Source organism: Choloepus didactylus, chromosome 16 (genome assembly GCF_015220235.1).
Source record: "Choloepus didactylus isolate mChoDid1 chromosome 16, mChoDid1.pri, whole genome shotgun sequence".
NCBI classification, from domain to species: domain Eukaryota; kingdom Metazoa; phylum Chordata; class Mammalia; order Pilosa; family Megalonychidae; genus Choloepus; species Choloepus didactylus.
The window spans coordinates 70,612,136-70,742,337 of NC_051322.1; the positions used below are offsets into that span (position 1 = coordinate 70,612,136).

The 130,202-nt window shown below is 45.0% G+C and overlaps 2 protein-coding genes and 1 pseudogene across 2 annotated transcripts; 1 reads left to right on the forward strand and 2 right to left on the reverse strand.

The window, feature by feature from the left end:
- Positions 1-39,435: 39,435 nt before the first annotated feature.
- On the reverse strand, positions 39,436-106,407 carry IMPA2 (inositol monophosphatase 2). The gene is made up of 8 exons (XM_037806177.1): positions 106,089-106,407; positions 88,131-88,264; positions 77,649-77,753; positions 75,342-75,387; positions 73,254-73,362; positions 43,186-43,294; positions 41,732-41,883; positions 39,436-39,971 (listed from the first exon to the last, which is right to left on the reverse strand). Exons 1-8 carry the CDS (start codon positions 106,185-106,187, stop codon positions 39,856-39,858), a joined length of 870 nt encoding a protein of 289 aa, XP_037662105.1. The 5' UTR covers positions 106,188-106,407; the 3' UTR covers positions 39,436-39,855.
- LOC119511669 lies at positions 64,075-64,979 on the reverse strand (annotated as a pseudogene).
- On the forward strand, positions 106,215-119,109 carry LOC119511310 (ESX-1 secretion-associated protein EspK-like). The gene is made up of 4 exons (XM_037805776.1): positions 106,215-106,599; positions 106,693-106,835; positions 109,926-110,034; positions 119,012-119,109. The coding sequence occupies exons 1-4, from the start codon at positions 106,215-106,217 to the stop codon at positions 119,107-119,109; spliced, it is 735 nt and encodes a 244-aa protein (XP_037661704.1).
- Positions 119,110-130,202: the final 11,093 nt, after the last annotated feature.

Consider the following 130,202-nt stretch of genomic DNA (forward strand, 5'->3'; position numbering starts at 1 on the left):
CTTAAGGAAAATGCTCCAAGCAGTTCTTGAAAAGACAAAATGTTTCTTTGCACAGTCACCAAATAATGCATCTATGCCTCCAGCAGAGGTGAAACTAGTTAATTAACTCTTTTAAAGCAAGTCTATCAGGAAGGCTCTCAGTAACTTCCTTTCTTGTATTCCTCACAAAGTACTAGAAAACATTTAGTGCTCTTCTCACAGAGAGACTAAAATAGTGACAGGACTAGTAGAATCAACACTTTTGCTTATATAGTACCTTTCCCAAAGAACACAATGTTGTTAAACTATTGTTCAGTCTCACCCTAGCATGGATTAGAACCCTATTGATGGAGGAAGCCAGGTGGGGTGAAGCTGGCTGTCCATACCCTGGATCACAGATAGTGGTACACAGGCTTCACTCTGTAAATAGGAAGCACATTACCTCTCATTACAGTGAAAGTATTTTTTATTCTCTGTTTCTGTAAAAGAAAAGATGCGTTGAGTGGGTAGCCTATTTCTGCGGCATCTGCACCCCAGAGTTGTCCGATTTCCTTCCTCTGTTGAGTCCCTTTTCCACTGCTGGTCCAAGGGTGCCACCTCGGTGGAGGGCTGGCTCCAAATTGTGCTGCTTTCCACCTGATGGCAATGGGAATTTATTTCATTAGTAATATACGCTCATTTAGCCTTCTGGTGTGACAAGGCAGAAGGCATACTTTTTATTGCAAAGAGAAGACATAATTAGTCCTAAAAGGAAAAATGTGGGGAAAAAACCCTGAAAAAGTTTTCTCCCCATTAGGTGAAAGAATGTTCTATTTTCTAGACCTTCTTAGTTGTAACAACATAAAATGATGCCCCTGTTTGAAATTTGTTTGCTGGGTCATGTGAAAATTCTATGTTTAACTTTTTAAGGAAACACCATATTGGTTTCCAAAGTGGTCGCATCATTTTACATTCCCACCAGAATTACACAAAGATTCAAATTTCTCTATATCCTCCCCGATACATATCATTTTCGATTTTTGGAAATAACAGCCATCCTAGTAGGTGTGAAGTGGTTTTTCCTTGTGTTTTGATTTACATTAAAGAATGACATTCTTACACACCTGAATTTCTCCTTAAGGAGACTGGTAAACTGAATTTTATCTGTTTTATCCTTTGGCTTTTATTTTTCATTCTATTTTTTCATGTCTTTTATTATTTTTAGTTACCTTTTCTAGTATGCTTAATTTCTGTACCTCCTCCACTCCTCTGTCTCCTGTTTATCCATTTCACCTGGCAGAACTTCTTTAGTTGTTCTTGTAGGATAGGTCTCTTGTTAATGAACTCTTCCAGTTTCTGTTTATCAGTGAATATATTTATTTCTCTCTCATTTTTGAAGAAAAGCTTTGCTGGATTTAGAATTCTCATCAGGCAATTTTTCTCTTTTATATCCTAAATATACTGTACCACCGCTGTCTCGCCTCCATAGTGTCAAATGAGAAGCCAGCACTTGGTTTATTTTATATCCATAGTATTTTGAAACACTTTTCTCTTTCTGCTTTCAGAATTTTCTCCTTGTCTATTGCATTTCACAGTCTGATTACTATGTATCTTGGATTGGGTTTATTCCAATTTATTCTCTTTGGAATAAAATGAGCTTCTTGGATTCGGATATTATTGTTTTTATAAGAGCTGGGAAATTTTTAGCCATTATTTTTGCAAAGTCTTCCTGGCCCTTTTCCCTTTTCTTCTGGGACACCTAGGATGTGTATGTTTGTGTGCATCGTGTTGTCAACCATTTACTTGAGACCCTGCTCAAATTTTTCCATTTCCTTCATTTGTTCTTTTGTCTTTTTGAGTTTGATTGCTCTGTCTTCTAACGTGGTGCTCCTTTCTTCTGCCTATTCAAATCTGCTGTGGTGTGTCTCTAGTGTATGTTAAGTTTCATCTATCATGTTTTCATCTCCATAAGGTCTGTTATTTTTCTATGTATCCTTTCAAATTCTTCTTTGTGCTGTGGAGCCAAGTAGCACTTTATTCAAATCTGGCCCTCCCACTCCCCCGACAGTGACCATGGACAGATCCTGGAACATTTAAGAGCCTGGTCCCATCCTCTGGACCATGGGGAGAAGGCTCAAGATGATCTATATATCCATGTGCTGACACTCACTGCCGCGGCCACTGCACCAATGTCTCTTTCTTGCCTCTGCCACCAGCAATATGAAGTTGCCAATTAAAGTGGAGAAGCCATTTCAGCCAATGGTGCAGGAAGCAATCTGCTATTTCCTCATTTAGTCCCCTGGGGTGGGGGCCACTTCCCCTCCACACTGGCCATTCTTAGTTGCAGGTCATGCCCCGATTAGTGCCAGTCACCTTTGAGGCAATCTTCCACATGCACCTTCAGTGGCATGTGCACCTGTCCTGAATCTGATCAGCGGATCTCAGTGTTCCCCGTAGGTAGGTGAATCTCAGGCATTCCTTCTGAGACACAGCAGTTTGAGAAGCAAATTGAGGAAGGACCAAGCCTGGGTACTCTAGAGACTCTAACCAGGTGCTGAGTAGCTAGGATGGTAGAAAATTGAGAGTGTTGGCGTCTCAAGAGGAAATTACAAATAGTATGAAATATTTTGAAAATAAATATTCAGCAGTCATGTTATGTTGTAATCAGTGAAGGGCATGTTAGAAGGAAGATTATAGAAATGTCTGAGGGGGCTTGGATGATGAGGTGGCATTGTCCTGGCCTGGTAATTGGTGGTGGGGGGCAGCAATGTCACCACAGTGTTGGAACAGAAGGAACCTTGGTCAGGACACCCCTTGCCTTCTTGCTATCCTCTCTGCTTTCCCTGCACAATGCAGGCAAGTTTCAAGGAACACAATACACCATAGAAATTCACATACATGGAGCTTCCTGGCGAGGTGACTGGGAGGTGAGAGACAAGATGACCCCAGCCCTACTTACGGGTTAGCCACACTCCTGGGACCTCCGCTCTCCTCTCCACTCACCCCACTCATACCACATTCATCAAGAACACCAGAGGAAATGCTCCTTCTTCCTAGATGTCCCTGAAGCCTCCCCCAGCTCCTCCTGGGCTCTCCATCATCAGCCCACACAGGGTCCCTCCTGGTAGGAGGAGAGTCCCACATACCAATAGGAGCCTACTGCCAGCACATTATGAAGAGGGTGCCACAGCAGAGGGGCTACCCCTTCTGCCTTGATGTGGACCTGGTGTTCTGGAACCCCATGGAACTGGACTCCTTGGGAAAATGGGTGGCAGAATTTCTCTCGGGCTACTGTCCTGTATCCTGCCAGCAGTTCCACATGGGCACACACGTGTTTCCAGCACCTTTGCAGCATTCAGTTGGAAAGACAGATCTTCTCTTATGTGGGGTGATCTTGCAGGGCAGGTGGGCCACATGTCCCTTTAACCAGGGGCTGCCACATGGCCATCTGGGAAGACCCTGCTCTCCACCCATGGCTCACTGACAGGAGCAGAGCCACCTGAGCCTCCACTCCATCACTCACAAGCCTCCAAAGTTCATCCCTGACTACCCTTGGGGCTACAGAGAACCCCTGCCACCCTGCCTCAGGCTGATGGGCTTTTCCATACTGGTCAAAACTGCCCACTGCCTGAGGAGTCTAAGGCATAGCAGGGAATGTGAAGTGCCTGGACCCCTTTCCCTGCTGAGAGGACCACATTGTACAAGGGCCTCAATTCTCTGAACCAGCCCTGACCTGCCATCCTCTCAGTGTGTCAGTAGAATCCAACCAGACCCAGGATGGGTGAGGCCTTTGAAATCACTAAAGGGTGGAGCAGAAGGCAGGAGAACACAAGGATCCCAGAGTGGTGAGGCCCAGAAATGGTCATGCAGGAGGAGGGGAGACCAGAGGTTAAAGCTGGCGGGGCTCCATCAGGCCTCCCAGGGCAGAGGGGCCTTCGGGTAGAAGCTGGGAGCTTCTGGGCTGTCTCCACTGGTCCTCAAACTCCTGGAAATCCCACTTCAGTCCCCACGTATTTTGCAAATGGTCTTCACAGGGGAACTCTAATGAACAAATATAAAAAGTATCCAGATACCTTCTTCTGATTGGAAGACTGCAGATAACTGTGAGTTCCCAGGTGTGAGTGGCTAACTCTACTCAGAACCAAGGAATCACCTGTGGAAGGGACAAGCTCTGGACTTTTTTTGCCCTGGTCATAAAACTGATAAGGAGGATTAGCTGGGTCTGAATCTAGATCTGCCTGCATCCAGGCCCTGTCAGGGAACTGTGGGGAGGGATGTGCTTTGGAAGACTGGATGCAGTGAACAGATGACATGGTTGAAGTGGTTGGGACATCAGGAGTCCTAAGGGGCCTTCATGGAGGTCTTCTCTGTCGAGGAGTGACAGTTAGGGGACCCAAGTTGATGAGCTCACTTCCTTGGAGGGACAGTCATCGGAACTCGGAACCCTGGTAACCAGGCATCCAGATTCTACCAACTGCGCCCTACCCAGCTCACTTAACCCGAGTCGCTCAAGAGAGCAAAATGTTTTCATGTTGCTTTGGTAGGCCCAGAGGTCCAGACCTCGGGGCACGTGATAATGAGAACCGTTTCAATCGATGTAGACATTGGCTGAGCCCTCCTCCACGACGCCGCTGTCCATTGGCCAGGAGGTTGTCAGGGGTAAGTCACAGTGGCTCAAGTACAGACAGTGTCAGCACTCGCATCCTCCATGGGCAGTCTGATATCACTCTTCCTGTCACTGTGCAGGAGGGAAGAGGAGCAGGACACTCTGGGTAAGGGCTGGGAAACCTGGTGGTCCCTTCATGTTCACACCTCAGGTCATGGGTGACTGGTGGGAAGTCAAGTGGAGATTGTGGGGCAACTGTCATTCCATCCTGGCTCCAAAAGTTGTTGTTTCCATTCCAAGTGGGCTGCAGTTGTGAGCAGACACCCATCTGTGTCTGGTCTGGGTCACAGGGGTAGCAGTGGGTTCCCCCATTCCAGCAATGACCAGGCAGCCTCCTGACCCTTCCTGCACGATGCTGGGTGCTGTATTTGCAGAGCTCCATGCAGGGGATCAGCGAGGAGCTGCTAGAAGAAGTCAGCTAACCCATAGCTCTGTGCAAGGTACACAGCCCTCCTGACCTCAACCCAGGCAGTGGTTTGTGTAGGTGAGAGTTGGCACATTTGGCTTCTCCATCCCAGGGTCTGAGGCATCTGGGAGATGCTGGAAGGTGCAGATTCAACTGTAGCGCCCTCCCCAGGCATCTTCCAATGGCTTTGCATCTTATTACACAAAATGTCACTTCCAAAGACATCTGGGCTCCAGTCCTCATGACCATTCTGCACAGCCTTGTTCTTGGCCAGTTGGAAAGCCATTTTTCACACATTTGTGTTAGCATCTGAGAAGGGATGACAATATTGTTTTCACTTCCTGATCAGACATGAACTCCTTTGACTTTGCTGCTTTTTTTAGTGACACTTCTTGATCCTAGCTACACCTGGAGCAGTTGGCTGCACTGTCCTTCCATACTGTCTCCAAGCCTTACATATGTTTAGATTCTCAAGGGTGGTTTGACTCAAAAGGAAATAGACTGACTCAACCACATCATTTGGGGTGCAAATTGTGCACTCGTATAACATCCCCTTGAACCTCCAAGCCAGGACCTGTGGCCTGATCACCTGCATCATATTCCAGAAGGGAGGCTGCATGGAGCAGTGGTTCAGCCTCTCGCTGCTCTCCGGTCTGGAAGGGATTCTTTCCTGGGGCCATTTCAGCAGTGCTACAGGGAACATCCTTTGTGTCCTAATGGGCTGAAGGACATTGTGTCACCCGTTGAAGATCCCCCATCTCAAGGATAAGGGTGGTTTCTGAGGACTCATGGGATAAAGCCCTTTCCAGGTAGTGTTGCTGGGACGTTCTACTGCGACTCAGCTCCCAGAATGATGGGAAGGGTCTCATCACTTCATAATTCCCTCACCTCAGTTCTCCGTTGGCTGCCAGGCCCTTTTTCTGCTGGAAGCACTTGCACCCCCCTTATTGACCCACATCTCGGAGGGCCTCAGGGACACAGAGCTGCACCTCCCACCACCTGCCCCTCCTGGTTCCCAGTGCAGCCACTGACCATCCACTCCTGCTCTGTCCTGCCCTAGCGTGCAAACATGTGGGCACCGAAGAGGACGCAGAAGAGACTGGAGGATACCGGCAAGGAGTGTGCATTTGAGGAGCTCATGGGGCTCCTGGTGCCGGTGTCCAGAAGGGTGACCAAGCCTAAGTGAACATCCTGCTAGAGATTTACTGGCCCTTCCTCTCAATCGAAGAGTTCCTGGAGCAGGTGTCCAAAAGGTGAGCACCTGCCCCTCCTCCACCGCCTGATGGCTCTGCCACCCATGAGCTGCTTGTCTGGGGAGGGTCACTGCAGCATCAGGCCTCAGTTTCCTCCACTAGAAACTGGGGTGGTAGAAGGACCAACCTCCTGCGGTCACCAACAGGACTCAACGGGAAAGTGCTTCCCCATGCTATGCCCACAGAAAGGGCTGTCAGTGTCAAAAGGTTATAAATATGTAGAATTTCCTCTCCATGTGAAGAATCTGTGCCTCACAGTCACTTTTGGACTCCTGTATTCCCATTCAAAAGAGGTTTGAGATCCCATCTACGTGGATCCCCTCCTTGATGGGCTGGGAATGCTGGGGGCTGGCAGAGAAGCCCCAGACGCACCAGTTATCTGGGAATGTACAGCTCAGGCCTTACTCATTCCTCAAATATATATGAAGAGTCTACTGTGTGCAGGCAATTTTTACGGCACATAATGTACTTCACTGAACAAAGCTGCAGATGTCCCTGTGCTCCTGGGCTTTGCTTCTATTAGAGGGTCAGACAGCAGCATGAAATGTCATCAGAAGGAGGTTCATCCAGAAAATTACATGTGACACCCTCATATCCCATCTAGATATGGAGATAACGGCAGATTTGATGCTGGTGATGGAGGAGGCCAGGAATGCTTGAAAAAGTGAGTGAGCTCTGGGTAAGGAGAGGGGGGCTCCTTCCTCACCACCCAGAATGGGGAGTGGGGGGCTGGTGGTAGGAGCAACTGGGCAAAAGCCTGCGTCTCTGTCATGATTCCCACTGGAGAGCAGAGTCAGGGCTCCATCCCTGGCAGGAGATCTGGACTCACAGAGACCCACGGGAGGGTTCCTGGGGCTGTGGGTGGAGAGGTCGCCTGAGGCTCAGTGTCCACCCAAGCCCCAGCCCCAGTCTGTTTGTCCCTCCAGCCCCCACCAGCCACAGTCCCAGATCAGGAGGTGTGGTGAGAATGCAACTCACAAATCTGCCTCCATGCTGAGGCCTGTGAGCTCAGCTGGTCGGGGTGGTGGTCTTGGCTGTGCTGTCCCTTGCTTTTGGGGGACAGAGGCAGTGCATGAGAGTCCCTCACATGGCTGACAAAGAAAGACACATGATCTCAGTGCATGAGCCCAAGATTAAGGTAACACAAAGGCACGGGGAAGGCTGAGGAAGGAGGACCGGTTCTGTTAACTCATCAAGAAGAGATTTCTGAATTTCCCACTCTGTGCCAGGGTGTGCCATCAGCTGAGCAGACACAGCCCTGCCCTGTCCTCATGAAGTTTCCATTCCAGGGGGAGGCGGACCAGGGGAGACAGATGGAGAAGTCTGTCTGCTTCTCTGACCCAGGAGCCCCGGCCAGGGAGGATGGTCATCGGAGGGCAGTGCGGACAGAGTGCCCATTCCCCTCACCCTGCTGCCCACCCTCCACCCCCAGCTCCATCTCCTGCCTCCTGCTGGCCTGGCTGGAAGAGCACCGGGCTGATGTGTGCCGGCACCCAGACTTTTCCAGCCTCAAGCACCTGCTGGCCTTTGCGCAGGTCGCCCTGCCCGGGTCTCCCCTGGAGAGACGTGCACATGTCCTCCTTTCTCAGTTGCAGAACTTGGAGCCCCATGAGACCGAGACAGAGGGTGAGGAGCACTGGGGGTGAGGGTACGTGAGTGGGTGGGGAGGGGGCTGGGTCCAGGCCTCACAATGGAAACACTAGAGGTTGCCTTTGTTTGCAGAATAAAGGGGAGCTTCAGACCATTCTTATGGGGGACTGCAGTCTGGGAAGGCTTCTTGTGGGTAGCGTTCTTGGGTGGGGCTGCATGTACAAGCAGTGCAGTCATTTGTGCCTCTGGAAAGGCCCATAGAAAGCCAGGCCTGTTGTTGCATCTTCCTCCTTTTCCAGCTCCCATGTCAGACCCAGAGTTGCAAAGAGCTGCAGTGCCCATCCCGGAGCCAGTTCCATCGACGGCAGGAGACATCATGTCAGCTCCAGAGCAGGAGGCACCTCTGGTACCACCTCCAGGGCCACATGCAGAAGTAGAGCCACTGTGCGATCCAGAGCTCCAGCCACCTACCCCAGCAACCTTCGTTCCACCTGTGGAGATGGAGGCAACTCTGATGTCACCAGTTGTGCCACCTCCTAAGGTTGCATCATCACCGGCTCAGGAGCCCAACCTGGATACATCACCTGCTGGAGTAGCCCTCACAGAGCTGGCAGTAAGTCTGATGCCACCTCTGCTGCCAGAGGCCGAATCATTTATGGTCCCTGATCTGGAGCCATCAACATCACCAGCAGCCACATCATCTCTGGAGGTGGCTTCATTACCACATACAGATGTGGTGTCATTGCCAACTGTGGCATTGGAGGCTGTTAATTCACCACCAGAAGCATCAGAGCCACAGCAGGAAATGGCTCCCATGGCCAGGAGAAGCAGGTCCCTGGCAACCCCTGCTCCCTGAAGGCCCTTCCCGTGCCCTCCCCCACTTCAAGGTGCCCATGTTCCCCTCTCCACACACACATAAGGGGTCAAGGGATCCCAAATCTGAAACAGAGCTTCTAGAAGCCCCCTTGAACCTGCCGTTGAATGGAGGTATCCTGAAGTCTCGTGGGTTGCTTCTGACCTCACTGTCCCCCCACAGTTTGGGGAGTCGACCTCCCCATCATCCCTGGAGCCGTCCACTGGCACCGCAACCTCCAGCACCACCAACCCCTCCTTGGCCTGTGCCCTGCCCAGGGCCCCTCTGAACATCCACAGACGCTCGGGCTCGCTGCCAATTTATAACGAGCCGATGGACAGTCAGTAGTGCAAGGTCTTTATCAGACTGGAAGTGGATAACGGAAATGCATACAGCTGCCTCATGCTGGTGAGCTGGGTGGGCGGCCATCCCTAGGGACCCCTCACTCATTCAGGCAGTGAATGTGGAATAACTGACATTTTCCCTCCCTGCCCTCCTGGAGGCAACAGATCTACTGAGTTGGGAGAGAGACAGACATGCAAACAGATCCAGAAGAAGCAAAGGCAGGGGTTCAGTGGCAGTCAGGGCTGAGGACAGTGGCATGAGGTGTGAGGCTTCCGCTTGGATGTTGGGCAGCCTGCGAGGACCTCACTGAGGCAGCCCCTGAGAAGGGGGAGGGAGGGGATGGACTGGAAAGGCCCAAGCTCGAAGTGTGCATGACCCACCTTTGGAGCAGTCAGGAGGCCAGAGGTGAAAGCTCAGGGGTCAGGGGGCAGCAGTAAGGTTAGGAGGACTCAGGGGCTGGGACACATTGGGCCCTTGGTGGGGCAGACCCAGGGAAGCCAGTTAGGGGCTGCTGCTGCCACCCAGGCAGGGAGAGTCGGGCTGCCCCAGGGCGGAGGCCATGAGGGGACCAGATCCTGGATAGATCTACTGATTGAGCCACCCCAGCCCCCAGCACACAGGCCTGATGAGGTGCCATGTTACACTCCTGCTCTGCTCTGCCCTTCTCCTGTTGCCTGGACCTCGGATGGTTGTAATTAAGTTGTCACTTGTGTGACCCTTCATGTGAGCCCAGCCTGTGCCCAGGCACTCGGGGTGAGGCAGCAGGGGTGTGTCCCCTGGACCAGCACAGGCTTGGTGCCTGGTTGGCCTCTGGGTGTCTGGATCCCCCTCCTCTGAGACACCCAGGCCTGGACTAGATGTCTTTCTTGGAGTTCACTCACATTGTTATCCTGGAAGGGCCTGTTCAGGAGGGCAGGTCCCGGGTCAAAGAGATGCCCGAGCGGTGGTGGGAGGAGCTGGTGGGGACAGTCCACATCCACGTCCAGCACCCTGCGGTGTGGAGGCCTCGGTCCCTAGAGACTTTGAGGCTGCAGGAGCTATGCAGGCTGAGGACCCAGAGGGAAGGGGCTCTGTCCTGGGGGAGGAGCTGTAAGACAGACGTGCAGTTCTTGTAGGTGTTGGGGAATAAATGATTGGAAAACCCCACCCTCATTTCATGGAGATCTCCCAGGGATGCAGAAGAAAGCAGTGGGGCCCCTGCACATCCAGACCTGACTAGAGGCTCAGAACCCTGTTCTCCCTGGTGACACAGCTCCAGGGAGATCCCAGCCATGGCCCATGGGGGAGCTGGCACCAGAGCCTATGCCCTGATGGCCTGTACCCCTGACATGCCCCAGCTCACCTATCAAGATAGGGCACCGGCCTTTATCCAGAAAGCCTTGGAGTAGTATAACCTGAAGGATGAGAAGCCTGAGGACTACGATCTTGTGCAAATTGTTTCATCAAATTCAAGTAAGTCAGGGGTCTTGTTACAGAAGTCTTCTGTGAGGGGTCCGGCCTCAGCACCCCACTCAAAGCCCCTGGGACTGATGCCATCTGCCCAGAAAACCTGATAAATGTGTGGTGGTCCACATCGCAGTGCCCTCGATGCTTGCAGAGACTGGTCCCTGCCAGCTCCTTCTCCCGGTCATCTGTCCTCCCTGGGAGTGCCCAGGCGGTGGTGGTCCTGGTGGAAGGCTGGCATCAGTGAGGTCCGAGAGAAAGGCCTCTCTCCTTCACCCAGTGTGCATGGAGCCTAGCTCACGGTCTCCATTTTGAGGGCACCACGTACCCAGCATGGGATCAGTTGTGCAACCCACGCAAACACGAAGCTGTGGACACCAGTATCAAATAGTATGATCCATGCTCTATGATGAGAAAGCAGAACAAAATACCCTTGATCCCTTCAGAGACTCCTGGAATCCCAGTCAGTCCTCACAGCAGTGATGCAGAGCCAGGCAGCCTGGGGTCTGGGTCTATGGAGCCGTTCCTCACACCCTCGCTGCCTGTTTCTCATCCCCAGTGGGACAGGAAACCACTCTGTGTGAGAGCACATAGCTGATCAATGCATTTTCTTTTCTGTGAGCCGCTCACACCTTCTCAACCATTAGCCCAGAGAAAGAGTTCTGAAACACTGAGCGTTGTTTTCTAAATCCTCTCTCATCTTCCAGCACCATTTTGGTGAGATGGGCAGGTTGGGTGAGTCCCCATGTTTCAGAAAAGGGGGACTGAGGCCTAGAGAGGATGAGGACCTAGAGAAGGAGCCACACAGTCACACAAGAGCAGGGAGTCTGGCCCAGCCTTGGGTTCCAGCAGGATCCAGACCAGAGCAGACAGGTGGGAAAGAGGTTCAGAGAGGAAGTCAGAGCCGTGCTCAGGAGGCCTGGGCTTGGCCTCCCCTTCCTTGGTCCTTGCTCACCTTGTCCCGAGGAGTGTGGGATTCAGGAGAGATGTCTGCATTCTGGAAGGCTTCTTCCAGCTCCAAGATTCCCATCAGGGAAGGCGTCTAGGATTGGCAACCGAGGTTTCCAGGTGGGGCAATTTTGACCACTCTCACCTGGGGTTAACACTGCTGAAGTCAGAGTCCCCTTTTAACAAGATTTTTTGGTTTCAGTGTTTCTTGACTTTTGCCCTTGGGCGGGTGTCATTTAGAGGGGTCTCTGGTGGTCTTAGACCTGGATTGGGGTACTCATGTATTTCACAAAGGCCCGTCCTTGTGGGGTGCACAGTGTGGAGTGGTTTGTGGTCACCAAGACCACAGCTGACCCCCCCCCCCCATTTTCCTCCCCACCAGGGCAGAAGATTCCAGACACAGACCATGTCTTTTATGCCATGGAACCTTCAGGCCATCATGCTTTCTTCCTGACAAAGAAAACCTCCCCCATGAGGCCCAAGAGCAAGAAGAGAGGCCTGTTCTCCTTCCTGAAAAGGAGGAAGTGATGCAGCTTCTAACTGTCCCTGATGCCAGCCGGCCTCAAGGTCACCCTTCTGGGGCCTGGGTTGTTGGGTGACTCAGCCATGCCAGGTGGACACTACCCTCCCAGCCACCCAGCTGAGTCCTCTCCACCCCAACTCCCATTTGAGCCCTGAACCTCTCCTCCTGCCTGCCATCCCCCTGCCCCTTGACAGCCTGGCCCAGACCCCTGTGGACCACTCACTGCCTTAGGGGGCCCTGCACTCTCCTCTGGCCAGGGGTCACCACCCTTGAACTTCCCAGTGGTTCCAGCCCTGCCTCACCCCACCGCAGATCTTCCTCAGGCTGCACCAAAACATCTACCTTCAGGACCTCCCGTGAGTGAAGGCTTCTCCACCAGCTCTCCCCTGGCCTTCTTCCCTGGGGGACAGAGAGGCCTTTTCACTCCACAAGGATTCATCTATTGAGGGAGGAAGGACCCAGCTGGGTGCCTTGGACCTCAAGTGTCAACCCATGCAAGGGCCACATGCCAATGATTCCTGGGGTTTGTGAGACCCCTGGGCTCAGAGGTAGTGAGAGGGCATATGTTGGGAGATCAGGGGATTGTTGAAATTTTCTATAAGGGCAAAGAAAATGTGCCACTGGAGAGGGGTTGTATTTATTTTTTGTCTATAGCAAATGGTAGGCCTTAATATTTTATTAAATCCTGTTTTCTTCAATGGGAGTTGAGAGTTGTTTCTTTCATGTACTTGTTGAGATGAATGAGATCCTGGCTCTCACCTGGTCATCAAGTAAGAAGTCATGCAGGGTTGTCTGTTTACTGTCTGAGGGGGAACCAAGAAAAACCAGTGAACCTTCCATGGTTTCCTGAAGGAAACACACAAGCCCCATCTTCCCAGAGCAAATGCCAGAGCAGATGTGCCTTTCGTTGTCAGTCACCTGGCCAGGAGCTGAGTGTGACCATCTGAATTCACTGGCACTAGAGGTCAAAGGACCTTCCAGGGGGCACAGCCACCACTTCAGAAACATGGGGATCTTCCAAAATACCATTTTCAAGGACCTCAGTTCCCACCAGGGTCCTTCCTTGGATTGCAACTATATGAATCTTGTAAGAAAGCCAAAACTACAGACTGTAACAAGATCTGAGTTTGTCAGAGGTCTGGGGATCAGGCAGGATGAAAAGGTGGAGCCCAGGGCATTTTCAGGGGAGTGAAAGAGTTCTGGAGTCTTCTGTCCTCCTGAGCCTGATATCAGGCATCTGTCAGACCATAGACCTGTGTATGCAAAGTGTGAACCCTAAGTTGCACCTTGGATTTGGGTTACTGAATCTGTATCACCACTGGTTTGCTAATAAAAGATGTCAATGCCAGGAGAAACCGGGGATGGGGAAACAGTATATGGGAACTCTGAACTTTCTGTGTTGTTCTTTTCTTGCAAAGTTATAAGAGTTGTGTAAAGAAGTTTATTACTTAAAACACACCCAGAGAATTTCCTAGAAATTGATTTCCAGTCCTTCCATTTGATGGGAACTTGAGACTCATAGGGGCTAGGTGCTACTGCAGCTGGAAGGTGGATATTTTCTCTTGTGCAAACCTTGCTTCCACCCCTTCTTTCTGTCCTCTGCTTGTTTCCTGGGAACATTACAGGAAGTTTTCTGAGGGCCCTGGCCATGCCTCAAGGAAGGAGGGAATATTTACTCAATCAGATGGCCCTGCACTGTGGGGCAGATAACACTGGTGGGAACTCTGCCCCAGGTCCCTGAGGGAGGGTTTAGTTTTAGACAAAGCCCCTGCACACATGCACCAAAGGATCCTATTCACATTCCCAAGCACTGTGAATGAGTCTTGTGGTCTTGCATGGTTTGGCCCCATGTCTTCTTGGTTCTCCTCCTGTATGAAACACATGTAAGCTGTTGCACACTGCAGTGTGCTACTGGGAGTCTAGCTACTGCCCAGGGCCATGTCTCCTGTACATAAGCTTCCCTACATCACCGTTTGTAGGGTCCATGTCTTCCACAGACATTATTTTGCCTCTGGAGCAAGGGTGGTAAAACCCTGTGAGCTGAGACTGTGCTCCTGTAGCAGAAAAATAGCATATAAAGAGAAAGAATAAATGACAGAATGTGTGTATGAATGGATGAGTGAATGAATTTTAGATGTAAATGATTTTCATCTTTGCTTCCATAGAAATGGCTTTGATTATGCAGTACTCTACTTAAAGATTCCATGGTCTTAAACAAATAAGTGTTAGCTAAGAACACCTATAATTCTGAGATCTGTTTGTTCTCAAAAATTTCAAGCAGTATATTTATACAGTAATTTCTAAGTATGTGACTAGCATTTGACTACCTCTTACTGCATCTGATTGAACGTGAAGTTCTGTCAATGTGCAAGAACTTCCTGCACAGTAGCCTTGTACTCCTACCTGTCCATTGGTCTGCCCTTGTCATCTCTGCTGAGCTTTCTAGACTCTCTCTGGAGATGAGCCCTGAGCATCAGTGGAGGATGAGAAATCTGGCCCTCTGCTGCTGGACCTCCCAGGCAGCTCCACAAAAGGGGCAGGACCAGTGGTGCCAAGAGGGCAGGGCTCATCGGGGCTGGTGTCCTCCCCCTTTCTGCTGGCCCATTCTCTAGGATGGTCTTCCTGATGTGTGCAATCAGCCCTGAGCCCAGGATGCAACTGATGAAAACCACGGAGAGGCTCACCCCAGACCCAATGGCACCTTTTAGAAAACAGAATGTGGTAGACCTTCAAGAACATTTTCCTGCAAGTGGAAGCCCACCAAGGGCAATACCTTTTTCAGCAGGACCTGGAGGCACAGCAGGGAGCTCTGGAGTCTCCCGGATGCAGGGCCGGAGATAGCCATCATATCTCCAAGCCTTGTGAGCTTCTGGGGACCAGGTGCTGACTTCACCCCTTCACCCACTGCACAGCTTTGCATGACTATCAGCTCCACATTGTGAGAAGGTGCTTAGCACAGGGAAGGACCATTATTGGTGGTGACAGACCTTGTTGCATGGGAGCATCGGGATCTGGTGTTTCCTATGTGATGAGAAAGCTAGGGAAGTTGGAGGTGGTGTTGTGGTTGCCACACAGGCTGTGTCTCTCCCACTGTCTGCAGCTACTGTGACCTTCAGATAAGACACTGAGGCTCCCAAAGGAGGTGATGTTCCCAAGGTTACATGTTCAGATTATATAATATACTACAGTGAGATATCATCTTACACACATTAGAATGACTGGTATAAAAAAATGGGAAAAGACATATGTCGGAGAGGGTTTGGAGAAATAAGAACACTCATTTATTGTTGGTGGGAATGTAAAATGGTGCAACTACTGGGGAAGACAGATTGGTAGTTCCTCAGAAATCTAAGTATAGCACTTCCTTTTGACCCAACCATTTCACCACAAGGTATATACCTGAAAGAACTGAAAGCAGAAACTCAAGCAGACATTCACACACCAATGTTCATAGAGGTATTATTCACAATTGCCAAAAGAGTGGATGCAACCTGAGTGTTCATAAACTGATGAATGGTAAACAAAATGTTACACACATAGAAGGGAATGTTACTTGACCATGAAAAGTAATGATATTCTGATACAGAAAACAACATGAATGAACCTTGATGGCATCATGAGTGAAATAAGCCAGATACAAAAGGTAAAATATTGCATGACCTCACAGATTTGAAACATTTATAATAAGCAAACTCATAGTGTCAGTAGCCAGAATATTGGTCCCCAGGGCAGGGGGTGGATAGGGAATGGGAAGTTATGGCTTAAATGTACAGGTCTCCTATTTGGAATATTTTGGTTACAGATAGCGGTGATGGTAGCAGAACATTGAGAATGCTATTAATAGCACTGAACTATGTATCTGAATATGATTTACTAGGGTAAGTTTTTTTAAAAATCCATGGAATTACACTATACCAGGAAACCCTAAGTAAAGCCACGGACTCCATTTAAAAGTACAATTATAAAAATGCACTATCATCGGTTGTAACAAATATTCCACACCAATGGAGGTTTGGGAGCATGGATGCAGCCATTTCTCAAGGCGGGCCTGAGCAGCCTGCTGGGAGTCACGGAACACACAGATGAAGCCTCCAAATGTGCTGCAGCCTCTGGCGTTCCAGAACCTCCACTGTCAACACTGCTGAGAGCCTCAGGCCAACAGAGCTGATCTGTCTCTCCCTTCACAGCCAAGGTGGGAGCTGGGCTTATCTTGTGGAAGCTAACAGGGAGGGTAGGCAAGGCTGGTCTAGAGGCTCAGGGGTGGGCTGCTGGGGAAGTCACAGACACACTTAGTGGCTGTTTTGAAGCCATAGCCTACCCTGCCTCCTTTTCCATTGTTTCAGCAGGTTTCCATTCCACCACCTGGGGGAGATGTCAGGTCTAATGAAAAGGCCAGACTAGACCTTACACTGAGAAACCAGGAACATGCAAACCCAACTGATTATCAACTAGAGAATTCACAGCAGTGGGGGCCCCTCCCCTGGGATGTATAAATGCTCCCGCCCTCAGGCAGCACAGATTCCCCTCTCCTCTCTGATGCAGTATGGGGCATGTGGAGCTGAGTCCACGTCCCTGACCCCAGCAGTTGGCTTCCCCAGGACACTGTCCATGAAGCAATCTCTTCCCCTGCTCGTCTGGACCCTTTCTGCTGTGGAGGCAATCAAGCAGTCATTTGCTGGAAGTTTCTGTCTTCCTGAGCCTGTGTTCCCACGACGCTCCACACTTGTCATGAGGCGTCTTGAAGAGGTGTGGGACTTCCTGTCCTCCCTCCTTCAGACTCCAGCTGCAGAACGTAAGTCTATTTAGCTGCAGTCCATAGGGGCTCCTCAGAAGGAGGGTGTCCCTCAGTTCACAGTGCACTCACCTGGCCCCTTTTGTGTGTCTCCCTTTATGGTCTGTGGGACGAGGACCTGGAGAGAAGCCACCTTTGGGTTACTCTCCTTTTCACTTTATATATGAGCAATAAAATGACAGAATCTAAAGTGTCTTATCGTATTTGATCAAATCAGTCAAGGCTTGAATTTGCCTTATCTCATAGGTGTTGAGCTTAAAACACTGTACAGAACTTAAAAAAAATGATTAACTAAATTTTGATTTGATTTTTATCATCACCATGCATAGGCAATTCTAAACAATGTGAGTTGTTAGAAATTTCTGGGTGCATTCATAGAGGGCACAAAGACTAATCAACTTTGGGCAGTAAAGTTTTATTCAAGCAGCAGCAGAGTGGGGGTCAGATAGAAAAGTGCCGTCAGCATGGCCGGGGTCTGAAGTAAAGCTTCAGCCCACTTGAGACAAAGGCAGAGCTGTATTTATGCTTTGCTTTCAGGGGGTGTTTAGTTGGTCAAGATGGAGGCGGTTTAGCTGATGGTTTGAATGATGATTGGACCTGGGGGCCTGTTGGGGTGAGAATTGGGAAGGAATGGCATTGAGCCAATGGAGAAGTGAGTAGTGGGCTTTATGCCCTTTTAATGATTGGAAAGGGGGGTTCTGGGCAGGATGCAGTGGCCACAGTGTGTTATTCTGTCCACCAGGAAGTTTTGCACAAAAGGCTTGTCTAATGTGCCATTTGTGAAGCCTGCATATGGAGTGTAATTTTCCAACATTTCCAGCCTTTTTGTTTATTAAAAAAAAAAAAGAAGAATGGGGCAGATGTGCATTGGGAAGTAAGGAGAGGGTTTGGGGGTGTTGATCTTTTCTGGCTGCTTCTTGCTGTTAAGGGACGGCATGGGGTTTTTTCCTTCTTCCCAGTGTACGTACATCTGTTCACCTTAACTGGTTGGTTGGAGCCATTGGAACTGGAAATTTGGTAGTAGGACAATGATGTTAACATGTTCTTGAATGAGGTTCTGAATGGACCTGCAAATGAAGCTGTTGAGAAGGCCCCATAAATGACACAAATACAGTTAGTATTAAAGGGGTTAAAAGGGGTATAAGGATAGCACATAGTGGAAAACCAGCAAGTTTTATTAAGCAATGCACAGGTTTTTTTGTTTTGTTTTGTTTTAGCCTGCAAGAATATTTAAGGCTTATTCATTTTGTAGAATCATGCCTGCTAGACTGTTTATGGACTTCTGACTTGTGGATTTTTTGCTCTGGCAGACAGCTTATTACTTGGATTTTAGCACCTCAAGCTTTTAGAAGATTTCTTCCTAGAAGTGGGGTGGGACACTTTGGTATTATTAGAATTTGATGACTTTAAAAAAAATTACTAATTTCACAAGGGAGAGGTGAGGTAAAGTCTTGAGCCTAAGACTTTTTATTTACTCCCACTATTGGACAGCCTTTAGGGGAGAGACAGCCAGAGTGAGAGGTTAAGAGAGAATAGGTGGCTTTTATATTCACTAAAAAATTAATGGTTTTACCCATCACATCAAGAGACGCTTGGGGCTCAATGATTTTGATGATCTTGGTGAGATTTAGGGTGCTATTTGCTCCAGGCCCCTTCATTTCTGCTGAGGGTGGCCAAAAAGGCTTTTAGGTACTTTTGGGCCCAGTGTCTTGGCTTTTTCCATTCTTGGGTCTTCTTTCATCCTTGGGTGCACTCTTGTTTCTAGTGCTCTGGTTTTTCTGCACTAATGACAGGTTTCCGGTGGCTTCTGCCCCTGAATGATTTTGAGATGGCTGATTAACCCTTAATAGCTAGAACTATGAGCTTTATATTATTTGATCCCTTTTGCTCTCTTCCATTTTTTTTTTTTTTTGTAAAAAAAATCTAATTGGCATATAGTGTTAAAGCTAAGAGTGCCATTTTGTGGTTATTTTTTTGTTGTAATTTGTACTGGGGTTAAGCATTGTTATAATAAAGGATGCAGCCCACAGCCTGCTGTGGAAAATTTTATTTTCATGCTTTTTTTTTTATTAATTAGGGTGTATAAAGGTTTTAAAATTTGTACTAGAGTATAAATAATTTTGATTGAATTAATAAATTAAGAAAAGCTGTTAATTGAGAATTTATATTCTGCTGTGATTATATTTGGTACAGTTGCAAATAAAGGAGGAGTTACTATATTAAGTTCAACATAATTAATAGTTATTTGTGAAGTACCATGGGCCAGGCATTTTTAAGCAATGATATTGCTACCTTTTATCGTTTTTTGACTTCGACCCCAGAAATAAATCTTTCTTTTGTCCTTCATTTTTCTTCATTCTGATACAACCAGACATTTGCCTTTTGGCAAACTTTCTACAACTTTCCATATCCATTTAGGGTCTGTCTCTTATTTTTCCTTTATTCTGAAACAACCAGCCATTTAGGACAAAACTACCCCCCCCCCTTTTTTTTTTCTCAATAAAAACATTTCTCCTACCTTCTACATTTAAGTTATTAAAATGATTCTGGAAACTGGTTTTAAGCAAGCAAGTATTTCACAACATACATGTTTTAGAATAATGTTAAATACTTAATACAAATACAATTTAGTAAATGCATTATTGAAACAGAAATACATAATTTTTTAACAAGAATTTTTAGGATAGGAATGAGATATTTTGGGATTATTAAGAAGGAGTAAGAAAAATGTATACTATGGAGGGCATAAGACAGTGAAGGGGTTTGCAGGGGCTTAGAGATTATACCATTTATTTCCCTAATAGAGACTGAGAAGTGGGTCAGTGGCCTGGAGAATAAAGGAATGAAATGTTTTTACCTGCAACTGAGAGCATTACCCGTGGTTCTGTTAGTGTGATGGTGGTGACTGGAGCGTTTTCAGTATCTGGATTTTTTAGTTGTTCATGGCGAGCCCCAGGAGATTGGGAGTTTTTTTTTTTTTTTTTTTTTTTGGCTTGGAGGGGCCTGGGGATTTGGTGACCTCGCGGCTGCGGCTGCAGCTGAGCTCCTCTGACCCCCTGACTCCAGCTCCACCACTGGAGCTGCTCCAGAGGCCACAGGACTTGCTCAGGAAGCAGAGGAGTGAGTGCAATGAAGTTTGGGGGATGGAGCTAGATGAGGAGCTCAAGAAAAACTGAGGAGAAAGTTTTTTTGCAAGGATTGAAGAAAGAGCTGGGAGAATAAGGATTTAGGGACTTAAGTAGTGTGCTGCATATGGGAGCGAATATGGGGGGTGGGCCTCAAAGAAGTTGCTGGAGGAAGGGGAGACGTGGGAGAGCAAAGAAGGAGGATTTGGTGGGTGCTACAAGTCTGACAGAGGGAGGAGCAGTTACAGAGGTAGAAAAAAGCCTAAATGTAGGGAACTTTAAACCATTTGCCACTGCATTGAATTAAAAATTTTTTTTAAGATTTTGGAGAATTTGGTAATCATAGGTTCCATTTTCTGGCCACTGCCTTGGGAGGAACCGAGTGAGAATTTCCCATGGTGGGTGCCATTGGGTAGGGTTCTAGTGGCCCCAAGTGGGGAACAAGAATGAGAAAATCAAGCGTCCTAGAGTCTTTCACTTCTTGTTCAAGAATGGGAGTGGAGACCAAACTTGACCTCAGGTGTCCCGGAGGAAGAGGGTTCTGACATCAGGATCAGTTTCCCTTGGCTGGAGAAGGTCACTGACCTAGTGCTAGGATTTGTGGAGAAAATTGGAAGTGGTTAGGACCTTCCGGAGGGGCTGCAAAAACTCACCCATGGAGTGTGAATCGGTGTCCGTTGTTAGGTGATCAGTCAGCAATGGCAGTGTGGAAGTTCCCCACAGGTCAATGGGTCTCAACATAACCTCCAATCCTAGGTTTCAGCACCATTATGTGAGAAATTTGGGGATGCGGTCATAGAGGGAACGGAGACCAATCAACTTTCAGGAAGGCAAGTTTTATTCGTGCATCAGGGTGGGGATTGGAAAGAAATGTGCCATAGTATGGCAGGGGTCTGAAGTAAAGCTTCAGCCCACTCAAGACAAAGGGAGAGTGGTATTTATGCTTTGGTTTTGGGGGTGTTCAGTTGGTCAAGATGGACAGGGGTTTAGCTGATGGTTTGAGCGCTGATTGGACCTGGGGATCTGTCAGGGTGGGAATTGAGAGGGAATGGCGTTGAGTTAATGGAAAAGTGAGTAGTGTGTTTTAATGCCCTTTTAAAGATTGGAATGTATATAGCTGGAGAAAGGGGGTTTGGGGCAGGAGGCAGTGGCTGCAGCGTGTTATTCTCATCACCAGGGAGTTTTTCACAAAAGGCTTGTCTAATGTGCCATTTGTGAAGGCCTGCATTTGGAGTGCAATTTTACAACAGCCCTGTGACAGGAGGCAGACATGCGAGCCAAGGGTCCCCAAGGATTGCAGCAAGCCAGCACCAGAAGGCTGTGGGGTTTGGGGAGAAAGCATGGTCTTGCCGATGCTTTGATTTTGGGCTTCCAGCCTCTGAAACCGCAAGACAATAGATCCCTGTTGTTAAGCCACCTGGTGTGTTGTATTTGCCATAGTGGCCCTGGCAAACCAAGATAGTTACCAAGACCCCTCAACAATCTGATGAAAGCTATAGACCCTCTGTGGTGGATGAATCGGTCCTCCAGTGTGGACATGCTCTTGGTCTTGTCTGCATTCTGGTGAGTGTGGACAGCTTGTAAACAAGATCTCTTCAAGATGTCCCTTCAGAAGGTGTGACCCACTGACTCAGGTTGCGCTTTAATCAGATTTCTGGAATACTTTGTTTCCATGTGATGGAGAAGCCAAGGCACCTCAAAGATTGCAAAACAGCCAGAAGATACTGACCCCAGGAAGAAGCAAGACTTCCGGTCTCTGAAAGCCTGAGACAATGAATTCCTGTTGTTAAGCCAACCCATTGTATGGTCTTTGTTTCAGGAGCTGGGAAATCACAACATCCTCTCCCCAGAAAGACTACACAATCAAGCAATATTTTGCAAACAATTTCTGGGAGTTATCACTGCAGGCTCGGAGGCCCTGGGCAGATGGAAGGAATGGCTAAACCTGTACCCTTCTCCTACCACCCTGGAAACACCCTCTCTGGGCAGTTGTGAACCTCTGGCCATCTGCCCTCAGCTGTATTTGTTGGTGGTTTTACTGTTGCTGGGTTGGATGTTTATTTTCCTTCCAAATATAAGAACAAAGGTGACATTCTTTTCTACTGACTTCGGTTTGAAGAAAAATGACAGAGAAGCCCATGTTTGGGGGCTTATTCCAGGGTGAAGTCAGTCTCCAGCCTCCCTAACTGGGCAGAAGGGCCAAGTCAACTCTGCTTCATGCAATGAGTTATTCCACTGTTTACAACAACCCCTCTAAAGAAAGCAACACTGGGCCTTTCATAAAAAGTGTCCTGATCTTTAAAAAATGTTCTCATAAAATTTTAACTATGGAAGTAACAGGACCACGTTTATCATAAGCATTTTTATTAAAACATTACAGATAAGGCAGAAGTCTTCTTTGACCTTATGACCTTCCCTGCCCACCCCCCACCTCCCACCTCCTTAGCTTGCTTGAAGTCCTTTCAGGCCTTTTTCTGTACAATCACATACCTACCTAACGTAGAGTATTATTTTGTGTGGTTGGTTTACTTAAATGGTATCCTATGTAATGTTCTGCAACTTGCTTTTTCCCCTCGGCAATATCTAGCTCTTTCCATGTTTGTGCATACTGATCTACTCCAGTCCTTTTAATGTCTGCCTGATATTTCACAGCCTGTATATCTAACATTTCCCTTCTTGCAGAACATGCGAGCTGTTTCCAGTTGTCCATCATTATAAAGTGTGCTGCAGGAAGCCTCCTTGTAAATGCATCCTGGTGTGTGCAGGTGCTTTTCTGGAGTTAAACACCAAGAGGTGGAGTTGCTGGATCCTAGGGTGTGTCTACTTGAACATCTGAATAGCTACGACCTTGACTCTTGTTCCTAAGATGTACGCTCGCTGGTTAGTGCCTTTCCAGAACCCCCTGCCCTGAGCGTGAAATTGGCTGATGGGTCATCGTCATCAGAATAAAAATCTTTAATAGCTGCCCTTTGTGCTGTCCTTCAAAACTTACTTTTTTAGAGAACACAAAGAGATCGTTTTCAAAAACGGGGGAAAAAAAGTGGCTTCTGAGAAATGTCCTTGAATAAACGTCCAACGCCACTCAGACGTGAATTAAATGTGAATTAAAAGGATAACTGGATACCCTCTTAATTACCTTTAGTAAAGATTTTTAAAAAGACACCACTCAGTACTGGTGAGGGTGCAAAAAAAATGGGAATGTTTACTCTTATTGCTGGCAGATGTATAAGCCAATTCACCGCTTTGGAAAGTAATTTGGTAATAAGGATGGGAACATTAAAAAAAAAAAAAATCAGTCGTTACTTTGGGTCCATTCATCCAACTTCGCAGAACCTGTTCTGGTAAATATGGGCCCCCTTCCCTAGGTTTCATCGTCTCACCACTGGCTAGCTCACAGCTGGCGCCCGCGAGCGGTCATTCGGGGCGGTCAGTCCGGGGCGCGCTCCGGGGGCCTCCCATCCAGTGCCAGGTGGAAGCGGAAGCGCGCGCTTCTTCCCCAGGCCCCCGAGCTCGTCCTCTGCAGCCTCGGGGCCTTCCCTCCGCTCTTTTTCTGCTCGGAGCTGTTCCTTCCTGCGACCTGGCAGGGTGGGGTGGCCCGGGTTGCCAGCCTGCGATGGCGACTCCTCCCTGCTCTTCCGCGGTGCAGCTTCGCTGTCTAGAGGAGGCAGAGGCGCGCGGGGACCCGGGGTGGTCGGGCAGGGCGGCACGTCGGGGTCCCCGCCGGGAGGGTGCGCGTCCCTGCGAACACCCAAGGCCACGCTGTCTCCGCTTGTCTGGAAAGGGCATAGGTTTGACGTCTCAGGAGGAGTTATATTGGAGCAATACTTGCAGCACATGTTTCAAGCGTCTTCACTTTAGGAATTAGAAAGCACATTCATTAAATGATGTATCTAGATTCTGTGGCCATAATTCCAGAAGAATGGAAGCTTCCATGAAAAAACATTTTGTTAATGCAGCCTGAAACATCTTACTTTATTATAATATAACATCAGGATTGACCAAGAGACAGGCATTTCCTAGATTTCCACTTATATTAGGATTCTCCAGGAATAGAATATATATAATGTAAATACTATGAGATTTTTATGGAATTGTCTCACACAACTGTGGAATGCGTGAGTACAAATTCCATACAGCAGGCTGCAAGCTGGGAACTCCGATGATGGTTTTCGATGAATTCCACAGGAGAAGCTGGCTGGGCTGAAGCAGAGATGGAAATTCTCTCTTCTGACTGCTGAAATCACCACTTCTCCTTTTAAAGCCTTCAACTGATTGAATGAGACTTCTCTCATTGCTGAAGGCAACCTCCTCAGCTGATTGTAGAAGTAATCAGCCATAGATGCAATCAATTTACTGATGATGTAAGCCCATGAGATACCCTCACAGTTACCATCAAGCCCACACCAATCGAATGAGTTTGAATTTGCATGTCAATCCAGAGTCCTGGATTCCTTTATATGCAGAAGAAATTCAGACACAATTGAAGAAAGCCACAGGGAGAACTTGGAAATAAACAAAACTCATTCAGAAGTGAAAGGAGAGGGCATCATCAGGTGACTATTGGGAAAGCCAAGGAACCCCGAGGACTGCTGGCTTCCAGCACTGACTCTTATAGACCTGGGGGAGAAAGCATGGACTTACTGAGGCCTCAGGGTTGGACTTCTCCTGGCCGCAAAACCTGAGCCAATAAATCCCCATTGTTTAAGCCAATCCATTGGGTGGTATTTGTCACAGTAGCCTGGAAAATAAAGATAAGGGGAATAGATGGTTTGCTTAAAAGAGAGAATCTCATTAATGAAAGTTGTCTAGAGATAGAATTCATCACATTACATGCAATATTTTATTGCTTTTGAAATGTATGCTAGTCACTCTCATCTTCCAGAGCCCCTCCACTTTATTAAGTTTGTAATTTTATTAAGGTTGCAATTTCTGTCACTCATTTCATATATGGAATCCAATGGCTAGGTTGATAAAATATTGCTGAAAAAGAAAAAAAATTAAGTTTCTCCATGTATGTGCACTTTAAAATGATCATAGAACAGTTCTCTTTATGTAAGTTAGGAGAGAAGTAAATAAGGCCCTGCAAAAAGTTCCCAGGCACAAATGGATGACTAGAAAAATGGGGGAAGGAAACAAACGAACAAACAGACAAAGGCACCCAGTGTTCTTTTTCACTTTAATTATTATTCTTGTTATTTTTGTGTGTGTGGTAATGAAAGTGCCAGGGATTGATTTTGGTGATGAATGTACAACTATGTAATGGTACTGTGAACAATCGAATGTACGATTTGTTTTGTATGACTGCGTGGTATGTGAATATATCTCAATAAAATGAATATTAAAAAAAGTTCTCAGGCACTACTTATGTCTCAGATGAGTTCCTTAGAATGAGCTGGGAATTGTTTGCAATACCAAGATCATACTTTGCACCTATAACACACACACACACACACACACACACACACACAGGCACACTCTCTCACACACACAGGCCTCAATCAAAAAATACTTGCAAATCACATATCTGATAAAGAACTTGGATCCAGAATTTACAAATAACCCTCAAAACTCAATAATAAGATAAATAATCCAATAACAAATTGGCAAGAAATTTGAACATAAGACAATTGGATGGCAAATAGACACATGAAAAGATGATCTCAACATTATTCATATTAGAGAAACACAAATTAAAACTGTAATAAGATATCATCTATTGGAATGTGCAAAATTAAAAATGGAATGCTCATATATTGCTGGTGCAAATGCAAATTGGACAAGAGTTTGGCTGTTTCTTATAAAGTTAAAGCATATACTCATACAATCCAGCAATCCCACTTCTGTGTATTTACCCAAGTGAAATAAAAACTTACGTTCACACAAAACCAGTATATGACTGTTTATAGCAGCTTTATTTCACACTGGCTCCAAATTGGAAACAACCCAAACATGGCTCAACTAGGGCATGGATAAACAAACTGTGGTACATCCATACAGATGAAATACTACCAGGCAGTAAAAGGAACAAACTGCTGATACATGCAACAACATGGATGAACCTGAAATGCATGAAGCTAAGTGAAAGAAGCCAGAATCAAAGGACTATCTACTGTAAAATTCCATTTATTTGACATTCCAGAAAAGGCAAAAGTATGGGATCAGAAAACAGGTCAGTGGTAACCAGAAGGTGGGCTTGGAAGCAAGGGCTGACTATAGACGTGCATTCTGGGTGGTGATGGACTTGAGTTCCACCTTGATTGTGGTGGTGGCGGCTACACAACTGTATGCATTTGTCAAAATGTGCAGAAATGTATGTCAAAAAGAGTGAAACCATATGCAAGTCCTACTTTAATCTAAAAAAAAAAAAAAAAAAGACTTGTAAGAGTGCAAAATAGTATAAGCACTTTGGAGAACTCTTCAGCAGTTTTTTTGTTTTTGTTTTTTTTTTAAAGTAGAGTTTATTTACCCAGAGATTCCACTCCTAGGTATTTTCACCCAAGAGAAATGAAACATTTGTTCCCCAAAAGACTTGAACAAGAATGTTCATGGCACCTTCTTCATAAAAGCCCCAAACTGGAAATAGCCCTATCATTAACACAATGGGAAAACAAATTTGGGGATATTTATTCAATGGAATACTGTTCTGCAATAAGAAGCAAATTATTGATCTACAGAGCAACATGAATGAACCTTAAAAATATTATGGTAACCTAATGAAGCCAGGCATGAGCACACACCTTGCATGATTCCAATTACATGACATTCAAGAACAGATAAAACCATCTGTGGGGAGAGAAGTCAGAGCAGTGGCTGCCTCCGGAGGTTACAGACTAGAAAGGAACACAAGGGAACTTTCTACAGATAAGGTGCTAGTTACGTGAGCGCAGACATTTGCTCTAACTCACAAACCATCCCCCTAAGAAGTGTGCGTCTTGCTGTATGTAATTATAGCCTCTATTGTAAATAACATAGAGTGGTAGGAGTCAGAAGGGGATGGACTGGAAAGGGCCCGAGGGCATGTTCAGGGGCAATAGGAATGGTTCTCTTGTTCTGAGTAGTCAAAACCCATTTGAACCCATCAGAACTATGTAAGTTATTGTACGTAAATTATGCCTCAATAAAAAGGAATGTAAAAATATAACGTCAATACATAATGTTGTGTAAAAGAGAAAACAGCAAACCCAATAGGCATGATATTAAAAAAAACTTAGAAAGCCAGGGAAGCTCAGAATGCCTGCCTCCTCCTCACCTTTTCCTTCCTGTAGGCATTGACCTTGCTGCTAGCTGGAAACCAGCCAGGGGTCGGTGACTGTGACCCCCACCCCACCAGGACTTGAATCACGGGTGCCCCTGTCATGCCCGTGCTTTTCACAAAGGCTGAGGTATGTCTTTGGGGGCAACATAGGTAATTCCGAGCCGAAAGGCAGCGAAGCTCATCTTTTGTGCGTGCCCAGGGCAGGACCCCTGAGCTGAGGGCGGTGGAGGCTCTGATGCCCTGCGGCTTTCTGACTCTGCACACTCCGCTGTGCTCCCCTCGGGCTCCTGGGCACCCTCCACTCCCCTCGCCTGCAGGAGAGGAGGACGATCCGCGGCTCGCCGCCAGGGGGCGGTCGAGACAAAGCTCCCCTGGGCCCCGGGGGGCAGAGGGTTGGCACCAGATGCACCTGCCTGGGTGGTTGCCGCCCCTCCCTCGGGTCCATCAGCCATCTCCTCACACCCTGCGTTCTGCCGAGATTCCCAGCCGTACCTGTCAACAGGTGACTGGCGAAGCCCTGAGGTTTGTAAACACACGTGCTGCTCTGCAAGCGAGCCTCGTCTCCAAAGCTCTGGGGAAGACGGCGCTGCAGTCAGTAGCTTGGCTCTCCCGGGCCTGCAGCAGCGGTTATTCCCGCGTGCCCTGTGCTCCCGCCGCAGACACGCACAGCCTCAGGGGAGCTCAGCAAACGGCCCACAAGTCAGCGCCGAGCCCGCCCCAGGCTGCGGGGCTGCACGCTGGGCGCCATGTGGAAACGCCCGCGGTCCCCCCAATCTTCACCCGGGGACGCAGCACGCCCTATTCTCCACCCTATCCTTCAGAGCCCAGTTATTAACCCACCGAGCCAATGGGAAACTATAGTCGGACGCTTTCTGTCAGGATATCTGCAAGCTTTGTAGATCGTGGGTACTGTAGAAATTCCTTCCCTGCTTTTGCTTTTGTTTTCTTCGATCCCAAAACAAGCCATGTGCCTTGAATGTTGTATCCTCCTCATTTACTTCTAGTCATTAACTACGTGTGGACTATTCATTACTAGGATGTCTATTTCATATCCTCTTATATTTATATGGGACCTGCCACCAAATACACTCTTTTTAGCACAGTCTAACTGAATTTGCTGTGTGTTACTGTGCATTCCATCCATCTACAAATCAGGGTCTGCTGGGATATCCGTGATGGCCACCTGCCATCCACCGGACACACCACAATGTCTCCAGCATGGCTTTTAAGTCCCCGTGATCTTTTTTTGGTTTGTGTGCCTAGCAGAGTGTTAGCACTCACCCAGCGCTGGCTACCCTCACTATTACAATTTCCCCAGCCTCACTGCCTGCCCCTCTGCGCCACCCCCACCCTCCTCTCACACCTGGCTGCTCACCGATCCTGAGTTTATGATATGATTTCCAATGATTTGATGGCATGTTCTTTCTGTATTTCAATTTTTTTTTCTTTCTCTTTATTAGAGAATAAAGAATGCTTCCTCCATGGAGCACTCACTCACCCATTGAAACCTTAATCAGCCTTTGGGAACTAGCACAAATATCATCTCTCCTGGTGACCCCAGACAAAACATTTTCCGCTCTGCGAACCCCCCACTTTCCAGCACTTTGTTATTATGTTTCTTAGGGCACTGATGATTTGTAAACTTATCCACCTGTCCCTGTACAAAAATAACAACTAACATTTACTGAGCGCTGCATATGGCCAGCGCAGCGCTAAATGCTTTATGTATTCTATCTCATTTAATCGTCACCCTGTGGACATGTGCGATGATTAGTCTATTTCCCAGATGAGGAAACTGGCACAGGGAGTGACCCTTCTACGTGAGCCACACACAGCCACCGTGTGCTGCTGTGGGGATGTGCTGGGTAAACAGCTACTAGCATGAACTACCTCAAACGAAGATTTTCCCTAGTGTTCTGGGCAGATGTTGAAAAACAAAAGCCATGGTGGCTATCCTTGAAATACTTACCTGATTGGCAACACTCTATTGCATCATGATATTGTAGACGTCAGTGCCCAGAAGAATAAACCAATTCCCCCTTAAATTTAACCGAAACTGATTAATGATTTTGCCAAGGTCATTATTGCAGTCATGGGGAAAAAAAGCTTTCTTCTGAAAACCTAGATTAAACTCTGAAGAACTAGTTACATTACCTTTTCTCCCTCACGTTCACACTTCAGCCATGCTTCTGCTGACTCAGTCTTACACCGACAGCATGTCACCTTGCTTAGTGTAAGGGCATCTGCTCCATGGAATTTCTCGAATCCCAGGGCTGGCAGGTCATGCACGGGGAGCAGCTGTGACCAGGCTCAGCCACCTCCAGCACGGATGGGTTCACAGCTCACTGATGGTTCAGGATGAACTCTGAGCCTAGGTGGGTTTGGGGGGTGCCACCCTCGAGGGCAGGTGTGTGCCTGCTTACATCTGCCCCTCCCACAGTGCTCCTTGAGCCGGTCCTGGGAAGGCGGGTCAGAAGCTTTGACCTGCCAAGATCAGTGCCACCACAAGGCAGGGACACCCCTGGGCTTCAGAGTGACTGATGACATTGTGGGAACCTTCAGAGGCCACTGTCCACACACCCACGTCTCTGGCAGCAAGAAAGCATATGCTAGACTAATTTACGTACTCCAGGAAATGCATCTCCTAATCTTATTCCCATCCCTGCTGGCATAAACCCACTGCAAATTGGACCTCTCGGAGATGCTTTTTTTACATAAGGTGTGGCCCAGCTGGAGTAGGTGGCCTTAATCCCATTATGGAGGCTTTATGAAGTAAGGACCCAGATGTCACAGCAGCCAGAAGGCTACAGATTTCGGGGAGAAAGGAGAGGACGTCACCATGTGATGGAGGCAGAAATGCAGCCAAGGAATCCCAAGGACGGCCAGCAGCCAGCATCAACCACTACGGGCTTTAGGGAGAAAACATGACCAGATTTCATGATATCTTGGTTTTGGACTTCTTCTGGCCTCAAAACAATGAGACAACAAAGTCCTGTTGTTTAAACCAACCCATTGTGTGGTATTTGTGGCAGCAGCCGGGCCTGCAGTCCTACTCCCTGCTCCCCCTTGGGGTAAGTGGAATGGAGAGTGGGCAGGGCTGAGGGGGGCAGCTCTGGGCCTTGGTTTATGTAATGGGATAGGAGGGGCTTGGGGAAATCACACCTGCCTCCACCAGCTGGGACTCTTGCATGGTCACCACTTGAATAAAAGGAAGAGGGACTCAGAATCCCTATGGGTCTAAAAGGCTGAAACGATGGACCCAAGCTGACAAGATGAAATACTATAGGAACAAAATAAAAATGGGTCTAAAAACTATTGGACCAAACCCATCAGTCCTCTAGGTCTGAAACTGTAGCTCATCCAGGTCTAAACTACAGGGTCATGGCGACAGAGACATAGCTTAACACTGATGCACTCAGCACCTATTGGGAACACAAACCCTCCACCCCTGGGGTGCATGTGGTGTGTGACTCCTGCCCCGTGAGACTCACCTTTTCCCGGTGGAGGGGGCTGCATGGGCTCTGCCCTCTGTGCCCAGGGGAGGCTCTAAGAGAGGGAAGATTCAAGGGCAGAGGATTGGGGCCTCCTCTCCGATGTTCTCTGCTGAGACATGGAGAACTAAAGACTGTCCAACAGGGAGAACCTTGTGGGTCAGCAGCACTTGTAGGACACAGGAACGGAAGGCTCTTCCTCTTGACCTTTGTCAAGAAGGTTTTGTTGACTGTGGTCCTGGCATTGGTGTGCACAGCCCTTGGCTGAGCCACACCCCTTTCTGGACCCGTCCGCACCCAGGAAGTGGTTGAGCTCCACCCATTTTACCTGAGCAAGTTGCAGCTCACCAACCCTTTCCTCTGCTAATGTTGAAACTGCTGGGCACACCTCCAACCTGCCGTAAGGCCAGTGAGTGCCTGGGCTGGCGCCACCCACAGGCCTGGAGATATCGGGTCATTCAGCTCCTGTAGAGGGCTGGGCTGGGAAGTCCCTCAGGTGATCCCTTCCCAATTCCACTGTGCAGTTCTAGAAGCTTCCAAGAGACACAGTCAAAGCCCACCCAGGTGCTTTATGGATGGCTATGTCAGATCACTCTCCTCAGGTAAGGACCCTCCATTGGATGACTGATGAACAGAGAATCTAACTGCATTATCGAATCACATGGCACCCAGGTGCTCCTTTCCTACCACGTAAACATTTTACAATCAGCTCTCCAGTCGACGTGCACATGCCAGTGACAGAAGTGCTCTGCAAATATGTTCAGGATGAAGTTCTTTGATTAGTGCATGAGGCCCTCTGAGTTGACCCCGGTGTCTTTAACCACCACCCCCGTTCTCCTAAGCACCCATCCCTCCACCTTGCAGGGCATGCAGAACCCCACACATTTCCTCCACGGCACCCCTGAGTCACCCCCTCTGCCTCCACCTGGAAGGCCCTCTCTGGACTCTACCTAACACTACCTGCTCTCAAAAGTCAGGTTCCTCACTGCGGCCCCGGGAAGCCTGGCCTGGCCCTTCTGGGGGCTCGGGGGCTCCCAGGGTCCTGGACTAGCCTCAGCTCTTAGCCTTCCCCTGTTAACCCACGACACGCTGGGGGCTGTGCAAAGGGCTGGGGACCCTCAGTCCAGTGGGTTCCTTGAGGGCACAGCCTGTGCTTTGATGGATATTTGTGCTAAGATGAGATAGAGGAATAGTCATGAACACATCGCTGGATTCCGAGCGCCTGAGTAAAAGGACCTATTCGAGGAAGGTGTTTTGCCTTCTGCGTAGGAACAAGTAAATTCTGAGTCACACCTAAAAATCCTCCCATTCCCAGCAGCCAAAACATCTCCCTCCCATTTCATCCTCCTCCACACCCACTGGATTCCTCTGTCCAGTGAACGGCAAGCCCAGGTTTTTGGCCTCCTGCAGCCCAGTTTATCATGGGGGTGCTGGCCCCCAGTGCTCCACGGGCTCTGTGGATGTTTACAATCAGCACCCCTGGCTGTGAAACTCTGCCATTTTGGATCTCTTGCAATAGTGTTTCTCTTTCTTTTGTCCACTAGATCTGATCTTTCCTTTTCTGTCATCTTTCCCTCTTCCTCTCAGCTTTTGTTTTAGATCAGTTGTGGGGCTGTTGCTGGGATGTATGTGTGGGGTCTGGGGTGCTTTTGTGGGATAACGGGGTTTGTGTGGTCTGGGGTGCATGTGTGCAGTACAGGGTATGTGTAGGAGTTGTGAGGTGTGTATGTGGGGTATGCATGCATGTATGGGGTATAGGATGTGTGTGTGGGGTCTGGGGTGTGTGTGTGGAATCGGGTGCATGTGTAGTGTACAGGGTGTGTGTGGGGATACAGGGTGTGGGGGGTGGTAAAGGGTGCATGTGTGGGCTATGGGGTGTGGAGGGGTACAGGGTGTGTGTGTGGGGTACAGGTTGTATGTATGTGTTGGGTCCGGGCTGCATGTGTGGGGTACAGGGTGCATGTGTGGAGTCTGTGGTGTGTACATGTGGTACAGGGTGTGTGGGGGGGTGCGGGGTGTGTGAGTGGCTGCGTTTGCACATGGGCCGAGTGGTGCTTGGGGGAAAGGTCCAGTCTAGAAACAGGGAGCTGTGTGGCTCACTGAGATGTTTGGTGAACCTGCTCTGGGCACTTCGTACCTAAATACACAGACATGTAGGGTTGCCTTCCAACGTTCCAGCACAAGGGACCTTTCCAAGATGATTTAGTTTCACTCCACCCTGAATCCTTCTCCAAAAGAAGGTGCAGAACTGGAACTGGTAAGCCCAAGGTCACTGGGCAGTCAGGGGTCAGCAGCAGCTGGGCGGGCAGCTCTGGCATCTCACCTTTGTCCCCCTGCTGCCCTCTCTGCCTCCCCTGGTGAGTGGCTCTGATGCAAACGTGCACACACGTTGTTTCACTTCCTCCCCATGATCCTGGGAGAAGCAGTTTGACCCCCTTCACAGAGAGGCCCAGGAAAGTTCTGGAAGTGGTTCACGTTCCCCAGCTGGTGGGAAGCCCCCTGCCCACAGCCCCTGTCCCGCCCTCTCCTGGGCGCCAAAGCCATGACTGACCTCCTGATTCTTAAAACATCTGAGCTTTGAAGCCCTTGATTTAGTTCTCTGCTCATGCTTTTAAAAGTCTGCTCTATTTATGCCTCAGTTCCGTGGAAAAAAGCACAAAGGGGAAAGTGTGTTGTCTGCTTTGATGTGGTTATATCAAGGAAAGCTCCAGAAGGTATTTTTGGAGACTGTGCCTAAATTCTTGGGTGCAGAGTAATTATAGAACAGACTGTAAATAACTATTCTTTGGCAAAGCCAGGCTAAGCTGTGGTATAATCTATTTCTAGTTTCTCCAACAGCTGAGCCATCTCATTTGGTTGTGGAAGACAACATGATCTTTTTGCTCTTGGATAATATTTAATTGTAAAAAAGCTACCACCCGATATTGCATAGCACTTGATACTGTCACATAATATTGCCCCACGACATCCTCAAAACAGCTCCGGGAGGTAAGAAGGGCAGGTTCCAGCTGACACGTCACCGAAGACCAAGAGACAGAAGTTAGGTGATTTCTTGGGTGACCCGGCTGCTGGAAGGTGAGCAGAACCCATGCTTCCTGACATCGGGTCTCTTTGGATAGTGGCATTCAGTGATGGACAAGGACGAATGCTTTATCTTTTATTTGGGGTTAGATTATGAAGGTATCAAAACATTTTGACAACCTTCGTCCACAAGATGCTTGGGGTAAAACTGTTTCCAGCTCTCCATGTTCTCTCTGGCAGCTCCGTTGTTCCAGGGCCTGGAGGGATGTTGATTCTGCTCACTCCAAAAGCAAACCAGAGCCAGTTTAGGGTTATCAGCTACTAAATGAAGGAGAAAAACCCAAACCCATGTGAAGGTGTGAGAGCACCTGCGGAAAGCTGCAGCCAGCTGGGGGGAAGTTACTCTATTTATGTTGTGTTCTCCTCCGTCTGCTTTCCTAGGACCCTCTCAGAGGCTTTTCTTAGGGGTTGTTATTTCTTTGAAGAGAACTTCCATAAAACACTTGAGAACAAACACCTGATTACTGAGGATGACACCTGAAAATACATGTTAAAGAACTTAAGGAATGCCTTGGGTATCTGCATATATACTCCAAAGAGCTATCTGAGTACATTCTGTGAAACAAAATAAAAACATATTTTCTAAAAATCTAAGCCTGAAAGGATAATAAGCAATCTGGTGAAACTGCAACAAGCATTTTTAACTCTCATCTAAAAAATTTGCACCATTTATTGAAAAGTCCTGTTGTACAAAATTAATGTGGACAGAGCAATAAAATGACCACTCAAAGCTACTTCCAGGATGAAAGGAAAACCAGTCTTTTCTAGGATTCCTCAAACTGGGCTTCTGGAAAGATCTGGGGCCTGGTGCCCCAGGGGGCAGCCTCAATTTCTCCAAAGACAAAATCATTACAAACACAGTAAGACCCAGTTCTCACCCTAAAGTGAACCTGTGGAAATGTGCAAAAACCTCAGAGTTAACTAAAAACAAAGTTTATTTACTGATTATCACAGCTGGAAAACACACACACACACCTCTCTTCCCACCAGTAACTTTTGCAGGGTGTAGCATTTATTTACTAGTTCACAGGCCGAGGTGATGGAGTCTGGGAAGAGGCCTGCAGATCTTTAATACACAAATTTACAGGGATCATTTGAAGCCTCAGTTCCCTGAAGTGATTTGCCTGAGGTCACCCAGCTAATCCGAACAGAGCCAGGACTTGAACTCAGAACAAGTCCCATCTTGTCCAGTATCCTTCCCATACATATATCTCCTATACATTTTCCTTTGGATTGTCTTTAAACATTGAAAAATTAGTCTCAATAATCCACATCAATGATTTTAAAAGTCACAAATATGTGCCTAAAAGATATTCGTTTATGTTTAAAATGACAGACATTTTGTTTCTCCTAATATTTTGGTATCGTTTGTCTTTAAGTTTCTCTTTTTCCCTCCAATACTTATGGGTTTCAAGGCTCCCCTAAGCCTCATTTTAATGGAATCTTCAGCCTTGTATGTAGGTTCTCTCAGGTCAGTACGTATCATGGCTAAAGATAATCTTTGTGTCTGTGTAAATAGGGATTTTAAAAATTGTTATCACTGTCAGAGTGCCGGATGAACCCTTCCAGTGCCATCCAAACTGAGCACAGGTTATGAACTACCAATACGAACACCAGCACATTATTTAAACTGTCACAACAGAATGTTCCAGAAAGATCAGAGAATCAAGAGAGCAGGTATATTTTTGCTTACTTTTATTAACCCTTGCCATATATATATACACATGATCATTGCAAGGACCGTGCAACAGGGATATCTTAAGCACAACCCCTTTTTTTTACTTCTGGCATTTTTGTGTAAAGCATTGGTCTCCTCACACACCTAGACTCTTGCGGTGTAAGCCTTTCTCCAGGTTTCCTATAAGCCGGTGGAAAAACCATCCCCCCTCTTTTATAGCCCCCAAAGCTCTCCCACACTTGGCATTTCACTTCCAAGCTCTGCAGAACGAAACCTGTCACTGTGAAAAAGCAGGTGAGGGTCAGGAGGTGAGAGAACTTTGAGGGACTCACCAAAAACCGTTCTTAAAAAGTGATCATAAGCTTTTCTAAGTAGTGAAACTGTCCAACTCAGAGAATTGTATTTGTAAAGTGTCTCATTTGATTAAGTTAAAGTACAAGCATGGAAGTTTCCTCTTGGTTAGTTCTTCTGAACCCCAAAATCGTCCTGTGCTCTCTTCACAGGGCTCACTCCCCTCTGTGGGAACAACTTTTCTTCATTTATATCCCTCTATGTCACTCATCTTTTTCCAAATCTGTTTCAGCTCACCTCATCCAGAAAACCTCAGCCAAGTGCTTCCATATTTTGGTTTCCCCAAATGAATTTGAACGTGGCTTTATATATATCTATACGCAGTACAAATACACACACACAATGTACACCTACACACATACACCCATACACAACAATTTTTTTGGAAGGATGAATGAAATGTCAGCTATAGATGTCCTGGTAATTTTCACACCCTTGAACAAAACTCCAAAACTGCTGAATGTAAAGATCGTGTTTTCCCTGCCTGTGACCCGAGGCTCTGGAAATGACTGCATGAAGCTGCTCCTGTAATGTAAGGCAGCCCTCAGAAGGAAACTTTTCAGCCTCCTCGAAAAGCCTAAGTCCCCAACGGCAGGAGTGGCACCCGGTAAGCATTCCTCACAGCCGGATTCCACTCAACTCAGAGCTGACTCCGCGGCAGGACAGCGTCTCGAGCTGGTGGCCTTCTCTGTGGGGTGGAGAAGCAGGATAAAGACCGAGAAGGAGTAGGTGCTGGTCCCCTCTGATTATTGGGGATCAAAAATTTCCTTTAATGTTGTTGTGTTATTTTAGCATAAACAGAATTCAGGAAAAAGAAACGATCTGCCACCCCCTGGCTGGTCAAATTAGCCAAGAAGGCACCAGACTCTTGGTTCTAGACACTCATATATTCAGTAAGCATGTCCTGGGCATCTGTTTCAATGTGCACTAAACTTGGAGCCAGGATGTAGGTGGGCACTCGAGTGATCCTGGTTCCCAAAGCCATCAGGGGACGCCAGGGTGGAAGATTCCGGATGCTAGTGAGGACGAGCTCACTGACTGTCAATTATGTGCAAGCACTCAGCTGGCTCCTTACAGATAGTTGGTTCTCTTGGCAACCCTAGCAGGGAGGTGTCCTCTGCATTCTCCAGGGTGCAGTCGCAGGCCAGCGAGGGGGCAGCTGAGCCTCGAAGTCCAAGCTCTTTGGACGGTGCCTTTGGCCACCTCCGGGTTGTGTAGAGGGGCAGGATGCAGAGGGGCGGCCAGTGGGGGACGAGCAAAACCCTCCAGCCAGTTCTAGAGAAGCTCAGGCTAACATTCCAGAAACCACACCTAAGTCCCTCCTTCTGTCCCTGCCCCGCGTAATCAAGGCAAAATCAGCCTCTGCTTCTTTCCCTTTAGGGGAGGGCCCCCCCATTGGTAGTTGATGCTGTGAGTCTATTCTGATTTCACCTGTGAGATAACAAGGCTCGTACTTCACCTTGCTCTGGCCCTGCCTTGGCCCAGGTTGGTCCCCGAGGGCCTGCTCCACTCTCCCAGATCACACCCTAAGTGGGGGCCCAGAAGTCACCCTGCGGGCGAGACAGCCTCAGGGAATCTCTGAAGACAGGAGACCGACAAATATGTTCTGGTTTTCAAAAAACAGGGAGGACCGTAGATTCCATAAAATACTGGTTGTAGTGCTAGACTTAAAATAAAGACTTTAGAACGAATTACTGATGACTGTCGTTCACTGCGGTGCTGATAGGACTTCCCTAGAGGATGGGACTATCCTCCACCTGCTCTGTCCATCATGGTAGCACAAGTCACAGGTGGGCACTGAGCACAGGAAAGATGGCCCGTGCAACCGAGGAGCTGAACTGTTAATTTAATTCATTTAACTTTATATTTTAACAGCCACCTGGGGCCCCTGGCTACCATCTTGGATGGTGCAGCTCTACAGAATCGAGATTTTAGCAAGACACCTGGTGGATCCTACACGATCCACGTGGAGGAGCGCGGCCTGGCTGAGGCTATGGGCAGATGTACTCAGAACTGGTTTGCAGGGTCATTCTCAGGGGTTGGTGGATGGATTCCTGAGATCCCGAGAGAGGTCTTGAGTGAGGCACTGAGGGACTCAGAGCTTATCTTGATTCTACTAGACACTTTTTCCCTGTGATGTGACGAGGTTTGTAAAACCCCTGGGGCGAGGACAGCACACAGAGGCAAACCTCCCAACAGGCAGGTTAGGGGCTTCGGCCAGCCCAGGACCCCCACGGTGCCATGTGCATGGCCAGAGGGTGACGGGAGCTTGGACTGTTTTCTCAAATGAGGTCAGGGGTTATTTCCTCTACCCAGTGAGATCAGACCAAACATGGGGTGTAGGAGAGACACCTAGGATTTAGAGCAGAGAAGGCATCATCCCCAGGTACTCAGGGAAGGAGGAAGGGCTACGGGACCCGGGAAAAAGGAAAAGGATGAGACGCATCACCCAGAAGATGCCTTGCTTAGCTATTCATGGACCCAAATGTTAAAATCAGAACATAATGCAAGTCATAACGGGACACACTTTGACTTGATTTAGGTAGGACACTATAATGATATGAAAAATAAAGCAGGACAGGTGGCCTTGGAGACATGGTTTGCTTCTACTGGGGGTGTCAATATGAGACCAGATCTGCTCGGAATGGTGTAGAGGAGACCTGAGGTCAGGGCGGTGGGAGGACCTGAAACCTGGGGACCCCGCTTTGCAGCCTGAATGTTTCACGGCAGGCAATCAAAACCGGAGATCTGGTTTGCATAGCCGGGCACCAAGGTTCATTAGAGGAAGAGCCTTAAGTCCCAAGGGGACCAGAGTCTCAACACGCTGGGTCCTTGAATTGTGTGCTTACTGGGTTCACCTGGCCCCTCCATTTCAGCTCAGAAAAAGAATTCCTTCCTTTAGATAGCAAATGCATCAAAAAATAACCCAAAGGGGACATAGAGGCAAGGTGTTTGGGTAACTTATCCCCAAAGCAGATGGCCTGGGAGGGCTCCCTGTGAATGGGAACAGGCCTGTTGCAGGCCAGCAGGCCAGGGGAGGGGCTCACAGGCCATGGAGGCCCAGTGACCAAAGACTCTCCAGGGGCACGGGCTGGTGAAAGGGACTGGGGGGTGTTGCATGGTCTGACCCCGAGGTTGAGGTGTCACAGCCAGGGAAAGCAAGCATCAGGGAAACTTCCAAATACTCTGTTTGTTGTTGTTGGTATTAAATTAGGAATGAAAAATTAGGACTGTGAGAGAAAGAGTTAAGAGCGGGTTGGAAGTCTCCCTTTGTCCCAAGCCTGACTTTCCCTTCTGGCTTAAACTTCAGCAAACATACCTAGCAGCCAGTTCATGTTCCGCTCAGAATTATTCTTATATACAACTCCGCCTCCTAAAGACACAGAAAAAGGCCCAGGAGATACTTTACAGTTTCTCCTCATGAGCTGGTCACCAAACAACAGTACTTCAGAGATCTGTCTTTGAGCTTTGCATTTTTCTTCAGTCTGTCCCATAGCGTGTATTTAAATATTATGACAATAATGACCCAGATGGTTTTCTCAGGGCTTATCGAAGCAGCAGATAGACAAGGAACATTGTCAGCTTTGGGTTTTAACATGCAAACCTTCCTGGAGAGCCTGGGTCTCCCCACCGCCAGGGATTTGCCTGTTGTTGGGGCAGGAAACAGATCCGCAGGGTGTGTAATTTTGATTTATTACATTCTGAAGTACCATGGGGGAAGGGCCTGAGAATGAATTCACTTTATCAGCAGTTCTAAAGTTTTATAAAGTCTTATTACCTGAGATTTGCCTTCTGGGGAGAGAGAGAAAGAAAGAGTGGATTATCAGCACATGTCATGTGAGACTTCGGTTTTGGCCCCGGCAGAAGAACTTGTACCAACCTGAATAAGGCTACGTGAGATCACAGAGGGAAACCAGCAAACACCATATCCAGGTCAAAGAGGCGCGGGTTTGGAAAGAGCCACCGAGGAGCGCGTGAAACACCTGACAGCGAGCACAAGCCCGTAAACGCATCCCAAGGAATCCTGGAACTTCGATATTTGCAGAAAGATGGCTCGCGGCCAGGTGAGCATTTCTCTTTTGGTGGCTGGCTCCTTCTCACTTCTCATCGTCCCGCCCACAGTTAATGGTTTGCAAGGCCTGAGCTATGAGCATCGCCATTTCTTGGGTGCCAGCAGCAACTACGCGGCAGGACATGAGATCGAGCGGTCCGCCTGGGGACGAGATGGGGGAGACAGACGCCCGGGTCACCGCACAGGGCTGGGGCACATTCATCACATGCACAGACGGGAAGGGAAATGAAGCTCGTCCAGCCATTCTGCGGTCCCAGGGACCCTGATGAACAGTGGGGTCCAGAAGTCAAGCTGCTCAAAGGGACGGATCAGGGCTTCCCCATCTGCTTTACCCCAGTGGGCGCGGGCAAGGACCACCCGGGAGGCTCAGAGGCTGCGCTGGGAGGGTGCCTGGTTTGCAGTTCTGCATTCAGGATTGAAATTCAGAAGACTGCAGCAGCTCCTCCTCAAACATCAACATGCATGTGAATTACCTGTGGCTCTTGTGAAAATGAAGGTTCTGATTCAACAGGTCTGGGGTGGGGTGCTGGACTCTGCCCTTCTGACATGCCCCAGGGATCCCTAGCGGCTGCTCTGTGGGGCACACTCAGAGTTCGGGGTGGGGGTAAAGAGAGCTGCATTCCTGGGTGTGGAGGGTGCATAAGATAGAGCCTTGTGTGTCCCTGGGGGAGGGGTGGTAGAGGATAAAGCCTGCATTTCTGAGGAGCAGAGGGGGACACAGTAAGGGAGAGAACTTGCATTTCCTGGGTGGGGGCAAAGAAGATACAGCCTGCATGTACCTGGCAGTTGGGGTTAAAGGAGACAGTCTGCATGCCCCAGGGTGGGTGGTGGGCTAAAGAAGAGAGCCTGCATGCCCCAGGGGTGGTGGTGGGCTAAAGGAGACAGTCTGCATGCCCCAGGGCGGGTGGTGGGCTAAAGAAGAGAGCCTGCATGCCCCAGGGGTGGTGGTGGGCTAAAGGAGACAGCCTGCATGCCCCTGGGGTGGGGGTTTGGGGCTGAAGCAGGACCACTGGCATCACTGAGGTCTATACGTAGGAAGCAAGCTCACTGGACTTGCGCAGTGGAAACCTGCGCCTGCCTCTTTTAGATGTGACACTGGCTGGCCCAGTCTCGCCACCTAGTGCAGATGACACCTCTTCATTTAATACCTTCTGGCAGCTCAAGTGAGGCCCTTCATGGGAGAAATACAAATCAAATTATGTAAGACCTCCTGTAGTCTTTCTAAGGGAGCCCCGGGGTTTCAGTTAACAGGTCAGGAGGTAATGGGACAGACCCGGGATTCTCCTGGGCTTTGATTTGTTGTTCAGAAACACTCGACTCAGGTCTGCCTGAAGCTGAGTGGACTCGCAGCGAGAACAGACAGCTGGGGTCCCCGACGTCCCTATGGGGTCTGTGCTTGGATGTGCATGAGCGAAGGAAAGGGCTTCCTTTCTACCCACCATCCCACGGCCCAGCAGGACCCTTGTGCTCTCTATGGGGGGATTCAACTCTGAGCCACAGGGTCCTGGGGCAGGACCTAGCTTCTTCACCTTAAGGAAGCTCAAGCTTCCTCATTCATGAATCTGGGAACATGGCACTGGCTCTGCCTATCCCACGGGATTCTCGGGAGGTTTGGAGGTCAATGAAAGCCTTTTGAAGACTGCCAACCTTAGCTGAATGTAAAGAGATAATATTATTATCCAGAAAACATGTTCTCATCCTGGCGTCCATTTCTATGCCTAGAAGGCACATGTCTGGTTCACTGCTTTGGTAACTCCCACACTCGGTCTCTGCCTGGTGGAGACCTTGAGGAAGGGGGAGAATCGGATCTCGCTTGGGAACCCTGAAAACGCCACCCTCGAGGCCTCACTCCACACAGTTGCTGCTCCGTGGCATGCCTGGGGGGCTCCGGGAGGGCTCACCTGATGTGTCCATCACGGTGCCACCTGCCTCTCTGATGATGACGGTGGCAGCTGCCAGGTCCCAGCAGTGCAGGCCAAACTGGTAATAGGCATCGGCGGCCCCCGAGGCCAGGTGGCAAAGGGCCAGGGTGGAGCTGCCGATCACCCGGACCCTGCAAAGAGTCAGAGAGCATGTTCAGTGATCATCTGCCCCAGAGAGAACAAGTACCTGAGTCAGGGGCACTGGGGAGCAAGTGGCCCCATCCAGGGGTACCCTCTTCTGCTGGGCATCCTTGGAAATTACAAATGAGGCCCAGTGTTTCAACGAACAATCCCTGCGTTAAAAATCTAGGTTCTGAGCAAGGTTGTCTAATAGAGCTTTCTGCAAAGATGCCAAGTTCAGCACCGTGAAGCCTTTAGCCGCCTGTGGCTACTGAGCATGTGAAAAGTGACCAATGCAAGTAAAGAACTGAGTTTCTAATGTTGCAGCACTTTTCATTTCCTTCAACAACTTTTCCTTTGCATTCACAGCTTGGCTAACTATTTGGTATAAGAGGCCTGGCTTTTGGCCCATCTCAACTTTTGCCCTGCCTTCCTCACTAAGCTTAGTCATTTCTAACTTGTGATTTAAAGTGATAGACTTGCGACTCTTCCTTCCTCTTGAACACTTAGAGGCCACTGTAGGGTTATTATTTGGCCTAATTTCAATATTGCTGTGTCTCAGGGAATAGGGAGGCCCTAGGATAAGGAGAGAGATGGGGGAATGGCCGGTCCGTGGAGCTTTCAGAACACACAGTATTTATCGATTAAGTTCGCCATCTTATATGGGTGCGGTTCATGGCACCCCAAAGCAATTACAATAGTAACATCCAAGATCACTGATCACAGATCACCATAATAGATACAATACTAATGAAAAAGTGTGAAATATTGTGAGAATTACCAAAATGTGGCACAGAGACACAATGTGAGCACATGTTGTTGGAAAAATGGTACTGATAGACTTGCTCCATGCAGGGTTGCCACAGACCTTCTATTTGTAAAAATCGCAATCTCTGCGAAGTGCAATAAAGCAAAGCACAATAAAAAGAGGCATGCCAGTACTGGATCAGTGGTCTGTCTGAAGCTAAGTAGATTTATGAGGGTCTCTTAAGTATGTGCAGGACTCACTGGTTGGAAGGCTGAGATCGGGTACCTGGAATCTTAGAACGCGGACCAGAAAGGAAAACGGTCTTCCCATCCACTTCCACGTCCCTGGCTCCCCAGGCTTCTGTACTGGGAGGATCTGCAGGGGTGGTTGTCCCTCAGCTTTCCTACACCTAGTGCCATCGGAAGCCTCAGCTCGGACCACACGTGCTCCGTCTGCCCCTTAAATGTGAGCGTCCCCGCTTAAAATCCCTGGGGCTCTCAGCAAGACCATGCACTCGGTACCTTCCCCTTTGGCAGGGAGTGCTCCAGGAATTGACAGTCCTTACCCATGGGCTTTGGCGTGGAGAAGGCACTCCATGTTACTCAGGAACAACCGCAGAGTGGCAGGGTCGCGCTTGGGACCGATCTCTGTTAAGACTAAGGCCTTCGCGAGATCTGCAATGAAAAGAACGTCCCATAGTCGGAAAACCAAGGCTCATTGGTTCTAACGGAATAGTTTGAAGCGAACTTCAAAGAGCAGCCTCTTAGTCCTTCTCAGAATAAACATCTTTTTTTTTTTAAGGGATTTATACTATAAATAAAGTTTTTTTTCTGAGAGCTATGCTAAAACATAAGGACGTAGTAAAGAAAGATAAGCAAAACAAAAATCACACTGCAATTCTGTTTCACCATCGTTTCAGAGGGAGCAGCGAGTCCAGGGACACTCTGGTCTTATACAGTAGCACGAAGAACTTGGAAAAGCTTGGCGGCTTATGGAAATCACCATCATTAGATCACAAATAAAAGCAAGATGACTCCAAACTGGAACACCCAACATTTGGGGGGAACAACGCCTCATCAAATAAACGTGCTTTGAAAACCTTTCTCTAGCTGCTGTGCTCACAAAGATGGAAACGCCATCCCTATGGAGAAAGCAACTGTCAGACAGTGTTGTCTTGGAAAGTGAGGTTTCCCGATGCAGAAGAAAGCCTCTGTCTGTGCTCTGGGTGCCCTTTAACGTGGAGCAGCAGGTGTCCAGCTCAGCTTACTGTTCAGGATGCAAAGGGGAGGCCCCAGGGCTGGGAAGCCTACCCAGGGCGCCTGCCCTGCTTCCCACAGACCCCAGCAACCACACTTCTTGTGCGTCCCACTTCCTCAAACCTGCTCAGGCATGATGCAGCCATCTGAGGTGTGTTCAGGTAAGAAAAGTGAAGCCACTCCATGAAGTGGATGGAAGAATGGACTATAGTAAGTTATTTCCCTTGTTCCCTCTCCCCTAGGACCCAGAGGGACATTAGAAAACCACTTCCCCTCAGACAGATGGCATCTATACCCATTTCCCCCTTCCATCAGAGGTTCTCATTTTATACTATAAACAATTTCTGAAAAATGCTTGTTCCACCCCAAAGCAGGATACCTTCAGGAGGTGTGAAACAGCCTTGCCGGATACACTGGGCATGAAAGCTGAATTAATGGTGCACCCCCACGTTTCCAGACACCACCTGAGAGATCTGGCAGCCACGCAGCCCATGCAGCAATGAGGCTGGGGTTCCAGGTATGTGTGGTAATCTCCCCAGGACCTCGGAAGGTGGGATCCAGCATACCCTTCAGTCACTCACCCTCCCAACCCCACCCTCGCTTGGCCACCAGCTGACATGGTATTTTCCAGGAAAACAAACAACATTTCAACCCATCATCCCCCACTCCTGGAAATCAAGGTGTTGCTCTCTTGAGGCCATAGCATGAAGCTCATCTTTGTTCAGTTGTTTTCCCTTGAGAATTGTGTGCTGAACATACCCACTCCTGAAATGAGTGCAAATGAGGAATAACCCACATATCTTAATCTCTTTCACGGTATAAGGTGGGAAGCGTGGCAACAGCAAAGGGTGTGGACTGTCCCTGTGGGAGGTGGGCATCAGTGTGGAGTGTTTTCCTGTGTTTGGGAAAAACTTCTCCTTAAGATTCAAAACACGAAGACTGCTGGTGGTGGTCCCATGTGTATGCATGACCGTCCTCTGCTCAATTTCTCCCACCTCCTGAGTTCTCACAGCAGCCCTCCTGGGGGAACCCCTGGCCCTCACGCCACCGCACCCCCTCCTGGGGCCTCCTCCTCAGTGGTCCGAGTGCTGGCTCCATTCTGTTCATCCCTGCCTTACTTCTCAGGTTTGGTTAATTCCATCTTGGCAATATTTCCTTCACAAATACACATGCTTTCTCTTGCATTTCATCATGTTCCTTCAACTCTTGGCCATCTGAGCCTTGCAAATCCCCCTTCTTTCCATTTGTGAGATGCAAAATCACCCACCGCAGCTAAGTACAAGAGCAGGGCAAGTAGTACCCAATTCCAACACTAGGGAAGAGTCTAAAGTGTGAGATTAAGTTGGAGGAAGGACCAGTACCATCAGCTCCCACAGCCCAAGTAGAGCCACAAGCACACTTCCTCAACCACACTCTTGCCGCTGTCCCATGGGCTCACTGACCCTTTTGTCTGTTCATTGTGCCTACATGGCAGAATGCCAACAGAGAGCACCCAACTCCTGCCTTCTCTCTTACCAGCACTGGGCTACCCAGGGCTCCTGCAGATGCCCAGACCCTGGGCTTGCTGAGTCCCTAAAGCCCCCAGCACAGCCCTCACCCAGGTCCCAACGACCTGGGGTCACCCTGCTCTTCAACTCTGCCCACGATGCTAAACTTTCTCCTTGGATGGCCACAACCCCCTCGTCACTCTCAGCAGAGAACGATGAGCACAGAGGACAGAGCCTTCAACCTGCCCCCAGCACACATCCCCACCCTCTCCCTCCCACCGTGCTGTCTTCAGGGAAGGCTCCTCTCTCTGGTCAAGACCACTCCATCTGCTGTCCCTGCTGCCTTCTCCATACTCATGGCCGATCCATGAACCTCTGACCCTGCTCATGATGTTGAGCCTCTCCCTCTTGTCGGTTCCTCCTTTAGCATTTATGGCTAAATATCTCCCTCCCCCTACAGAAAGCCTTTTATCATAGTGCTGCCCAAGGCGCTGCTACTTCTTGGCGCCTGTGAGACATCCGTGTTCTCTTAGCTTTTCTGCCACATCTCTTTCTGCTCCTTCCCAGTCTCCTCAAAGGCCCACCTTCCTCAAAGACATGACCTGCAGGTAGTCTTCTCCTGGGTCATTCCTTCCAAGAGCTCTGAAATCCTTATCCTCAGGCCAAACCCCTCTTCTGAGGTCCAGGTTAAAGCCAACTGCCTAATCGGGATCTCCATTTAGATGTCTCCAAAACCAAACTCCTGCCATGTCCATGCAAACAGATGCCTCCTCCCTCACTGCCTCCTCTGAACAGGGCACGGTTCCCTCAGCCTCCACCTGTCCACATCCAGCCCCTCCATGCCCACCATCCTGCCTGTTTCTCAAAGGGAATTCTGGTGATACCGCAACCCTGCTTTAGTCTTTCAGATGCTTCTCCTAGCCTTGGCCAGCGTCCAAACCCTCTCCCCATGGCTCTAAGCTCTGAGCCTGCCCTGCTGCGTTTGGTGCCCCTCACCCCCAGACTCGCCTTTGCCAGTCCCAGGAGTGTGCCAGGTTCTGGGACAGCAGCTACGGCATCTCTCGTTCATCATGGATCCCCCCTCACACGAACAGGACCAGCTGTGATGGGCACCAGTAAATACTCACTGGATCACTGAATGAATGAACACTTCCCCGCAAATACCACCATTTAAGCAAACATGAAGGGCATTTTTGCTTTGTGTTCAATTATTAAATTATTAGCATTTAAAATTCATTGGAGGAATTTTGGGTTGAGTAGAATCTTGTTTGCTAGACTAGTCATGACGTGCAACACTGTTTTGGGGAGAAATTAATTTGGAATCATAAACATTTCTGTTGAAACATGCCCATTTGAAACAACATATTGTACTTTAAGGAGTGCCTGTTGAATTAAGATGAAAAAAGGAATTGGTTGGCTTGCATAGTATTTTAAACAGGAAAATCAGGGAAGAAGGATGAAATGTCCCAGAGAAGGACATGGAGGAAAAAGGAAGTGGAGCAGCAGTGACATCTTGCCTAGTTCCACTCTTTTTCTTCACTTTTCTAACTTTAAATCTTACCCTGAAAAAATTAAAAAACAAACAATAAAAAAAAAATCTTGCACTCAGCCACACATGTACCTACACATCGTATTTTAAAAGCAATTTTATATGGTATTCTGTTACTTGCTCTTTTTTAAGGGCTTATCATATTGATTTTAAACTTTTTTTATTTTGAAATAATTTTAAACTAACAGGACAGTCAAAAATAATACAAATCCACACAGAGAATTCCAACATACCCCCTCCTCCCCCAGATACCTAGATCCACAAATTTTAACATTTTGCCACTTATTTTTGCTCTATCTGTATGTCTGTCTATATCTATCTATCTATCTATCGATCATCTATCTATCTATCTTCTGAACATTTAAGAGCAGGTGGCACATATTATACTCCTTGAACACATAATACTTCCGTGTACATTTTCTAGGAAAAAAAGATATTCACTTACGTAATCACCTTAAGTTCAGTTATCATGTTCAAGAAATTAATTTACATTCTATATTCTGTTTTATCTTAGGTCCCAATAATGTCCTTTTGAGCCTTTTCTCCTCCATTCTTAGATCCCATTCAGTTTAATTGTCAATATCTCTTTAGTTTCTCTTTCTTTTTCTCCTTCTTTTTTAATTGTGGAAACATATATACAATTTAAATCTTCCCATCCCAACCCTTCCCAAGTGTTTTACTTTCCTGGCTGCTAAAGCAAATTCCATATAAGAGGCTGGCTTACATAATGGGAATTTATTGCCTCATGGTTTTGAGGCTAGAGAAGTCCAAAATCAAGGTGCCATTATGGTGATGCTTCTTCTCAGAAGACTGTGACATTCTGGAGTTGGCTGCTGGTGATCCTTGGTCCTGGGCTCCTTTGTCACAAAGCAATGCACATGGTGGCCTCTCCTGGCCTCTGTCTTCTCTTCCAGGTTCTGCTGACTTTCAGTTTCTGGCTGCTCCCTCTGTGGCCTTCCCCATAAGGCCTTTGGTAATAGGATTAAGATCCATCTGGATTCAGCTGGGCCACACCTTATCCAAAGTCATCTCATCAGAAGATCCTATTCACAAGGATTCACACCTTAAGACCATGTTTTTCTAGGGTACATACTCCAAGCCACTGTACCAACCATAGCATGCAGTGGGATTAAGCACATTTCCAGTGTTGCAGTACCCTCATCACCATCTACTTCTAGAACTTTCACCCCAAACAGAAGCCCTGTATTCATTTTGCATAAACCCTCCATTGCCCCTGCCCCTCACCCTTGGTAACCTGTACTCTACTATTTGTCTTTATACATTCACGTAGTCTCAGATATTTTCTTTGTGGTTACCGTAGGCTTAAATTTAATTTTAAATCTATAACAGTCTTGTTTGCTTTGATACCAACCAAACTTCCATGGTATATACAAACTGTTTCTATACCCCTCCTGCACCACTTTCATGTAGTCTTGTCAAAAATTATACATTATTGGTCCAAAACCATTGAATTATCATGACACTTCATTTTTTTTGCCTTTTAGATCCTGTAGGAAGTAAAATGTGGAATTACAAACCAAAAATACAGTAGTACTGGTATTTACATATAACCCGTCATTATCTTTACTGGAGATCTTTATTTCTTCAATTGGCTTCAGTCAGTTGTCTACTGTCTTTTCCTTTAAACCTGCAGAATTCCCTTTATCATCTCTTGTAGGGCCAGTCTAATGGTGACAAACTTCCTCAGCTTTTGTCATCTGAGAATAATTCCTCTTAATCCCTTATTCATTTTTAAAAGACAGCTTTGTTGGATGTAGAATTCTTGGTCGGTATAATTTTTTTGCTGTCAGCACTTTAAATATGTCATCCTACTTCCTTCTTGCCTTCATGGTTTCCAATAAGAAATTGGCATTTACTCTTATTAAATCTTCCTCATATGTGACACATTGCTTCTCAGAATTCTCTATATTTTTGGCATTTGACAGTTTGATTATAATAAACTGTGGCATGGGTCTATTTGGGTTTTCCTTTTCAGAGTTTGCTGAGCATTTTGGATGTGTATATTCATGTCTTTTATTAAATTTGGGAAGTTTTCAGCCATTACTTCTTTGACTATTTCTCTGCTTCTTTCTCTCATTCTTCTCCTTTTGGGATTCCCAAAATAAGTATATTGGTATGCATAATGGTGTCCCACAGGTTCATTTTCCTCCATTCTTTTCTCTTTCTGCTCCTCAGACTAGATGATTTCCATTGTCTTATTTTCAAGTTCACTGATTCTTTCTTCTGCCAACTCTAATCTCAGTTGAACCCCACTAGGGAATGTTAAGTTTCTTTTACTGTGGCCTTCAGCTCTGTTTGGTTCCTTTTCATAATTCCCATCTTTCTATTGATATTCAATTTGTGTTCATCTACCAGTTTCCAGGTTTCCTTTAGTCTTTTGTCTATGTTTTCCTTTGGCCTCTTTAAACATATTTAAGATCATTATTTAAAAGTCTTTGTCTTCTATGTCCCAGTTCTGGTCCTCCTCTAGGATGGTTTCTAGTGCTTTACTCTTCTTTGTCTGGGCCATCACTTCCTGTTTTTTTTTTTTTTTTTGTATGTTTTGTACTCCTTTTTTGAAACATGGACATTTTGATATTATAATGTGTTATCACTGGAACTTAGACACTGAGGTGTATGTTCCTTAAGCTTGTATCCAGTTAGTATTATGACAGAGCTTTACTTGAATGCTAACAAAAAGAAGAAGATGGAGAAGAGGAGGAGGAGGAGGAGGAAGGGGAGGAGGAGAGCCAAAAAAAGAAAACGCCTTTCCCAGTCTTCACAGACTGAACTGTGTGAGTGTTTTCCTCCCAGAGTGTATCCATACTATGAGTTTAGAGAATAGCTCAGGCTGAAGTGTAGGGGCCTTCTTGGTCCTTTCTGAAATGCATCATTTAGGCTTATATGGGTGGTCCTAGGAATTCCCCCGTTTAGGGTGATAGGAATATCCCCTCTCTCCTAGGAAACAGTTTCCTCACAGTCCCAGGCATTGCACCGTACGTCCCACAGCCAGCAATCCCTTGCCCCAGGCAGCACGACTTGACTGCTCTCCCACAGTGTTCCACAGGACAGCTGGGTGAGCTGCTATCTACATCTTAGAGCAAGTTCTAAGATGGCAAGTCTCTCAGGCCACCACCAGACATACATGCTTCCAGTATGTACATGAGGGTTACTCTGTTCCCTTCAGAACCAGGACCAAGGATCTGCACTGGGAGCCTGGGCCAGCTCAGCACAGAGCTGGGGAGCGAGGAGGGGGAGGGACAGCAAGGGCACCATGAGATCCTACTGCTTTTAAGTGGCTTTTGTCTTGATTCAGCACTCACCCTGTTACTGCAGTCCTTTGACTCTTTTCTGGAGCTTTGCAGAGATGTTTCTTCCAGTTCATGTTAGTTGTTCAAAAATTCTGTGGGAGGATGGAGGCCCCGAAGCTTCTCACTCCACTATCTCCTGTTACTTGCTCTTTTGATATAACAATCTATCATGTGCTTCTTTCATTATCGGTACATATGAATTTACCTTTCTCCTAACGACTGCAGTATATTCCACTCAATGGAAGGACTGCAATTTATTTAACCTTTCCTTATAGGTGAACGTTTTCAATGCTTAATATTATAAATTATGCCATAATAAATATCTCCTATATCAGTTTATGCAGTCATGTTAACATTTTTTCAGGATAGACGGATGAAAGTGGAATTTCTGGGTGGAGAGTGTGCATATTTTAGATTTTGATAATATTGCCAAATTACCCTGCAAAATAGCTGTCTCAATTTTATACCACCCCCTCCCCCTCAACAGGGCATACCAGATCCTGGACCATTTTCAAGTTCCTACTATTACCTTTTACTCTGGGATACATCCTTTAAGAGCGATAGTCTCTCTGAGAGGTAAGATCAACAGAAAAAAATTCTTTACATACAGGACATTTCCTGGCTCCAGTATCTTAAATACCCCAGGAAGCTACTAAGGAAGGCACTGACGATATCCTCCAGGAACTAGAAAGTTGCACAGTTTCCACTGGGAGGTCAGCACCTACTGTTAATCGGGCACTAGAGAAGTGACAATGCTCTGAGATGAAGGTGCACTCCCTCCCTCTCTGAGGGAAGGGATGATCCCTGGGTATGTGGACAGGGAAGTCCCTGACGAGTGGGCCTGGACAAGCAGACATTTCCCTGGGTGGAGTTCCCATGTGGGAACAGAGCAGGTGCCCTCCAGGTGGGGACTTTCAAAGTAAGGGCCGTGGGTTCTGTGGGGCTCATTCACAAAGGGAAATGAAGGAGTGTGGAAGCAGCTATCAACCACATTTACCGAGCCCTTGAATCCTCCAGACAGGCCTGTGCCAAGCATTCTGCATTCAATATTTCATTCCTCCTCTATGCAACTGAGTTAGGTCACTATCCTTGTTTTAGAGATGAGGAAGTAGACGCTTTCAGGTTGAAGTAACCTGTTCAAGGTCACATAACTCATAAGTGGTGGGGCCCAGATTTAAAGTCAGGCTTCTCAGGTGATTTTGTGAAATAGAGTTTCTTTCCACAGTTTTTAAATTTGTGAAAAGGTATTTCTGAATCCAGTCCTTTCCTCTTCTAGCTGCAATGGATCATTCTTTCTGTATTTTTTTCCCAAAGAAAATCAAGAACAGAGTGAAAAGAATGTCTGAATGTTGCCACCTACAGGCAAAATGCTTTCTACTTGTTTCATTTACTCCATGGTAAAAAAAAAAAAAAAAAAAGGCGAAAATTTAGTACAATCCCATCTACTTAATATTGTCTTATATTATGATTATTTCTGACTAATTATCCACAATTACTATGAAATTTGCATTTTATTATTTTGTCCTATATCTACCATAATATTTTTAGCTCTTAATCTATGTTAATTTTTTTTTTTAATTTAAAATATTCCATGACTTCAAGCAGTTTGAAAATCTCTGTGCTGGTTGAGCAATACAAAGTTGAAATATTTGTATTACAGAGCATTATAGAGCACCATTGTCTCAGAGAAGTTTTACAACGTAAGGAAACAGCAGAAAGTCATTGTATGCATTGAAATAGCATTCATGGAGAAAGAGGGAATTGTGCTTTAAAGTCTGGAAAATATTCCCTATGGGCACAAATTGGTTTTGTTGAATGTACAGCTCCTTTTGACAACACCTACACCAGTGTGCATTTTAACAAACATGTCTTAATTTCTTCAGACATCTTAAAGACCATTAAGCGTTACTCACATGAAAATAAATTTTAATTGTATTTAATTTAAAAATATAAGTACTGCTTAGAAGACGGGGAAGGACAGTATCGGAATCCTGTGCAAGAGCACCATAGTTTTTTAATGTCTCCAAATTCCCTCCAATAAAAATGAGCAGAGCAACAAGGAGAGCAAATTAAAAACCTATAGACATCACCCACAGAAACTATATCCACAAGGTATAGCAAAATCCCAAATATAAGAGGGTGGAGCAAACCCACAAAAGTTAAAAGACCATATGCATAAATCAGGGCCTGAGAAGACCCAGATAATGATGGAGGAGGGAACAGCACCAAAAAATCCAAGAAAGTCCATCATCCCAATCAAGACTGTGCAGTGAGAAGCTTCAGAGCTCCATTACCCCCCAGAAGCTTTGAACAACTAACAAGAACTGGCAGAAATACCTTTCTCAAAGCTCCAGAGGACAGTTAGAGGATTGTAGTAACAGAGCAGGTGCTGAGTCAACAAAAAGCCTACTTAAAATTGGTAGGAACATGTGGAGCCCTGGCTGGTCCCACACCCACCCCTCAAACTCAGCACAGAGCCTGCGCTCCTAGTGTGGACCCTTGGTCCTGGTTCCAGAGGGATCAGAGTAAACCTGTGCATATACTGGGAGCATGTATGTCTGGCCCAATCTGTCTCCCTGGTGGTGGTCTTAGAGAATCTGTCCTAGAGCTTACCCCGTGTGTAGAAGGTGGCTCCCTGAGCTCTCCTATAGAATGCTATGGGAGAGCTGTCAGGTTGGGCTGCCTGGAGCAAGGGATGGCTGTCTGTAGGACAAACAGTTCAGGGCCCAGGATCAGGAAGAAGCTGTTTCCTATGGAAGAGGAGACATTCATATCCCTGTAAAAGGGAGAATTCCTAGAGCCATGTGCACATGCCCAAGACAAGACGTATGTGCAGAAAGGACCAGGGAGACCCCTATATTTGGTCTGGAGCTATTTTCTAAACTCATTTTATGGATAAACCCTGAAGGATAGCACTTGTACAAGTCAAACTGTAAAGACTGGGAAAGATTACAGGTCAATCTGCAAAGACTGGGAAAGTGGCTTTTTTTTCCCCTTGATTTTTTTTATATTAACTTTCAGGATTCAAGGAGGGCCCTGTCATAATATTAGCTAGATACAAATTTAAGGAACAGGTGCCTCAGAGTCTAAATTTCAGTGGTAACACATTACAATATAAAAATGTCCAGGTTTCAACAAAAGATTACAAAACATATAAAGAAATAGGAGGTGATGGACCAGGCAAAGGAGAAGATTAAAACATTAGGAACCATTAGGAGGACCATATCTGTGACACACCAGACAAAGACTTTAAAAAAAATGGTCCTATACAATGTACAAAGATATAAGTGGCAACAAGTACAAAAAATTGTGGTGGGGAAAATGGAAGGGTATAGAAAAAGTATATGCTACTGAAGTCAAGTTGGTGTCAAACAAAATATGATTGTTATATATTAAGGATGTTAAATTTTAAACCCATGGTAACCACAAGGAAAATATATGAAAAATATGTCCAGTTAGAAAAGAGAAGGCACTCAATATAGTACAACACATAAAAAATCAAATAAATAAAAAGTAGGCATCAATGGAAGAACTGAGGGTCAAAAAAGGTATAAGACTTACAAAGGCTAAACAGCAAAATGGCAGAAAGTCCTGGATTACAAGTAGTGACTTTAAATGTAAATGGGGGAGGAGGCGGGGCAAGATGGCAGACTGGTGAGCTGTATGTTTTAGTTACTCCTCCAGGAAAGTAGGTAAAAAGGCAGGAACTGCGTGGACTGGACACCACAGAGCAATCTGTCTTTGGGCATACTTCATACAACACTCATGAAAACGTGGAACTGCTGAGATCAGCGAAATCTGTAAGTTTTTGCGGCCAGGGGACCCGCGCCCCTCCCTGCCAGGCTCAGTCCCGGGGGAGGAGGGGCTGTCAGCTCCAGGAAGGAGAAGGGAGAATTGCAGTGGCTGCTCTTACCGGAAACTCATTCTACTGATTCAAACTCCAACCATAGATAGACTGAGGCCAGACACCAGAGACTCTGAGAGCAGCCAGCCCAGCAGAGAGGAGACAGGCATAGAAAAAAAACAACACGAAAAACTCCAAAATAAAAGCAGAGGATTTTTGGAGTTCTGGTGAACACAGAAAGGGGAAGGGCGGAGATCAGGCCTTGAGGCGCATATGCAAATCCCGAAGCAAGGCTGATCTCTCTGCCCTGGGCACTTTTCCTTAATGGCCCTGGTTGCTTTGTCTATTAGCATTTCAATAACCCATTAGATCTCTGAGGAGGGCAGTTTTTTTTTTTTTTTTTAAATCCTTTTTGCTTTTTCTAAAACAATTACTCTAAGAAGCTCAATACAGAAAGCTTCAAAGAATTGAAATTTGGGCACATCAAGTCAAGAGCAGAACTAAGAGAGCTCTGAGACAAAAGGCAATAATCCAGTGGCTGAGAAAATTCACTAAACAACACAACTTCCCAAGAAAAGGGGGGTGTCCGCTCACAGCCACCATCCTGGTGGACAGGAAACACTCCTGCCCATCGCCAGCCCCATAGCCCAGAGCTGCCCCAGACAACCCAGTGTGACGGAAGTGCTTCAAATAACAGGCACACACCACAAAACTGGGCATGGACATTAGCCTTCCCTGCAACCTCAGCTGAATGTCCCAGAGCTGGGAAGGGGGAGCAGTGTGAATTAACAGAGCCCCATTCAGCCATCATTTGAGCAGACTGGGAGCCTCCCAACACAGCCCAGCAGCCCAGAACTGCCCTGGGGGGACGGCACTCACCTGCGACATAGCACAGTCATCCCTCAACAGAGGACCCGGGGTGCACAGCCTGGAAGAGGGGCCCACTTGCAAGTCTCAGGAGCCATACGCCAATACCAAAGACTTCTGGGTCAGTGGCAGAGACAAACTGTGGCAGGACTGAACTGAAGGATTAGACTATTGCAGTAGCTTTAAAACTCTAGGATCATCAGGGAGATTTGATTGTTAGGGCCACCCCCCCCTCCCCGACTGCCCAGAAACACGCCCCACATACAGGGCAGGCAACACCAACTACACACGCAAGCTTGGGACACCAATTGGGCCCCACAAGACTCACTCCCCCACTCACCAAAAAGGCTAAGCAGGGGAGATCTGGCTTGTGGAGAACAGGTGGCTCGTGGACGCCACCTGCTGGTTAGTTAGAGAAAGTGTACTCCACGAAGCTGTAGATCTGATAAATTAGAGATAAGGACTTCAACTGGTCTACAAACCCTAAAAGAACCCTATCAAGGTCAGCAAATGCCACGAGGCCAAAAACAACAGAAAATTATAAAGCATATGAAAAAACCAGACGATATGGATAACCCAAGCCCAAGCACCCAAATCAAAAGACCAGAAGAGACACACCTAGAGCAGCTACTCAAAGAACTAAAGATGAACAATGAGACCCTAGTACGGGATATGAAGGAAATCAAGAAGACCCTAGAAGAGCATAAAGAAGACATTGCAAGACTAAATAAAAAAATGGATGATCTTATGGAAATTAAAGAAACTGTTGACCAAATTAAAAAGATTCTGGACACTCATAGTACAAGACTAGAGGAAGTTGAACAATGAATCAGTGACCTGGAAGATGACAGAATGGAAAATGAAAACATAAAAGAAAGAATGGGGAAAAAAATTGAAAAACTCGAAATGGACCTCAGGGATATGATAGATAATATGAAACGTCCGAATATAAGACTCATTGGTGTCCCAGAAGGGGAAGAAAAGGGTAAAGGTCTAGGAAGAGTATTCAAAGAAATTGTTGGGGAAAACTTCCCAAATCTTCTAAACAACATAAATACACAAATCATAAATGCTCAGCGAACTCCAAATAGAATAAATCCAAAAAAACCCACTCCGAGACATATACTGATCACACTGTCAAACATAGAAGAGAAGGAGCAAGTTCTGAAAGCAGCAAGAGAAAAGCAATTCACCACATACAAAGGAAACAGCATAAGACTAAGTAGTGACTACTCAGCAGCCACCATGGAGGCGAGAAGGCAGTGGCACGATATATTTAAAATTCTGAGTGAGAGGAATTTCCAGCCAAGAATACTTTATCCAGCAAAGCTCTCCTTCAAATTTGAGGGAGAGCTTAAATTTTTCACAGACAAAGAAATGCTGAGAGAATTTGCTAACAAGAGACCTGCCCTACTGGAGATACTAAAGGGAGCCCTACAGACAGAGAAACAAAGACAGGACAGAGAGACTTGGAGAAAGGTTCAGTACTAAAGAGATTCGGTATGGGTACAATAAAGGATATTAATAGAGAGAGGGAAAAATATGGCAAACATAATCCAAAGGATAAGATGGCCGATTCAAGAAATGCCTTCACGGTTTTAACGTTGAATGTAAATGGATTAAACTCCCCAATTAAAAGATATAGATTCGCAGAATGGATCAAAAAAAATGAACCATCAATATGTTGCATACAAGAGACTCATCTTAGACACAGGGACACAAAGAAACTGAAAGTGAAAGGATGGAAAAAAATATTTCATGCAAGCTACAGCCAAAAGAAAGCAGGTGTAGCAATATTAATCTCAGATAAAATAGACTTCAAATGCAGGGATGTTTTGAGAGACAAAGAAGGCCACTACATACTAATAAAAGGGGCAATTCAGCAAGAAGAAATAACAATCGTAAATGTCTATGCACCCAATCAAGGTGCCACAAAATACATGAGAGAAACATTGGCAAAACTAAAGGAAGCAACTGATGTTTCCACAATAACTGTGGGAGACTTCAACACATCACTCTCTCCTATAGATAGATCAACCAGACAGAAGACCAATAAGGAAATTGAAAACCTAAACAATCTGATAAATGAATTAGATTTAACAGACATCTACAGGACATTACATCCCAAATCAACAGGATACACATACTTTTCTAGTGCTCACGGAACTTTCTCCAGAATAGATCATATGCTGGGACATAAAACAAGCCTCAATAAATTTAAAAAGATTGAAATTATTCAAAGCACATTCTCTGACCACAATGGAATACAATTAGAAGTCAATAACCATCAGAGACTTAGAAAATTCACAAATCCCTGGAGGTTAAACAACACACTCCTAAACAATCAGTGGGTTAAAGAAGAAATAGCAAGAGAAATTGCTAAATATATAGAGACGAATGAAAATGAGAACACAACATACCAAAACCTATGGGATGCAGCAAAAGCAGTGCTAAGGGGGAAATTTATAGCACTAAACGCATATATTAAAAAGGAAGAAAGAGCCAAAATCAAAGAACTAATGGATCAACTGAAGAAGCTAGAAAATGAACAGCAAACCAATCCTAAACCAAGTACAAGAAAAGAAATAACAAGGATTAAAGCAGAAATAAATGAAATAGAGAACAAAAAAACAATAGAAAGGATAAATATCACCAAAAGTTGGTTCTTTGAGAAGATCAACAAGATTGACAAGCCCCTAGCTAGACTGACAAAATCAAAAAGAGAGAAGACCCATATAAACAAAATAATGAATGAAAAAGGTGACATAACTGCAGATCCTGAAGAAATTAAAAAAATTATAAGAGGATATTATGAACAACTGTATGGCAACAAACTGGATAATGTAGAAGAAATGGACAATTTCCTGGAAACATATGAACAACCTAGACTGACCAGAGAAGAAATAGAAGACCTCAACCAACCCATCACAAGCAAAGAGATCCAATCAGTCATCAAAAATCTTCCCACAAATAAATGCCCAGGGCCAGATGGCTTCACAGGGGAATTCTACCAAACTTTCCAGAAAGAACTGACACCAATCTTACTCAAACTCTTTCAAAACATTGAAAAAAATGGAACACTACCTAATTCATTTTATGAAGCTAACATCAATCTAATACCAAAACCAGGCAAAGATGCTACAAAAAAGGAAAACTACCGGCCAATCTCCCTAATGAATATAGATGCAAAAATCCTCAACAAAATACTTGCAAATCGAATCCAAAGACACATTAAAAAAATCATACACCATGACCAAGTGGGGTTCATTCCAGGCATGCAAGGATGGTTCCACATAAGAAAAACAATCAATGTATTACAACACATTAAAAACTCAAAAGGGAAAAATCAATTGATCATCTCAATAGATGCTGAAAAAGCATTTGACAAAATCCAACATCCGTTTTTGATAAAAACACTTCAAAAGGTAGGAATTGAAGGAAACTTCCTCAACATGATAAAGAGCATATATGAAAAACCCACAGCCAGCATAGTACTCAATGGTGAGAGACTGAAAGCCTTCCCTCTAAGATCAGGAACAAGACAAGGATGCCCGCTGTCACCACTGTTATTCAACATTGTGCTGGAAGTGCTAGCCAGGGCAATCCGGCAAGACAAAGAAATAAAAGGCATCCAAATTGGAAAAGAAGAAGTAAAACTGTCATTGTTTGCAGATGATATGATCTTATATCTAGAAAACCCTGAGAAATCAACGATACACCTACTAGAGCTAATAAACAAATTTAGCAAAGTAGCGGGATACAAGATTAATGCACATAAGTCAGTAATGTTTCTATATGCTAGAAATGAACAAACTGAAGAGACACTCAAGAAAAAGATACCATTTTCAATAGCAACTAAAAAAATCAAGTACCTAGGAATAAACTTAACCAAAGATGTAAAAGACCTATACAAAGAAAACTACATAACTCTACTAAAAGAAATAGAAGGGGACCTTAAAAGATGGAAAAATATTCCATGTTCATGGATAGGAAGGCTAAATGTCATTAAGATGTCAATTCTACCCAAACTCATCTACAGATTCAATGCAATCCCAATCAAAATTCCAACAACCTACTTTGCAGACTTGGAAAAGCTAGTTATCAAATTTATTTGGAAAGGGAAGATGCCTCGAATTGCTAAAGACACTTTAAAAAAGAAAAACGAAGTGGGAGGACTTACACTCCCTGACTTTGAAGCTTATTATAAAGCCACAGTTGCCAAAACAGCATGGTACTGGCACAAAGATAGACATATAGATCAATGGAATCGAATTGAGAATTCAGAGATAGACCCTCAGATCTATGGGCGACTGATCTTTGATAAGGCCCCCAAAGTCACCGAACTGAGCCATAATGGTCTTTTCAACAAATGGGGCTGGGAGAGTTGGATATCCATATCCAAAAGAATGAAAGAGGACCCCTACCTCACCCCCTACACAAAAATTAACTCAAAATGGACCAAAGATCTCAATATAAAAGAAAGTACCATTAAACTCCTAGAAGATAATGTAGGAAAACATCTTCAAGACCTTGTATTAGGAGGCCACTTCCTAGACTTTACACCCAAAGCACAAGCAACAAAAGAGAAAATAGATAAATGGGAACTCCTCAAGCTTAGAAGTTTCTGCACCTCAAAGGAATTTCTCAAAAAGGTAAAGAGGCAGCCAACTCAATGGGAAAAAATTTTTGGAAACCATGTATCTGACAAAAGACTGATATCTTGCATATACAAAGAAATCCTACAACTCAATGACAATAGCACAGACAGCCCAATTATAAAATGGGCAAAAGATATGAAAAGACAGTTCTCTGAAGAGGAAATACAAATGGCCAAGAAACACATGAAAAAATGTTCAGCTTCACTAGCTATTAGAGAGATGCAAATTAAGACCACAATGAGATACCATCTAACACCGGTTAGAATGGCTGCCATTAAACAAACAGGAAACTACAAATGCTGGAGGGGATGTGGAGAAATTGGAACTCTTATTCATTGTTGGTGGGACTGCGTAATGGTTCAGCCACTCTGGAAGTCAGTCTGGCAGTTCCTTAGAAAACTAGATATAGAGCTACCATTCGATCCAGCGATTGCACTTCTCGGGATATACCCGGAAGATCGGAAAGCAGTGACACGAACAGATATCTGCACGCCAATGTTCATAGCAGTATTATTCACAATTGCCAAGAGATGGAAACAACCCAAATGTCCATCAACAGATGAGTGGATAAATAAAATGTGGTATATACACACGATGGAATACTACGCGGCAGTAAGAAGGAACGATCTGGTGAAACATATGACAACATGGATGAACCTTGAAGACATAATGCTGAGCGAAATAAGCCAGGCACAAAAAGAGAAATATTATATGCTACCACTAATGTGAACTTTGAAAAATGTAAAACAAATGGTTTATAATGTAGAATGTAGGGGAACTAGCAGTAGAGAGCAATTAAGGAAGGGGGAACAATAATCCAAGAAGAACAGATAAGCTATTTAACGTTCTGGGGATGCCCAGAAATGACTATGGTCTGTTAATTTCTGATGGATGTAGTAGGAACAAGTTCACTGAAATGTTGCTATAGTATGTAACTTTCTTGGGGTAAAGTAGGAACATGTTGGAAGTTAAGCAGTTATCTTAGGTTAGTTGTCTTTTTCTTACTCCCTTGCTATGGTCTCTTTGAAATGTTCTTTTATTGTATGTTTGTTTTCTTTTTAACTTTTTTTTTCATACAGTTGATTTGAAAAAAGAAGGGAAAGTTAAAAAAAAAAAAAAGAAAAAAGACAAACAAGGATAAAAAAAACAAAACAAAACAAAAAAAAACGATGTAGTGCCCCCTTGAGGAGCCTGTGGAGAATGCAGGGGTATTCGCCTACCCCACCTCCATGGTTGCTAACATGACCACAGACATAGGGGACTGGTGGTTTGATGGGTTGAGCCCTCTACCATAAGTTTTACCCTTGGGAAGACGGTTGCTGCAAAGGAGAGGCTAGGCCTCCCTGTATTTGTGCCTAAGAGTCTCCTCCTGAATGCCTCTTTGTTGCTCAGATGTGGCCCTCTCTCTCTGGCTAAGCCAACTTGAAAGGTGAAATCACTGCCCTCCCCCCTACGTGGGATCAGACACCCAGGGAAGTGAATCTCCCTGGCAACGTGGAATATGACTCCCGGGGAGGAATGTATACCCGGCATCGTGGGATGGAGAACATCTTCTTGACCAAAAGGGGGATGTGAAAGGAAATGAAATAAGCTTCAGTGGCAGAGAGATTCCAAAACGAGCCGAGAGATCACTCTGGTGGGCACTCTTACGCACACTTTAGACAACCTTTTTTAGGTTCTAAAGAATTGGGGTAGCTGGTGGTGGATACCTGAAACTATTAAACTACAACCCAGAACCCATGAATCTCGAAGACAGTTGTATAAAAATGTAGCTTATGAGGGGTGACAGTGGGATTGGGAATGCCATAAGGACCAAACTCCACTTTGTCTAGTTTATGGATCGATGTGTAGAAAAGTAGGGGAAGCAAACAGACAGACAAAGGTACCTAGTGTTCTTTTTTACTTCAATTGCTCTTTTTCACTCTAATTATTATTCTTGTTATTTTTGTGTGTGTGCTAATGAAGGTGTCAGGGATTGATTTAGGTGATGAATGTACAACTATGTAATGGTACTGTAAACAATCGAAAGTACAATTTGTTTTGTATGACTGCGTGGTATGTGAATATATCTCAATAAAATGATGATTAAAAAAAAAAAAATGTAAATGGGTTAAACGCTCCAGTCAAAAGGCAGAGATTGGCAAAATGGACCAAAAAGCATAACCCAACTCTGCTGTCTGCAAGAGACTCACCTTAAATTGAAAGATACAAGTAGGCTGAAAGTGAAAGAGTGGAAAAAAATATATCATGCAAGTAATAACAAAAAAGAGCTGGTGTAACCATACTAATATCAAATAAAGGAGATTTTAAGTCAAAAATAGTTATGAGGATCAAAGGTGGCCATTATATAGTGATAAAGGGGTCAATTCCACAATAAGATGTAATAATTGTAAATATACATGGATCTAATAGCAGAGATCCAAACTATATGAAGCAAATACTAACAGATTTGAAGGGAGAAATTGATGGTGTTACATAAAGAGTAGGAAACTTTAATACACCACTCTCAAAAATGGATAGAACATCTAGTCAACAAAAGAAATACAGATCTGAACAATACTCTAAACGAACCAGACCCAACAGATACATAGAACATTTCACATTCTTGTTGAGTGCACATGGATCTTTCTTCAGGATAGACCATATCTTTGGTCATGAAACATGTCTCAATAAATTCAAAAACATTGAAATTATACAATATCTCTTCTCCAACCATAACAGAATGAAGCTAGAAAACAACAACAGAGGGAGAAATGGAAAATTCACAAATATGTGGGGAATTAAAAAAACATACTCTTAAACAACCAATGGGTTAAAGAGGAAATCACAAGGGAAATTAGGAGATATCTTGAGGCAAATGAAAATGCAACATAACAAAACTTATGGGATGCAGCCAAGACAGTGCTAAGAGGCAAATTTATAGTTCTAAATGCTTACATTAAAGAAGAAAGACTTCAAATCAAAGACCTAACCTCAAAACTGGAAGAACTAGAAAAAGAAGAGCAAACTAAACCCAAAGCAAGCAGAAGGGAGGAAATAACAAAGATTAGAGTGGAGATAAATGAAATAGAAAACAGAAAAACAATAGAGAGAATCAACAAAACCTCAAGTTGGTTCTTTGAAAGGATCAACAAAATTGACAAACCTTTAGCTAGACTGACAAAGAAAAGAAGAGAGGGGATACAAATAATGAAAATGAAAACGAAAAGGGGGATTTAACCACCAACCCCACTGAAATAAAAAGGACTGTAAGAGGATATTATGAACAATTTTACACCAATAAATAAAATAACCTAGATGAAATGGACAAATTCTTAGAAACACACAAACTACCTACACTGACTCAAGAAGAAATAGAAGATCTCAACAAACCAATTACTAATAAAGAGATTGAATCAGTAATAAAAAACTTCTCTACAAAGAAAAGCCCAGGGCCAGAAGGTTTCACATGGGAATTTTATCCAACATTCCAAGAAGACTTAATCCAATTCTGCTCAAACTCTTCTAAAGAATTAAAGAGGAAGGAACACACCCTACTTCATTGTATGAGGCCATCACCCTTAAACCAAAGTCAGATAAAGATACCACAAGAAAAGAAAATTACAGACAAACATCTCTTATGAATATAGATGTGAAAATCCTTAACAAAATACTTGGAAACCAAATCCAACAGCATACTAAAAGAACCACACACCACGATCAAGTGGGATTTATTCCTGGTATGCAAGGGTGGTTGAACATAAGAAAAACAGTAACTGTAATATACCACATCAAAACAATGAAGGGAAAAATGCAACTAATTATCTCAATTGATGCAGAAAGGGCATTTGACAAAATCCAGAATGGCTTCTTGATAAAAACACTTAGAACACCAGAAATAGAAGGAAAGTCCCTGAACATGATAAAGGGCAAACATGAAAAACCCACAGCTAACATCATACTTAATGGTGAAAGACTGAAAGCTTTCCCTCTAAGATCTGGAACAAGACAAGGATGCCCACTATTACCACTATTATTCAACAATGTACTGGAAGTTTTAGCCAGAGGAATTAAGCAAGAAAGAGAAATGAAAGGCCTCCAAATTGTAAAGGAAGAAGCAAAACTTCCCCTCTTTGCAAATGACATCATTCTGTATTCAGAAAGTCCTTACAAAATCCACAACAAAGCTCCGAAAGCTAAAAAATGAACTCAGCAAAGTGGCAGGGTACAGATCAATACCCCCAAACCAGTAGTATTTCTATACACAAGTAATAAACAATCAGAAGAAGAAATAAAAGAAACAAAATCCATTTATAATAGCAACTAAAAGAATCAAAATCTAGAAATAAATCTAACAAAGGATATACAGGACTTATACACATAAAACTAAAAAACAAACAAACAAGCAAAAAAACATTGCTAAAAGATATCAAGGAAGACCTAAATAAATGGAAGGACTTTCCATCCTCATGAATTGGAAGACTAAATATCATTAATGTCAATTTATAGACTAAATGCTATCCCAATAAAAATTCCAGCAACCTTCCAGGAGTGGAAAAGCCATTCTTCAAATTTATACAGAAGGGTAAGGGGCCCTGAATAGCCAAAGTCATCTTTAAAAAGAAGAATGAAGTGGGAGGACTGACATACTTCCGGATCTTAAAACTTATTTCAAAGTCAAATCAAAACAGACGGTGCTGTCACAAGGGTAAACATATACACCAATGGAATCAAAGTAAAAGCTCAGAAATCAACCCTCAAATTTATGGCCAACTGATTTTTATTTTTTTTTTTTTTTAGAATGATACTTTATTTAGTCATTTTGGCTTGCATTTGAAACTGGAAATTCAAAATTAACATCCTTGCCAGTGAGCTTCTTATACATACCAGAAAAAGTTTCAATCTTGTGTTCTTCATTGTTCTGCTGTGCTTTGTTCCAAATGAAACTTTATATGCCAGCTGCCATCCAGTTTTACATGGATTCTCTTGCCTAGAGTTTCACTTGGGAATACCAAGTCTTCAAGGATTGCGTCATGAATGGCTGTCAGAGTATGGCTCCTGGGATGCTTTTGCTTATTTCTTTGTATGGCTTTTTTAAGTTATCTTAGGCAGAATTCTCCTCTGAGCAAAAATCACAATGTGCTTTCCACTGTACTTTTTCTCCAATTCACATACTAGCTGGACTTGGATTTTCTGGAAAGACTTCAGGTGAGGAATGGGAACAGAGATTATAATAGCTTCCAACAATCACCAAGTTCAATTTCCTTGGCTGCTGTTATATTCAGCTCCCTTAACTGATCCATTAGGTCTGAGTTCCTTTCCAGCTCAAGAGCCTGAGAAATGCCAGACTCTAATCCATCTTGCTTTTCACCACTGGGCTTCACAATCTTTGTGCTCGAAATGAACATGGCCTTTTTCTTTTGAGCGCTGGCCTAGCAAAAGCTGGCTGACTGATTTTTGATAAGAGGACAAAGACTACTCAATTGGGAAAGAATGGTCTCTTCAACAAATGGTGCTGGGAAAACTGGATCTCAATTTGCAAAAAAAAAAAAAGAAGAAAAGAAAAAGGAGGACTCCTTCATATCTTATAAAAAATCAACTCAAAATGCATCAAAGACTGAATTATAAGAGCCAGAACCATCAAACTCCTAGGAGAAAATGTGGAGAAGCATCTTAAGAACCTGGTGTTAGGCAATGGTTTCTTAGACTTTACACCCAAGGCATACGGAACAAAAGAAAAAACAGATAAATGGTACCTCATCAAAATTAAAAACTTGCTCTTCAAAGGATTTGAGGTGAAAGTAAAATGACAACCTAAACAATGGAAGACAATATTTGAAAGCCACCTATCAGATAAAGGTTTAATATACAGAATATATAAAAAAATCCTTCAACTTAACAACAAAAAGACAAACTACCAAATTAAAAAATGGGAAAAGACTTAAATAGATATCACTCCAAAGAAGATATACAAATATCCCAAAAGCACATGAAAAGATGCTCAACATCATTAGTCATCAGGAAAATGCAAATCAGAAGCACAATGAGATACAATTTCATACCCATTAGAATGGCTGCTATTAAAAAATGGAAAATTATGAGTGTTGGAGAAGATGCAGTAAATATGAACACTCATTCATTGCTGGTGGCAATGTAAAATGGCACAGCCACAGTGGAAGACAGTTTGGTGGTTCCTCAGAATATTAAGTATAGAATTACTATATGTCCCAGCAATCCCACTACTAGGTATATACCCAAAAGAATTGAAAGCAGGGACTCAAACAGATACTTGCAAACTGATGTTCACAGCAGCATTATTCATAATTGCCAAAAGATGGAAGCAACCCAAGTGTCCATCAACCTATAAATGGATAAACAAAATATGGTCTATGCATACAATAGGTATCATTCAGCCATAAAAAGGAATGAAGTCCTGATGCATGCAATAACATGGATGAACCTTGAAGACATCATGTTGAGTGAAATAAGTCAGACATAAAAGGACAAATAACGTATGACCTGACTGATTTGAAACAATTAGAATACGAAAACTCAAAAAGTCAGAATCTAGAATAGAGGTTACCAAGGGGGAAGGTGGGAATAGGGAATGGGAAGTTAAGACTTAAAATGTACAGAGTTTGTGTTTGGAATGACGAAAAAGTTTTGCTGATGAATGTTGGTGATGGTAGCACAACACTGTGAATATAAATAACAGCACAGAAATATATATGGTGAATGTTATGGTTGGGAGTAGTTGAAGTGGTAAAGTTTATGTCATATATATGCTCCCACAGTTAAAAAAAGAGAATGAACAATGAACAATGACAATTGAGTGCAATAGGTGATCCTGGACAGGATTTATCAAAGGAGGAGAAACGACTCGAGAACATTATTGGGACATGCAAAATAATTGGAATATAGATTGTAAGCTTTATATTAATGTTAAATTTCTTGATCTTGATAACTGTAGTTAAGGTGGTTGCATAAGTGAATATCCTTATTCTTGGGAACTATATATGGCAATATTAAATGTTCAAGAGCACGATATATAGAAATGTTCAGACGATGGACTGCAAAACAGACAGAGATAGATGGATTGAAAGACTGATGGATAGATATGGCAAATATGGCAAAATATTAAAATTGGTAGATTTGTTTTTCTGGGGGAATAGTAATATGCTGTACTTCTCTGGGGTTTGTATTATTTTTGTAACCCTCTTGCAAGTTTGAAAGTATTTCAAAATAAAAAGTTTTTAAAAAAAAAGAACAGGTAAGATCAATTTTTTTTAACACATTACAAATCACAGAAGAGGGAGCTCTAGAGCCATAAAACTATCTTGACCTTTCCCTTCTCAGCTCAAAAAGAACACCTTTTTTTCAAGTAAAAATAAATAACTAAAAAGAATCATGGTTGAATCCCATGCATGATTATTATAAGAAAAAAGAGAATAAGGAGAAGAATAAATCTCTACAGTCATTGAAAAAATGCCAGAAAGATTTATCCACAAAACAGAAGAAGCTTTATGTAATATTTTCAAATAATCCAAAAGAAATATGACATGAAAAAACAGCATATAATTCAAAATTAGAGATAACAGAACTTAGGGAAATGATAGAAAGAAAATTTCAGAAAAAGAAGGAAGATTAATATAGAAGGACATAGAATGAATAAACACAACAGAATATGCTTTACAAGAAAGTGAGTGTGAAAAGGAGGAAAATTTTTTAAAATAAAAAATTTGTGGAAAAGAGACAAAGGATTCAAGAGAAGGAGAAAGATTTAGACGGTAAGCAGAGAAGACCCAACATACATATAACAGAAGTCACAGAAGCCGAAAAATGAAACAACAGAACTTGGAAAAGAAAAAATACTAAAATTTATAATTCATGAAAACTCTCCTGAAATTAAACAAAAAAGAGTTGAAAGGGCACACCACGTGTCTGAGAAAACTGACTGAAAAAACAACACTAAGATATAGTGTAATGAAATTACTGGAACCTAAATTAAAAAAAAAATTATCCTTTGAGCATCCAGGGTAAAAACTAAAGTCCCTTATAGGGGAAGGAAATCATACTGTCTTCAAACTTTCCAGCAACATGCTTACGGCAAAAGACAATGGAGACAATTTAAGACATCTGAGGTAAGAAAATGTGAGCCTTTCCTTGTGTTAGCAGGAAAACCGACTTTCATCTATAAAAGGTCACTAACAAACTGTTATGAACATGCAACAACTCAAGGAAGACTGCTCCTAAGAACTCTTCCTGAACAATCTACTGGACAGAAGTTCTCAAAGTGTGGTCTCTGAGACTCTTCCAGAAACCTGTGATGTGAAAGCAATTTTCATAATGGTACTACAATATGATTGGCCTTTTTCATGGTTAGCATTTGCAGTGATGATTCAAAAGCAATGATGGGTAAATGGCTGGTGTTTAACCAAAGCAAAGCAATGTCACCAGGGGTACTAGTACTTGTGTTTTCACTGCTATACATGCATAGAAATAAAATAAAATAAATAAAATAAAATAAAATGCCAGTTTTACTTAAGAATGATGAAGCAGTAAAAATTACTAATTAAATCCTGAACATTATGAAACAGGAATAGAGCACAGAGAAGTACTGCTGTGTGATTGTCTTGTGTAAACACAGCTGTGTGATTAAGTTGCAAGCTGAAGAAGCCTCTATTTTTTCATGGAACACCATTTTTGCTTGAAAGAACGACTGACAGAAATCTATAGTTATTCAGAGCTGGATATTTGAAAGATATTTTCTTGAAAATCAAAGGAGTGAGCCTATCACTTCCGTTGTCAGGACTGTCAGTGATAAAAACTCAAGCTTTCAAGTGGAAATTAGGATTTCAGAAAACTTGTGTCATCCACCACCGTAGCCTGACATCTTCCCAATACTTAAAGACTTCTGATGAGAAGAGTGGTGATATTAGTGAATAAGACTTTGCAAGAGCTGAAAATCTCAAGAACCCATATTTTCCAAATGACCAAAGCTTGCAGTTACAAAATCATCCATGGGTAGAAGATCTACTGAAAGTATAAGACAACCAAATGGATTTCAATGTAACTTGGTACAAAAAAAATTCACCAATAGGTCATTAGACACCACATTGCAACTAACCTTTAAGAAACTACCCCTTGTTAATTTTGGTGTGGGGTCAAAGAAGGCTATCCTTACTTATCTGGAAAGACTACTAAAATACACCTCCCTTTTCCAACTACATATCTGTGTGAGGCCAGATTCTCCTCACATACGTCAATCAAAACCATAAATTACAAGAGATTGAAAGCAGAAGCAGATACGAGAATCCAGTCATCTTTTACTTAGCCCAACATTTAAGAAATTTGGAAAAATTGTTAATATCACTCTTCTCATTAAAATTTTTTCCATTTGGAGAAATGTTTTTTTCCCACAGAGATATAATATTCATGTTAACATATAATGAGTTTTTTATTTAAAAGAAAAATTAATACATATTTTAAAAATTTTCTCAGTTTATATTTCTAATACATAACTATCAATTGGTATACTCATATAAACAAAAGCTGTTTGGGGTTCTCAATACCTTTTCAAGAGCATAAATGGATCTTAAGATCAAAAAGTTTGAGAAATGTTGTACTAGAGAGTGAGCTTCATACAACTAAAACTATTGGAGAAACAGCAGCATAAAGTACTGGTGGTAGGTATTAAATGTATTATCTACCTGTGGAACCAAGAAAAAATGATGGTTTTAGGGTGACAGCACAACTTGTAATGACCATGTGCTCTGACAATGCCAATACAGCACGACCATCAAGCAATGGAACGAGAATGGGGAGAGGATGTGACAAGTAGAATAAGCGAGCCGACTGCCTCATAGTTGCTGAGATGAAAGCATTATCATTTTAGAATCAAATGCTTGGGTACAAGAAGTCACAAGTTAGGTCGAGTATTACTAAGAGTAGAGAACCTATAGACAACAACCCAAAAAGGAGAGGACTAAGGACATTATATAAAAAATATTAAAGTAAGTATTTGAAAATATATATATAAACCTTTTTAAATATCAAAAATTATACTAAAATTATACTAAAACAAAGAGTGAAAGCAAACAAAATAGCTGCTCATTTAAAAAACACACCTAAATAAACAAAGGAATGATACATTATTGATTTTTTTTAAATATTTATCTACTGGTCGGGGGGAGAGAATAAGGTAAAGAGGATAAAAAGAAAAGCTAAACTTCTTTGAATATACTTTGTCTTATAGATTTGACGATGGAACAAAGTGCATTTTTTTTACATATTTGTAAAAAAAATATAAAATTCAGAAAAAGTAATCTCTTTAAATTAAAAATAAAATGAAGTAACTGTACCTAAACATGTTTCCTCAGTTGGTGGCATAACCAAAGAAGAACAAAGAGGAATGACAGTGGGTTCCACAGTAATTTGACTATCTACCCTAGTGGCATATCCACTAAGAACAACGAGAACGCCAAAACAAAACAAAACAAAACAAAACAAAAAACCCCTTCAAACTATTTTCAGTAATCATTAGTGACAATAGGGCTAGTGTTGTTTTTCTGAAACTGATATATGTGTGCTGTGGGACAAAGGAAAAAAGGAATCATGTAACATAATGTTACCAGGGTTTTCAGCAAGGGGAAGACACAGATACAAGATAGAAGAGATTAAGTAGAGAACCCTGTCGTAGTGCATGTTAATGAAAACATCAGGACAAGAGCAGGATGAAATGTATCTCTAAAATCAACTCATTTCCCAGCTCTGTCCTCTGAAAAGGCCTGGCAAGAAGGACGAACCCAGTAGTAACAAGTACCTTTGTCCCCCAGTCTATGGTCTTGAAAGGTCAGTTTCCATAAAGTGAGACACTTGGAAATATGAACATGACTGGATAGATAATGATTTTAGGAATGACTGCTAATTTAGGAATGTGGTGCTCCTATGGTGATTATGCTTGCCAAGGAATAGTCGTATCTTTCAGAGATCCATGCTGAAATACTGGACAAGGAAGGGGCACGTCCTCCAGGATTTGCACAAAGCAGCGGTGGTGGGGGTGGGTTATGGGAAGGCGGGGATGGATGGCACAGATCGGCCATGAGCTGAGAGAGCTGGAGCACCGTGATGGGTCTCGGGGTTCATTGTACGTTTCCTGTCACTTTTGTATATGCCTGAAATTCTGCATGGTAGAAAAGTGAAGGAAAAAATTAGTAATGATATTTGAGCCTCCATCTATCTAATCGTTTACCTCTTACCCAGTGCAGTTGCTTTTGTTTGTTTCTTGTTTTAAAGTTGTACGTTGAAGACATTCCATCAAGTCAAAATAGGAATAAGAAACAAGGACAATGAAAGCAGAGGGAAAGATTAGTGGTGGTTGTTATAATTAGTTTCCTCCAGAAGTACATTCTAATTGTAATGATAGGCTATAACTAGATTGATCTTGTAAGATATCTGCTCTCATTTCTGAATACCTTGTACCCAGGAGGACTTCTAGTCACCCAGAAAAAAGGAAATGACCAGGGTTGAAAACAACACACCAGGCTTTATGTCAGGACTTTTTTAAAAAGTGAAAGTCCCAAATGAGCTTTGGAACATGAGCTATTTGGAAAGGAGTATAAAGCAGCGAGCAGGTTTGATGCTGGTGCTTGAGCAGTAACCTGTGGTGACGGGAGAGTCTTCTCCTACTAGAGCCATCAAGGGGCCCCAATGGGCTGACATGGCAGCCGAGCAGACAGGCCCAGGCCTGGGGGAGTGGCTTGGTTACCCACTGTGGCTGAGGGGGACGGAGGCCCAGCTTGGCAGGCGTCGGGCAGGAGCTGAGCATGAGAAGAGGTTAGGTTACAACCAGATGGAATATAGGGCAAAGTTCAGTACAGCATGTCTACTCGCAAGTATCTTCCTCGCAGACACACATAATTAGGGGGAATGGTGCCTCTTGGCAGGCAGAGCTGTAATTAACAGTACTTGTGATGCAGCCAAACAAGGCACTTCTGGGAGAGGGAGCAATGGGGTAGGGCTGAGGTTGTTCTGGAATCTCTCCGGGACTTGGAAGCAGTAATTGTCAGCCTCTGAGGCCTTCAATACCATTCTCCCCGGCCTCTGCCCTGGGTCCTGCTTGGGACCCAAACACGGCCTTGCAAGGCCTCCACTTCCATGCCCTCCTCAGACCCCACAGTCCTGTCCCTCACTCAGACCATCTCCCTAAGGACATCCCCTCAGTCCCGTCCCTCCAAGGCCATCTCCCTAGTGGACATCCGGCACTTTGGTGTCCTCTCCCTGCCTCAGTCACTCTGCCCTCTGGGGTCACAGGCTCCCTGTTCACAGCTAAGGAGCACTGGAGGGTGGGGACCACACTTAGACCCCTCCCTGCCTCTGAGGCACACAGCTGTCATCCAGGGAGGAGGAGATGACAAAATACACAAACTGAGAAGAACCAGGCAAGGTATTTTGGGGAGGCTTAGAGGAGAGGCAGAAAGGAAGGCAGACGGGAGCTGAGAAGGGCACGCGTGCAGCCATGGACTGAAGCCAGTGGTCACGGGCAGAAAGGAGGGTGGGCTGCTCACCGCCACCACTGCCTGCTCCCGTCTCCACTTCAAACACAGGGATCAGGGTGCCTCAGCTCCTCTCCTAGTCTACTGGCTTCCAGTGGGGCACTGCTCTTTACCCCTGTCTTGCATTTTCCTGTCCCACCATGCAGTAAAACATCACTAATTTAAACTGTAGGAGACAGGCCAATAAGAACCATCGAAACCTACACTGGCACTTTGTTAAAGTGGGGAAGTTATGTGTAGTAGTGTGTAGTTTAGGTTTAACTGTGGCCCCTATGAGGGGGCCTCAGAAAAGTTACAGGATACCCTTGGGATTCTGCTTCTGTGAGTAAGAGGGGCAGGCCACAGTTACACGGAAGCTCCCACGGCATTTGAAGACACCACTTGTTGGCGCTGCTCCTTCCATCTTATCATGGAAACTGAGGTAATTGCAGCTTGTCCACATCCAGGATGCCCCAAACGGCAGCTGGGTGACCCCAGAAGGACTGGGGTTGGCCTGGATCGCCTCAGCCTTGGGTTGCTCCCTTCAAAGACCAAATAATTACTGGGGACTAACTTTCTTTTAGCCTTAAAGATGAAAGACCTGAGTTAAAAACGGAACAGACTAGAGCTCCCGGCCACATTAACAAAAACTTAAATCCAACAACTTCGCGCGTGTAATTGACACCACTGAATTGTATATTCAAAATGGGACAAAAGGGAAACTTTTAGGCTGTACGTAAATGACCGGACACATGTACACAAAAACCCGTGGAGCTGTACAACACAAAGAGTGAACCCTAATGTAAACAGTGGGCTCAAGTTAACAGCATAATTATAATAATATTGTTTCATGAATGTAACAAAGGTAACATGTTAATGCAAAATGTACATTATAGAGAAAAACATATGCATGAGAAGGAGGTATATGGCAACTTTCTTTACCCGCTGCACGATGTTTCTGAAAACATACAACTGCACTTAATCAAAAACAGTAACTCTTAATCCAGTACTGGCTCCATTTCCAGTTCACTGGGGACACAGTGCACAGTATCCCTAAAATGACAGCACCCGGCCAGCTGGAGATTTCCAGCATATTCCCTGCCTGGCCCTGGATTTAAAAAGAAGCGAGAGGAATGGTGTGAAGCCCACCTGTCTCCCTGGAGGCCTGGAGCCGCTGACCGTTACAGAAGGCGCCACGGCCCCTCCGGCCCGTGTAGAGCCGCTCCTCGGTGCAGTGGTAAATCACTCCAAATTCAAGCTGTGGGGTCAGAGGCAGGACACAAAGCACATGCGGTTCACTCATTTGACACAGAAAGTAAGGAGTAATTCCAAGACAGAAGCTACTCTGTGTGCTAAGGTGGACACCGAGACAACGCAATAGAAATCACCTTCCAGAAAGGAGCTGAAAACATCAGTGTCCGGATTCAAAACTAGGGCATTACATAAAAGCAGACTTTCTTTTTAAAAATAAGTGTATTGAAAATGATACTGAAACTAATAAAACTGCATCAAAAATTAACATAGCATAAGCAAGCATCAGTAACCAGAAGCTATTGGAGAAGCTGCATTCTTTAGAAAGACCTCCTTTTTTATTTTCTGGAAGGAAAAAAAAAAAGGCAACTTGTGAAAACCCCACAAGACACCCTCAAAATTGCTGATGTGGGAAGAATTAAGAATGCATCTGTAAAGCCAACAGAATCACAGAAACCCACGTAAAGCACCAGAAGAGAGACTCGGCCCCTGAACAGGCAGAGACCCAAGCAGCCAGCCAAATTGCCGTAAATTAAGGATTCAAAGAGTTAACAGCAGCCTGCAAAGAAGGCAGTGAAAAGAAGAGGCAAACGTGAAAAGCCATGCTACCTGCCATCAACATTCTGTCCCGTCCTCAACCTGTTTTCCGCCACCCAGGGTTAACGCTGGCAAGTTTGCCTGGTTTAAGGGAAACATTTTTTCTCTCTGGAAAACAAACAGACCCAGGCCAAGTGCATTAGGAAAAAGTCTTGGCCGGCCCTCGGGTGAGCTCACCCACACTGGAATGGCCTCCTCCAGGCACAGAAAGAGGGTTTATTTGTGGAGGAGCCTTCCGGCTGTATTTCACTATCCCCATCCCTCCCTACTATCCCAGATGAAAAGGGAAATTGACCCAGGTGCGGGTCAGTTCTAGAACTGCACACTGAGAGCGCGAGACTGAAGGGAAGTACAGGGAAACTTCTAGGGCCTGCGCTCTTGAGGAGGAACCCGAGCCTGCCATGCTGAGGGCCCTCCCCAGTTGCACCAATCCCTCAGAACATGGCCAAGACTCCTGGGTACCGGCTGGAGAACTGGGCCAGGGCCCACCAGCATGGACCTTCCAGAGACCTCTTCTCAGCCTCCGACCCTCAACAGTCTCAAAGATCACCCTTGACAGAGAAATAATCCAACAGCTGGCTTCTTCCCTAAACTTCAGTATTAAAATTCTCGCTTCTCTTCAGCCTAGGTCCTTTCAGATGAGTATCAACCTCTCTTGCAGTTTCCACGCTAGGGAACCGAGGCTACTTCTGAGGAGTGAGATTAAAACAACAACAACAACAAAAAGGGAGTTCTGAAGGAGGGTGGCTTTTAGCAAACACAGAGCACTCAGCCCTGACTAAATGGAGGTGCAGCCACCACAGTAAACAGGGAGGCTTTCCTCAGTGCTGTTGCCTCAACTGATTTCTAAAATCTAAACCAACATCCCAGGCCTTTCATACAGGTCTCGGGATACTGCTCTCAGCTTGGAGAGCTCATGGGAACACTGCAGAGGCCACACTCTCATACTAATAGCTGAAGAAAGATAAAGAAGAATTAAGAGAATACTGGGATTAAAAATGTTCTCCAAAAATAGGCACTCCTTTGTGCGTGCGCCGGGATCACACGCTCTAGGGGTCAGCTGGAGACTGAGCTGGGGCCATCTGCTCAAAGCATCCTCTGACGAGCCTTCCAGGGCAGTCTCTCAGCACACCCCAGGCCGACATGAGTCATGGCCTACACCCCCCCAAACCTGGGCTGGGTTTGTTTAAGTTCTCGGATCTACCTTTCAAGACTGCAAAGACACATATTTGGATTTACTAGCCAAGATTCAAAGCACATGACAGAGAGAGACAAGCAGGAACCCAGAGGCTGAAATGAGGAAGGGAGGATGATTAAACAAAATCTGCGCAGCCAGGCCTCAGAGATTCCCCAGGGGCCCTGCGGCCCACCAAAGGCTGCGTTATGTACCTCTTGGTTAACAGCAAATCCAATGCTAACTGCCACGGTTGGAAATCTGCAAAGAAAAACAGAATGGTTTACCCTTTAAAGGCATCCATGATCTTTACCAACATACGACTCCCAGCAGTAACTGCATGGCAATGTGGTACCGTCACTGGAGGCAGAGCCCCTTTCTACAGTGTGGGTTTGTGGTTTCTTTTTAACAACTTCCCACAATTTCACTCACGGCTTCCAAGACAAACAAGCCAAGTCTACCATGTTGTAAGACAGTTACCTTGAAAGAAAATAGCTTTCTAAAGAGTCACGTAAAATTGATGTAATTCAATGACGACAGTCTAATGTGCAATGCAGAATGATGTTAGTAATCAGCTTTCTGGTTCTCAGAGACCTAAAGTGTCAGCAGACATCTTCAAAGACAGCCAGACCTCTGTCCAGGAAGGGAAGTTTCCCGGGTGGCCTATGTTGAGCCATTAGGCTGCCTTCTAGCAACAATCACATCCCTCCGTACCCACCCTCCAAGCAGCCCACGGCAGGGGTAAGACACAGAGCTGGAAGGACCATTTCCATGCTGCAGTTTGCCTGTGGTTTTATTTTGTGATTTTGCTGTTGCTGCTCAATGCCTTCAAAATAATCTCACTTTATGTGACGATCATCGGAGTTTAAGAACAGGAAGGAACAAGGAAAAGTTGGCTCCTGCTCACTTACAAGAAAAGTAAGAAACCAGTCCCACGAGGTGCAAAATTTGTGACCGTTCATGTGTGCAAAAAACATTGAAATACTCACTTATTAACGTTTGCACCTGGCTTCATTTTTAATTCCAGCTCTCAGAAGAGCTTTCTACTACTTGCTTTAGGGCTGGCACTGTTGGACACAGGAACGAAGAGCTCCTCTCTGAACTACAGCTGCCAAAAGGCCTGCAGATGCCTTTAAATGTAGTAATCTCTATAGCTATGGCCCACCGTGGTGCTGAACAAGAAGGATCAACAATACAGTTTGTGTTCTCAATTATGCTGGTCTCCAAGTTGGTCCTCCGGCCCCACATTCCCTGATGGAGCCCTCGAAAGCCCCATCAATGGACCTTTGGACTTCACTCATGAGGCAGGTCTTGGTCCACTGGGTTCCCATCATAAGTAAACCCGAAAGGTAGATGAAAGAGAAAGATCAGGGGTTCCCCTCAGCAAAACACACCTAGAAAGGGAAACATGATTCTACGGGCTCTCCCGGGAGTCCAGCTTCAGCGAAAGTTACAGCTCTGGTTGACACAGCTGCAGTCACCAGGAGGCACCATTCCATTGCCTCAAAAGTCACCTTGTGCGGGCATTTGGCCGAATTCTCATGATGACCCACATTTAGAAACATTTAGAAAAATGTTTACACCGTACATTGGAATGGCTTTACATATAGACAAATCGTCTAGGGCAAGGCAAAAAGGATGAGAACGCCGAGGGCTAGGAGCCCGCAGTTCAGCTCTGCTCACACTCTCTGCCCCAAATCTAGTGGGTTCTAGTTTTCCAAGATAGTGGGTCTGCAGGGGTGATCCAGAAGCATCCACCAACTGTGAGCTGGTTAGAAATGCAAATGCACGGATCCGAATCTCTGTCAATGCACCCAACAAGCTGTCATAACTAACTCCTGGGGATTCTTTTGTGTTCAGGTATGAGAACCACCTTCTGTGGAAACCACTTAACCTGCAATGATATTGGATCTGTGACCATCAGGGGCCCTGGACAAGCCATGTAGAGCTTCAGCTCCGAATACGTCCTGGTCAGCCCCATGGAGATGACACAGTCCTTTAGATCTGCAGCTCAGCTTCCTCCCTTCTCCCACAGGGTCCTTCTGATCACCCCACATCTACCTCTTCTTGGCCATGAGTTGCCCCACCAGATTAGGTTGAACCAGCTTCCAGTGAGTTTCTCTCCCCAAGTCACCTCATCTCTCTTTTAAACATGAGGTGCCCTAAAATCATGTGTCGCTCTCCTTTTGCTCTCTCTACACCGGATGCTGGTGGCTGCCGATAAACTGGGTTTCACTTTCTCATCCTACTTGTTTCTTCAAAGGGCCCTTTAAATTGAACCCAGCATTTTAAATATAACACAGCAGTTTTTAAGCAACTCAAGATTTCCTAACATATTCTGAGAGACTCTGACAAATGGGAAAACTTTATTTAAAAAAGAAAAAAAGATCTGATCGTCTTTTTAAGGATGCTGTAAACCTAGTATTGTTTCTTTATATTCCATCCTTTAAAAAATGCTGCATTTGAAAGACAGCAAAGGACATTTTAATCCTATCATGGAGGTTATTTGTGTTGATGCTCACCTGTGCACAAAATTGCAGGTGCCATCAATCGGGTCGATGATCCAGGTAGGGCTGTCAGTGAGCACACATTTACCTCCAGAAGCCACAGATTCTTCTGCAATGAACCTGCAGTGGACAGGAAGTCAACCTAAGATTTTTAAGGAACCAATGAACATTCAAAGAACTCAGCCATAACTCAAAGCCAAGTGTTTGAAACTAAAAAAAGGAGAGAGAAAGCAAAGAGATTTCAAGATGGCGGAGTGGGGTGCCTTGGGTCACCATGCCCACACAGGAGCTTTGAATAGCTATGAAGAACTGGCAGGAATATCTTTATAAATGCTTCAAAAAGCAGTTAAAGGACTGCAGTACAGGGTGAGTGCTGAATCAAGAAAAAAGCTACTTAAAAGCGGTAGGATCTTGTGGTTCCCTGGCTGCCCTCCTGCCCCCATTCCCTAACTAGCTCAGCTCAGAGCCACCCGTGCTCCGAGCATGGGTCTCTGGTCCCAGAGGGAGCAGAGTAACCCTTTCGTTACATACTGGGAGCGTGTATGCCTGGCCAGTCTGTCTGGTGCTGGCCTGAGGGACTAACTGTCCCAGAACTTGCCCTGTCTGTAGAGGAGGCTCACCCAGTTCTCCTACAGAATGCTATGGGAGAACAGTCAAGTTGTGCTGCCTGGGACAAGGGATTGCTGGCTGTGGGGCATACAGTGCAGTGCCTGGGACTGTGAGGAAACTGCTTCCTAGGGAAGAGGGGGTATTTGGAACTGCGTAAATGGGGGAATTCCTAGGGCCACATATGCATGCCCAAGACAAGATGCAGGCACAGAAAGAATCAGGGAGGCCCTTACACTTTGATCTTGAGTGATTCTCTTAAGAGAATAGCCTGAGCGTGAACAGAGCCTGGTAACCTGTGGGACACCATCAAGTGTACCAATATACACATTGTGGGAGTTCCAGAAGGAGAAGAAAGAGAGAAAGGAGCAGAGAGAATATTCAAAGAAGTAATGGCTGAAAACTTCCCAAATATAACAAAAAACATGAATATACACATTCAAGATGCTCAACAAACTCCAAACAGGATAAACCCAAATGGATCCACACCACACCAAGTTATAATCAAACTGTTGAATGCCAAAGATAAAGAGAGAATTCCAGAAGCCACAAGAGAGAAGCAATATGTCGTATACAAGGGGGCCTCAATAAGATTAAGTGCCAATTTCTTATCAGAAGCCGTGGAGGCAAGAAGGCAATGGAAAGAAATATTTAAAGTGCTGACAACAAAAAATTGCCAAACAAAGATTCAGTATCTGGCAAAAGCATCTTTCAAAAATGAGGATAGAAAGATTATGACATTCCCATTCTGTCACCACCCTTCTGTTTCTACAAGAAATGTCAAAGGGATTTCTACAGAATGAAAGAAAAAGACACAAAGAATTGACTGAGGCTACATGAAGAAATAAAGATCGCCAGTAAAGACAATGATATGGTTAAATACAAATTTCAGTACTATTATATTTCTGATTTGTAACTCCACTTTTTACTTTGTACAGGATCTAAAAGAAAAATGCATAAAATGTAATGATAAATCAATGGTGTTCAACTAATAGTGTCTAAATATATGTAATTTGTGAAAGAACTACCTAAAGATGTGGGGGGATGGAGGGTTATAGGAACATAGTTCATGTACGCTACTGAAGTTGTTAAGTTGGTATTAAAGCAAACGAGGTTGTTATAAATATAGGATGTTGAATTTAAGCCCCATGGTAACCACAAAGAAAATATCAGAGAATACGTAAACTCATAGAGACAGGAAGTAAAGTATAGGTTACCAGAGGTTGGGGGCAGGGGCAATGGGGAGTTAATGCCAAATGAATATAGGGCTTTGGTTGGGGGTGACAGGAAAGTTCTAGTAATGGATGGTGGTGAGGGTACTACAATACTGTGAATGTGATTAATCCCACTGAATGGTATGCTTGGGAGGGGTTGGGATGGGAAGATTTATGTCATATGTTATGTTTCCACAATTAAAAAAGAAAAGAGATACTAAAAGGATAATGATAATTAAATGCAATACATGATACCGGATGGGATCTAAGAATGGAGGAGAAAAGGCTCAGAGGATTTTATTGGGACACAGGAAAAAAATGGAATATAGAATGTAAGTTTTATATCAATGTTAAATTTCTTGAACTTGATAAATGCACTTAAGATGACTGCATGGGCAGGTATCCTTATTCATAGGCAATGTGTTCAAGGAGTATGATACATGCAACCTGCTCTCAAGTGTTTGGAAGGTAGATGGATGGATGGATGGTAGGATGGATAGACAATGGATTGATAAAAGGAACAGTGTGCTGAATCTGTGTGTCTGGTGGGTTAGATGTATGTTGGAGTTCTATTGTATAGGGTTTGTATTATCTTTGCAACTGTCCTGTGAATTTGAAATTACTTCCAAATAAGTTAAGAAAAAGACCATCATCTGCTCTTTGATCTGTCTGCTGATTGACTTAAACAGCAGGGTTTAGAAAGCACAAAGTGACACCTCCATGTATGAGTTTTGGAAAAGCATGAGAGAAATCAGAGCTGACCAGGTAAAGAAATAAAAGCATGAGCAACTTTGGAAAATAGATCTCATACAGCAAAGCCAGACATCTGCTTTCAATTTCATCTGGAGAAGAGGAGGCCGATAACAGGTGGTGGGGGGACAGCACCAAGAGCTTAGCCTGGGAACAGGAGCTGGGCCTCTGGTTTTAGCTGTCTCATTAAAAAGTTTTATGGTCTTGGGAAAATTGCCTCACTGGACCTCAATAAGCCCACCAGTTCCTAGGCATTGACTATCCCCTCTGGCCAATAACTCCCAAGTCTGTGTCCCAGCTCTGACTTCTCTTTGAACTTCAGACACAGAAAACAACTGCATATGTGTGCGCTTGTCAACCTGCATGTGTGCATAACAGGAGCATGGCACCTCCCAAAATAGAGCCCCTCCAGCTCCTACAACCAGCCCAGGAGCCTCACTGTGTGGGCTGCCTAAACCTCTTGATCTCTGGCTTCCTGGTAAGGGAAGATGGGAGGAGGGTGAGGTTAGGACTGGGGCTCCCTCCCTTTGTGGTCTCTGCTCCCCTCCTCACCCCCAGTGAAAGTCTCTGCTGCTCCTAAGGGGGCTTCCTTTGCACACACCTTCTCCTTCCATGCTCCTGCCTCTCCGTGGTGGGCATGTAACTCTGTAAATAAACCCTCCTGAAATGATCCTCACTTGAGTATGCTGTCTATTTCCCATTAGGAATCTGAATAAGACAACAAACGTGAACATTAGCCTACACAAAGGGAAGTCCTGACCTTCCCCACTTATATCTACTGATGTCTACTCATGTCTATCTTCCTACTCATCTCAGCAGGTAGCACCACCTAGCATTCAGCTGCTCAGGCCCCAAACTGGGGAAGTCATCCTTAATTCTCCTGTGTTCTCCTTCCCCTTCCCTGGCACCCACAAGTAGGCTCAGGGTAACACAGTGAGGGTTATAGGGTGGTGTGCAGTGAGACGCGATGTCCAGCTCGTTCATTTCCCAGCTGCATGCCCCTGGGCCTGGCCTCCACTCCCTCCTCTAGAAAACAGAGCTAATAATAGTATAACTCTCCCAGAGTTGTTCTAAGGATTAAATAAGATGTTATCTCTAAAGCACACGGAACAGTACTTTGTGCACAGATATGTATCCATAACGGTTGTGTAAGACCTAAGTGCATGAAGAGTGTGCCCTGGGCCCATCCACAGTGTCTGGTACCCAGTAGGCACCAAGCAAACACTGGTTAGACATGTGGACACGCAGTCCTGGTAAGGGGCTTTCCTACAAGGATCTCCTGCCAAGTCCATGTCTGTGCTGAAGGAAAGGAGACCTGAGAAGAATACGTTTATTGTTCTAGTTTGCTAATGCTGCCAGGATGCAAAATACCAGAAATGGATTGGCTTTTATAAAGGGGGTTTATTTGGTTACACAGTTACAGTCTTAAGGCCATAAAGTGTCCAAGGTAAGTCATCAACGCTCGGGTACCTTCACTGGAGGATGGCCAATGGCGTCCGGAAAACCTCTGTTAGCTGGGAAGGCACGTGGCTGGCTTCTGCTCCAAGGTTCCGGTTTCAAAATGTCTTTCTCCCAGGACGTTCCTCTCCAGGCTGCAGTTCCTCAAAAATGTCACTCTCAGTTGCTCTTGGGGTGTTTGTCCTCTCTTAGCTTTTCCGGAGCAAAAGTCTGTTTTCAACGGCCATCGCCAAAATGTGTCTGTATGCTGCAGCTCCTCTCTCAGCTTCTGTGCATTCTTCAAAGTGTCCCTCTTGGCTGTAGCAAGCTCACTCCTCTAGTAATCTAATCAAGGTCCACGCTGAATGGGTGGGGCCACACCTCCATGGAAATCATCCAATGAAAGATCTCACCCACAGTTGGGTGGGTCACATCTCCATGGAAGCTCTCAAAGAATTATAATCTAATCAACACTGATACATCTGCCCACACAAGATTACATCAGAGATAATGGCGTTTAGGGGACATAATACATTCAAACCGGCACATGTTTACAACAAGAAAAAATGAGTGAAACTCCAGGAGAGCTTCATGTCCTACAGCTGGCAAGTGACATGTTATCAGTAGTGGGCAGCAGCTGGCCACCCCAGGCCCCGCTTCCAGGATCTCCTGGACACCACATCGAAAGCAGACTCACTGTCTCCCAGGAACCCTGTGACCTCAGATTGGACATCAGTGGAAACCTTAAAATTGCTCCGTCCAATCTGGGAGCTGCTAGTCACAAATATCTGCTTAACTTCCAAATAGTTAAAATTAAATACAATTAAGAATTCGGTTCCTGGTCTCAGTAGCTGCATCCCAAGTGCTCATTGGTCACAGTTGGCTACCAAAGTGGACAGTGTACATGGAGAGCATTTCTGACACCAAAGGAAGTAATCCTGGACAGTGCTGCTCTGGTCCGTGCCTTGCATTTTTTTTTTCTTTTTTTGTAAATATTATGAGATTTTTATAAGAATTGTCTCATGCAACTGTGGGGATGCACAAGTCCAAATTCTGTATAGCGGGCTGCAAGCTGGGAACTCCAATGAAGGTTTTCAATGAATTCCGCAGGAGAAACTAGCCGGCTGCAGTAGAGATGGCAATTCTCTTTGCTCAAATCATCACTTCTTTTAAAGCCTTAAAGTGATTGGACGAGACTTCTCTCATTGTTGAAGTGTGCCTTGCATTTTGATGCCACTGCTCAGTCCACAGAGTGCTGTCACACCCACCGCAAGCTCACCTCATCCCCCGAGTCTGGAACCTCCATTTCCACTTCATAGATTAGGAGCCTTGTGCTCTCTCTGCACTCACAGAATAACCCAGCCCCCTCATCTATCGGTAAATTCTCGATGTATTTGCTGAGTGCACACATAGCATTTTCAGGCTGCTTTTTCCATCCGTTCTCCTGTGGGCCCTGAGTCACTACCCACTGGTATCTCCCCAGGAGAAACCCATGAATGAGCAAGCAAAGCAGTGCAATGCGGAGAAGAGAAGAGGACAAGCAGATGGCTGGACAGCACTGAAGAAGACAGCCTGACACGTGGTGGCTGTGTCCTTAGAGCTTGCACAAGTACAGTCTGCTCTCACAACATTTACAATCCAGGGGGTAGACAAAGGAAACACCATGTGGTTGGCTCAGGTTTGTCTGTACCCCATTCTCTCCCTTTAGGAACAGCCCCTATATCCTCACACCTCCAGGTGCTCTCGGTGGGGAGCCGGTCAGAGGGTTCTCAACCCCTACCCGGGGTGCTCATGTGACCCCAGCAAACCAATCCAAGTCCTTCCTCCGTGGTCAAAGACACAAGGCAAGCCTAGCCAGGCTGGGAGGGGCCAGGCAGGGGAGAGAGTAACCTCCTGACTACGGTGTTATTGCAGATGATTAATGCAAAGAATTAATCCACTTTCTCAGCCAAAGACTTACGGAATTAAATCTGTTTTCAATGTTTTCTTCTGTAGCTATGTGATTGTCCTCCCCTATAATGGCTGGCAATTCCATTTCTAAAGAAAAGGGGCCCACACCCTAAAAATACACATATCTAAGGAGCAAGTGCCAAAGTTTAAGTTGGGCATGAAGTTGATAAAGCAGTGAAAAGGCATTACTAAACCAAAGAAAGGAAGAGAAATGACTCATGGAAACTGAGGGGGAATGTAAATTCTTTACCTTCTTAAGCCTGATTTTAAGGAGGAAGCTGGTATCTACTAGAACTGGAGAGGAAATTGTTAGGGTCTCCTGGAAAGAGGGGAAAGCCTTTGCGTGGCTGTTTGTTGCTTACATGTGTGTCGGAGAGCCCACTCTGCCTGCTGGTGTGGGCATCTTAGGGCTCTGACGTCTGCTCATTTATAAGGAAAATGTCCAGGACACTGTCTGTGGGGTCAGCCAACCAGCTGGCTTTTATAGCAACACTCAGAATGCTTCTTGTCCACAAAGCCTTTGTTTTGCAAAACAATTCCGAAGGGAATACCTCAAATTACCCATATGGAGCCCTAGACTTTCTTCAGCAGTTGATTATTCACGTCCTACAGTTCTCCTCCCCACCCACCTTTGTACATACTCCTCATTAAGCCAAATCCTTGCATGAAAGGAGATGGACTGTGCGTCTGCCATTTTCCTACTTGCTTCATTCTTGGGGAGAGTCATCTGGGGTAGGGTTTCCTGAGACTAACAGAGGCAAGGACCAAGTCCAGTCTTTCGAAGCACCCAAAATTCTTCCCTGGTACGTGGGGAGGGATGCAGAAGTTTTATTTACTTAAACCTGATTTTCCTCAGGTAGGAAGCCGATAGCTAACGTCTATGGAATGGGAGAAAACATTCTTCAGCTCTCCCACAGAAGAAGGCAGAAGAAGAGTCCTCTCTGCTGACATTAACTTGGAAAACTTACATAAAACTCATGACATAAATAGAAAAATAAACAATGTGTATGGATAAATTTAGGGAGCTTGAAGAAGAATTCATAGGTAATAAAGAAGAGGAAAAAAGAAAGCAACTGGGTGAAGGTAAAAAGTTTAGTAACAAATTAGAACGACACATTCTGTGGCATAATATTCCTTTTTTTTTAAGTAGTTGTAACAAACCTTCCTTATAATTTTGATAGGCAACCACATCTAAGACTTTTTTTTTTTCTGGCTTGTTTACTTTGTTCCTTCAATCCATGAAAGAACCAATTAACGTTCTTTGGCGCCACCTTCCCAAGTTACAGCCAGACCCACTGGCCAGGCTGACAGGCTCTCCTGCCAGAGACTACATGGGAACCCAGGGCAAAACGCAGTGGGGGGTGGCTGCAGGAAGGTGTCCAGCTAGCAGTGGCTGGGGAAGTCCCTCCAAGTGAAGGACTCTGTGTTTGATGTTTTACTGGACTCATTCATTCAACAAACATGACTCTGCGCAGGGCATGGGGTTACCAAGGTGGATGGGCCAGGTTCCTCCAAGGAAGTCTCAAACCAGTGGCAGGGAAAGTGGCCACCCCAGTTGGCTCGGATGGCCATCCCTTCCCTCTGCCCGCGTCCACCAGACCATCTCCAACGAGGCTTCTTGGCACAAGGGGACAGTGGCGGGACTGGCAGAAATAATAGTTTCATGATGACACTACCGCCTGAATATGTTCAAAGAAGCTAAACTTGGATCTAAGTCAAGGTTAACAACATAGAACATTTTTGGGGGCTCCAACAAAGCCAGAGGCCAGGGCTGGGAATGAGTTAATGGGGTCAACATCAAATGTGTTGACACTTGTCAAATTACCACTTGTAAAACTCCGAGCCTTGATGGGCTGATTTGTTGTCGTCATTGTCCCAACATGTTAGGGGAAGATGCTGGAACCATAGCGATGGTCCTGGTTGGCCTTTCGTTCATACATGAGGGATTTGAGTACCCAAGAAGGGGGGGATTTTTGCTAAAGCTACTGGAGCTGGGGCAAAAGGCAGTTGAAACCTCATTGTTCTTTGATCTGATCTACTCCTGTTTTCCAGATCAAGGGCTCAGACTTCAGATTCCATGGATGAGCAGAACAAAATAATAAAACTAGGGAGCCTGCATGGGGTTGCAATCTATCTTTAATGTTATCTTGTAAAAGACTAAAAATGAGGAAGGATGTAAGTGCAGGATAAAAAAAGTGCTTCCTAAGAAAGGATGATAGAACCTTAGGCTAACATGTTTTTTAAGGGACACATTTAAATGCTTTGAATGCATAAAAATGACAGCACACCTTTTTTTTTTTTTTTTTTTTTTTTTTTAACAAATTTACTAGTCTGTGATCTAAAACAGAATTAAATGTCTGAGATTCTGGTATATTCTTTTTAATCTCAGTCATGGGCAACAAAGCCAGCTTCACATCGATAGGGTGAAAAAATAATTTCTCTTAATTTGAATTTCCTAGGCAAACTGAGAGGAGAATCAAAACAGTGACACACAGACTTCCTGCCCACAACCATCCCGTCCCTCTCGGCTTTTCCCCGTGGAGTCAGGAAGGAGGTGGGTGGCCCAATGCCTGGGGCTGACTATGGAGCAACCCAAGACTGGCCCGGCTGGTCCCCCAGACTGGGGATGCTGGGGGCTGGATGAAAACTCAGCCGTACCTCCCCTTGCAAATGGACTGGAGTTTGAGAACCACAGCTCTTCGTGCCAGCTGGCTACCTGAGAGACCTACACCTGGCACCAGAATTTTGGAGAAACTCCTCCCCAGGTGATCCAACCACACCTGGTTAAGATCCCACTGCTCCAGGTCCATGGTTTCCCAAAGGGGCTTTGGAACCTAGGGGTTCCTCAATGCTGCTGTGGGGGCTGGGAAGCAGGTCTTACCCATATAATACATGCATTTTTACCCTGTGACATGCAGCAACGGATGTTTAAATTTACCCTGTGCAAATGGCATCCACTCTGCCTGTTACACAAGAGTAAATGGCCCCAGGGAGACACTAGCAACCGCTGCCCAAAACACATGGTAGGACGTGCAGGTACAGAACGTGGTCTGGGGACTAATCTGATTCACAAACTCCAGAAGCCCTGATAACTTCATTATCCCAAGTCTGGTGGTGCCTCAAAACCTTTTCTGACATCCCACCCAGATGAGCCAGCCCTCAGATTATCACCACAGAAACCTCAACACCAAAAACAGCTCATAAGCTACCTAGAAACAGTGGTAGGTTATTGTAGCCTTTATCCTCCCTCAAAGAATAAAAACAACCTATCTGATACACTCTTTTGACATCACCAAGCAATTTAGCTTTTAAAAAGTTTTAAAAAAATCATGAACATTTTAGAGCTTATAAATATCATAACCGACGGCAGGGATCCCGCCTTCAAACTGAATAAGGAAAAGGGAAATAACAGAAGCTCAGAAGCAAATCTTGTCAGCAAAATGCAACACAACAAAACCCATCAGTAGAGAGAACTCCAAAGGGAGAGCTTTGTAACCCTGAGATAACCAAACTAGTTAGAAGGAAACAGTAAGGAAAAAAAAGGTTAGTGTTTTAACGCAAACGTGCTCTTCCATTCATATAATCACTCATGCAGAAAGATGTATCCAGTGATTCCTACGTGCCAGGTGGCAGCTGAGGGAAGTCACCTGATACGTTTCTGCCACATAAGTAAATAGAAGCACAGACCCTGACATTCACAATACCAAGGGCAAGTACTCCACTGAAGGACTCCAACATCTTCAGAGTCTGAGAAAAGTAGGAAAAAGACCCTTGCCTCCAAGGCTTTGGCTTTCTAAGTATGTTTTGTGGAACTCCAGGGCTAAGGGAGGGCAGGGGCAAAGGAAAGTCTCAATCTGGGATCTAGGGCTCCTTTGGAACCACACGCAGTATGCCAGATAAATATTTGAACGTGCCTTTCTCTGAGGAAAAGATTGAGAGCTTGTATCAGATTCTCCACAGGCTAAGAACTTCCACTCTATAAAACCAGGAGTGTGGCATCCTGGTGAACATCCCCCTGGCCTACCCAGGGAAGGGTGTCTCAGTGCCGGCTGTGGCAGCCCTGCCCGGCGCCACGCCCTGGTGCAGATCAGGAGGTGCCCGCAGCCAGCGGTGCCACTCCGTGTCGGGTCCTCCTTGGGGACGTCTGCCTGGAGTGGTCGAGCGGACATACAGCTGCCCGAGCACCAGGGAGCCAGGGTGCATCCTGCTCCGGCCCTTGAGGGGTGGTCTCTCCACTGGATCCCCCCAAAATAGGGTGGGTGGCTTGGCAGAGGACCAGGGAACTTCCCCTGAGTGTGTCATAAAAAGCGGAGCCTTGTCAGTAAGGTGATGTATTGACATGACAGCTGTCATGACAACAGCTAAAGGAAACTGAGGATTGTTGTTTAAAAAGCAGCTGAGAGACCCAGGGAGAAGACAGCGCTTGTCGTTTTCACTTTGCCTCACCAGCTAGCGGGCGGCACAGCCTCCTGGCACTGAGGCCACCTTTGCAGGTGAGGAAGGCAACAGGTACCAGGGCCTTTCCCGGGGATACACCCACCTGTGCGAAGGAAACCGCTTCCGCAGCTCGGAAATTATCAAATCTTCCACGAAGTGATCCGTTTCTGTCACAAGATCTGCAGCCGAGGTTTTTGTAGAAACGCGTTTTTCCTCAGTAAGGGCTGTTCTGATGATCTAAAATGAAAGGACGAGAGAAGGTTGAGCTTCCGCGCCTCCTCTTCCCCCAGACAAATGAAGTTGCAACGTCTGCGAAACCAGCCCCGACTTGGGGTGCAGCAGGGAAGGGGCAGAGGGTGTGGGTCTGCACCCCAAGAAGCCCTGCGTTACCAACAGAACTTCAGGGCTTCATCTTATACCCAAGACAGTTTGGGTTTATAGTGAACCCTATTATTTATACAAGAAAGACAGATGCACCGTTTGAAGTTACTTAGTCCTACCTGTGAGACCATGTTTCTTTGGAGAAAAAGGGAAAAGCAGTGGTTCTGAAGAGCATGAAATATCATCTATGGGAACGTCCCGAAATAAGATGATGTAACACACTTTTGCCCCACGTAACCCCAAGAATTAGAATTTATGTGATCTCGAAGTCAAATCAAAGCTTCTTTTCCCCAGTTCACTTTATAAAACAAGTGGAATGGGATGGGCTCTCGAATCTAGATTACAAGGCTCAAATGGAGAAGTCTGGGGCAGCTGAAATGCACTTGGAGAGCACAGAGGCTCCTCGCTGCAGTCTGGTGCCATAAGACGTCTAGGGAGGCCCCTGAACCCCAAAGCCACGTGGCCTGCGTGCTCTGTGGATATGTGGGCTCCAGGGGGGCAATGCCCTCAGTCCAACCCCCTGCAGCCGGACCAGGGCAAGGCCAGCTTGAGCCGGACCCCGAGGACACACCAGCTGACCCCATCTTCTTCCAGCAGCCCTCGGGGACGCAGACTAAAAGCCACTGAGGTGGTGAATCAGTTGCACCCGCTTCCAGGTCCCACTTTGTGAAATAAGACGCCATCTCTATTTCCAGCCCTGCCCTTCGTCTTTACTTCTGAGGGCCCTTTCCTCTGTCGGGTGCTGAGCTGTGCATGGATGGTGCCAAGGAGGAAGGCAGGGAAGATACGCATCCCCTGTCTTAAGAGGGGCAGTGATGCCCAGTTAGAATTGTAAAGCACAAGCCGGAGCCCCCCCTTGACTTTTCAGGTTTCTCACTGTAGCCCCTTCCTTCTCCTATTCACGGCCCCATCCTGGGGCTGACCAATCTAACAGGGCCGAGCTCAGTATCTTCGTCTTGATTGCAAAAATAACAGAGGCTTATTTTAGAAAATTTGGAGGGTAATGAACAGTACAAAAATCAAAGCATAAAACAGTCACGTACCATCCAATAATGAGAGGTGGCTGCCATGCAGAGTTCCACTCCAGTCCTTGAACTTATCTGCTACCGAGGGTATTTGCAATATCCTTCTCTTTGCTGTCAGATTAACTTCCTGAAAACGCCAATTTGCACATAACAACCTCCGACCAAATGACTCTCCCAGGTTCCTCCTTCAAACTCCTCAAGATCTAGCCACCGTAGCACCTGCCCAGTCTAGCTTCCTGGCCACAGGTCATTTGGGGCTGAGCCCACAGTTTGTGTGGTAACTCACTGGGCATGTGTGTGTGTGTGTGAGACCCTGACCAGAGGACATGCCATGGGCTTCTCCAGTGCTAACGTACATACAAGCTACCCAGTGCTCGGGCAGAGATGAAGAGTGTATGGTTGACTGGGCCTGGGCCCTGCCTTTCTGACAAGCTCAGTGGCCATCCTGATGTTGGGAGTAACCCTGGAGTGGCAAGGGATTGGAGCAGGTTCTCAAACACCAGAGGGAGGAAGGATCCTGGAAGGTGAAGTGTTCGTGCTCAGCAGGTCCAGGAGGGGCCCAGGCCCTGTACTTTCAACCTGCACCTCTGGCAAGTCCCGGGCCCCCTACTTGAGGACAGGAGCCTCAGCTTTCCCTTCCTTGGACCCCACACAATGAGCCTATATCCCAGTCATCTACCCTGGACCTCACACGGTAAGCCTGTATTCCAGACACCCACCTGGGTGGCCTCTAGGACCCATTCTTTATGCAGAAGCTGGATGGATGATTTTTAAATACTGATCTGATTTTTTCACTTGACTGCTTAAAATGGTTCAATGAGAGGTAAAACCGCCACCCGGTTGCCCCGGCCCAACTCCAGGGAGATGGCCACAATCCAAAGGAAGCAGAGCAGTTGAGAAAAATGCTCATTGGTATTTTGAGCTTTGAAACAATGGATGAGAGTTTAAAGGAATATTCTGAGAAGTGGACACGCTCACAAACTGTGTGGCGATGAGAGGCCCCCAAACAAAACATCCCAGGAGCTCTGGTTCTGTGATTTACTCTTGTTGAAGAGGGCCCTGAAGCCGTGAATGCTCGATCACCCAGAGATGAGGGGCAGGAAGCGGAAACAAAGACAGCTATATCTAGAAGGGATTCCATAAAGCCTGGTGCCCATCAAACAGTGAAGAAGTATTGGTGGAATTCAAGAAGAGAGACAAGAGCATAATTTGAGGGGCTACTTTGAAAAGTATGGCAAGATTGAAACCGTAAGAAGTTACGGAAGACAGGCAGAGTGGAACAGAGAGAGGATTTGCTTTTGTAACTTTTGATGATCATGAAACAGTTGATAAAACTGTTGTTCAGAAGCACCACACTGTTTACGGGCATAATTGTGAAATGAAAAAGGCCCTTTCTGAACAAGAGATGCAGTCTGCTGGGTCAGAAAGAGGTGGTGGAGGAGGATCTGGTAACTCTGTGGGTCATGGAGGGAACTTTGGAAGTGATGGAGGAAACTGTGGCCATGGTGGAAACTTCGGTGGAAGAGGAGGCTATGATGGTGGAGGTGGGTCAGCAGAGATAGTTACAGAGCAGGTGACAGTAGATATAACGGCTTTGGAGCAGAGGTAGTTATGGAGCAGGTGACAGTAGATATAATGGCTTTGGAGATCCTGTTGCCTCCATGGTAGTGGTTGTGGTCACCGTAGGACAAGGGCTACAGCAATGGTGGACCAGGACATGAACATGCATGGCAGCAGCAGCGGAAGATGTGATGATTACAATGAAGGGTATTTGGGTGGTGGTAGCTATGGTGGTGGTAGGAAACTATAATGATTTCAAAATTACAGCCATCAGATTACGGACCCCTGAAAGGCAGCAGTTCTGGTGGAAGAATCGCCGGCAATCCCCATGGCGGTAGTTTTGGATCTCTTGGTAGAAGTGGTGGACACGGTAGCAGAAGGTTCTAAAAACTCAACTGAAAATGGTGACTGTTCTTAGCTGGAGAGAGCAAGAAGTTATCAGGAAAGCTGCAGATTACTTTGAGACAATCTTCCCAAATGCATTAGAGAAACTGTAAAACTCTGCCACAGAAAAGCTACTGTGGCTTCAACAGGAAACCCTTCTTGTCCACGACTGTCCTAGCCATGGTTTGCAAAGAACCACAGTTATTGATTAAAGTGACACAGTGCCAATCAGATGGACATGTTTGAGGCCTTTTATCTGTGGTTGCCTTGTCTTTGTCTTCTTCTTTTCATGACATCAGGTATATTTTCCTATAACTTGTGGTAGGGGTACCAGGAATAAAAAAAATTAAGGACTTTTTAACTTCTCAATATTTGCCTACATCAGTTTTTGTACATTTTGGAAACTTTAACAAAATGCAGTATGGAAGATGTTTCCTTGTGAGTTAACAAATAAAGAAAGTCATTATTATTACTATTTGTTATGAATTTAACTAAAGTTAACCACAAAGAAACACAATTTAAGGGGAAATCTATTCTCCCCATTTCCAAATCATAATATGAATGGGCGTTGACCTGTGGAGAGAACACACATTTGTATGTCTGAAACATGTGTTTTAGATAAAACCCTGGACTGGGTATTTAAATTAGTGTATTTGTGAATTTATAGCATTAAGATTAAACTTCAAGTGAAAAAAAAAATCTCAATATTCCTATTCGGTTTTTATGCATTTTCTTTGAAAATGTAGTCACATAATCATTTTAGTTTGTTGGCTTTGCTGTAAGTCCTAGCTGCGTTTAGAAAATCTCCATTCTACATTTAGCTCAATCATATTTGAACTGCTGCCCTAATATTACTTGGGAGTAAAGAAAATCTATTACTGTCTGCTTAAATTCTAGAATGAGGTAGTAAATGCTTTTCTCCTTTCTTCCTACCTTAAAAACCATTTAAAAACTTTTCAAAAAACAGTACCACCAAGTCTGCTGCATTCAAGTGTGTCAGTGGCCACCTCTTTTCCCTTTTTAAAGCATAAGATGCTCCCAAATCTTCAGTTATTTTCCTTGGTTTAATACTTATTAATTGATACAAGCTCTTGCAGCAAGAGAATAAAAATCATGCATAAAAAAAAAAGATGCAATGGCTACCCGTTTCCTCCACCATTACTCACCCCTTGCTTCTCTCCCTCGGCCATGCCCATGGGCTCGCTGATCCTAACCAAATTCACTTCTGCCTTGGGGACTCTGAACTTCCTGGTCCTTCTGTCTAGAACCTGCCACTGTCCAAAAGTGTCCTGTTGAGTGGTTTGATGGATCCCAGGATCTTCCCTCTGGAACATGAGCTCTTTCCTCTTGTTCACTGCTCTACCCCTGGCAACAAAATCGCACCTGGTGCAGAGCAGGTGCACAAAATTCTTTGAGTGAATGAATCAAATATACATCGGGCTGCTTGAATAGATCCTACAGTACTTTTTCCAACTGGATCGCGAGTGTTTATGTGAATAGTGACCATCTTGGCTTGTTGCTTTGGTTTTGTTGTTTTTCTTTCCCCGGTAGCCCTGTTAAAAAGTTCTGCTGTCAATTGATTGTACACTTTGGATAACTGTATGGTATGTGAATATATCTCAATAAAATTGCATTTAAAAAAAAGTTCTGCTGTGTTTGAGAGCTGTCATCCTCTAGCTTCCATCTATCTTCTTTATGGCACCAAATCCATTCTCCATATTGTAGCCAGAATGAGCTCTAGAACACTCATCTTCATCAAGGATCTCCCCAGCACAGAACATCTCCACAGTTTCCTATACCTCTTAGGATAAAGTCAAGCCTTCTGAAGGTAGCACATGATACACCCTGTGAGGTTTGGCCTTGTAGCAGAGACGATTGGACCCCGATTCCCCAGCCTCACCATCTTCCTCTTGGGAACAGAAACCCTGCTTTGCAGCATGCACCCGGCCACCTGGCTGGAGTCTGCACCTCCCTGTCTCTTTTGCAATTAGGTGTGGCCAAGGGCCAAGCTCTGCCCAAGAGGGTGTGAATGGCAGCGACAGGTGCCACTCCTGGGTCACGGCCTCCAAAGGCCACCATTCGCACACCACTTCCTTGTGTCCTTTCCCCCATTCCACAGGCAGCAGTGTGGGAGGACAGCAACATCTCGGAACGGAAAGGGAAGGAACCTGCTTTCCAAGTGACTTCCCGGCTCCCCAGACCTCTGGCTAACATGCTTCCCAGGGAAGAGAAAGAAGGCCACCTGCTTCTGTCACTGCCCCCTGCTAAGGAAGCCAAACCATTGCAACCCTTTTCATTCTCATGGCCACCGGTCCCCACCCTCCATGGTGGCTCTGCTCCAGCCAAACTGAACCACTCACCCGAAAGCCTCCTTCAGACCTCTGGGCCTGGTACTGCGGTTCCCACAGACAGCCTCCCTCTCTCTTCCTTTCAGCCTCAGTTCAGAGGCCACCTCCCAGATGATGAGTCCCTCGCTTCTACAGGCAAACTGGCCCTGGGACACGACACTCACCACACGCATGGCTACTGTTCCCCCCACTCTGGGCCAGGGGTCTTGTCGGTTCTGCCTTTGCACACCCTCCCCTGGGGCTGCCACATGGCAGGGGCTCAGCCAACACTCGCCAAGTGCATGAACAAAGCCCTCTGCAGCTGCACGCTGAGCGGACGGCTGACCAAAATCCAGAAGCCTTTTTAACTTAGCCGTACATAACTTGGCCGGGATCTCTGCAACTGGTTTTCCAGATCCAAAACACACAAAACTCAAGCATGCCAGGGGACCAGTGCCCAGGGGGCCACGTGGGCACTCTGGAGAACGCCTGATGTCACCAGGCACATCTTCCTAGGAACGGCGCCCCCGCCACAAATTAGACAAAGGAGGGAGATGTGCGGATCCAGGAGCAGGGTGTGGTGTCATATTCTCTTCTTTGTCCTTTGCTTGCATTAATGTTTATTACTACTGATTCTGTGTGAGCGTGGGTCACCGGGAAAGCTGCAGGGCCTGCCGTGGCCTGTGACATTCAGAAGCAGAGCTCCCAGAACAAACTCCCACGCTTTCCTCTTGCTACAGCCGCAGGGCCCAGGATTCCCGGTAGCCCTCAGCCCTCCCTCCCAACCTGCCTCTCCTCCCACATGCCCCAGCATCACCATCCGCTCAGATGCTGAGATAAGAACCAGTGATCATTCCTAACATCTCCCTCTAACACATACCCCCCCCGCCACCTCAAGCCATTACATGCCAAGATATCTAGACTCCATCTCTGAACTAGTTTTCCAAACAACACAGCCCTTTTTCATATTTCCTGCTATCATTTGCTTCCTGCCTGGATCCCTAAAACAGCCTCCAGGACTCTGCGGGCCCTTTGCCTTGCGCCCGCGAGCAGAAACCTTTCCAGAAGGTAGACCTCCCTGTGGCTCATCAGAAACAGGGGACCCTTAGCTGGTGACCGAGGCCCTTGCCACCAGCTTGGTAAGCATGCTGGCTTGTCCTCCTGCCTGGAGCTCTGTGCCCCCACACCATGCTCGGTGACTCTCAGATGTCCTCCCTCGACCTGGAATGGCCGTGCCCGGTGAGCTCCTGCACAGCCGTCCTTCCAGGCTTGACTCCGGGAAGCCAACTGGGCTCCCCCACCTCCCACCCAGATCAGCGCACACACAGCTCAGGCTCTGCACAAACCATGGTATTTTGCAGGTGCCAGGCCACGGCCCTGCCTCTTCCACCAGGCAGGATGCTTCTAGAAGGCAGGCACTCTGCCTTTCATGTCTGTACCCCAGGACCCCCACTCCCCAAAAACACACAGGTTCCACCTTCCCCGTTCCCCTCAGCAGGCAGCTGCAGGGGGTTGAAAAAACTGTGTCAAGCATAGCAATAGCCACCATAATGGATATCATCATAAAGGCGTCTGTGTACTTCCACACGTGGGGCATCTCCATGAATTAACATCCTTTCGGTCAACTGTGAGTTAAGGTGACAAATTAACCTAGAAAGACCCCTGTAGTTCTTCATGAAGAACATGCATATGAAAAGTCCCTGTCTAGGATGCAATTCTCATTTCTGCCAATTTTATAATATCAATAGGTTTAGAATCAGCCAGATCTGGATTCAAAATCCACAAAGACATATGTTATTAGAATAAAAGTTAAAAAAAAAAAAGATCCCACTTTAGTTTCTCGAGCCTGTAGTTTCCTCAGATGCTGTAAAAGTATCTGAGACATTGGGTTGTTGTAAGAAGTAAATGAGGAATTGTATGGAAAGATCTTGGTACAGAAAATGGCTTGTACATGCACACTAACGAGTTATTTGTGAGAACATGGATCTGACAAAATGTCATGACTCAAGACAAAAAGACAAACAAACACCCAAACCCCTACCATTTATATAATGTGTAAATCCCAAACAGCATACTAAAATACCAGGTTAAATGCTTGAATCATAAATTTTCCTACACTGAGGGAGATGGTGGTAATGGAGTGTTTTCAACTAAATACTGCATTTTAAAAACAAGTATTAGCAGGATATATATCTTCTACAGCACACTTAATAATTTAACTTGTACGGTCAGTTTATTCAAACACCATAATTATATGGAACTTTGAATAGGAAGTGAGATCTGGTAGGTTTGTACAGGTTAGTGTAAAATAGCAATACATCCCAAAATAATTTGGGCAGAGAATAAAAATATATATGCAGGGCCCCCCTGAGGAGCTGGGGGGAAATGCAGAAATGTTGGACTTCCCCACCTAGGTTATAATTGATATTCTCACAAACATTGAGGACTGACAATTTGGTATGACAAGCCCTCGATCTTGGGGCTTGCCCTTATGAAGCTTGTTACTGCAAATGAAAGGCTTAGGCCTACTTATAATTGTGCCTGAGAGTCACCCCCCAGAGAACTGCTTTTGTTGCTCAGATGTGGCCTCTCTCTCTAAGCCAACACTGCAGGTAAACTCACTGCCTTCCCCTCTACGTGGGACATGACTCCCAGGGGTGTAAATCTCGCTGGCAATGCGTAATACAATTCCCAGGGATGTGCCTAGACCTGGCATCATGTGGATGAGAAAATCTTCTTGACCAAAAGGAGGAAGAGAAATGAAACAATAAAGTTTCAGTGGTTGAGAGATTTCAAATGGAGTCAAGAGGTCACTCTGGTGGACATTCTTATGCACTATATAAGTAACCCTTTTTTAGGTTTTAGTGTATTGGAATAGCTAGAAGTAAATACCTGAAACTGTTGAACTGTAACCCAGAAGCTTTGACTCTTGAAGACGATTGCATAACTATGTAGGTTACATGGTGTGACAGTGTGATTGTGAAAACCTGTGACTCACACTCCCTCTATCCAGTGTATGCATGGATGAGTAGAAAACTGGGGACAAAAACTAAATGAAAAATAGGGTGGGGGGGATGATTTGGGTGTTCCTTTTTACTTTTGTTTTTTATTCTTATTTTTATTCTTTCTGGTGTAAGGAAAATGTTCAAAAATAGACTGGGGTGATGAATGCACAACTATATGATGGCACTGTGAAAAGCTGATTGTACACCATGGATGACTGTATGGTATGTGAATATATCTCAATAAAACTGAATTTTAAAAAGCAAGTATTAGGTGCAAACGGACCTGTCCTTGAGCCACTATAGCACCCACAGGTGGGACGGCCTGGGGACTGCCAGATCAGCTGCCTGTGAAAGTCCTTTGCCACAGTTATTTTCTCAGCCATAGCAATTTTAAACATTTCTCATTCCACCTGTAATAAGTTAGTGTAGGCTGTTTCCTCATTACCATTTTCCAGCTACTTGCTAACTAAGGGTCTCTCCCTCCAAATAGCATTCTGTTAATGTTTAATGTATTAAATATGGGCTATAAGTCACTGAAGGCTGAACTTTAAATTGGAAAGAAAGGTCAACATGAGCTTGAGCTCCATGGCATCAAGAGCCAACCTATTCACAGATGTGTCCAAATGCTTTTCTCTTGCGTCTGCACCATCTTGGGTTGGGCTGACTGGCCCGAGTTTGCTACAATTTTTAGCATCCACCACATTGGGCTGACTCTCAAGTCCATAATTTGGACTCTGCAAATTATCCCAGGAACAAGACTGGCAGAGACTCTGGCAGAAGTGGGGTGTTCTCCCCATTGCATGGTGAAAATGAGGCTACTAAGTGGCCCTGACATGCCTCTCCATGCTGAGGTTCTGAGTAACAGGTGAGACTTACCTGAACCCAAAGGACAGCAGCATCAATAAAACCTGCAGGTTCACCAATGCCCAGTAACAACGAAGCAATGGCAGGGCATGGTGGTTAGCCATCCATGAATGTTCACTATGCATCCAGCTGCGAGGAAGGAAAGGAGGAGCTGCCTCGAAGCAGAGGTGGTTCTAAGGCCCCTCTGAAGTCTCCTGGGGTCATGAGCCAGCAAGTCTCTCCAAGCTGAAAAAGCCACCTCTTCCTCCTTATCTCATGGCTAAGTCTCTTCACAATCGCCCCCTCTGCTCTTAAGACCCCACCATTCCCTGGCCCACTGTACTTTGATGCATGCCTCAACTCTCCTCAGGGCCCAACCCTGCCTTGTTGTGAAGTCCCCGATGTGTCCCCCGTCATTTCTGGGTCCTCTGGGGCTCCCTGCCTGGGCTCTGGGTCCCCTGTGTGCCACTCGGTCCTCAGCCTGTGCTCTCCTCGACTTCCTCACCACCACCATCCCCACAGCCATGAGCTGGGAGCACTCATGCAAGCAGGTCATGGAAACTCATGAAAACTGTGAGAGGAACAATCAGCATCCTCGTTTTAAAGATGAGGAAACTGAGGCACAAAGACATTACGAGAGTTGCCCAACCTCATTCAGCTACAACGTGTAGGCAAACAGATCCCAGTGCAGGCTCTGGCTTCAGAGTCCATGCTATCAATCGCCAGAGGAACTGACCCTTCCACGTCTGCAGCCATTGTGACCAATGACTGCCAAACCCTGCTGCAGTCCAGTCACCCCCTGAGACAGGAAATCTCCTCAGCTGCCCCGGCCAGCCCAGAGAAGATCTTCATCCTACACCTCCTCACTCTCAACTCACAATTTACAACCAGGTCCCCCCAACTCACAACTACCCACCAGGTCCCCCCAACTCCATAGCAGATTCCCACATACCACAACTCTCCACTAGGTCCACCCAGCTCACAATTTCCTTCCAGGTCCATCCATCTCCCAACTCCCTACGAGGTCCACCAACTCACAACTCCATACCAAGTCCCCAGTTCTCACAACTCCCCAACAAGTGCACCCACTTCACAATTCTCCACCAAGTCCTCCCAGCTCACAACTCCCTCCACCCAGGTCCACCCAGCTCACAACTCCCCACCCAGGTCCACCCAACTCATAACTCCCCACCAAATACACTCACCCCACAACTCCCCACCAGGTCCACCTAGTTCGCAATTACTTTATCACTGAGTCCTACCACCTTTGTCAGTCTTGAATAGGACCCCCACCTGCAGGACTACTCTCAACTTGAGGGCCTCGGAAGGCCCCCAAACTTCTCCCACCCAGCATCCTGACCCGCCTTTCTTCCATCTTGAGCTTCAGCCCAGTTGGATGCCTTCCATTTTCTTAGACCTGCATTCTATCTCATACGTTACCATTCTCCTTCCTTTGCCATAACCCACCTTCCTCCCTCGACTCTCCCCAAGCCCATCACCCAACATCCCTCCCCAACTCCTGCTTTTCCTTTGTGAGACACAATTCAGGTACAACTTCTTCCAGGAAGTAGTCCCTGACCTCCCAGGCCATGAAACGTGCATCAAAGGAGTGCATAATAATGCTGTGATTATTTACTTACACCACCATCTCCAGGGCCTTCTGGAATGCTCCCTGATGCTGTATGAACCCAGGGGGAGGGGTGGTGGTGCCGAGGCCCCTGGGTTTGGGCGCGGGATCCTGAGGGTAGTTAGTCACATTGAGGCATGTGCTCCTTCCCATTTTTCTTGAAGAGCTTTTGCTAGCAAATGGGTATAAGAAACATGCCCCTTTACTCACAATGAAACATAAGGAAGAGGATAGTTGGCTTCTCACGTGGGGTCAGGGAGTGGTGGGGGCCTGGAAACGTGGACAACACATGCCCCACCCAAAGGGCAGCTGTGGCTCAGCTCCTGCCAACTGTCATCTTGCAAGAATTTGGTCTTCGCTGGCTTTTTAAACATTTTTAAAAAATTTGTAATGCCAGCCTACCACTCCAGCTCTCCCCATGGAGCTAAGAGGAGACTGTTGGTCTGGACATGGGGCCGCCAAGCTCAGCATAGAACAAGGGTGAGGCATGGCACCAAAAGGGAACCACGTGAAGTCTTTAAATGTGAGACCACCAAACCCACCTTCCTTCCTCCAGCAGCCAGGCAGGAGAGAGGCACTACCCAAAGGAAAGACCTCCACACATACTGACATTTGGGGATCCCCCAAAGAAAAACTCAGCAGATTGACTTGGACCATCACAGAGGGACACACCCATTTCATCCTGTCCACAGCCTTAAATGTCTGAAATAGCATCTCCGTGCCAAAGATGGCTGAGTCTCCATCTCCACCCTCAACCTCTCCCCTGAACTCTGGACTCAAACTCAGCTTCTCCATTTAGAAACCTACTGTCAATTCAAGCTCAACATGCAGGAAACACAACACCTCCAAACCTGCTCCTCCTGCAGGCTTCCCTGTCTTGGTAAAAGGTGAATGAATCCATTGAGCCGGTTTCTCAAGCCAAAGCCCTTGATATCCTTCCTGGCTGCTCTCTTCCCCTCACACCCTCAGCCCATCCACCAGCAAACTCTGTCACTTTGACCTTCAAAATAAATTGTTTTACCACCTTGGCTACAACCCCGTCAAATCCCTCCTTGGTTTTCACATAGTCTATTTTAATAGCTTTCTATCAGACATCCATAGCCCCTTATACGTTGTAGGCACAGGTGTTGTAAGTCAGCTCATTTCTCTTCTCTGCACAAAACTTCACATGGCACTTGGGGTAAGGCCAAAGTTCTTTCCATAGTTGCTCAATAAATACTTGTTGGATGAATGAATGCATTTTAATCAGCATCTTGCTACCCCCATTTAACCAATAAGAAGACATTTCACAAGACAGGAAATCAAGAAAGGCTGATACATGTACGAAATGGCATTTAACTTTGTTAGTCATCTGCACATGCAAATTAAAATCACAATAAAATGGTACCTCCCACCTACTGGAAAGGCTAAAATGGGAAAACAGACAAGACCAAGTGTTGACGAGGACGTGGCGCAATTGGAACTCCCATGCAGTGCCCAGTGGGCATGTAAACTGGTGCATCTTCTTTGGAAAACTACCTGGCAGAATTTACATAAACTGTGATGCAAAAATCCCACCCCTATTATTAATATATCCCTAACAGGAGGGCATGTACACAGAAACCAAGAGCCATACGCAGGAACGGTCATAGCAACATTATTCACGATAAATCCAAACTGGAAATTTCCCCAAGTTCCCTCAAGAGGAGAATGAATAAATATGTCAATATATTCAGACAATAAAATATTATACAGCAGTGCTTCTCAAAGTGTGGTCTCCGGACCAGTGGCATCCATCTCAGCTGGGCATGTGTTAGAAATGCTAATTCTCCGATCCCACTCAGACCTACTGAATGGGAAACTCTGGTGATGGGGGTCAGCAGTCTGCAAAGTTCTCAACAGTCTGTGAGATTCTGAGGCATGCTAAAGTCTGAGGACCCCTGCTGTATGGCAATGAACCTGAGACAGTTGATCCTACTGAGAAGGTAATGAAAGATTCTGTTGGGAAGCTGAGAGATGATTGATGACAGGTATCTAGAAAACTAAGCAATTGAAAAAGAAAACTTCTTTTTCAGTTTGAAGGATAAGTTGTATAACAAAGAAAACAACATGCAATACAAGTAGAGTACTCACCTCAACCAGGAAATCAGGTACATTTTTGTAACCATAAGATATGGATATCAATTTAACCCAATAAATAGTGCAGCTACATTACATAGGATGTAACACCTAAAATGGGTGATTCAAGAAGTAGCAGTAGAAGCACATTATTTAGAAAACAGGTGTTTATCAAAAATAATTGAGAACAGTCACCTCTGGGAAAAAGGACAATGAATAGGGAGACGGGACAGGGGATCACTGCTCCCCATGGCAAGCCTTCCAGCAGTATTAAATTTTCTGTGTGAATAACTTCAATAAAAATTAAAATCATCAACCAAAAGCAAAACTAGCCCACAAAACAAGAATGGGCAAGAGGGTATTTTGAGTCTTGAGCCCAGTAATGTGCACTCGGTTCAAAGAACCTACAGAACCAGAACGAGAAAAAAGCAAAGCCTATGAAAAATGTCCCATGGGCAAGACAGTGGGAGTTACAGGAACCAGAGGCAGGTCCAACGGGAAGGGGTCCCTTCCAGCTGAAGCATGGGTGAAGGGAAGGGCACGAGAGCCGGGCCTTGGAGGGAGAGTATGTTTTCAGCCAACAGAGACCAGAAGACAGGCCAGAAAATGCAAGGTGTATCTTCAGAACTCCAAGCAGAGTAGTCAGGTCTGGCTAGACAAAGGGCTGGTTCGGGGGCAAAGGGCAGGAGAAAGCCAGGCCCCCACTTCTCCAAGCTGGGCTTTGGGAAATGGAATCTGATGGGGCGCAGAAAGCTGATGAGAGAAGGGAAGAGTTTGGAGTACTGGTTTTTTGTTTTTCTGCCTTATCCCAAGCTTTTATGGTATAAGCAGAGATAAATTTACTATGAAGCATGAGGCTCTGCAAGGAGTCCCAGCAAGGTGGGCATGTGTTCTACATGAACAAACTTTTAAAATTTGTAAAGTAAGCTATTTTAACTGCGTGTGTAATTGCTGACCCTTTCTACTATGGTCCCCCTCCACCACATTGTTAGGTGGCATTGGAGTGGACAAATTTTTTGCTAAAGAGAGGTGGACTGGAGATTCATTTACTTTGGGTCTGATGGGATATACTTGTGGGGTTTGTAGTCATGTCTGTCTGTTAAGATAACATTAGCCATCTTGTGTAGGAATAGCTTCCAGAAATGTTCCTGCTGTCCCAATGCCACTTCCGTGGCACGGTGGCATAAAAGGAGTAGCGTGTGGTGTGTCCGCTGGCAGCCAGCCCTGAAGATGTGTAGACCACGGAAAGAAACCAGGTTCAGGCTGTAGGGCATCAGAGGCTGTGGGAAATCCCTCCACATCTTACAACTAATGGATAAAAGAAAACAGATAAGAGGTTTCCCAAATTTGATGGCAACCCTAAAATTTATATGACCTTACCAGTAACAAGTTTGAAGGCTAAATAAATTTTTCTGAGCTCTCAGTAATAAAATTCAATCAGCCGTGGTACAGAAAAGACTGAATTTACTTTTCTATTCTCTCAATAGAAAACATTACAAAATCATTGTCCTATGGACATGCAAAGAGTATGAAACCCAAGAAATGTGAAGAAACTATTACAGGAGAGTATTACTTACCAAAGCAGTGGCAGTTAACTTTAAAAACTGTTATTTTTATGACTTTTGTGTTGTTTGTGGTATTTGTTAGTATCTTAAACTTTATACTGCTGTGATTTTTCTCTTACTCTACATAAGTAGTAGCTTTTGTATTTAATTCTGAATTCAGCACTCGTATCTTTTTTTTAAAGAGGGCCTCTCAAACCATGCAAGCCCCAGGTCCAAAAAAAAAAACCTGGGTCCACCCTATAGGAGAATTTTTAAAAACACGGTTTTCTAAGATATTTTTGTTCATACTTCACATCAAAGTTCAAGAAATGGTAAACATCCATGTCAACAAATATTGTTATTTGCTTTGTAGTGGGGGTGGGACCACGGTCATCCCCTCTCCAAAAGCCAGTCCCTGGTGCATGGCGGCCTGGGGGCCTGGGCAGTTGGGTGGCTGCCACTGGCAGGGAAGGGATGTCCCTGAGGCACCGAGGGACTGGGTGGGGTAAGACGCAGAGAGGAAAGAAGGAGAGAAAACAGGGAGGCTGTTGTGCAAAAGGGAGGCCTCTCTGGATGGGACCAAGGGAAAGGCCGAGGGCAGCAATGGCAAACTGTCTGGGGCCTCCTGGACCTGAGTCAATCTCTGAAAGAGCAACAGCAGCTGATGTTTACCCCTTGGGGTGCCTCCCTCAGTTCCCCCTCACCTTTCAGCATTCAGGAGCCAGGCAAGCCAGGAGATGCCAGCAGCACCCTTGGGTGCCAGGGACGTGAGAATAAGGAGATTCAGACACGGATGTCCCCAAACACCACCTCCTGCCCCTCACCAGGCTATCTGGCTAAAGCCTGTATCTTCCCCACTTGGCACCCTGATTACTGTATGAATCCCGTGGAGACAAGACGTCCTTCCTGTGCAGGTGGCAATGACCTTGTGCAGTTTCTCTTCTCCCAGCCTTAGACCGCTCTGGACACACTCTCACCCACTGGCCCAGCAGGCAGGAAGTTATCAGCAAAATACCAAAGAGAGCCCCAGAGTCTTTGGCTTCCTGACTGTATCCTGATGGCAGAATCTTTATTTCATCCCTCCCCCTCTTTAGAAAAAAAAAGGCTTTCTGTTGATGGCAGGTTGCAAGAACATAAAACTTCTCTTAAATTTTAAGACACTTAGAACCGTGCCTGCCAGATTGCAAGCTCAATTGGAGCGTTTGTTGAATGAAATAAATCAAGTAAAACCTTCTGTTTCTTCAAGGGATCTTAGTGCGATAACCCACAGAAATCCCTAACTTAGTACACACAGGGTTTACGCAGAAGTTTCTGAATCGTAAGCTGGCTTCTCTTCAAAGCATCACGGAAGAAAAGTTTTACGGTGGAATCTAAAAAATCCTAAAGATCCTGATGATACTCAGGCTGGAAAGGAAGTGGAAGTGGGATGGGGAGAGTGGGGCTCTGGCCCAGTGCCTCCGCTTTCCAGGAAGAACGGCTGCCAGGCAGCCACGGCACCCACCAGCCTGGATGAGAAGGTTCGGTCCTATTTTCCTACAAGTGGGAAAGGCAATGGGACCAAACAGTAAAGTTTCACAACTCTGCTGTTAAGTCACACATTCTTTAGAGGCTGAAACTTCAATCCTTAAGCCCACAGAGGGCATTCAACACAAAATATGTCTGTTCAGTGCAGAGGACCAACTCTTATAGGGTATTAGAGGATTCTCACCAAGATAAGGCACTATCCGCTTTGCATGTGACAATTCACCTCAAAGCTAAGATTGGTAACAGCCTGATCTTAACACCTAGGGAAAACCCACAGGGCATTCTCAGATTGCTAGATGTGAAAAAAAGAAAAAAAAAAAGCCATTTGTATATTTTTTAAAAATAGTCTGCCCACAAAACTGCTAGTCCTGGCCATGTGTACATCACAAATCACTAAAGCATAATCACATACCTTTAGCACCCAAGTGACAGAGTAAGTTGCCTTCCCCCTCAATCTAACGCTAACAGTCCCAGGAGGGCCCATACTCATTCACAGGCCCTATATGTGCTAGGTGCCTTCTAGATACTGAGACACATTCAGGGCACAGAATGAGCAAAAACGAGTGAGAAAACTGAGGGGCCGCACTCCTTGCCTTCTGTGCAACAAGTTCCTTCTGGACTCTCACTGATGCTTGGGGGAAGACAATCAAACAGCAGCCTTGCCAGATCTCCCTGGGGCATGCGTTTAAACAAGGGATGGGGGTGGGTTGGGGTGGGGGGCTGGCTACACCCTTGTCCTGGCTGCTCGATCCACCAAAGGTCCTGAAAGCACACAGCTGCCAATTTCTAGCCTGGGAGGGATGTTTAAAGTGCCCGCCTGATTTGCACACTTACTATATTCTAATTTACTCTCTCAAACCCAAAGGTCGGGCAACCTACAGTTAGCCATTCCGGGGCCAAAGAATAGGGGCAGTTTCTGGAATGTTTCACTGGGGGGCGACTGCCCCTGGAGAAGGCCACACGGGCCAAAGGGGCCACACCTCCCTGGGTTCCTGGTGCTGAAGGCAGGTGAAGGAAGGCTTATCCAGGAAACATAAGACAAAGACTTCTTTCACCCTGTCACACCTTCGCGCTCCGAGTGTCTAAACACGAGGCACCCCTGCACGCAGTCTGACAGCGCCCCGATTCCCGAGGAGCCGGTCCTGGCACCTGGAGGACGCCGCCCACCGGCCTGCGTTACCTGAGGAAGCCCCTCTCCCCAGGCCCGCCCCCTGTGCATTCCCTCACCCCGGCTCTTCCTTCCCTGCCCCTCCCAGCTGTCCTGGGGAACGAGGCTTCCTAAGAGCTCCTTGCGCTCCACTTATTTTTTAGGACTTAACACGTTCCCAAGTGGGCGTGATCTGCAGAGTCCGCCAGCTTCCCGCTGGCTCCGAGGGGACGCAGGAAACCTGCATGGGGCCAGAAGGGCACCCTGGGCGTCACCGGCTTCTCCCGACCCCGTAGTGCCCAGGGACCCCCGCCTTCCCTGCCCCCAGTCCCGGCGTGCCTAGGGAGCCCCTAGAACCCCCGATCCCAGCTCCGGCGTGCCTAGGGAGTCCCCAAGCCTGACCCCAGCATGTCCAGAGCGCATCCACTCCCGACCCCGATCCTTGGAGTGCCCAGGGCGCCCTCCCCTGACTCCGCCCCCCACTAGGGCTCCCACCCCTATCCCTGGCCTCCTCAGGGCGCCCCAACCTCCCGGGTCCGGGGTCGAGGGTCGGGAGTCGAGAGAAGGAGGAGGGGGAGCAGGGAGCAAGGCTCTGACCTGTCCCGCCTGCAGAGCCAGCTGCACGGCCGTTTCGAAGCTCTCAGTCCAGGGGTCGTCCGCGGCTGCCGCCGCAGCTTCTTCTCCGCCCGGCTTCATCGCGAGCTCAGTCTCGCCCTGCTGGGGATGCAGGGGCCGAGGGCGGGGACCTGCGGGGACAGCGGGCTGCGGCGGGACGCTGGGCTCCACCGGCGCCTCCGGTCCCCCAAGCCCGCTCAGAGCCGCGTCTCCACTTCCTCCCGCTGCCTCCTGCACCTCATCAGTCGCCGCCGAGGGCAGGTAGCAAGAGCGCGGGCCCGCGGCCTGCGACTCCACCCCCTGCGCCCTTCCCCGGCCCCGCCTCCGGACCGGGCCCCGCCTCCCGCGCCCTCCCCGGCTCCGCCCTTGTCCCCGCCTCCCGCGCCTTCCGCAGCCCTGCCCCGGCCCGCGCCAAGGCCACGCCCCCCCAACTCCGCGCGGGAAGAGGCCTGGCCGGGTCCCCGCCGAAGACAGGGCCTGGGCAGGGTCCCGGGTAGGTGGGCGCGCGGACGCTACGCCCCAAGGCCACACTGATCGTGCAGGGGCTGCGCCTGTCCGCGGTGGGCGCCAGTCTGCGTTCGGCCAGGGCGCTGCGACCGCGGGCACCACGAGCGTTCCGCGGGCTCCCCGGGGCTGCTCCTTTACAGCGGAGGGACCTTAGGCCTCCGGGCTTTTCCCCGGGCCCGCGACGTGCTAGGACCCATGTCTGCGGTGCCCGCGGGGACGTTTGTGTGGGCTAGAGGAGCTTCCACCCGAGCTGAAGGACAAACACTACTATGACACTTTCTGGGTTTAATCAACTGTTACGACTCAGGGCTCAAACTTGGACCCCAACTTTGATCAGCCCCCTTCTGTGACGACTGACCATCTAGACCTGGGATTCTTTAGCACTAGTGGACACTGGAGTCACCTTAATAAACATCAACCCAAGGCCATTCCCGAGAGGTGGCTGCGTGGATTCCAGTAGCTCTGCCTGCTGCTGTTGTAAAGACGCGGACCCCCACGAAGTCATTCTGGGCGCCCCTTTTCAGAGTCCAGGAGAGCCGTGAGCGCTCGGCTAACCTCAGGATGGGATTCATCATGTTTAGTTTTAGTCTGTGAGCACCTTGTGTTAAAAATTGCTCTACGGCGAGCAATTAGGAAGCCAGAGCTGGGAAAGGCTTTGTGGACTCCATGTCACCCAGCCTCCCCCCTCGTACAGCTCAGGGAACCAGGGCAAGACTCGGTGCAGCTCTGACGGCCAGTCTGGAGCTGCTGAGAGCCTGCTCCTCGCCGTCTTCGCTGTCCTGCATGTTTTTCTCCTGATTTTCAAGATAAGGAGCTGAACTTCCGAAAATACTTAAAACCGCTCTTTGAACACTTCACTTTAAAATTAAATGTATTCAGTTTTGATCTTCATAGCAGATCTGTTTTGGAGATGACTTCTAACACCAGTCCCAAGCAAAATTAGGAAGTGATGAAATTTCTCTTTGGCCTCTCCCCAGCTCCCTTTACTGAGACCCAGTCTGGAAGCTCAGTTATGTCTTTAGCTAAGCTCTTATTATGGGTCTTAGCCTACCAAAACACCTAGACAAGGAAGACTTCATAACTTCCTTGTCTAACTTCCAAATATCTTAAAGCAGAATAGTTTTTACTTACACGAAGTTTGGAGCCAGCTAGATTTTTCTAAGTTAAGATATTCACCTCATTTCTTCTTTACTGTATGAATTCAAACAAGTTACAAATAGCCCCTGTGCCTTAGTTTCCCCTCTGTGAGATGGTCTTCTGTGGGTATCATATGGGCTACTATGTGTTTGCTCCTGGTATCACAAACTGGGGTCTTGCTCACCTATGTAGCCTGTAGCCCAGGTGAGTAGCTCAGGTGAGTAGCATACTGCTCCGCCCATATAGGTGCTGCATCAGCCATCTACAATGGATGATGCAAATCCCTCATGCTTTAATGACAATTCACCATGGAAATGTAAGAACCATCTTTACAGATCTGCATGTTTCTTCTTTGAGAGGCTCCGAGAAACCACAACAACTGTGACAAGCCCCTAGAGTACCATGCTGTGCCTTGAAAAGCTATTTCCTGAATGCCCCCTCCCCTGGCTCCCTGGAAGCAGCCTCAGTGGGCACTCTGGTCCCCAGGAGGCAGCAGACAGGCCTGGAGGGCTTTGTGGAGGGTGGGTAAGGGAGGGAGAGGGGAATGTGACAGGTTCCCTCTCCTCTGTCACTTGCCCTCTAATCCTCCGTATGAATCTCAGAGTCACTCACTTCAGGTACTTTATGGAACCAAACGAAGCCTAAATAAACAAAATGTTAAATGGAGGATTTTTCTTTTCCTCTACCCACTTCTCTAGCTTACCCAGTTTGCTTCGGATTCTGATCTTATTCTCCAAGCCCCAGTCTTGCTGATGTGGACATGTGATAAGCTTTTCTTTCATCTCATCTAAATACCTAGGAGTGAGCCCAGGGTAATGTCTAATCATTCTTGTTTTGTTTTGTTTTGTTTTTTAATTTTGATTGTGGTAAAATATACACAATATAAAATTTCCCATTTTAACCACTTGCAAATATGCAATTCATTGGCATTGGTTACATTCACAATGTTGGGCTACCATCACAACCTCTATTACCGAAACTTTCCCACCACCCCAAATAGAAACTCTGCACCGATTAAGTCTGGTCACCCTATGTGTGCAGAGTTGAGAACCAAAGAGGTGGCAGCAGATTCCATCACACTTGATCATGAGGGGCCCTTGCAGAGGGAGCAGAGCTCAGTTGACCATGGGTGCCTGCCTTCTGGGAGAGCAAGCCCAGAGCCAAAGCCACAGCCACCCACACTGCTGAGGGTTCCAGAGTCCCATTTCACTGTTTGCACTACTAACCGGGGTCAGCCAGCACCAGTTTTTCACTAAATTAAGTCAACAAGGGATTCCTTGCAAATGCTCTGCATATAAATATCACCCAACACTGTATTCCAGCAGAACTGTCCATGAAAAATGAAAAACAAAAAACAATTCTCCACAGGGTTGTTTCTACTTCTCATTCATTTCCACTGTAAAACTGGATTCACTTTTTCCTACTTTGGAAAAAACTCCCAAGTCATGATTGCACATCTGAGGGGTGAGTTAGGGGTTCAAGCGGTGGCTCACTGCCCTTCCTGCTGAGTGTAGCTGATAATTCAGGGGTCTGCTGGCTTTCAGAATTTTGCAAAGCTTTTGCAGGACCCCAATGTCTTCCCTGCTCTGCTCTCCGCCATTCCTTACAGGGATGTCTCTGCTTGTGGATTCCACATTCACAGATCCCGGAGACTATGAAATTGGACTTCTGTAATTGGTGCCACCTTCTTTCTGTTAAACTCCAACCTGCAAGTCCTACAGCTTTAAGGCCTCTGTCCTGTAAAATAAATTTTCAGTATTTGCAATTCCATACTTTTGAAATTCTTTATGATGCCTTTACTTGAAGTTAATGATTGTAGCATAGTGAGTGATATTTTGCAGTCTTTAGACTCAGATGTACACCATGTAACTCTCTTTATTTCCCATGAGTGAACCTCTCTTTCTGGCCTCCTCTCTTCCCTGAGAACAGAACCCTAAATCTACTTACTTCCAGGACAACCCAGAAGTGTCAGTGATTTTTTTCAAACAGTGCAGGTTTAAAATTCAATCGATTCCATTTTTACTGGTCCCTTTTCTCCTTCGGTGGGAACCACGAAAAGGGGTTTGGACCTTCCTCCATCCCCTGCTGGCAAATGCTGGCCATGACAGGCCCAGTCGAGGCCGAGGGTCTTCATTCCCCCTTGTGGTCCAACCCTGCCGGACACCTGCCGGGTAGCCGCGGTCCTCCAGGGCCCTGGTGGCGGACCATGCGTGCAGCTCTCCACGCTCCAACCACGAGGACCCTGTGGGTCCCTCCACACAGCCTCCGCCCAGCTGCACAGCGTGTTAGGATGCGTCCCCAGAGGCGGGGGTATGGGGTGGTCTCGGACCCCCTGAGCCTGGACCTCTTCAGGTCCATTTCTCTACTTTGATGCAGCGTGGGGAAGCCGGAACCTGGGGTGCATCAGCTTGCTGCCTGCTCTCCTCTACCACACTTGCACCTCTGCCCCCCAACCACAACCTTGTGGCTCTGACTGACTTAGGGAGGATGCAGAGAGGCTCTGGCTGATCATGTGTTTCCTTTTTTTTTTTTTTTTTTTGGCCATTTGTCAGGCTGTGAATTTTTTTTAACCTAAAGGCCAACGCTTTGTTCTAAATTCTTCCTGTGATAAATGCCTCTCTCCCCAACTTTTATGTTAATTCAGGCCTCAGATCTCACTGCTTGAATGAGAGAGGTTCTCGGGATTGAAAATAAGTGCAGCAGGAAACACAGACGGTTCTGCCCGCCGGTATTTTTTTAAATTCAATTTTGAGATATATTCACATACCATACAATCATCCAAAGTGTACAATCAGTTGTTCACAGTACCATCATATAGTCGTGCATTTGTCACCTCAATCTATTTTTTGAACATTTTCCTTGTACCAGAAAAAGTGAGAATAAGAATAAAAGAAAAGTGAAGAAGAATACCCAAATCATCCCCCCTCCCACCCTATTTTTTATTTAGTTTTTTGTCCCCATTTTTCTACTCATCCATCCATACACTGGATAAAAGGAGTGTGATCCATAAGGCTTTCACAATCACACTGTCACCCCTTGTTAGCTACATTGTTATACAATCGTCTTCAAGAGTCCAGGCTACTGGGTTGCAGTTTGATAGTTTCAGGTATTTACTTCTAGCTATTCCAATACATTAAAACCTAAAGAGGGTAATCTATATAGTGCATAAGAATGCCCACCAGAGCAACCTCTCGACTCCATTTTGAATCTCTCAGCCACTGAAACTTTATTTTATTTCATTTTGCATCCCCCTTTGGGTCAAGAAGAAGTTCTCAATCTCATGATGCCAGGTCCAGATTCATTCCTGGGAGACATATCCTGCGTTGCCAGGGAGATTTACACCCCCGGGAGTCAGAGCTCATGTACAGGGGAGCTGCCCACCAGTATTTTAAAACTGGATCACTTTCAGGCCAGTGTGGCTCTGCTTCTATATTGAAAGCTTGTGCTCTATTTGCAAAGTTGTGTTTTTTAAAATCTAAAAAGTTTATAATATGTCACATTATTCTGTACAGACTTGGCATATTTTTCTACGGATTCAAACAGAGAAGAAAATGATCTTTATTTTCCCTGGAGAAAGTATTGTCTGTTGGTACCTACAAAAATGATACAAAGTTGTTACATAACATTTGAGAGGAAGCTAAAAATGAGATTCTGTTGTTGATGAACGAATTCTCATAACACTTGACAATTTGACGTTTTGAAGTGGACAAATACTGAGTCAAGAAATTCATCTCAAAGCCTTACGTCTTCACTTAACAACGCCTGGGTTTTTAAAAGAGTGGATGCCTGCACTCACTTCTCCAGTGCACCCATTTGGAAACTGCAGAACAAACCCTTAAAAAGGATGTGGTCATTGGGCCAGATCTCTTTCTTCACTCTGAGGTTCTTTGTTCAAAACACTACCTCTTTGGCAATATTCTGCATGTAGCTCCCAGACTAGAGTTAGGGACAAACAGCAAGCAAGCTTCCTGAACCAGTTATATTGTACGAAATGCTTTAAAAAGTTCACATCCTGATAGAGGCAGATTACATTTACTAAAATGGAATTCCTGGTAACTGTCAAAATCAGTCGTATTTTCATTAAAGCAATGTTCTATACTAAACTTAAAAAATCTGATCTGAATTTAAAAATAGAAAATACTTCTCAAAATATATATATGGATATAAATATATATGAGCTAGAAAGAGAGACCATATACTTTGAAGAAATACATAGTCGATGAAAGCAAGCTTACCAAATAGAATCTCATTAAGAATTTTCATTTCTAAGGCAACCACTACTATTTGTTTTGTTTTTAATGTTTTGTAGTGGTAGGTTTACAAGAAGAATCATGCAGGAAGTACAGAGTTCCCATATACTCCTCACACACACAAGTTTATACACTTGTATTATTAGCATTTTGCATTAGTGTGATACATTTGTTGCACTTGAACCAATGTTATTATGATTATATTATTAACTGTAGTTCATAGTTCAGCCACCACTATTAAGCTGGCATTTTTTTCAACTCGAGGGTTGAATATGGGATTTAAACGAAATATGTGCATTCTACCTATGTCTCAAAAAGGAAACTTTACAATCAGCACCAACATTTGAGTCTCTTTTGCCAAGAGGTGAAGCCAATTTAAGGGAGGAAAATCCATATATTTCATATATGGACAACTTCTGTAAGAATTCTGTGTGGATTTATCCTCATGCACATCATTTGTTTATTCATTCATTTACTCATTCGCCTACTTAACGGAGGCTCTGCACGTTGAGGCAGGTATTGGGCAGGAGAAGAGCTTCTCACAGAAAGAGCAGGAAGGCAGAACTGGATGGGATACCCACAGGTTGTCATTGGAACAACCTTGAAATTGGTTTGATGAGTCAGACAAGAAGCAGGCAGAGTGGTACAAAAATCCACCAGCCATCACTGCCAGGTCGCCGAGAGCTCTGGTCCCAACGGATAGGAAGAAAATGAAATAATGCCGAATTCCACAAAATTCAAAGGCCTGGGGCAGAAACCTCACCTGCTTGAACTGGGTCGGTGATTGTTGCTCCAAAGGAGGTGCATCTTTTACCTAGGAAGATGTAGAATTAAGTAAAGAAATGTTTTCAAGAACCAAACTCATATCCTCAGTTGAGGAGTCATCTGCGAAACTTGGTAAGTTTTCAGGTTGAATCCCTCATGTTAGGGTATCTTACAGGTTTGCTTTGTGATTCAAGTTAAAATATGTATTTGCATAAATCATATACATTAGTGATTTAAAGGTAAAATTTTACTGAGTTTATAAATGGTATTAAAACATTTAAGAGACCTTAAGACTCACAGTATTTATATATATTTTATTTATAATATTTACTAATGTTATTTAAAAACTTGGAAAAGTTTTAAGTGAGATGATTGAAGTGCTTACAAAGAAATTACTAAATATGCAAATGCAATGTAATATGTTTTAAATGCCCTTAATTATCAAAATTTGCAAATAACCAAATAATAAAAATAGCCAATAGCTTTTTAAAAAGTGAGTGTTAAAACTTGCTAGACAGAATATGGATTAATTTGAAGTAAAAACTTCATAATAAATCAAATACGAATTTTTAAGCCAAAGTCACCTCTGCACAAAAACCATCCTTAAGGCCACTAAAAAATTCCTATGGATACAACTTTCCCTTTCTTTGGAGGTGTTGATAGTGTTCCGGTTTGCTAATGCTGCCATTATGCAAAAACACCAGAAGTGGATTGGCTTTTATAAAGGGAGTTTATTTGATTACAAATTTATAGTCTGAATGCCATGAAAACGTCCAATTTAAGACATCAACACAGGTTTACCTTCACCGGAGGAAGGCCAATGGTGTCTGGAAAACCTCTGTTAGCTGGAAGGCATGTGGCTGGTGTCTGCTGATCCTGGGTTGTGTTCCAGCTCCTCTCTCAGCTCCTGTGCATTTTTCAAGATGTTGCTCTTGGAACATTTTGTCCTCTCTTAGCTTCTCTGGAACAAAGTGTCACCAAAAGTCTGCTTTCAATGGTCATCTCCAAAATGTCTCTCTTGGCTGTAGATGCTCTGAGGTCCTTCTGTTTGTGAGCTTTTATAGGGCTCCAGAAAACTAATCAAGACCCACGCTGAATGGGTGGGGCCACACCTCTGTGGAAATATCTAATCGAAGTTGTTACCCACAATTGGGTGGGTCACATCTGCATGGAAGCAACCTAATCCAAAGATTCCAACCTAGTCAACACTAATACCTCTGCCCCCATAAGATTGCATCAAAGAATATGGCATTTTGGGGGACATGATACATCTAAACTGGCACAGATGGTAACTGAGACCCTCATTGTTGGGAGTTGAACCACATCCCCCACAAAAGACCTGATGTAATCCTGTGGGATGAACCCCTTTGTAAAGAGGACTTTGGAGATGGTATTAGTTAAGGTGAGGACAAACGAAGGCAGGTGGACCTTACTCCAGCATGGCTGAAGTCTTGGTCAAGAAAGGAAATTAGATATGGAAGTAGAAGCCAGAGGCCAGGAAGGACACAAGGAGACAGACTGTCATCCGACAGAGAGTGGCCAGAAAGCCATCACCAAAATGCTACAGACTTTGGAGAAAGCATGGCCCTGACAACATGTTGATTTATAACTTCCAGCCTCCAAAACTGTGAGCCAGTGAATCCCTGTTGTCAAAGCCAACCGGTGTGTATATTTGTCACAGCAGCTCTGGCAAACTAAGACAGTCTCTGAGACGTGGGACAGAAAGAGAGTCCATACAGACATTCCTTTTATTTCCATCAGAGGAGAGGTTTACTCTTGTTAATAAAATTTACTTCGACAAAGTGAATTCTGCTTTTTCCTCATTAAAAAAAATAAAACACTTCTTTGGGTCTATATGATGAGCCTAGTTCTCGTGTCATCTGCATACAGAACTTAGTTCACCTTTTGTTTGGCTATTTGCCATGCTTTCTAACAAAAAATACACCGAAACCCTCAAATTCCTCAAGTTCTAGAGGTCTTATTTCAGTGAGTGTACAGTTTTGTTAACTTTGTATCCCTCTAAAACTGTTTTGCTTAAGATGAGAACATATTTTCCCAGCATTCCAGTTTTGCAATTAAGGGTGGAGACTTTTTGGAAATCGTGCAAAAAGAGAAAAGGATACAGTCCATTGCTCACTAAATGTCAGGAGAAAAAAACTGAGGAGGTGCATTCTGAGGTAACATTGTTAATGTGAAGCAAGAGCCTGTCAGCCTCCAAAGGAGGTGCGTTATCACAGCCAAGTTGGGGCATCATTGTATGGTTGCTGCAGAGCAAGCAGGAGCAAAAACTGGCTCCCACTAACTCAATAGGCTACAAGTCCAGTCATTCCCAAAATACCACAGGGAGGGTGTCAGTGTTTGTGATACGTGTTCAGGTTTAAGCAGAGCCAAAGAAAACGTAATCCTTTTTTTTTTTTTTTTTTTTAATTAAACTAATGTGTGCCCATAGAAATAAGTAACCTGGAAGATTCTGGAATTTCCCCAGCAGGATGGTCAGGAACTTATGCATAAAGAACAGCTGGGTCAAGCAGTGTGCATCTTTTTCTGTTCAGCTTTGCTGGACCAACACTCGGTGCCACTAGTATTTGTGTTGTGATTGCTTTAAACACGTCAAAAATCACACCCCCATTCCCTCTACCCACCCCCATCCAGGGTGCACAAGAATTATGCAAACAGGAACAGCTGATTGGGAACATTCATTTTCAACCAATTTGCAAAATTAAAGATTTGTTAGGACATTGCCCAATAATTAGAGTGAGCCTTATTTACTTAAAATGAGTAAAAAAAAATTCAAGTGAGAAATAAAAGTAAATACATAATAGATGGTGCATTTGTTCTGCATTTGTTTGTGGCTTAAAGCAAGTTCTTGTTTTGGATCAACTTGCTCTCAACCAAATTATTTTGGATCAAATGATCTTCCGCACAAAATGCAGACGAATGAAGATTTAAGGCATATAGGATCAGATTTTCCTATAGTGTCACTAAACCTCGTCCCAAGGCTAATGGGACTTTCTATGGGTGTGCTTGATGTGGGGTGAGGAAGGCGAGAGGGGATAGGGGGAAGGTGAAGGGGCCCTCTCTGGCCCCTTCTTCATCAGCAGCATGGCTTTTTTTTATAGCACAAAGGATCCTTTGATTCATAATATTTGGCTCTGATAACCCATTACTAAATCTCAGGGATTTTCCTGCTTTGTCAGCTGCCAATAAAAAAATTTACTCTACACTCAGAACCCAGCAGCAAGAAGGGTAGCTCAAAGCTCCCCTGCCTTCTAAGAACTCTGATAATCGAATGTCTTTGAAAATAAATATCCTGTGACTGGAGGGAAATGGTTGGGTGTGGAGACTTGTTTTAGAGAGAGATTTTCAAGGCAATCTGAACATTGCTCTCTCTGATGGTGACTCAGGATGTGGAAGGATATAGCAAATTGTCCTGAAATTTTAGTTTATTTGGAGACAGCTTGGGTTATCGCTTTAGGACATTTTTTCATCTTAGGTTGTGCAACTCATGATATAAATGATGCATTGATAGGAGGCCTAGAGGTGAGGAAGAGGGACGTCTGTATCTGAGCATTTCATGGTCAAGATCATCCAAAATTTAAAGCAACACTGAGAACAAAAATGCAAGAAGGCTTTCTAGAAAGGCTCCAAGCCCCAGCCCCAGTTCTCACCCTTTGCAGGCTTGGTTACGGAACTTTCTGGTACCCATTTCCCTGTAAAAACCCTTCCCCCCACCTACTTACACATCTTCAATCTCTTTGCAGAAAGCTCTCTCCTCCTCTTTCTGTCAATCTCCCTCTCCCCCACGTCCTCTTCTTGCCCTAAGAAGGCTGGGGCTCTCCCCTAACCCTAACGCTCCCCTTACTGAACCCACAGCACCCCAGGGGTCAAGGGTGCAGGAGGGAAGGCTGGAATGTGAGGGGAGGGTGCCGGGCTCTCTAACCTCTGCACACCTGTCAGCATGCCAAACCCCACCTGGAGGAGGCCCCTGCCATCCAGGATTTCCCTGCCCCACGCCTGCCAATTTCAAGGTTATTCACACCACTCAAGGATTCTGTCTCCTGGCTCACAACTTCCGCTCCATCTCAACCACTTCCATTTTCCCCAGTTGTTGCCAACATTTAAAAGAATGGCGCACTGCACACCCTTGACTTCCTTATCTCCAAAGTGTTATTCTACTGTCCTCCCCATCCTTCCAGAGCTCCTTAGATCTCCTCTTGAGCAGCGTCCTCACCTGGCTCAGCTTCACCTCTGAAATCCCTCTCCAACTTTCTAATCCCTGCTGGGACAGTCTGTCCTTCTCTCTCTAAAGCAGCTCCTCCCATGACCTTAATTCTTTGGAAGCCTCCAGGAGTGGAGTGTGGAAAAGACGTAGCTTTTAGCGTCTGACCAACCTGGGTTCAAATTCCAGTTTTGCCCCTCGCCAGGACCTTAGGCAAGTGACATCACCTCGTTCAGTCTTTACTTCCCCATCTACAAGAGGATGGAATGCCAACTTCTTCAGGTTTAGGGGGGCTTTTTTTTTTTTTTAATTAGTTTTTATTTTGAAATGATTTCTAACTTAACAGGATGGTTGCAAAAGTAATACAAACCTACACAGAGAGCTCCACCATCCCTCTCATCTCCCCAGATACCCAGACACACCAATTTTAACATTTTGCTACATTTGCTGTATCATTCTATCCGTCTATCTATCAGTTTCCTGAACATCTGAGAGTAGGTTGCACACATCATGTGTCTTGAACACTTAATATATCCATGTACATTTCCTAAGAACCATGATATTTGCTTAGGTACCCACCTTAAGTGCAGTTACCAAGTTCAAGAACTTTAACGTTGATGTGAAGCTTACAGCCTATATTCCAATTTTTTTGTATATCCCAATAATGTCCTTTCAGGTCTTTTCTTCTCCCTTATTAGCTTCATTGGGTTGTTTTGAGAAATAAATGTAACAGTGTATAAAGTCCCTGGCACACAGTACGTGCTTGTTAAGGGCTGGCCCTGCTCTATCCAGTTCCTTGACGACATCGATCCTCACTGCTGCCCAGCAATGCTTTCCTTATTTCTGCTCAACTCGCTTTTCTGTGCCCCTCACTGGCTTTTCCAAACCTTGTCAGCTCACTGTTCAAATCCCTCTCCCCTCACATTGCCTCCTGTTTCAATGACAGCACTTCATCCAGGTAACTTACGACACCCTTCAGCTGCGCCTACTTTTCTTCCGTTTCAAAGAAAGAGGTGCTTCTCTACCAGCCCAGGCCTGTTTCCTCCGCTTTGTGCTTGTCACTTCATCCATGACCTTTTCTCCCCGCTGTGTTGACTCTCTGCATCCATCTCTGTTGACTGTTCCTTCCTTCTTCCTCCACCTGAGGACATGCTGAAGCCTCTGTCTTCTTAAACAGCCTGGTTGAGCTTGCAACCCTTCCAAAGGCCATCTTCCCCACTGGGGTTCCAGCTAGTCTCCTTGAAAGGGTCCCCCACTTCCTCCTGGCCCACCAGCCATCCCTCAGCACCCCCCCCATGTGACTCCCTGCCTGCCATCCTGCAAAACCTGCTCTCCTACGTCACCAGTGCCCTTCTGACCACTGTACACAAGGATGCTGCTTAATCTTTTTCCTGCTTGAATTCTTGTAGCAGCTCACCCTGAGGTCTACATCTCCTTAGAGCCTTCTCCCATTTTCTGAACATTGGTCTCTGTGGGGTACATTTTTTTTCATTTTTTTAAAATGTTAGTTTCCCAACATTTATCTTGGTCTAATTCATTTAAATGCTTTTAAATCAGAAATTCAAAAAATAAGATACTAATAAAAAGCACGTTCAACTGTCGCCCATACCCTATTTTTCCTAGCCTTTATCTCTTTTTTATTAACTTCATTTATCAAAAAATACAAAAAATTTCCAAAGCAAAGAAAAAAGGAAAACAAATGTCCTGAAATAACTTCATTGTTTCCAATATGCTCCTACCATACCATAAGAAAATTAATGAACCATTCCCATGTCATTAAGATTATCCTCAATATCTTATCTGTTCTTATTCTATTGTCATTCCCCCTTCACTAGCTGCTGTCTAGTGCTGGGGTATTTTTTTTTACCCTTCTCAGACTACTCATGCCCTGTTCAGTCTCCTGGGGAAGCTCTTCTTTCTTGGCCCACCTTTTTGTCCAGGTCCCTTCTCATCAGCATTTACTGTGTCCCTACTATGTGCTCCCCCATTCCCCAAGGCTGAAGGCCCCTCTTGGTCCCCTTCCTCAGTGGCTGGGCCCCGACCCCAGTGGCTGGGTGGCCACCTGCTCATTGACGCCAACGGGGTGCCCTACACGTACACGGTGCAGCTGGAGGAGGAGCCCTGAGGCCCACCCCAGTGCAAGACGTCTGCAGGAGAGCCCACCTCCCACAGGGGTGGAGCCATGACCCAGAGACACCAAACCCCTGGGTCCCTGTCCTCAAGGAGCTCAGTCCAGCGAGAGGCAATAGACTTGATCTAGTTTGCTAATGCTGCCGGAATGCAAAACACCAGAAATGGATTGGCCTTTATAAAGGGGGTTTATTTGGTTACACAGTTACAGTCTTAAGGCCATAAAGTGTCCAAGGTAAGGCATCAACAATCGGGTACCTTCACTGGAGGATGGCCAATGGCGTCCGGAAAACCTCTGTGGCCGGCATCTGCTCCGGAGTTCTGCTTTCAAAATGGCTTTCTCCTGGGATGTTCCTCTCTAGGCTTCAGCTCCTCAAAAATGTCACTCTCAGTTGCTCTTCGGGCATTTGTCCTCTCTTAGCTTCTGCAGAGCAAAAGTCTGCTTTCAAAGGCTGTCTCCAAAATGTCTCTGTAAGCTTCAGCCCCTCTCTCAGCTTCAGTGCATTCTTCAAAGTGTCCCTCTTGGCTGTAGCAAGCTCGCTTCTTCTGTCTGAGCTTATATAGTGCTCCAGTAAACTAATCAAGGCTCATGCTGGATGGGTGAGGCCACACTGCCACAGAAATTATCCAGTCAGAGTCATCACCCACAGTTGGGTGGGTCACATCTCCATGGAAACACTCAAAGAATTACAATCTAATCAACACTAATATGTCTGCCTACACAAGATTTCATCAAAGATAATGGCATTTTGGGGGACATAATACATTCAAACTGGCACAGGACTGAAAGCAGATAATTAAAATGCAGCACGAAACATGAGATAATGGAAGCATGGAAGCATTTGTTTCATGCAGAAGTCATACATGCAATAGGATGAGCTCTCAGAGGGGAGGGTGGGGGTGGTTAATTTGCATAAATACGATTTTGAGCAAGTCAGGTGGCTGGTTGCGAAGATATTATGACCCTCTCTGTTTCAGAGGTTCTCATCCCGTGTTGGTTTTGCCTCCCAGGGGACAAGAACTGGACACATCTTTGGTTTTCCCAGCATGGGGGGTGCTGCTGGCATCCGTGGGTGGAGGGCAGGGATACTGTTCAACACCCACCTTGCCCCTACCACCGAGGATTTTCCAGCCCAAAATGTCAATCACTCTGAGTGGGGCCATCCTCCTTCAATCTGAGGAGTAAGGGTCAAGGCCTAAATTTTACATGTGATCTTTCTGGATTGGGCAGGCCCCATAGGGAACACTGACCTCCCCACACCAGGCTCAGTGCACAGCCAGTGACTGCGGGCTCAGCAGGGAGGTGCAGCCAACAGCTCAGGACTCAGTATCCTCCATCCTCCTTCCCTCCCCCTTGCTCACACACATATCTGCCTTCCTCACTAAAGCGTCTTCATTTGTAGGCTTCCTTCTTGGGAGGGGATCCTTCCATGGAGAATTTTCTCAGGCACATTTGCCATATCTGGGGGGCCTCGAAGTCACTGTTATTCACTCTGACTCAGTAATCAGTATTTCCCCCTCCTTCCCCCTCATCCTCTTCTTTTTCCCAATCTCAGGGTTCTGGCAGCTCAGCTCCAACACAGTCACATTGTGTAATTATTTTGTTTTATCTTTGAATGTAGTTGGTACCTAATTCTTTTACAATTGAATGAATGAAAGCATGTTTCTGTTTTTTAGATGGCAAAACTAAGACAGATGATTAAGAGTGGATGATAGAATTAGACTTCATACAATTTTGGGGACAGCTTGGCAAAGTTGAAAGCTTCCCCCCTAAGATCTGGAACAAGACTAGGATGCCAGCCAACACCACTGCTATTCAACATTGTACTGGGAGTTTTAGTCAGAGGAGTAAGGCAAGAGAAAGAAATAAAAAGGCATCCAAGTCTGGAAAGGAAGAAGTAAAACTTTCCCTGTTCACAGATGAAATGATCCTATATATAGAAAATCCCTTAGAATCTACAAGAAAGCTAATAGAGCTAATAAATAAATTCTGCAAAGTGTCAGAGTACAAGATCAACACCCAAAAATCAATGGTGTTTCTCTACACTAGCAATCAACAATCCAAAAAGGAAATCAAGAAAACAAATCCATTTTCAATAGCAACTAAAAGAAAAAAGTATCTAGAGAAAAAAATTAATCAAGGAAGTAAAGGACTTGTATACAGAAAACTAGAAACCATTGCTGAAAGAAATTAAAGACAAAAGGGAAGACATCCTGTGTTCATGGATTGGAAGACTTAATATCATTAAGATGTGCTGTTTTGAAGCCGTTATGTACTGCAGAAAAGACCATGTTCTTTTAATCCATTCTTGGGGCAGATCTGTTGTGGGTGGGACCTTTGGGTTAGGCTATTTCAATTGAGATGTGACCCAGCCCATTCAAGGTGGGTCTTAATCCTTCACTGGAGTCCTTTAGAGAGGATAAAAGGCAGATAAAGCAGGAGAGTGTAGAGAGAAACACCCAGAGACATTTGGAGACAGCCATTAAAACCAGAAGCAGGAGAGAAGGACGAGCAGACATCACCATGTGCCTTCCCATGTGACAGAGGAACTACAGATGCCAGCAGCCTTTCTTCAGAGAATGTATTTTCCTCGTGATGCCTTAATTTGGACATTTTCATGGCCTTAGAACTGTAAATTTGTAACCTAATAAATCCCAATTGAAAAAGCCAGCCCATTTCTGGTATATTGCATTCCAGCAACTTTAGCAAACCAAAAAATAATTCAATATTACTGAAAAGCAATTTACGGATCCAATGCAATCCCAATTGAAATTCCAACAGCATTGTTTGCAAAAATCGTAAAGCCAATCATCAAATTCATATGGAAGGGCAAGGAGACACAAGTAGCTAAACTGATATTGAAAAGAACAAAGTGGGAGGACTCACACTTCTGATCTTAAAATATATTACAAAGCTACAGTAATGAAAACAGTGTGGCACTGGCACAATGACAGACAGATAGATCAGTGGAAAAGCATTGGGAATTCAGAAATAAGCCTGCACATCTATGGCCAATAATTTTTAACTTTTTATTTTGAAATAATTTCAAATTTACAGGACAGTTGCAAAAATAACACAAACACCATTCTGAGAACTCCAACATGACCCTCACCCAACTGATACCCAGATCCACTGATTTTAACATTTTGCCACCTGTATTAGTTAGGATTCTCTAGGGAAACAGAACCAACAGGATATATGTGTAAATATGAGATTTTATAAAGTGTCTCATGCAACTGTGGGGATGCACAAGTCCAAATTCCATAGGGCAGCATGCATAAGTCCAAATTCTTGTAGGGCAGGCAGCAAGCTGGCAACTCCAATGATGGTCTTCAATGAACTCCCCAGGACAGGCTGGCTGGCTGAAGAAGAAATGAAAGTTCTCTCTCTTCTTTAAAAGTCTTCAACTGATTGGATTAAATGTAGCTGATTGATTTTTCTCATTTTGGAAGACTCGCCCTTCATTGATGTAATCAGCCACAGATGCAGTTAATTTTCTGATGATTTAATAAACCAGCCTTCTGGCTTATTAACCAGCTACAAATGTCCTTACAGTAACAGTTAGGCCAGTGCTTGCTTGAACAGACACTTGGGCACCATCACCTGGCCAAGTTGACACATGAACCTAACCATCACACCACTTTTGCTGTATCATCCTACCATCTATCTATCTATCTATCATCTATCTTCTGAACTTTGAGAGCGGGTTGCATACATAATAATTCTTGAACACGTAATACCTCCATTCACACTTCCTATGAACAAGGATACCAAACCATGCACTCACCTTAAGTGCAGTTATCAAGTTTAGAAATTTAAAATTGATATAAAGCTTACATCCTATATTCCATTTTTTCCTGTAAGTCCTAATAATGTCACTTTGAGCCTTTTCTTTTCCAGTCTTAGATATCATCCAGTATCATGTATTACATTTAATTGTCATTATCCTTTTAGTTTATCTTTCTTTCTTTTAAATTGTGGAAACATATTTACAACATATATCTTCCCATCCCAACACTTCCCATTCATACTGTACAGTAGGATTAATCATATTCACAGTGTTGCAGTACCCTTACCACCTTCCATTATTAGAACTTTCCCTTTACCCCAAAGAGAAACCCTACACTTATTTTGCATTAACTCTGCATTACCACTGCCCCCTACCTGTGGTAACCTGTACTTTTCTTTGTCTCTATGAGTTTGCCTATTCTCCAACATTTTCTTTGTGGTTACAATGGGGCTTACATTTAACTTCCTAAATCTATGATACTCTTGTTTACTTTTATACCAACTTAACTTCAATAGTATTGATAATTCATGTTCCTATACCCTTCTATCACCCCTCCTTTATGTAGTTCTTGTCACAAATTATATGTTTATACATTATGAGTCCAAAATCATTGATTTATCATTACATTTTATGTATTTGCCTTTAGATCCTATAGGAAGTAAAACATGGATTACACATCAAAAATAAATAGAGGAGCAAGATGGTGGCATAGAGAGGTGTGGAATTTAGTTTGTCCTCTAGAACAACTAGTAAACAGCCAGGAACAACTAGTAAATAGCCTGGAACAACTGTTGGGGGACCTCCATGACTGCTCACACATCATACAGCAGCCTGGAATGGGTGGAATGGCTGAGATCACAGCATAAGACTGTAAGTAAGCTACCCAAACTGCAGAGCTGACACCCCTCCCCCACCAGCATGGCAGGCTGAGTTGCAAAACTTTGCTGTGGGAGAAAGAAGCAGTCCCTGCTCAGAGCAAGGGAATGTAGCTCAACCAAGCTCCAAATGCAGTTTTAATTAACAAATTTAGACTACGGAATACAAGCTACAAGCACAGATAAACCTGGAGAAAGTAGGAAAGAAATCTGAGGTTCCTCCCAGCAGAGAGGAGACAGAGCTGACAGGAAAAAATCACATAAATAAATAAAAACAAAGGCTTTAGGAGGTGGCTGAGCTCAGAATACTGGAAAACAGCTGTGTCCCAAGGAAAGGGGCACGGAGAACAGAGAACTGGGTAACAGCTCCATTCAACCAGCAAAATTGTGGGGCTGGGGACTGGCTCTGAAAAGGGGATTTGTCTCTTTTCCCTTTTTTTCCTCTCACTCCAAATATCTCATAAGAGAAAGCTTCAGACATTTTCAATTGTCAGCATTGACCCGGACAAGGGTGGAGTTAACAGAGAGAGATAAAGGAAGAATTTAAGTGTAGAAGATAATTCCCTAAAGGGTATATCTTCCCTAAGAAAAGGGGGGTGAGACACAGCTCAAGTGGCTCCCCTTCCTCAGAATTCAAACCCCAGTGCCTGGGGTGGGGGGGAGACTACTTAAGCTTGGCTTCCGACACCCTTGGCCCCTGGCCAGGACAGGGTCTGCTGAGAAATAAACAGACCACACCTATTTACATCAGTGTGGAGCTGTGGGCTGACAAATGCCACCTGCTGGGCAGAATAGGAAAAGCAGTCTAGAGGCCTCAAAGGAAAGTCTGACAACCTGCTCCTAAGGGAAATTTGATACTGATTACACTTCCTCTGAGATCTGGGCCCATCTGGTCTGGGAAAATCTGTTTGGGGTAATCAAGGAAAACAGTTGACCAGACAACAAAAAAATTATGAGTCACATTAGGAAAAATGAAGATATGGCCCAGTCAAAAGAATAAATTTACACTTCAACTGAGATACAGGAATTGAAACAACTAATTATTAATCAAACATATCTCCTAAATAAATCCAAAAATCAAATCAATGAGTTGAGGGAACATATGGCAAAAGAGATGAAGGATATAAAGAAGACATTGAGTGAACATAAGGAAGAACTTGAAAGTTTGAAAAAAAATTGGTACAACTTATGGGAATGAAAGGCACAATACAGGAGATGAAAAACACAATGGAGACATACAACAGCAGATTTGAAGAGGCAGAAGAAAAGATTCATGAACTGGCAGGCAGGATATCTGAAATTCCACACACAAAAGAACAGATAGGGAAAAGAATGGAAAAACATGAGCAGCATCTTGGGGAACTGAATGACAATATGCAGTGCATGAACATATGTGTTATGGGTGTCCCAGAAGGAGAAGAGAAGGGAAAAGGGGCAGAAAGAATAGTTAAGGAAATAATCACTGAAAATTTCCCATCTCTTATGAAAGACATAAAATTAAAGATCCAAGAAGCACTGCATACCCTAAAAAGAATAGATCTGAATAAACCTATGCCAAGACACTTAATAATCAGATTGTCAAATGTCAAAGACAAAGAGAGAATTCTGAAATCAGCAAAAGAAAAGTGATCCAACACATACAAGGGACTCTCAATAAGACTATGTGTGCATTTCTCTACAGGAACCACGGAGGCAAGAAGGCAGTGGTATGATATATTTAAGATACTGAAAGAGAAAAACTGCCAACCAAGAATTCTATATCTGGCAAAATGGTCCTTCAAAAATGAGAGAGTTCAAAATATTCTCAGACAAACAGACACTGAGAGAGTTTGTGAGCGGGATACCTGCTCAACAGGAAATACTAATGGGAGCACTCCAGACAGATAGGAAAAGACAGGAGAGAGAGGTTTGGAGCACAGTTTCGGGTGATGGTGGTACAATAATATAAGTACATTGAACAAAGATGACTGTGAGTATGGTGGAAAGAGGAAGGTTAGGGGCATGTTAGACAGCAGAAGGAAGAGTAGAAAATAAATACTGGGACTGTATAACTTAGTGAAACCTAGAGTGGTACCTTATTGCTGTATTTTGTATTTTATTTTATTTTTATTTTTTTCTTTTATCTTTTTTATGATTCTTTTAATTTTTTTTTTTTTGAGTAGTGAATATGCGTAAGTTCTGACTGTGGTGATGAATGCACAGCTATATGATGATACTGTAACAATTATTGTACACTGTGGATGATTGTATGGTATGTGAAAATATCCCTATGAAATTGCAGGGTAAAAAATAGAGGGATACAAGTCCTGGAGAGAACTTGGAAAGGGGGATGTACATTATTCACTGTTGGTGGGGAAGTAGAATGGTGTAGCCCACCTAGAGGACAGTGTGGTGGTTCCACAAGAAGCTAAGTATGTAGGTGCCGTAGAGTTCTGCAACCTCATTATTGGGTATATACTCAGAAGATCTAAGAGCAGAGACACAAATGCACATTTTCACACTGGTGTTTATGGTGGCAGTACTCACAATTTGCAATGGAGGGAGGTGGCCTAAGGGTACATCAACTGAGGAACAGAATGGTGAACTGTGGTATATGCATACAAGAGAAAATTGAACAACTGCAAGAAGGAATGAAGTTGTGAGTCATGCAATTGGGTGAATGGATTTTGAGGACAGCATTTTGTGTGAAGTATGCCAGAAATGAAAAGACAAACATTATAATGCCTCACTAATATGGACTAACTATAATGTGCAAACTCTGAGAATTGAATCTTAGAGCACAGGTTATCAGGGGGAAGGCTTGATGTAAAGGTCCCTAGGCTGTAAGCTCTTACAGCAGTCACATCTATTCCTGAATTGTAATGGTTATTGTTAAATTCTGTGATGCTGAGCTCTTTGTGTATAACCTGGTCAGCCTCTGCAACTTTGGGTATCTGTGTGACAACTAAGACTGAGAGCTAGAGCCCAGCAGCTATGAATGTCAGTATTATCTCATATGGCAGCTGTTGATGGAGCTGAAAAATAGTTTAGACCTCAATTAGAGATATGAATGAAGCAGATCTGGTTAGGACTAAAGCAAATCAGGCCAAAGAGTAAAGGATGATACTGACCAGGTTTAAAACTACAACTTTTGTGTGAGATCAAGGAGGAGATGTTTATTTGGTGTGGGATCTATATTTTCTGTAGCACACTAGATAATTTAACTTGTACAATCAGTTTGAACACCATAGGTGAATGGTGCTTTGAATGGGAAGTGGGATTTGGTGAGCTTGTACAGGCTGAGGTGAAATCCTGATACTTCCCAAAGTGATTTGGGCAGAGAGTAAAAGTGTATTCCTGGGGCCCCGATGAGAAACTGGGGAGAAATGTGGAAATATTGGACTTCCCCACCTGTGTTATTGCTGATATATTCACAAACACTGAGGACTGCCAATTTGGTGGACTGAGCCCTCAATTTGGGAGCTTTCCCTTGTGAGGCTTATTGTTGCAAAGGAGAGGCTAAACCTACTTACAACTGTGCCTAAGAGTCTCCCCCAGAGAACTTCTGTGTTGCTCATATGTGGTCTCTCTCTCTCTAAGCCCACTCGGCATGTAAACTCACTGTCCTATCCCCTACATGGGACATGACTCCCAGGGGTATGAATCTCCCTGACAACACAGGAAATGACTCCTGGGGATGAGCCTGGACCCAGCATCACGGGATTGAAAAAATCTTTTTTGACCAAGAGGGGAAAGAGAGATGAAACAAAATAAGGTTTCAGCAGTTGAGAGATTTCAAATGGAGTCGATAGATCACTCTGGAGGGTATTCTTATGCACTATATAGATATCCTTTTTTAGTTTTTAATGTGTTGGAATGGCTAGAGGGAAATACCTGAGGCTGTTGAACTGCAGCCCAGTGACCTTGATGCTTGAAGGTGATTTTATAGCTCTGTAGCTTACACAGTGTGACTGGGTGATTGTGAAAACCTTGTGGCTCGCACTCCCTTTATCTAGCATATGGACAGATAAGTGGAAAAATGGGGACAAAATTAGATGAAGAATAGGATGGGAGGGAGTGGATAGAATGTTTTGGGTGTTCTTTTTTACTTTCATTTTTATTTTTTTTGAGTAAGGAAAAGTTTCAAAAAATTGATTCTGGTGATGAACTCACAACTGTATGATGGTGCTGTGAGTGACTGCACACTGTGGTTGATCGTAGGGTGTGTGAATATATCTCCATAAAACTGTATTTAAAAAAAAAGTAAATGAACAATGGTGGGGGCGGAAGAGGGGTATGGGATGTTTTTCGTATTCTTTTTTACTTCAATTTTTATTCTGATTTTTTTTGGAATAATGAAAATGTTCAAAAATTGATTGTGGTGATAAATACACAACTATATCATGATACTGTGAACAACTGATTATACACTTTGGATAATTGTATGGTATGTGAATATATCTCAATAAAATTGCATTTTAAAAATACAGTAGTATTGGTATTTATATTTACCTAGGTTGTTACTCTCACCGGAGATCTTTATTTTTTCATGTGGCTTCAGTCTACTGTCTACTGTCCTTTCCTTCCAACCTGAAGAACTTCCTTTAATATTTCTTGAAGAGCCAATCTATTGGTGATGAAGTTCCTTAGCCATTGTTTATCTGAGAATGTATTAATCTCTCTTTCATTTTTGAAAGACAGTTTTGCTGGATACAGATTCTTGGTTGGCAATTTTTTTGTTTTCAGTACTTTAAATATGTCTTCCCACTGCCTTCTTGCCTCCATGGTTTCTGATGAGAAATTGGCACTTAATCTTTAGACTCCCTTGTATGTGACAAGTTACTTCTCTCTTATGGCTTTCAGAATTCTCTATGTCTGGCAATCAACTGTTTGATTATAACATCACAAGGTGTGGGTCTATTTGGGTTTATCCCACTGGAGTTTGTTGAGCATCTTGGATGTCTATATTCCTGTCTTTCATTAAATGTTGGAAGTGTTCAGTCATTATTTCTTTGAATATTCTTTCTGCTCTTTTCTTTCTTCTCCTTCTGGAACTTCTACAATGTGTATATTGGGACACTTGATGATGTCCACAGATTCTCAGGCTCTGTTCACTTTTCTTCATTCCTTCTGTAGCCAATTAATTTTTGACAAGGGTGCCAAGTCCAGTCAATTGGGAAGGAATAGTCTGTTCAACAAATGGTGTTGAGAAAATTGAATATCCACATACAAAAGGATGAAAGTGGACCCCTCTTCACACTATATACAAAAATTAATTCAAAAGGGGTCAAAGACCTAAATTTAAGAGCTAAAATTATTAAAATGTTAAAAGAAAATCTTCAGGGCCTTTTAGTAGGTAGTGGATTCTTAGATTTTATACCAAAATCATGAGTAACAACAACAACAAAAAGAGATAAATTGGACTTCATCAACATTAGAAACTGTCATGCATCAAAGGACATCATCAAGAAAGTGGAAAACCTACAGAAAGAGCAAAAATATTTGGAAACCATATACCTGAGAAAAGTTTAATATCCAGAATTATAAAGTCCTACAATTCAAAACAAAAAGGCGAACAACTCAATTTAAAAATAGGCAAAGGACTTGAATAGACATTTCTCCAAAGAAGGTATACAGATGACAAATAAGCACATAAAAAGATGCTCAACATCATTAGCAATTAGGGACATGAAAAATCAAAACCACAATGAGACATCATTTCATACCCACTAGGATTGCTATTATTAAATAATAATAATAATATGTGTTGGAGAAGATGCAGAAAGCTAGGAGCCCTAATACTTTGTTGGTGAGAATGTAAAATGGTGCACCCATGTTGAAAACAGTCTGGCAGTTCCTCAAAAAGTATAGAACTACTATATGGCCCAGCAATCTCACTTCCTGGTATTTTCCAAAAAGAATTGAAAGCAGAGACTGTATCTGTTCAATAATTTCCATAGCAGCATTCTTCACGATAGCTAAAAAGTGGAAGAATGGATTAACGAATATGGTATATGCATACAATGGAATGTTATTTTGTCATAAAATGGAATGAAATTCTGATAATGTGACAACATGGATGAATCTGAAAGACATCAGGTTGAATGAAATAGAGTAGACATGAAAGGACAGATAATCTATGATTCTACTTATATGAAATAACTGAATATGCAAATTCCTAGAGACAGAAAGTAAAGTATAGGTTGGGTGGGGGGAGGATTGAGAGTTAATGCATAATGGGTGTAGAGTTTCTGTTTCGGGTGACAGAAAAGTTTTGGTAAGGAATGGTGATGAAGGAAGGTGGCACAATATTGTGAATGTGATTGATATCACTGAACTGTATGTGTAAATGTAGTTCAAATGGGAATTTTTGGATTGTATATATACTATAATTTAAAAAATGACTACCAAAACCAAAACAAAAAAATAAATTGAGAGAACAG

Bases quoted from the DNA above. Each gene is read 5' to 3' on its own strand.
- IMPA2 (XM_037806177.1), bottom strand. From the start codon at position 106,187: ATGAAGCCGGGCGGAGAAGAAGCTGCGGCGGCAGCCGCGGACGACCCC. The intron at 75,388-77,648 runs GTGAGCATCAAC...TTTTCTTTGCAG, and splicing joins ACCTGCAATTTTGTGCACAG to ATTTCCAACCGTGGCAGTTA. The intron at 39,972-41,731 runs GTGAGCCCTCCC...TCTCGTCCCCAG, and splicing joins CACCGTGATGGACACATCAG to GCGGACCGCTCGATCTCATG.
- LOC119511310 (XM_037805776.1), top strand. From the start codon at position 106,215: ATGCAGGGGCCGAGGGCGGGGACCTGCGGGGACAGCGGGCTGCGGCGG. The intron at 106,836-109,925 runs GTGTGGGCTAGA...CCTGCCGGGTAG, and splicing joins CGGTGCCCGCGGGGACGTTT to CCGCGGTCCTCCAGGGCCCT. The intron at 110,035-119,011 runs GTTAGGATGCGT...CCCCTTCCTCAG, and splicing joins TCCGCCCAGCTGCACAGCGT to TGGCTGGGCCCCGACCCCAG.